Source organism: Thunnus albacares, chromosome 16, assembly GCF_914725855.1.
Source record: "Thunnus albacares chromosome 16, fThuAlb1.1, whole genome shotgun sequence".
Taxonomy (NCBI): Eukaryota; Metazoa; Chordata; class Actinopteri; order Scombriformes; family Scombridae; genus Thunnus; species Thunnus albacares.
This window is the reverse complement of record NC_058121.1, coordinates 24,353,569-24,497,747: the sequence shown is the minus strand read 5'-3', so window position 1 is coordinate 24,497,747 and position 144,179 is coordinate 24,353,569. Positions and strand designations below refer to the sequence as shown.

At 39.9% G+C, this 144,179-nt stretch overlaps 7 protein-coding genes and 2 non-coding genes across 14 annotated transcripts in view; 5 read left to right on the top strand and 4 right to left on the bottom strand.

Annotated features, from left to right (window-relative positions):
* klf11a (Kruppel-like factor 11a) overlaps positions 1-10,183 on the top strand; it is a 33,301-nt gene extending 23,118 nt beyond the window's left edge. For 5 of the 6 annotated variants that reach the window (XM_044376882.1, XM_044376880.1, XM_044376881.1 and 2 more), the window contains 3 exons: positions 3,182-3,400; positions 5,038-5,956; positions 7,326-10,183. In XM_044376882.1, the coding sequence (XP_044232817.1) occupies positions 3,215-3,400; positions 5,038-5,956; positions 7,326-7,621 (1,401 nt within the window). In that variant the 5' untranslated portion in view covers positions 3,182-3,214 and the 3' untranslated portion in view covers positions 7,622-10,183. Of the gene's footprint in view, positions 1-1,462; positions 2,024-3,181; positions 3,401-5,037; positions 5,957-7,325 lie in introns of those variants that run through there. The other variant, XM_044376885.1, reaches the window with a different exon arrangement.
* A 6,694-nt stretch (positions 10,184-16,877) lies between these two features.
* Positions 16,878-21,513, top strand: LOC122965731 (ribonucleoside-diphosphate reductase subunit M2). Its single transcript, XM_044329919.1, has 10 exons — positions 16,878-17,118; positions 17,370-17,438; positions 18,226-18,372; positions 18,484-18,600; positions 18,714-18,847; positions 18,943-19,037; positions 19,146-19,279; positions 19,373-19,477; positions 19,569-19,682; positions 20,889-21,513. Exons 1-10 carry the CDS (start codon positions 17,029-17,031, stop codon positions 21,039-21,041), a joined length of 1,158 nt encoding a protein of 385 aa, XP_044185854.1. The 5' UTR covers positions 16,878-17,028; the 3' UTR covers positions 21,042-21,513.
* Positions 20,070-20,208, top strand: LOC122965837. The gene has a single exon (XR_006398316.1). It is a non-coding gene; the product is annotated as a small nucleolar RNA SNORD94 (small nucleolar RNA).
* Positions 21,514-22,340: 827 nt separating the features above from the next.
* On the top strand, positions 22,341-29,994 carry lgals8a (galectin 8a). Its single transcript, XM_044329553.1, has 9 exons — positions 22,341-22,603; positions 24,434-24,522; positions 24,633-24,840; positions 26,087-26,206; positions 26,346-26,396; positions 27,599-27,625; positions 28,513-28,601; positions 28,742-28,910; positions 29,405-29,994. The coding sequence occupies exons 1-9, from the start codon at positions 22,565-22,567 to the stop codon at positions 29,552-29,554; spliced, it is 942 nt and encodes a 313-aa protein (XP_044185488.1). The 5' UTR covers positions 22,341-22,564; the 3' UTR covers positions 29,555-29,994.
* An 8,969-nt stretch (positions 29,995-38,963) lies between these two features.
* LOC122965695 (ribonucleoside-diphosphate reductase subunit M2-like) lies at positions 38,964-43,393 on the bottom strand. The gene is made up of 10 exons (XM_044329872.1): positions 43,178-43,393; positions 42,865-42,933; positions 41,946-42,092; positions 41,718-41,834; positions 41,471-41,604; positions 41,281-41,375; positions 41,039-41,172; positions 40,841-40,945; positions 40,623-40,736; positions 38,964-39,563 (listed from the first exon to the last, which is right to left on the bottom strand). Exons 1-10 carry the CDS (start codon positions 43,265-43,267, stop codon positions 39,411-39,413), a joined length of 1,158 nt encoding a protein of 385 aa, XP_044185807.1. The 5' UTR covers positions 43,268-43,393; the 3' UTR covers positions 38,964-39,410.
* Positions 39,819-39,957, bottom strand: LOC122965836. The gene has a single exon (XR_006398315.1). It is a non-coding gene; the product is annotated as a small nucleolar RNA SNORD94 (small nucleolar RNA).
* Positions 43,394-48,612: 5,219 nt separating the features above from the next.
* zdhhc14 (zinc finger DHHC-type palmitoyltransferase 14) lies at positions 48,613-73,733 on the bottom strand. The gene is made up of 9 exons (XM_044376571.1): positions 73,438-73,733; positions 69,884-70,044; positions 67,519-67,659; positions 66,176-66,313; positions 62,568-62,616; positions 59,212-59,314; positions 58,882-58,991; positions 50,262-50,373; positions 48,613-49,274 (listed from the first exon to the last, which is right to left on the bottom strand). The coding sequence occupies exons 1-9, from the start codon at positions 73,719-73,721 to the stop codon at positions 48,813-48,815; spliced, it is 1,560 nt and encodes a 519-aa protein (XP_044232506.1). The 5' UTR covers positions 73,722-73,733; the 3' UTR covers positions 48,613-48,812.
* A 2,315-nt stretch (positions 73,734-76,048) lies between these two features.
* tmem242 (transmembrane protein 242) lies at positions 76,049-83,041 on the top strand. The gene is made up of 4 exons (XM_044376585.1): positions 76,049-76,169; positions 77,077-77,177; positions 80,780-80,917; positions 82,217-83,041. The coding sequence occupies exons 1-4, from the start codon at positions 76,085-76,087 to the stop codon at positions 82,325-82,327; spliced, it is 435 nt and encodes a 144-aa protein (XP_044232520.1). The 5' UTR covers positions 76,049-76,084; the 3' UTR covers positions 82,328-83,041.
* A 3,355-nt stretch (positions 83,042-86,396) lies between these two features.
* On the bottom strand, positions 86,397-143,827 carry arid1b (AT rich interactive domain 1B (SWI1-like)). Its single transcript, XM_044376586.1, has 23 exons — positions 139,997-143,827; positions 131,383-131,574; positions 125,793-125,933; positions 122,789-122,902; positions 113,379-113,613; positions 113,203-113,286; positions 112,760-112,915; positions 111,809-112,199; positions 110,944-111,147; positions 108,383-108,537; positions 108,190-108,299; positions 103,850-103,990; positions 100,628-100,837; positions 99,916-100,135; positions 96,643-96,778; positions 95,099-95,277; positions 92,937-93,081; positions 92,526-92,627; positions 92,321-92,402; positions 91,303-92,059; positions 90,102-90,232; positions 89,175-89,767; positions 86,397-88,599 (listed from the first exon to the last, which is right to left on the bottom strand). Exons 1-23 carry the CDS (start codon positions 141,143-141,145, stop codon positions 87,561-87,563), a joined length of 6,666 nt encoding a protein of 2,221 aa, XP_044232521.1. The 5' UTR covers positions 141,146-143,827; the 3' UTR covers positions 86,397-87,560.
* Positions 143,828-144,179: the final 352 nt, after the last annotated feature.

The window sequence follows — 144,179 nt, the reverse complement described above, 5'->3', positions numbered from 1 at the left end:
TGTGTGCGTGTGTGTGTGTGTGTTCACAACAGTTGCATCACTGCAATGCATCGCTCCATCACAAAGTTTAAACATGACACTTTTATCCTAAACTGATCAGGTCGTGTTTATTTTCGTTTAATCCGCACCTGCTTGTTGTGATTGATTAGTTTTGATTGTTAATAAGAGGAATCAGATTCTAGTTGATTGTCTTTGTTGTTGGATCATTACTGGCTGTGAGGTGTGTGTGTGCGTGTGTGTGTGTGTGTGTGTGGGAGGGTTAATTTAACCTTAATATTAGAGCTGCAGCTAATTATGTTTCTCTTTGTTGATGACTTATTTGAGGCGAATCAGAGAGTACGTAGGAAGATAACAGAGTCCTTAAAGTTTAGTATTAAAATATGATAATAATCTGACTGTCAGTCAAAAAAAACATTAATTTCTTTTTAATAGGACACATAAAAGAAAATTATTGTTCATATCTGTGAAGCTGTAACCATAATTTGTTCAATATAGGCTATTCTTGTTATAAGTTAATCATTTGGTTTATAAAATGTCAGTAAATGTCTGTCACAGTTCTCTAAAGCTCACATTTGCATATTCATTTTGCTTTTTTTGTCTGACCAACAGTCCAGAATCTAAAAATATTCAGTTTACTGCCATAGAAATCTAAGAAAAACAGCAAATATTCACATTTGAGAAGCTGGAATCAGACTGCTTTTGCCATTTTTGCTTACAAAAAATGACTCAAATGACCACTCCAGTGCCAAAATCTCTCCTTATTATCAGTCAAAATTTGAATGTCAACATTAAAAAACTGCTTAATTCAGGCTCAGTTTGTTCACAAAAGCTGCATCCCTGAAAAAAACAGCAGCTGAGCACAACAAAGAGACAGCAGAGAAGAACAACACGACAGGACCACAAAGACATGAAAAAAAAAAACAACATATAAAACTGAAAAAAAAATCATAAACACAAAACATGAAATAAAAAAGAAAGAGTGATCAGTCAAGTTTCATTCAATAAATCCCTTTTGGGCTGATTGGTGTGCAGCTGTAAACAGGTGTTACATGATAATAATCATTTAAATAAGAGTAATTAAAGATTGCATTAATTCCTGCGAGAAGTGATGGTGAATAAACGTCTGCATTGTTTCTTGCTGCTGTAATCTGATTATGTGTTGCTGTGTGATGTGTTTATGTGATCCTGCGCGTGGGAAATCACAGTGCTCGAGTGTGTGCAGAACAAGATTGTGTGTGTGTGTGTGTGTGTGTGTGTGTATTAGTGTGTGTTTGTTGCAACAGATTGACTTTGTTTTCTCCAACTATACTTCCTGTTAGGAGCTTCCTCTCTCTCTCTCTCTCTCTCTCTCTCTCTGGGGCGAGTCTGTGCATGTTAATGTGGGAGGAGGAGGGGGCGGGGCTTTTATTTTTTGGGGAGGTTGGGGGGGTGGGGTTGGGGTGTCATATCTGGCACGCCACCTCCCGTCATCTATTCTGGGCGAAGGGGAGGTTCCCCTCGGCTCCCTCAGGTCGAGACTCTGGGTGCACCCGCTGCAGTGGGGCCCCTCTCCCTCTCTCTCTCCCTCTCTCTCTCTCTCTCTCTCTCTTTTTTATCTATCGAGGTCTCTCGCCCCTCTCTCACCCTCCCTCCACCCTTCCTGTACGTGCAGCTGAGCATTCGCCAGATGCCAGCCAACTTTGTCCTTTGTCCCCCCGTCACGTTTATTTATTTGGGTGTAATTTTTATTTCCCACCTCGGTGCAACCTCGCGTTGTTTTTTAGTATCATTCATCATCTTTTCTTTTTTTTTTCTTTCTGACACGCTGGTACGACTCAGAAGACAGGAGGAAGTGGGGAAAACAGTGACATCATTGGTAATTAGATGAGTGTGTGCCTTCGTTCCCAAAGGAAGAAGAAAGAAAGAATAGAAGAAGAAGAAGAACATAGACCAGTGGTTCCCAAAGTGGGTGCTGTGATGACCAACCTCCCTTTAAGGAAGAGCGCCGGGCCGTGAAGTCAATTTGACATAGTGGCCAAACCTTGTAATTACAACTTCTTGGTTCGTCACGTGATGCAAACTGGCTCAGAAAGCATTTTTCCCACACACACAATCATTGGAAAAGGAGCAGCTGTAAAATTGTGAATGCATCTTTTTTTTTTTTTAAAGCGTCAAAACCACCACAAAATCACTTTTTTCAGTTTTCGATAACATTTCAGATTCAGAACCAGAACCAGGTTTACTGCCGAGTAGGTTTTGCACTTTTTTGCACGAGGAATTTGCCTTGGTGTTGTTGTTGTTGTTGTGCATAACAGTCAAAAATATAAACAAAATTAAGTAATCCTAAATAAAAAAGAAAGAAAGAAAGAAAATTACAGCAAAAAATAATTTTTACAGTAAAAAAAAAAAAAGCAATAACAAAATGACTATTAAAAAGCTGACATGACAACTCACTGTTGCCGGTTGTCATAGCAACGCAACACTCAGGAGTTTTGCAGGAGGCATCATTGTCGTGGTTTCACATTCATATTTGTGTCGTGTGTCTCTGCACAGCACTTGTTGACTTTTCATTTGAGTGATCGAGAATGAGCTTTTATTATTTGACTTAATACTGATTTAATATTAAATTATCAAAAGTTATATAGGGGGTTGAGTGGATCGGGGTGCCGTGATAAGGGGTCTATAAGAGTTTGGGAACCACTGGTCACAGTAAACTTCACATATAGGCGAACGAATCCCTGCTGCTGCTGTCAAGTAGGCTATTGCCCCTTTTTTGGGCCGATACTGATATTAGAGAGTTTAAAACATCTGATCTTGATGAGAATTTTCTGTACACAACCCAGAATATAAAAACATTATTTTGATAAGGTTCATTTTAATTCGTTAAACAATTACGACCAAGAAACATGCAAGATGGGACGTTTTACATTTATAAAATTAATAGGGTTGCAACTAACAATGATTTTTATTATTATTAGCTATCAGTTCTAAAAATAAACGTCTCACTACTCTCTGGTGGACAAACTGACGAGTGACACCGCTTTAAAACACGTCTTCGACATTTCTGTACTTCAGTTTCTTGTCATTTATCGGCTGACAAATGCTGATATCGGCTGATTTTTATTGTCTTGAGTGAGAAAAGAAAATCATTTAGATACGTTCAGCAGATTTAGGCTGACCTTTGACCTCCTGTCCTCGTCAGGTCGACTGTACGGACGGATGGCCGGTGGCGATCATGGAGCAGAAGCCGAGCATCGAGTATCACGACCTAGAGGCCGCCGAGGCACTCGTCAGTATGAGCTTCTGGGGTCAAAGGTCGCACAAGCCCCGCCCACTGACCCCCACCTCCGACTCCTGTGACTCCATCCAGCTCCACCCGGAGGGCGGAGACACCAAGGACCTGATCGCTCTGTCCTCGCTGGTAAGAAACCACCCAACAGGTCAAATATCACTAAATATGTAAATAAATGACTGTTGATCATATAATTATAAGCTCATTTACTCCTCTTTATTCTGTTACTTATGCTTAAAATAAACAATATAAATATCTTCTGAAACTAATTTGTAAAACTTTTTAGTGTCTGTCACTTAATTTTTCTTTTTTTTTCCGTTTACTTTTATCATTAAGTGCGTCTCTCCATGTTTTTTTGTTTGTTTCGTAGTTTGTATTTCACTCTGATTTTTACTTTTATTTGATTATTGAAGCACTTTGTAAACTGACTCACTGTTACAGTAATTAAGAGCTAATAGCAGCAATAACATTAGAAACGTATTGATCCTTGTGTCACGTTTGCTTCTGCATACTGGCAAATGGTGACAGTAAAAGTAATGATTAAACTATTAACTATAGCAATATACCAATAATTATAATAATTTTCATTTCTAATCAATTTAAGTAAATCTGGCGAAGAAAAATGTACGACTACCAATAATACCATAATTTATAGTATAAAATGATGAATATCAGATAATAAAATACAAGTATAACAATTAGGGCTGCAATTTATGATTATTTACTTTATTGATTCATTGGTTTATTTGTTTATTTTCTTGATTAATCATGTGGTCTATTAGATAATAATAATAATAATAACTTTATTTGTGTGGCACCTTTCATGCAAAGATGGAGCCCAAAATGCTTAACAAAACAAGATCAGATGAAAATAAACAACATCAATAAGTTATTAAAAGATAAAATAAGCAATAAGTGAGAGAAAAACAAACAAAAACAGTTTGATCACAATACAATAAAACATTAACAATGCTACCAGTAAAAGTAAAATTAGAGGCCAAATTAAAAAGATCGGTCTTTAATGTCTTTGAGGGAGTTTGCTGTTTTAAGGTCTGAAGGGAGACGGTTCACAGTTTAGGACCATAAACACAGAAAGCAGCTTCACCACATTTCTTGTTGGACATTTGAGGAACTAAAGAACAGCGGCTGAAAATCTGAGAGTTCTTATTGGGACATAAAATGAAAGTCAGTCGCTGACATATGAAGTTGCAGGTTATGAAGCTTTGTAGATAAAAGGACTTTAAAATCAATTCTAATAGATCCAGATGTGCAGTGATGTGAGCAGAACCATAATGTGATCTGTGTTTTCTGTATTAGTCTAATATCCTGCTGCGTTCTGAATTAACTGTAATTTTCTTAAAGACTTTTTAGGGAGACCAGTAAAAACAGAGCTGCAATAATCTGAGTGGCTTGTAATAAAAGTGTGTATCAACATGTCAGCATCGTTCTGTTGAGTTAAAAACAGTTTAATTGTTCCTCACATGAAAAAAAATGTTTTTGCGACGTTGTTAAAATGGATAATAAAATTAAGATCAGAGTCTAAAATCACTCCCAGATCTGTAACTTGTGTTTTAATTTGCTTGGACACACCTCAAAATAGTGAAAAATCACAATTTCTCAGAGCCTGATGTGACATTAATTGATTTTCAACCAATTGTTTCAGCTCTAATGAGGTTAATTAACTATTAAATTACCTTTCTCACCATTAAAACAATAATTGTACCAATAAAAAGTTTGATTACGATCTTTGTCATTTCCTCCATCAGTGTATGACTCCACCTCACAGTCCGAGCTTCGCCGAGGCCTCCACCACCGCTGTCCTCACCACCACCTGCGCTCTTAGCCCCGCCTCCAGACCACTCTTACCCCGCCCTGGTCTCGCCGTCGGCCCCGCCCTCCTCAGTGACTCCCACACCGGCCTCCCCCGACCCTCCTGCTCCGTCACGTCAGAGACCTCAGCACTTCCACCTCACACAGAGTCGTCCTCTGTGGCGCCGCCCGGCAGAGCGATGGCCACCAGCGTCATCCGCCACACGGCCGACAGCCTCACCATTCCTACTCCGCCTCCCCCCGCCGCCCAGTCGACAGAAACCTCCACGCCGCCACAGCCGGGAATTCCAGAGACACTTCCAGAGAGCGGGCAGCAGAAGGACGGACCACACTCGTGTCCTCACAGCCTCACATCCTCTCCGCCATCCTCGGCGTCTCCTCCTCACTCCTCCCCGCTGTCTTCCTCCTCCTCCTCTTCCTCTCCGGTCTCCAGCTCCCCGGTCCTGTGCCAGGTTTTCCCGGTGAGCAGCCGGACGGGGATGATCTCCGCCTTCGTCCAGGCTCCGGTTCAGGTGCAGACTCAGGGGGGGCCCAAGCCCATCCTGCCCCAGTCTCCTTCCAGCTTCGCCCAGCCTCTGCTGGTGGGCTCCGCCGTGCCGCAAGGGACAGTGATGTTCGTGGTTCCTCAGCCACCCGTGTCCCAGACGCCACAGGGCCCGCAGACTGTCATGACCCTGGGCAACACCAAGCTCCTCCCCTTGGCCCCGGCTCCGGTTTACATGCCGTCCGGAGCGAGCGGCGGCGCCTCGCAGGCCGACTTCTCCCGCAGACGAAACTACGTCTGCAACTTCCCCGGCTGCAAGAAGACGTACTTCAAGAGTTCACACCTGAAGGCTCACCTGCGCACACACACAGGTAGGAGTCAAACACATCATTCAAAACTCTCCAGAGGTCTTATGTCTTCTATTTTCCTCAATAACAAAACTTTATTTACACATTTCATACAAAAATATGCAGCACAGTGAGCTTCACAAAAGATGAAAAACACAGATGCAAAATAAAAACATACAGCAGCAGAAATGATTTCTGTTTTAAGAGACAAAAGAGAGATTTGAAACAAAAATAAAACAGGAAATAAATTACAATTAAAACAGTGGATGAGCAGCAGGTAAAATCTCAGAACACCGTTGACTATAAACGGAAACTTAAATATGATTACAACTGCAATGATAAGTCGGTTAATCAATTTTGATAGTCAGTTATCAAGCACAAATGCCAGTCATGTTCTGGTTTCCAGTTTCTCAAATGTGAAGATTTGTTTTTCTCTGTTTTCTCATTACGACGAGAGGAAAAAAAAGATTGTTTGATTGTGATTTGCAGTTGAAACAAGATAGAAAACTGTTGCTGACTTGTAGAATAAAAATAAATTTTAGTTCTCAGGATGAATTCACTTTTATATTTAATACAAAATTGATATTTATCTGATGTAACTGAATCTTAGGGGGTTAAATTAATTATCAAATAATACCATACATAAGGTGCTTTATTGCATACAACTGTATTCTGACTGTTGCCTTCAGAACATAAATAGATTAACTTATCAGAGTTAAGTTGTTAACATCAGTTTGTGCAGGTGTTCATGATATAAACAGTTCATGAACTCCAGTTTGATTCTGTTCAGGAACTCGGTCGGCCGTCTCCTTTGCAGGGAAAAGCCAACAACAGTCCTTCCTCGTGCACATGATCCTGTTTTGATTCAGAGTGCAGAGAGGAGGGGCTGCTCACAGACGGGTCCGTTGTCACTGTGTTTGTGAGAGAGAGCGAGAGAGCGGGGCAAAGAGGGGCCGAGCGAATCAATGCACTGCACGCAGCTCTACGATAAAACAAGATTTTACCCTTTTTAAATAGTAAAAAAAATAGAAAATCAATATGTGGCAGTCAGTGTTGATCTTGTGGTGAGCCGCCACAAATAAATGAACGTATGGGAAACCCTGTCAGGAATCCAATCGAAACTAATTAAAGCAGGATTTTTCTCAATCAAAATCCGATCAAACAGTGAAATCAGTGCCAATATCCAATATCTGTATCCTCTGTATCTATATTTGGCTTTTGGACTGTTGGTCAGACAGAACAAGGCACCTGAAGTCGTCACCTGGCACCATTTTCTGACGTTTTATCAACTAAACATTTCATTAAAATAATCAATATAGAAACGTGATTTATTCTTTGTGACTTTGGAGAATCGTCCTGTTAACTAACACTTCGTCTTCTCTCTTCTCTCCAGGTGAAAAGCCGTTCAGCTGCCACTGGGAGGGCTGCGACAAAAAGTTTGCCCGCTCCGATGAGCTTTCCCGCCACCGCCGCACTCACACCGGAGAGAAGAAATTCGTCTGCAACGTGTGCGACCGGCGCTTCATGCGCAGCGACCACTTAACTAAACACACCCGGCGGCACATGACAACCAAGAGGACGTCCTCGTGGCCCACCGAATCCTGTGACCTCAACAAAGTGGCCCTGCCGAAGGGCCAAAACAGAGGCTCCGTGCTTCCTGTCGGCGTGTTGGTCCCCGCAGCCAACTAACAGACTCAGTCAGGAGCCCACAGGGCCAGCTCAGGACCCCGGGGAGGGGAGAGGACGGCCGCCGGCCAGACACTCACAGGCTGAACGAGATTGGTTGTTTCAATCAGCTCCAGCAGCCACATCAGGAGGCTCTTTTCTATTCTACAAATCACATTCAGCTGCTGAACACAGTTTCAGCTCCGGCTACGTTTACAGAAAGACCTCAGAACAAGGTCGTTAAAACAAACGTATTAAGAAATTCTGGTTAAGATGGCCGTCTTAAACATATGTCAAACATGTAACTGTGGCATGGAAACCAACGACAGCGCTCACTGTCTGACTCTTTATCTGTTTCTACTGTATCTGTATTTATTTGTATTTTGCCAACTTCCATCTGGACTCAGAGCGTCTGGAGGTTTCTCTCACTGGTCTTCACAACATTAAAAGTTAATATAATATTACAGTTTACACCAGCGCCCCCCTGAGCCTGAAATACTCAGTACACGCCAGAAAATGAAGATGTTACGTGTGAAAAATATAGACACAACTTTACAAATGTAAGATTTTTACTCTTAGTGAAGCTAAATTGTAAAGTTTGGTAAAGTTGATGTTTTTAATCAGCCTCCTTTCAGTGGCCATTTTAGGACATCTGAGACTGGGGCTGCCAACTTCCTGTAATGGAAATATGAAACGCGGGGGGAGGGGTGGAGGCCCTATGACCTCAGACTAAGGAGCGCCGACTACTGTGGACTTATAACAAATATATGATTATTGCATAATGCTCAATTTGTCCAAAACGACGGGTCTCACACCTGCATTACCCTTCAGTAGTCGACTTATCTAAATATATATCATAAAAATGGTTGTGAGAAGTCTTATCCAGGGTCCGCACAAATATTTATTCAAATCCTTTCCCAGCAGAGAAAAGCAGTAGAATTACAGAATATGGTGACACATTTACAAACAAATATCATGCTTACCTTGTCTAATTTTCCAAAATAGTCCACACAACAAAGAACAAAGCGTGTTCCTTATCAGCTCGATACCGAACATATCTTTAAGTTTCCAATCACAGGATTGTATTTTTACAGGATGGTTGGCAACCCTCAGACTCTCAGACTCAGCTTGTCAGACTAAGCTGGACTTTGACCAGAATGCTCAAGTTAGCATATTAGCATGCTAACGTTGTTAACATGTTGTAAAGTGTTGATGGAGGCTCACAGTCAAGATACTAACAGGCTGATATTTAGTAAACAAAAACATGCTAATGTGCCAACATTAATATGTTAATATGTGTATGATTAGTATGCTAGCATGCTAATGTTAGCATGTAGCTTGGAAGTCATTTTTGGAGCTATCTGTCATGAGTTGAGATGTAAGATAAGTGGGAAAAGTCAAAGGATCAAATTCATCCTCTGGAAAACATGAATGTCTTAAAACAAATTCATGGCGATACATCCAACAGTTATTTCATTCTGGGTAAAAAAATTTCTGACATACCAAACACGCTACAAGCTACATTAGCATCCGGAGAAATATTTCTAATGAGGGTTTTTTTAAAAACTGTCCTTATTCAAAACTAAACTGGTAGAGCTTGCTAACTAGCTTGGAGAGCTTTATAATAATAATAACTATTAATTTAATGAAATGAGAAACAATCCTGAGAACAAAATGTCAGAATTTAATGGCTCAGTTCGGTTAGCTCGCCAGCTATAGTTGTTCATCAACTATCCCTGTGAGTATTAACTGCATCACCAAGCGTCTAGAACAAAATACCAGCCACAGTTATTCAAATTATTAAGATTTAAGTGTTTGTTTAACACCTGCAATTATCTGAGTTGAGATATTCTGAGTTAAAGTCGTGTAGACGTAGCCGGAGCAGCTTGCAGAGGACAGAGCGAGTTTCCCGCCCTGCTCAGGACATTTTATTCTCAACAACCACAAACTCACCGGAGGAGGAAGAAGAAGAAGAGGAGGAGGAGGAGGAGGACAGGAAGGCGACAGGCTGCTATTCATCCACGGACAGAAACCAACAAAAACCTGACATTGCACTAGATTTTTTTAATCTTGCTTGTTTTTGTACTCTCTCTCCGTGTATAATCATGTTTACTTCATGTGTATATGTCACGTTTAGCAAATGTATGCACTCTTTTTATTTTTTTTGCCAAAGCCTCTGTATCGTGCTTCTATTATTAGCCTACTTCTGTTTGTCTGTGACTGTAAATATTGTACATATATTGATATCTATATGAATGTTACGTGTATTCCAATCTGCATTTATTGACAGTACGAGTTATTGATATTTTAAAAATGTCAGTGGACAGTATTCCTCACTGTGATACTACCTACTATCTTTGCTTTACACATTATTATTATTATTTAATAAACATTTGTTGAGGAAAAAGTGCTGTTTTTGATAGCTTGATTTGGCCCATAGTGTAGCCAGTAAGAAAATACCTCATGTTATTAAATGTTATTCTTAATAATAACGGCTTATATCGGAATAATCCCATTTCTGAACATTTGCCTGTAAGCGATGGTGAAGAGTATGGCTTTTATAATAAAAATTTACCACGAAAACAAGCTAATTTGCAGTTTGTTCTTCTTCATTGTGCTCCACTTCGCCAAGTGATATTTTTAACGCTTGGAAATTCTAGATCAAGCTAATTCTAGATCATTTTATTGTCAGAAATCTAATCAGTTGAGTTAAAGGAATAGTTTAACATTTTAAGAAGTACGCTTGTTGAGATGTTCAAATGGATGTCAGGCCAACATCTAAATATCTGTGTTATGTAAAATAATAAATGGCCAAAAATATACAGTAACAATGTGACTCGTACTAGAGTCGTTCGGATACCAACACCAGTATCGGAAATGCCTCCGATACTGCCTAAAATGCTGGATCGGTTATCGGCGAGTACGTGAGTCTATGCACCAATCCAATACCACTTAATTTATTAATAAACTTTAAAGTAGTTTTGCAACCGAAAGCTGCACCGTGCAGCTGCTGGCAACTACTGTTCAAGAGTGGCGAAGAAGAATTGATCTCTGGTAAATAGTGTAACGTTAGCTGTTAGAAAAATATCAGCATAATATTTTACACTGGAAAGTCCCACCAGTAAAAAGGCAACGTGTACAATGTGTAAGGCTTTAGTTTGGAGGGGCAGAGCCAGTGTTTCCAATTTCAACACCAGCAATCTTATAAAGCATTTGAAGATGAATCACATGAAAGATCGCAATCATATCATATCGGATCAGTACTTAGTATCAGCCGATATGCAGATACAGATATCGAAATTGGTATTAGGAAGGAAAAATGGCATCGGAACTAACTCATATAGCACTTAAGTGACCAGAAAGATGGAAACCTGTAATGTAAATAATAATAAATACAACTTCACCGAAAAGAAACCACAACTTTAGTTTGTATGTTGATTTAGTTTTATGATGTTTTGTGAGGCTGGATTTTGTGCTTTCAATGTTCCCAACTGAAAAATTCTTTTTTGCAGTTCTGTCACATCACAACAAATATGCTGCATTGTTGCACTGGCGTCCGTATTTGACAGATCCACATTTTCGTACAAAGCAATTGAACAAATAGAAGAAAAAAAAGGAAGAACTCAGCAGGAATATCAAATCAGAATAACATAGACTCCACTCACACTCACACACACACACATTTGATATGAGTTGTTCATTTTGTTGTAGCTGCTCTGGTGCTGCCCTTTTGTGAGAATAACGTGTATGTTCATCAACAGCCATATTGATGAAAATGTTATATTACTGTAGAAAACATGTACAGTTTGGAATGCTACAAGATAACTCTTAATTGAAAAATCAGCTATATATTACAAATCTTTTACTTTCATTGGCTAAATTTCATATTTTAAAAGCAAATCTTACAGGTAAAGAGCTGAACTTCTTGGTTTACACAAAGGAGGTCAAACACGACATTGATTCAATTTGATTTCCCACTAATCAGGAGGTTTTCAGAGTCGGAGGCTCCAAACAGTTTCAGTGGAGGCTCAGTGAAAGGAAGTGAAAAAATATTTTATTATCAATTACATCAGTTATGAAAAGGAGATCATGTAGAATAGCCTAAATGTGTGTGATTTGGTTAAAGAGGTAGGTCAGAGATACAGTAGTTTGGGGAATTTTACTGTTTTTTTCCCTCATTCCCAGAATCAAACTAATAAATTCCTTCGGCCAGACTTCTTTAATGTATTTAGTGTAGTCTGATGTTATGTCAAACAGTAATATTAGACTATCTTGGCTCAATTGTTGAGTGTTTACAGTTTCAAATAGCAATCATGATCCCACAGGCATTCAGGAATTGATCGAAGCTACGCCAGTAAACTAAGGAGGGGGAGGAGTCGCCTTTTCCCAAGCTTTGTCTGATGGGAGGCCCACAGTCTCAGACTTTGAAAACCAAAGGCTGTAAAAAAATATATAAATGCCTGTTTTGTTTTTTTGTTTAAAATCTTTATATGAACTGTAACTCCTCTTAGCTCAGAGTTTGTATCTGTTTTACTTTTCTTCTGCAAACCGTAAGAATATTTTAATATTCTGTGTATGATCGTGGAAGAGGAAATGTGAAAGAGGGCAAATGTTAGTCTTTCTAGAGGCTGTATTTTCAATATTTCCCCGTGCCAGTCCTCCAATGTGGGAATGTCCAGAGATCCTGTGTTGAAGAATCACTTTCCTTGTTGTGTACAACAATATCCTGATCAGTGTAGCATCATGTCTATGTTTAGTACTGTCCACGTCAGCTGCTAGTATACACTGAATAGTAATATGGATTATTTCGTCCTTCACTTCTCTCCAAAAGTTCTGGATCTTTGGACATTTCTAAAACATATGGATGTAGATACCAACCAGCCTCTGTGTTACATTTCATACATAGAGTTTAAAAATACCCCGCCTCTCCGTCAGTGTAGCAGTTAAGAATATTAGGAGTATTTCTTCTTATCATCTGTCTGTTGCTCTACATCCCTCTGCCATTGTTTTCTGATGGGCTCCATACAATGACCCTGTTCAAGGTTTTATAAACATGGAAAACCACTTTCAAATATATATAAACGGTTCAGTATAACACCTAACAATATAATCAATACCTGTAATCACCTATAATCAGTACAGTATTTCCATGTGATGCTACTTTATGCTTCCACTCCACTACATTTCAGAGGGAAATATTGTACTTTCTACTCCACTACATTTATTTGACAGCTTTAGTTGCTTTTCAGATGAAGATTTGACACAATGGATAATATAACAAGCTTTTAAAATACAACACATTGTTAAAGATGAAACCAGTGGTTTCCAACCTTTTTGGCTTTTGACTTCTTACAAAAAGCAGTGTGTAGTCGGGGTCACATTTCACATGTCTATGAGTTGTTAACAGCTCCACCAAATAGTGATTTTTCCCTCTAAACTTCTCACATGGTTTCATTTCAATAAATGTTCAAATGATCTAATATTTCACCAAAAATCAAAGATTAGAGAAAAAGTCCAGAAACTGAAAACAGATTTGTGTATTAGGACTTTGTTTTTTCCTCTTTCCTCTCCCATTAATCATTTCACGACCCCTCAGATTTATCTGACGACCCTTTGGAGGGGCCCGACCCCTAGGTTGGGAACCACTGGACTAAACTTTTCCTTGTAATGGAGTATTTTTACATTGCCGTATTGGTACTTTTACTTAAGTAAATGAGGACTTAGTAGAAAATATAGTACAACATAACAAAGCACAGTCTCAAGCTTGACTATAGAGTTGTAAATAAGTTTCAAATGTGGGATTTATTAGAGGACTTTCACAGTTAAATGAATGTTGCGCAAGTTTTTCTTGTCAGTCAGTGACTCGAGTAAGTCATGACCTTTATGAAAACACTCCCAGAGGTCAGTTCTATTTAGAAATAGCTCGATTTTCAGTGCTAATGCAGCAGTTTCCTCGGGTGTTTCTTTGTTTATTTAGGTCATAGTTATAACGTGACCGTAAAAAAGGCGGGTAACTCTGCTGTGCGGTTAGAAAACGGGGTTAATTCCGTTTTCTAGGCTGCTTTGCTTTATATAAACACATACATCGTCCCGTATATGAAGTTTCTGCTCGACGACAACGAGCTTGTTACGTGTTGTGTTATACAACGGCTCTCTCTCTCCCCGCACCACCCCGGTAACAACGTTAAACCAATCCTGAGGCAGCGCTGAGGGGGTGTGACCAATGAGAGCGGCCGACGTTGAGCCGGGAATGTGAGGAGGGAGCGTCATTGGCTAACGACTCACCCGCCCACTTGCCTTACTGACCGACTTTCAGCAGCAGCCAAAGAAAATGAATGAAAAAACAAAAACAGACTCGACTGGAGGCGGTGTAACCTTAGCAACAGTGACGTCATGTGGCAGGAAGCGGTACTGCAGCTACATAAAACTGTCAAATACATATTAGTGTTTAAAACAACACAGAAATACATGCAGTATTATTACATATTTATAAAACTAATATTTCCGTAATATGTTAGCACACATACATATGTTTTAATGAGAGAAACAGATATTTGATCAAAATATATCCGCATGTAAGTACACAGATCCTTTCCTCGTCGAGCACAAACTTCATATACGGGACGATATGTGTGCTTATATATAGCAAAGCAGCCTTGAAACCTTACGGTCAGGTTATAGCTATGACCCAAATTCACAAAGAAACAACCGAGGAAACTGCTGCATTAGCACTGAAAATCAAGTTATTTCTAAAAAAAACTGACTTCTGTGAGTGTTTTCATAGAGCTCATGATTTACTAGAGTCCTGTACACTGAGTGACAAGAAAAACCTGTGTAACATTCATTTAACCGTAAAAATCCTGTAATAAACCCCAGATTTGAAACTTATTTTCAACTCTATGGTCATGCTTGAGACTATACTTCGCTATATTGTACTGTATGTTCTAATAAGTACTTCTTTACTTCAGTAGAAGTACCAATACAGCAATATAAAAATACTCCATTACAAGTCCTGCATGTAAAAAGTACATAAGTGTTATGAGCTTGATGTAGTTAAAGTATTGCAGTAAAAGTAGTGGTTTGGTCCCTCTGACTGATATATTATTATATATGACATCATTAGATTATTAATACTGAAGCATCAGTGTTAGAGCAGCATGTTACTGTTGTAGCTGCTGGAGGTGGAGCTAGTTTCAACTACTTTATATACAGTTAGCTAGTTTAGTCCAGTGGTTCCCAACCTAGGGGTCAGGCCCCTCCAAAGGGTCACCAGATAAATCTTAGGGGTTGTGAGATGATTAATTAATTGATTGTGTGTAGCTTTGTATTTTGTATTATGTGTCTGGTGTGTTTTGAGCTTTGTACTGTTTTGTTATTGTGCTGTTATATGTTTTAATTGTGACCTCCCTAAGGGGCTGCAGATGAAAATTAGCTATACGATAACTCTGGTATAGTACATCAAATATTAACATTTATGTTTAACACTGCACGTGGTCCCAATAAATACATAATAAATAAATAAATAAATGAGAGAGGAAACAAGAAAAAACAAAGTTCTGATACACAAATCTGTTTTCAGTTTCTGGACTTTTTCTCTAATCTTTGATTTTTGGTGAAATATTGGATCATTTGAACATTTATTGAAATGAAACCATGTGTGAGTTTAGAGGGAGAAATCACTATTTGGTGGAGCTGTTAACAACTCATAGACATCTGAAATGTGACCCCGACTACACACTGCTTTTTGTAAGAAGTCAAAAGCCAAAAAGGTTGGAAACCACTGGTTTCATCTTTAACAATGTGTTGTATTTTAAAAGCTTGTTATATTATCCATTGTGTCAAATCTTCATCTGAAAAGTAACTAAAGCTGTCAAATAAATGTAGTGGAGTAGAAAGTACAATATTTCCCTCTGAAATGTAGTGGAGTGGAGGTATAAAGTAGAAGCAAATGGAAATACTCAAGTAAAGTACAAGTACTTCAAAATTGTACTTAAGTACAGTACTTATAGAGTAAATGAACTTAGTTACTTTCCACCACTGTTTGTGCTTATTTGAGTGAAAGAAGCTCATCCGGCCGTTAGGTGGCGTCTGACTGCTGACGTATGTTTACAGCCTCTGTCGTTGACTCCCCGGGCAGCCAATCAGAGCTCTCGCTTCGGCAACAACCTGGAAATAGTTGCTATGCGAGTTTTGCCGGCAGGGGAGAAAAATCCCTCTAATAACCTCCGACATTAGAAGTGAAAATGAAGCTTAAACTTGTGCTTCTGAGACTGAAACCTGAACTAATGAAAGGTACAACACATATCAGTTCATCAGAGACACAAACACACAAGAATTCAGTCTTTAAATCAGTGTTTAACGTGTCAAAGTGACAACTGACAGAATGGAAAATCACCGGGATGTGCTCCTTTTGTTGTCTGATACTTTGGGCACTTTTTTACGTTAAAACTGATCATGTCAGCTCTGGTTCTCTTATTCAAAAATGCAAATAACATTTCGAAATGCAGAGTTTGAATAGGTGATGTGTGAAATGATTTTGGCGCTAAATTGTGAAGGTGACAACGCCTTTGGATGACTAAACAACAACAAAAAAGCGCGGCAGCGGGAAACAAACTATACACTATGAACGGGAAACAAACACTGAACACCGTTAGACACATTATGCGACTTTATAAAAACGTTAAGACAAACAGATTAACGTCAGACGCGTTGAAACACTGAAAAAAGCAAAATATTGATAAGACGTTTACAGTTCATACACATATCCAGTCCAGTTTAAAGGAATATAGGGTTAAAAAGTGTGTAAAACCGAATTAATGTGGTCTGTATAGTTAGTAATTATTAATTATTCCGACCACTCATGTATATATAAAAGTGTCACTCATCTACAGTGATTTAAATGCAAATTAAACAAGTTTTAACATTAAGTGTCATATCACGGATGTCAGTTCTAAGTTTGGCGAAATTAACATTATTTTTAACGTCATGACACTGTTTCCTAACCATAGTTTAATCGTTTTAAAGTGAATAATTTATGTTTTCTTTGTCTAAATTTGAAAGGTTGCATAAAGCTCATTTTAATAGTTTTGTAACATCGGTTTCGGGCAGTTTTGTAACCCTGCACAGACAAAGCCGTTTGAATTTCCCGCAGCAATTTGGGTGTCACGTGAATGCGGCTCGTGACCTGATTGGTTCCGTCGCTGCGTCGGTTTAAAGAGCCAGCACGAGCTGCGTTTCTATTGGTTCACTGTATTCTAGCGCCAAGATTTCAATAAAAAGGCGAGCGGACAAGAAAAAGCGCTTCAGTCTCTGTTCTGTTTCTGTCTGCTGCCAGTTGGTTTAGATCCTCTAGTTTCTTTTTTTACTTCTACTTTTAACTTCTTAACTTATATTTTTATTTATTCTGTCCGTCTAAACTTGAGGAAATCAAAATGCTTTCTGCTCGCTCTCCACTTTCCGTCAAGAATGAGAACAAACTCAGCAGCGAGATCAACAACATGTCGCTGGACAAAGAAAACACGGTGAGACCAAACTGACCGAAACACTCATGTTTGACGTTTGATGTTAAAACGTTAAACGGCGGATTTAAGCGAATATTCAGGTTGTTTGTAAGTTAAAACTCTCGGAAGTCGTTTCTCGACCAACTCAGTCCCGCAGCTCGTTGATCCAGATTTAATCAGGGTTTCCTTTGGCTGCTGTGATCAACTAAAACGTATTAATGAAGGACTGAAACTAGTTATTGATCACTAATATCTTCTCTTTGACCTTTCAGCCTCCCAGCCTGAACAACACCCGCATCTTGGCGTCCAAAACCGCGCGTAAAATCTTCGACGATGCTACGGTAAGTGAGTCAGAATCTGCTGAAAGCTTCAAGATTTGAAGCTGACTTGTTAAACACGCTGTCTGTGTTTGTGTTAAACTAAATGATGGACAGTTTGTGGTGTTTTTCTGTGTCCATGTGGCGCCTAAAATGCCGGTTCTGGCGCCAACATAGACAACAATCAGCTGTCACTACCGGTACCACTATTACTGTTCAACCACGCACTGCAGCTGATATTTACATGTTAAACTGTCTCAATGTTGATAAATGCTGCAGGAATTATAGTTATTTCTTTCACAAATGTGTGAAAGCTTTTTCTTTGCTTGCAACCAAATGTCAGAATTGTCCAAATTGTGTATTAACACTGCAAAGATTTAGAGTTTTATAATCTTTATCTAAGAGAAAATACACGTGCGGTGGAAATAAATAAATATATATATGTGTATATATATAGGTAGATAGATAGTTATTTATTTTATTTATTTTTTTAACATTTTGATCTACAAGATTCTCCATTAGAGATAACTTAACTGCCTTGATGGGCAAATTCCTAGATCTCACTGTTTTTCTGTTTTGTTTTGTTTTGTTTTGTTTTTTTAAAGACTATAATTAACCAGATAAATAGATGGATAGTGGAGTGTGAATATATCATCGAGTACTAACTGGCAAATTGTCATGTTTGAGAAGCTGGAACAAGAGAATCAATTAAACCTTGCAGCCCTAAATTGTGTTTTCTTGTTTATTTGACCTCAGACAGTTTGTAGTTTTGTAGTTTACGTTCTTGTGTCTTTTTTTTTTTTTCTCCCAGCCCAAAGCCGTGAAGAAGAGCAGCAGCAGTGAGGAAGAGCCGCTGCTGAAGGAAAACCCTCGTCGCTTCGTCATCTTCCCCATCCAGTACCATGACATCTGGCAGATGTACAAGAAGGCCGAGGCCTCTTTCTGGACCGCAGAGGAGGTAAACATGAACGCCAGCCACTCAGGCATCACAGCTTGTAGTTGGTATAAAACAGTTTTTATAGCCAGCAGCTGTTGCATGATGGGATATTGATGTCATGTGTTTGTTCAGGTGGATCTGTCGAAGGACCTGCAGCACTGGGAGTCTCTGAAGGATGAGGAGAGGTACTTCATCTCTCATGTGTTGGCTTTCTTCGCCGCCAGCGACGGCATCGTCAACGAGAACCTGGTGAGCACCTCCGACTCACTACTGTCCATAAACATGTCACCAGGACTGATTATTGATCCATTTTTACTGTTTGCCTGTTTTCTCATCTTGTTCTTGTCCTCTGTGACCACCAGGTGGAGCGCTTCACCCAGGAAGTGCAGGTGACAGAGGCCAGATGTTTCTATGGTTTCCAGATCGCCATGGAGAACATCCACTCAGAGATGTACAGCCTCCTCATCGACACCTACATCAAGGACGCCAAAGAGAGGTGAGCTGCTGTAGTCTGACGGTGTGTTTGCTGACCTGTTGTGTGATGGTGTGTTTGCTGAATTGTTGTGTGACGGTGTGTTTACTGACCCTCAGAGAATACCTCTTCAACGCCGTGGAGACTCTGCCGTGTGTGAAGAAGAAGGCCGACTGGGCCATCAACTGGATCGGCAACAAGAGCGCCAACTACGGTAAACAAGTTCACTGAGACTCCACATGTAGTTCATGTTCCTGGATGATCAGGTCTGATATTGATCACAAATCGGGTATTGATCATCACTGTTGTTCCTCCACTCCAGGAGAGCGTGTGGTGGCCTTCGCTGCCGTGGAGGGAATCTTCTTCTCTGGTTCCTTCGCTGCCATCTTCTGGCTGAAGAAGAGAGGCCTGATGCCTGGCCTGACCTTCTCCAACGAGCTCATCAGCAGAGACGAGGTGAGTCTTCCACAGGAAGCTGACAAACATGACACGTCGCCTCGATGCTGTTAAAGCGTGCGGTGGTCTGACTGTGTGTGTTGCTGCTTTCAGGGTCTGCACTGCGACTTCGCCTGTCTGATGTTCAAACATCTGCTGAACAAACCATCCGCAGAAACCGTCACCAGCATCATCAGGAACGCCGTGGAGATCGAACAGGTGGGTCAGCGGCGACACGAGCACATGAACGTGATGATGTCAGCATGTCTGTCTGGTCTTTCGCTCACATCCTTCAACTCTTTGTGTTCAGGAGTTCCTGACAGAGGCTCTGCCGGTGAAGCTGATCGGGATGAACTGTGAGCTGATGAAGCAGTACATCGAGTTTGTAGCCGACAGACTGATGCTGGAGCTCGGCTTCTCAAAGGTAACAACGTCTAACAAAGTCCCAAACAAAGACTTTAACTGGACTGTAGAGCTGCAACGATTAGTCAGTTAAATAATGATAAATATTTAGATTATGTCACAAATTCTCACATTTAAGAAGCTGATGTCCACAAATTTGGTGTTTGTAACTTAAAATGACGACTAATATTGTTATTAATTAATTTTCTATATATTAACTGACAGAAAATAAAGGAACAAAGACTCTTCGGTGTTAAAGCAAAAGTTTGACATTATGGAAAATACACTTATAGCTGCAATCAGTCAATTAATCAATTAAAATTAGTTGTCAACGCAGTCAACTGTCACCTCCTATATGACCTGTCCTCTGACAGTAAACTGAATATCTTTAAGTCGGAGACAAAACACGTCTGTGATGATGAGCAGCGCAGGGGTACGGACCTCAGCCAGTGATGGGGGCTGAGTGCTGCTGCAGACGCTCTGATCAGAGGACGAGTGGTTCACTGACAGACGAGCAGCAGCACGAAACAGACGCCTGTCTGAGCAGAACGTCATCACACACTTTCTCAATCATTAAAGCTGGTTTAAGATAAGAAAAAAACACAAACTGCCACAGAACATTGTGTCTTACTTTGTTTTTTTAAATAACAATCCTTCAGATAAGACAAATCCAAGAAGTAAAAATCACTTCAGTTAAACGGCTCACAACCTTTAAACCATAAACTGTGTCACAACCTAAAAATGAAATTCTGATGGAAGAAAATTATATGAAACTTCTGTGATTATATAGATTTTTATATAATGATTTAACAACTTCAAAGTAGCTTGAATCAAATAATTGTTGGTATGTTTTTCCTGTTTCCTGATATTCAGGACATGAATTGGCCCAAAAATTGACAGCCTCCACGTTGAGTAAATTTTCATTTCCCTCAGGGAGATTTACAATCTGTATAGCAATACAGCATCTTCTGTCCTTAGACCCTTGACATAAGGAATAACTCCCTTTTTTAAAATAAATAAATAAAAACCTGAATGAAAAATGGAAGAAACCTCAGGAAGAGCAACAGCAGACAGACAGGAAATAGATCTTGTGTGAACAGAATAAAACAAGAAAGCAAAATTACAGAAATGCAGCCTGAACAAACAGGATAAATCTGTATTTTACCTCCATGTTTTTCAGCCTTCAGTCAAACCTAACAAAGAACACTAAACTCTTGTGTCTCTGTAGATCTACCGGGTGGAGAACCCCTTCGACTTCATGGAGAACATCTCTCTGGAGGGAAAGACCAACTTCTTTGAGAAGCGTGTGGGCGAGTACCAGAGGATGGGCGTGATGTCCGGCCCCACAGACAACACCTTCAGGCTGGACGCAGACTTCTGAGGACCGAGGTGGACGGACCAACACTCAGACATACATTTCAGTCAGAAGTTGATTCTTGAGACTTTGACTCGTCGGTGCTGCTCCTCCTGAGAGGAGCGTTGACTCTGAACTGTCACTATTGTAAAGGACTAAGGACCTATTTTATGCATCTCAGGATGCTGGCTGTTCGCTTACAGGTGGTTAAGTTAATAAATGAGCTTTTCAGCCAGTCAGAATACAGATAAGGGCACTGCAGCCCAGAGATCTGTCCAAACTAATCAGACGTATTGATTTATCTGGATAACTGCTGTTAACAGATAACTGTAACGTTTGGATCAGAACTCTGGTTTTATTTTTGTTTTCTTTTGTATGTAAACTAACTTTGTAGAGTTTTGTTTTATAAAATCTATCTACTTATGTAATATGGTGTTTTTTAGTTTAAATTTGTACAGAATGGTTTAGTGTTTTTTGTAATAAAGTCACATTTACTGTGTTTGTGGAGGCCTCGGTTCAGTTTATTACAGCTTGTTAACTTGTTTTAACACAGCTGAGAAGATATGACATTTTGGGAAATACGTTTATTTTGTTTCTTGAGGTTTCTGCTCCCGACTAAGAAGTAGTCCAACATGCAACCAAACATAAAACTACAACTTGTCATTTTTACATTTGTTGTACAGATTAAGCAAATGAGATATAACATGTCAATGAGTGAGCTTTAGAGGTGTTGGCAGGTGGATTTTGTCTTTTGGACCAGCTGTTTCCAGTAATGATTATTATCATTAATAATTAATTTTCTTGATTAATTGATTAGGGGTGTGTGTGTGGCCTATAAAAGTTCACAATTTTCCAAGTCTTAAAACAACAGTCAGGAGCCCAAATAAACATTGAAACCTGTTTTTCTTGCTGTAATCATTCCTCCTGTTCATACTGACCATCAGAAGATTCCTTCATAATGCAAACACAAAGAGGGAATTTGATGCTAAAAGACTGTAAATAGTCAGTATGAACAGGAGGAATGATTACAGTGAGGAAAACCTTTCAGTGTTCATATGGACACCTGACTTGTTTTAAGACAGACTTGAAAAGTTGTGAACTTGTCCTTTTTTAAATATATGAACTTTTCATGTTAAAAATCCTGCTGACTTGTTTTTGGGAGATAAAGATAAAACAAGTCATGAGTTGCTGTAAACTAGGTCATGGTCAATTAATCATTATTGGACTCATAAGACTGGAAACTGAAACTTAACTGAATCAACGCTCAGACTACCAGGAGCGGACAGCTACGTCATCATGCCGGAGCAGACTACGTGCATGACCCTGCGTATTAACAGTAAAAACAGGAGTTAACTAATGTTACGTAGAGGCGGTGTAAAATATCTTTAGGTGATTTGAAAAAAAAAACACATTTATATCCCTTGGACCCGTAATGTTTATCAAGTTTTCACCCTCCCTTGTCTCATCCTTGTAACCGCCATCCTTGCTGACGTCAGATGAGGAAGTAAATAAAACAAAGTAGCCACGGATCTCTGTTACTCTGCTGCAGTATGTCCATTTCAAACCCGAAACAAACGTTTTTAAACCCGGTGAGATGCCTTCTGTTTATATCTTACACACAGTCAATTGTTTGCACTCATTTTCATTGTTGTCATGACCGTTAAATTGGTAATTTATCGATGATATGACAGCGGGAAGGCTAGCTAGCATCTCAGCTAAGCGCTCGACATTCGTTGCATCAGTTGCACAAAATAATGAATATTTAACGTGAAAGTTTCTTATATAACACGACTTAAGTAGTTGTATCTATTAAGTAGGATTTCCTGGTAAATTCAACATACACCACACCGACTATATAACTTTATTTCGGCTAAGTTTGCTACTTTAATACGCTATTTAGTGGACGAATAATAGAGGAGGACTCTTAATTACACGTAATTTATTTGTATATGATCCTAATCTGGTGTATTTCACGTAGGCCGAATGTAAGAAGGGTTCCTATTAGTTTGTGAACCGTCTAAGATTTAGTTATTTTGCGGATCAGTATCTCATAGACACGCAGGGAATTTAAAATAGCTCTAATTTCTTATGGAGTTTAGTTCTGTTTAATCTTTTTGGTGCCATGTTGAGAATTGAATTCCTGTCAGACTTCACTTTAAAATGAAACAGTTAACATATGAAACAGTAAACTGCTCTTTAAAACGTTGTATCGTCTTTTCTGACTACAATGATCAAATCAAAATGGTCGAAGGAAAAATTGTACCTAAGCACAATACTTGAGTATATGTGCTTTGTTACTTACTACTAATTTCCTCTCAGCTGTAAAATAACTGATAACTACAGCAGCTCTCAGATATAAACGTAGAGAACAAAGCTGGATTAAAACGAGGGCGACTGTTCCAGATGTTCAGGAGTTAAACAGAAAATCAAGTTTGGCCTTTAAAGAAACAGCTGCTTTATCACCTGATCCTGAAGCTCTTCTTCTTCTTTTAGAGTTATTTATATATTGATTTAACCAAGATACATGATCTCTCCCACAAGACAAAGCAGTAACACAGATATCACAGTTAAAGCTTTAAGGTCTTTTAATTATCTATTAATTATTTGTTTTTTAAAGCAAAACAATTAACATGTTCTAGCTTTACACATGTGAATATTCACTGATTCTTTTCTCTTTCTTCTATGACAGTAATTAAACATCTGAAAAAAAGATGTTAAAATAAATCAATAATGATGATAATAAACGTTATTTTATATCACCTTTCATACACAAAATGCAACTCCAAGTGCTTAACAACTTCTTCAAAGGAAAGAGCAGACAGTTTAACAGTTAAAATATGAAAATACATTTATCAACTTGGACATTTTTCACAGTTTACTGACGTTTTATTGATCAAAAGATTAACCGATAATGAAAATAATTCTTAGAAATAATCCTTTGTTACATTTTACTAAATAAAATTGTGCTTAATCAAGTAAGAACTAATTAATTACTGACTGATCACTAACTAATATATTCACAGTGCACGGGGGTCAACAGCTCATTTTTGCCACCTAAAAGTTTAATACAGCTCCAGTAACACGATGCAGGTTTATTTACTTGTATTGGTAAGAAGGTAATAAGGGAAATATTAACCTTTGGGGGAAAAAACAGTAGAAGTATAAAGTGACATCCGTGTTCAGCATCTCAGTAAATGTAACTGAAGCTTCCTGCTGTTGGTTTTATCTCTCAGGAGTCCAGATATGATTTTAAACTGTTTTCAGAGCTGCGTCTCGTTAAACAGTAATTTTTATTGTTGATTTAAAAAGCTTTAAAATGTTTCTCCTGAATCTTCTTGGATCTCAGCAGATGTTTCCAGCTGTTCAGTTTTGTCTCAATCACTGAAAAGTTAACTTAACTTTCCGGACTTCCTCCACAGGCGATCCCCTTCGCCGGGACGATCCTGGGCGGTCTGTTGCCGGGGGAGATGGTTCTCGTTCAGGGCTCTGTGCCGCCTAAAGCTGACAGGTGTGAACTCACAACACAAAACCATAAAAACACACCTCTCCTTCCTGCCTGTCGCTCCGTCAGCGCTCTGCTTCAGTAGCTCACCTGCTGCCCTCTGCGCTGTCTCGCAGGTTCCAGCTAGATTTCACGTGCGGCAGCAGCGTGACGCCGAGGGCCGACGTGGCTTTTCACTTCAACCCGAGGTTCAACAAGAAGAGCATCGTCTGCAACACGCTGGAGAAGGAGCGCTGGGGCAAAGAGGAGATCCTGTACGAGATGCCCTTCGCTGCCGGGGCCACGTTCGAACTCATCATCCTCGTCCTCAAGGACACGTTCAAGGTGAGAGACGAGCAGCTGCAGGAACAACATGGCTGACTCATCTGGTATGAAGAGTCTCACATGTGATCAGAGAAGAAAAACCTTGATGACATCAGCCTGTTTGTTTGCTGTGTTTACAAACATTACTGATGTAAACAAACATTGACAGAATCTGAAAACATTAAAGAAATCCACTGATTTTACAGTTAAACATCAGTTTACTATTCGTTGGGGTCAGTAATAGTCAAATCAGATAAGTTGTGTTTTGTTATTGACACTTAAAATCTGACTGTTCTCACCTGTTTACCACGACGGAATATTACGTTTCTAATATGAATTATTCTTAAAATATTACCACTTTTTTCATAGTTACATCTTTAGTCTTAAAATGAACTTTTTTCTTGAAATATTATGACGGTCTTCTCGTAATATTTACAATTTATATTCTCATATTACAGCTCTTTTCCCAAAAAATTATGTTCATAATATTACAAAGTTTTTCTCACAATATTAAAACTTAACCAGGTTTTTTTCTTGAAATATCACGTTTTTCTCAAAACGTTTCAACTTTAAATTTTCCGTCCATGTTTTTTTTCAAGCAGATGCACCAGGACACATTTAGATTTACTGATGTATTTACGTTAGATGTACGAGATTTTTAATTGGTTTTATTAATGGAGTGGCGCTGAGGTAATGATCGATGTTGTTAATACAGCGAAAAACTTGCTGAGTGTATTTTATTATTATTTTCATTAATGTGCTGTGTCATTCTTGCCTCGTCATATCCGCCATCTTGACCCCCCCCCCCCCCCCCCAATCCATCCCCAGAGGGACCACAGAGGAAATAAGCCTGCGGGCTTTATTGTGTTATCCTGACTTTTCCTTTTATATCAGCACTCAACGCCACAGCAGAGCTGTAAAATTAAATTGTCAAATAAAATCAATCAAATAAGTCGGGAATACTGACTTGGAACTACCGACTTGCAGTGGATTGTAGCATAATGAAAGACGTCCAGTTGCATTATGGGAAATGTAGGATCCAGTTTTTTTGGGAATTTGACTCAAACTAGAGAATGAAGTCAGGTTATCTGATCCAATAATTAACAACAATAAAATAATAATAAACTAAATCACTGGAGTTCTCTTTAAAGCTCTTTTGTTTACATTTGTATCACAGATTCTTCCTTCAGTGTTGCTGTCGTGTGGTGACAACGAGCAGCTTTTTAACTGGAACTAATCAGATCGTTGTGTGTTTGTCGGGCTGCAGGTGGCTGTGAACGGAGCTCACATGCTGGAGTATAAACACAGACTGGACCTGGAGCGGGTCGACACTCTGCTCATTTCTGGGAAGGTCAAAGTGGACGCGATCGGCATCCTCCCGAGCTCTGTGAGTCCCTGAAACTAGACTGGCACACAACAACCGCTCATCTTCACAAAGGCTGTGTGATTATTTAATAAGAAACTGTCTGTGAAAGTTTGAGTTGAAATTGATGAAGGTGAACGAGATGTTTTGTTTTGTCTTTTAGAGTTCGGTTTCTCCTGCAGCCAGTTTGACTCACCAGGACTCAGAGCTGAATGTAAGAAACTCTTTATTCACTGCAGAAACTATCAGTTAGAGCTGCAAGAAATTATTTTCATTATCGATTAATCGTTTTGTCTGTAAAATGTCAAATGAGTTAAAAAAACGCCCGTTATAATTTCTTAGAGCTCAAGACGACGTCTTCAAATGTCTTGTTTTGTCCGACAAACAGTCCAAAACAAAAATGTAATTAAATAATAGTTGCCAATTAATATTCTGTCGATTGACTAATTGATGACTAATTATTGCAGCTCTTCAATCAGCTACACTTTTATAGAGCTGCAACTAACGATTATTTTTATTATTATTGAAGTTTTTTTGTCTATAAAATGTCAGAAAATAGTGAGAAATGTATGTTATAATATCTTAAAGGCCACAATGTCGTCTTCAAATGTCTCGTTTTGTCTGATTAAAGATCTAAAATATTCACTCATGTAGGACAAAGAAAAGCTTCAAATCATCATATTTAAGAAGCTGAAAGCAGCTAATCTGTTGAATATTTGTGGTTGTGGAGTTTGCAGAAAATGTTTCACCGTTTCTTTTACTTAACTTTTATTAATATAGAAAATAAGAGAATATAACAGAAATATCACAGTAGAAACTGTAAAGTAACAAATAAACATTTAGTTAGCATCACTAACTCATTTTGGAAGAATGTAGAGCTCCATCGGTCGATCACCAAAAACATCATCTGTAACTACTTTTAATAATAGATTAGGTTTGAGTAATTTTTTGCAACGCAAGAAAACCAATAAGTGTACGGCTGCACCTAACAATTATTTTTTATTATCGATTAATCTGTCGATGATTTTCCTCAGTTAATCAATTAGTTTTTTAAAATGTCAGAAAATGGTGAAAAATGTCGAACAACGTTTCCCGATATGACGTTTCCTCAAATGTCTTGTTTTGATATTCAGTTTACTGTCAGAAAAGATGAAAGAAACCAGAAAACATTCATATTTAAGAAGCTGGAATTTGTTTTAATATTTGACATCTTAAAAGTGTCATCAGGACACAAAACATAGAGATGAAAATGTAAATAACTAAAGATTATTTTAATTATCAATTAATCAATTAGTCCTTTGGTCCATAAAATGTCAGAAAATGGTGTAAAATGACTAATAGTTGCAGCTCTTTTATTTTGGAAGAATGTTTTATTTAATGTGAGTTTAAACAGGTTTTTGTTTGTTCTTCTTTCAGACGATAACGTCCTCGTCAGGCGACATGGTGAGTTTTACTGTTGTGTGATTTTTACACAACTCTGAGGCTGTGATGCTCTGTCTTATTGTTCCTTCTTGAACTAATCTGGAGATAAACACACATCCTGTTTGGTAAATTCTTGTTGCTGCTTTAAAAAACCTTGTTTCCTTCCTCTGTATCAGTTCTTTTAAAGGTGCTACATGAGTAAAACTAAACAAGTATCGGCAGGAAAATAAAGGCAGAAGTCAACGTTTTAATTTCTGATAGTGAAGAAGAGAATTCAGTCAAACAGTTTTTGGGGATTTTCATGTTTTCAGATCAGTTGAAGAAGATCTTTAAGATCTAAACACACGATACTTGTTAGTGAATCAGCTCATTGTCGGGTCCAAACATGAGATTTGATGACAAGAAGAAAAACAAAGAAAATAGCCTGAATGATCCTTTAAGTGAGGTTGTTTGAAATGAGGGAAAGTAAATATGATGTCAGAGGAACATGTATGTTCAAAAAACAATTAGTGAGGACAAATGCACAACTTCACTGTATCACAACAAAGGGAGTTAATCTACACAACAACTGTAGTGAAGAAATGAAAACATGTAGAACATTAAATAACAAATCTTTAAAAATAACATTGAACAGATATAGAACGAATGAACAAAGAGGTGGAATAATATAACGTGGTAGAGAATGTCTTTTTGACATTGTTTCTATGCAAGTTATATTTATTCCCACTCGCTTACTGAAAGTTTGCTGTTATTTTTGTTTTTTGTTTTGTTTTGTTTCGCTGCCTATATTTTATTTTGTTATTTTAACATGTTCGATATAAGAAATAATCTAATCTATAAAAAAAAATAATCTAAAAGTGTCTGTGATGTTGTGATTGATGAAGTCTTTTTTGGTGTGTTTTTGGCAGAGTGTTCCCTTCAGAGGTGAGCTGGTTAAAGGTCTGAGCAACAGACGCAACATCACCATCAAAGGACAGACCAATCAGAATGCAGCGAGGTAACCTACAGCTTTTATAAAACAAGATTAAAACCCAGGTAGACATTTATACATACAGGTGTTATAAATCTAAATGTTCTCTAATCTTTCGAAGACACCTGAATATTTTAAGATGATAAAAGTTTTCTGTCGTGTTTCAGTTTCGGTGTGAACCTGCGAGTGTCCGGCGGCAGCGACATCGCTCTTCATCTGAACCCACGTCTGAAGAAACGCGTCTTCATCAGAAACTCCTTCCTGTCTGGCTGCTGGGGCCCCGAGGAGACGCAGCTGGAGAGCAGCTTCCCCTTCGCTGCGGGACAGTACTTCGAGGTTTTTTCTGAATGTTTTTCACCTAAATTTAAAATTCCTTTAAATGTCGTCATGAACAGGCAGAACAGTTTTATACAAACAGAATCAGACATCCTAATAAACATTAAAACAGGTTTCGGTGTTCATACTGACCATTTAAATATCTCTTCTTCATGTGCTTCCAATATAAGTGATGGGGGACAAAATCCACAGTCCTCCCTCTGCACAAAAATGTAATTAAAGGTTTATCTGTTTTAAGACGTAAACTAGTAAACCTCCTCTTAAAATCAAACATGTCTTCCTGCAGTTTCAATACAAAATCATCCACTTCCTACATAAAGTCCAGGACTCTAGCTAATTCTAACAGGGAGGTTTCCTTCTTGAGATAATAAACACTTTCCATTTATTACATTTGTGCAGCTAAAGGCACAAAGACAGCACATCTCACTCACTCGTCTATATATGTAAACTTTATTATAGTTATAATAATGATGATGTTGTGTTTTTGTGTCCAGATGATCATCCTGTGTGACTCTCAGCAGTTCAGAGTGGCCGTTAACGGGTTCCACCAGCTGGACTACAAACACCGGGTCCAGGACCTGAGCTGCATCACCCAGCTGGAGGTGGTGGGAGACGTCACGCTGCAGGATGTCAAGCTGCTCTGACCTCTGACCTCTGACCCCCCCCGCCCCCCCCCTCCCCACTGACTGCATGACCCCTGCATCTTTTTACATGTATTAATATACAGTATTTATAAAAGTGTGAGGAAATGCTTGACGTCACATTATTAACCGTCGCCAAAGTCAATAACATTTAACAAAATCTGTCGAAGAAAGTGTTTTATTTTTTATTGACTGTAAAGTTTGAGTTCATAATGTGAGTTTTTATCACAAGAAGATCTCAAACCTGAAGCCGGAGTTGAAGTATTGTAAAATCAAGTGAAATTTTGAAATGTCTCGACGAGCTCGAACCAAGAAAACACATCGAACTGCTAACTGATCTCCTGTCTGCGCATCTTTAATCACTCCTTTTAACATGCTGTGTGAAGATGTTAATAAAACTGAATGTTGGGATGTGACCAGATCAAATAAACTAACCTACAGGAGCTGGTGTGGCGTCTTCTCTCTTCCTCCAGATGTCTGATCAAGTGACTCTTCTTCTTCTTCTTCTTCTGTTGAAATCTTCACTGTGGACACACAGACAGTTTAGTGAAAAGTGAACAGAATAGCTGAGCTAGGGATTTACATTTGTTTGAAATCAAAATACGATTTATATATCTATCTGCGTTCCTAAATGTGTATCACAATCAAAGCAAAGCACAGTATTGTATGGAGCCAATAAAGCAAATAAAATGCTAATGAATTTACTGTATATGAATATATATAAGTGGATATCAATAAGAATATGTTTAGTAATGTTTGTGTGAAAGAATACTGTTAGTTATACTTCTCTGATTTTAATATCATTCAGTGGTTTTGTCTGTAAGTGTCTCATCTGTTTTCATGTTTTCTGATGAAGGTTCCCAATAAAATCCTAAAATATACATATACACCTACACACATATCTATCTAAACCAGAAGAAATCAACATTTTCTAGACACTCAGTTTATGGTTTATCGTTCATTTGTTGGAATATTTTCATGATAGTGGTTATAATTTTTTGACAGGACGTTTTCAGTGATGAGCAGAAAAAAAACGCAGCGTCCTGATTGTGTTTATGAGACGCACGAGCCGTTACGTACAGTTGATGGGTGTGTAACAGTTAAACTGTGGGAGATCGCAAAGATATTTTTAGACATTTTTATCATAAATTCCCCTCGCAGTAGGCGGCAGCACCCTCCGACTTCTCGTTAAAAACAGGTTTGATAACAAATGAACAAATGAAAAATGTGTTGTTTCTAATAATTAGTGCAATAGATAAGTGAAAACACATTAATAATACTCTTACACATTTTACCAAAACGAAAATGAGCTTTTTTTAATACCTTAAAGCAGGAATTAGCAGATACAGAAGTGATTTCTGTATAAACATATTTTCACGGATTCAGGAGGAAAATTGTCGATTTACTGTAGAGGAGAGAAAACTATTGAGCTACTCGTGTATGTGTTTAGATAAAGTAATTATTGCTTTAAATAAAATGCTTCTCTCATCTGAGTTTTCTTCGTTTTATTCCGGTGCCAGAACTCAAAGTGTGCATTAGGTTGTAGAAACGTTGCGTTCTGTTATTAATTATTAATGACAGTTTGGCACAAAAAGCTCCAAAAGGCACAGAACGTTCAGTGAGGCATTTTTCAATATTCAGGAGTCACCAAGTCAAATCTCCTCAGTTTTTTTACCTTCTAGACTCAAGTCAAGTCAAGTCTCACAGAAGTCTCAGGTTTCCAGCTGAAGATCAGCTTTCTGATATGATCCAGAAGAAAGAAGCGAGTGAAAAAATGAGCTATCAGTAATCAGATTCACATTTATTGTATTCTCAAAACGGACTTAAGTTACTTGTTTGATGTGATGAGGAAAATAAAACCTCGATTGATCCTCTGTGTGTGAAACGTGGCGCACATAAAAGCCAGTTTTCGATCCATTTGAGCGAAGGAAGGCTGAAATAAAACACACTTATGGAGAAATAAGAAAAGATCCTGTCAGATCCCCTGTGTCCACAAGATAAATTACATTTGTTTAAACGTGGATATTTTTTCTTTGCATGTTCTCTCATTCAAACTCCAAAACACACACCGGCATGCGCAGCGCATGCGCACAGGTGGTGCGCGGACTGAGAATTTGATGACGAGTGCCGCGGCCATTAGTCCAATGACATCACCTCTCTCTCTCTCTGTGATTGTCTTTGATGTGTGTTCTAGAAGACACGCGCTTTGATCTCTGTTTTCATCTCAATTTAAAAGTGGCGCATCAAAGCCACAGAAACTTGGGTATACAGCTGGAATCCGGTATAAATTCACTTTTCAGCCGTCACAGGTGATTCTGAGACCACACCCTACGCACACAGTGAGGATCTTAACACTCCAGAGACCCAACAAACAGAAAGTTTCAAACAAGTTTATTGAGCATCATACAAAACACCAGAAAGATGTCTGTGTCCACAATGAGCTCCTCCGGATCCCAGAACACGTTCATGGTTACGTCGGAGGCTCTTCTTCCTGTGGTCAACAGATTTTTTGACCAAATATCGCCGGCAGAGTGGATCCTGTTGGCTGCAGGCATTAAACACCCGGCCACAGAGGCCACTCTTGTCAACATGCTTGTTGAAATTGTCCAAGCACTGTCAGCGGCAGTGCTGAGAGTTGTGGTGCCCGTTTTTCAGGAGCACCTTTCAAACACCACGTCTCCAGTTGAACTGGAGACATACAACACTCACCTGGGAGACGCCCTCTCCCAGTGTTTCTCAACTGCTCTTGACGTCCCACAAGTAAGAAGTCAGAGCATCCTGGAACTCTCTACACTAATTGAAAAAGAAGTGTCTGAGAGGATCAGGTCTGTTTTATCCACCGCCGCCAACAGCACCTGCTGGCCATCAGAGCCGGCCGTGTACGTGCCCCCCACCATGTCCAACAGCAGGAACCTTCATCGCATGGTGAGTCATGCTTTCACTTGTCTCAAAGGACTCTTATGTAGGATGAACTCCCAGTGTTTGGGACTGCCGTGTTTGCGCCCAAAAGACATTAAGGTGGAGAGATGTCAATCCATTCAGAGTATCAACTCTGACATCAGCGTCCCCTCAGTGACCAAAGCAGTGAGTGACATCCTAGAAAAATGGTCCAGTGAGACAGTGAGCCACACAGAAGAGGCTGAAACTGCTCTCGTGCCACTCAGTGACTCTCTGGAGGCTCATGATGCAGCGTCTGAGATCGTCACAATGATCAGTGAAGACCTGCAGCATCCTGTCTTCGGAGATATTACTTGTTGCAGTGAGAGAAGCTCATCCAGACCTCGTTATAACATCAGACTCGCCCTCGATAAGGTGAGGGACTTTTTTGCCGGACAGGTCATACCGTCAGAAGACGCCATACAAGTCCTGCATAAACACACCTTTTTTAAGATTGCCAGAAATCAGTTCCAGACCACATTGGAAGAACTGAAGAGTGCGTTTCAGTGCAATGACACAGACTTTGTCGTTAGTCTGAAACAGGATTCAAGCAGGTCTCTGCTGAGAATCATGGAGGAAGTCGAGGAGGTGACCTTGCCTGGGGCTATTCCAGAGTCTCCCAGGCCTGAGTCTAGACCCACCAGCAGAACTACAATGACCAGCTTCGGAGATCTGTCATCTCCTCCGTTAGACTTTGACACCATCAAAAACGATGTCGACGACTTGTTTAATAAATCAGACCTGCAAACTGCAACATGTACCAGCAACAAACTGGAAAACGCTGCGCTCGCTAAAGAGATCAGGAAGTTTTCAAGAGAACTGACGGATAAAATGTACCATCACCTTATGAATGGCCAGATGTATCAGATCCCCATCCTGCCAATGGGAAGAAGTCTCTCTGACTCTGTCATCTCAGAGCGCAGGTTCAAAATAGGCACCACTCACCCCAACTTTTCTCCTGAAGTCCTGTATGCAATGACAGAGGGCGCAGTGGGAAAGTTCTGTCAGCTGATGCTCCACTGGCTGGAGAAAGAGCCGTCAGTGAAAACAAGTTACGATGAGAAAGTGTGCGGTGCATTTGCTGAGATCGATGACCTGATAACAAGATCACTGACCCCAACAGAAGAAGACAACATCAGGCCAGAGTCCCCTGAAGCCCCGACTTCACAAGAAGTGATCTTCGTCGGGCCAGAGTCCCCTGAAACCCCGACTTCACAAGAAGTGATCTTCGTCGGGCCAGAGTCCCCTGAAACCCCGACTTCACAAGATGTGATCTTCGTCTGGCCAGAGTCCCCTGAAACCCTGACTTCACAAGAAGTGATCTTCGTCGGGCCAGAGTCCCCTGAAACCCTGACTTCACAAGAAGTGATCTTCGTTGGGCCAGAGTCCCCTGACACCAGCAAGACGCTGACTACAACACCCTCTACAACATATGAGGAATTAACTCCAAGTGACTTCTGCTTCAGCGATGACGTCTGTGACCACTTGAATGTCCGGCTACATGTTGATAGTCGGACTTTGGCTTCCCAGAAAATACCTCAGCGAGAGACAACACCCGATTTAGTCTGGGAGGAAACAAAGGGATTCTATATTGGCACTGCGGCGTCTTCCTCCACTCTGGCGCCACTTTCCAGTAAGGGTCTCTCATTGTCATCAAGAGACAGGCTGACCAGCAACCTTGTCGGGGGTCTGGTCACGAGGCTGATTGGCCGAATGCCGTGGAAAGCCAAGAAAGATTTGCAGACTGATGATATCAAAGCCATCATCAACCGTGTCTCACAAAAAGCTCAAGAAGAGGGCATCATCATGGTTCCTTCCATCACAAAAGCCAAGGATGTCAAGAAGATCAACAAGGCGGTGATCAAAGACCTTCTTCAGCAATATGACTCTCCAAAACAGTTGGTGGAGGCGGCGATGGCAACCGATGATCCGTCTTTCGCCTGTGCTGTTGTGAAATATCTAAACATCAATCTGAACACGCTCGTAGACCCGCCTCCTAAGAACTCCAAGGTGGCCAGGTTCTTTACAGCCGTGGGCAAGGCGTTAGCCAAGCCCTTCAGGCTGTGCTTCATGGACACCAGCGATGACTAAAACTAAATCCCAACTAAAACAAAACCTAACCCCCTAATCTCAACTAAAGCCTAACCACTCTAATCCCAACTAAAACCTGAAACCCAATCCCAACTAGAACCTAACCCCCCTAATCCCAACTAAAACGTAACCCCTCTAAACCCAGCTAAAGATTAGTGGGATGAATGTAGCTAATAGACCTTTGTCACAGCGGGTATTTTGACATATAACAGCAGCGTCTGTGTTCCAGGTAGATGTGTCAGTGAGCCGCATGTAACTGGAGTACAGCTCCGCTTGTGTTTCACCAGTCAAAATGTCCGCTGTGAGAAACGTCATGGGCAGCACGGTGGCCCCTCCGCCTGTTGCATGGATTTTCCCCAGGTCTAATTCTAACTAAATCCTAACTAAAACAAAACCTAACCCCAGTAATCCCGACTGAGACCTAATCCTGCTAATCCCAACTAAAATCGAACCCCTCTAATCCCAATTTAAATCTAACCGCTCGAATCCCAACTAAAACCTAAGCCCGGGTCTAATCTTAACTAAAACGGAATCCTAGCTAAAACAAAACCTACCATCCTAATCCCAACTAAAACCTAAACCCCCAACTAAAAGCTAAAACCTAACCCCCAATCCAAAACACAACAACCAAAAATTCCAAAACAAAAATAAAAAATCTAATCAAATGTTTGTTTATGTTGTATATCTTTGCTGTCAGACATCAACAAAGTTATAAAAACTGAACTGAAAGGTAGATTTGTGAAATAAAAACAAACTAAAAACTACTGAGTGAAATAAAAATAATGTTGACTAAAATACCATTGTTCATACCTGAAAACCTCAGTCCTAATATTCTGCATTCGACACAGTGGATCATGGGATTCTTGTGGAAAGGCTAAGAAACTGGTCTGTCTGGCCGGTTGTCCAGTGTTTGAATCCTTCCTACATAATCAAGATTTCTAAAAGGGAAAAAACATTTTAAAACATGAAATTCATAAAATAAATTACTAAATAAATTAAATAAAAGCCATAATACATTAAAGTAAAAGCTGTCTCTTTCTTAATGTACTCAAGTGTCTTTATGTACATGTAAAGAGTTGTTGGTGTGTGTAATCATTCCTCCTGTCTGTCCATACTGGCCAGTATGGAGACCTAAAGTGTTCAAAATTATATTTAAGGCAAAATATTCTGTATATTATCACCATAAAACTGTGAAATAATCCAAATCCCGCTTATGTGACTGACAGCTGTTGCTTTATGAAATAAAAACAAACTAAAAACTACTGAGTGAAATTAAAATAATGTTGATGTTGCACCCATGAATTACACTGGACTCAGGATGAACATATATATTTTTAAAAAGAGCGATGGTTTTATTCTGAAAGAATAAAAGAAAAACAAACAGTGATTTTGCTGGTCTTCAGTAGTTTTACTCTATGTGTAACTGCCAACTCATCTAGCTAAGAAAAATATACAGTATGTGGCAACAATCACACTATTGTATTCCAATAAACATAAAATGGGCTTATAATAAAGTATTAGAAATGACAAATTCTAATATATCAAAAGGTATTAAAACTCATTCATTGACCTTCAATTCTTATGATTGTTAGTATATTTTATAGAAAACAATATATGAACCCAAAGATTACAATCAATTCAATGGTATTACAAATTAAGCTCTTTTCTATAGGTTTACTAACTACTAAAATCACACAATCTACCATGTATTTTAGCTATATTTATAATGAAGCTTGATTCTGCACTCTATTTACATCCTATTAGCTCGTGCGTGAATGTTTACCGTTGCTATGGCAACAAGTGACAACTGACGTTAGCGTATGTTAGTTTAGCTCAAACGTTCGACAAACAATAACCCGTTAAATTACAATTCAATATATTTAAACAAAACCAACAACAGCTACCAAAAGTTATAGTCCTTACAATTTTAGCTAATGTGTTTTCACAGGTTAGATTGTCAAAATTAGAGAAATAACAGCTTCAATCCCTGAGGAGCAACGTTAGCTTTAGTGACGGTTGCATCCACTCCAAGTTACCTTACGTTACAGTTCCCTCAAACAATATAACGAAGCACAATACAAACTATATAAACAAATTATCTATTAAGGGTAGACTACTGATAAAATCTGAAGGTGCTTAGATCATATTTACTCACCTGAAAGAATAAATGAAAACAAATGGTGATTTTGCTGGTCTTCAGTAGCTTTACTCTATGTGTAACTGTGTGTAACTGCCAACTGAAGAACGCAGCGCAAACCCACAGCTTATATACACACAGTTGCTCTCGTGCCTTTACTCAAATCAGTGACGCATTAAATTGATCAATTTCATACACATAGAATAATATTACTATTGTAATACACGTAAAATACACGTAAATACCCTATGTGTCACATTGACTTAAAATATAGTATTCATAGTGTTCATACGTCAAAACCTCAGTCCTAATGCTCTGCATTCGACACAGTAGATCATGGGATTCTTCTCGAAAGGCTAAGAAACTGGCCTGTTTGGCATGGTTGTCCAGTGGTTTGAATCCTACCTGCGTAGACGAGATTTCATTGTCACACTTCCACTCCAGCAGACACAAAGTAGAGTGCGGCGTCTCGCAGGGCTCCATCCTGGGTCCTCTTCTTTTCAGCCTATATATGCTCCCCCTTCCCCCGTTTAGTATTTTATTTTTGCTTTGGCTCAATTTTCACAAGTTTCACTATGCAAAGAGACCAATTTGTCAAATTATTACCTTTTAAACACACACAATACTATCTTTGCATACAAAGCACGATACCTATGTGAGAATGCTGTTTATTGACTTTAGTTTAGCTTTCAACACAACATCATTCCCTTCAAACTGATCACCAAACTCAGTGACCTCAGCATCAGTACCTCCATCTGTAACTGGATACTGGACTTCTTAACCAAAAGACCCCAGACCCAGGTTCTCTGAAGATTTTGTCAAGAATAACCTTTATAGAACATTTCCTAAAGGTTCTCTGAAGGTTATTTTTGTGTAACCTTCAGAGAATGTTCCCTGAAGGTTGCCTGGGTTTTTAAAAAAAAACAAAAAAAACCCCTCAGAGAATCTTAAGGGAAAGTTCCCTATAAGTTCTCTGAAGGTTATTTTTGTGTAACCTTCAGATAACTTTTAGTGAACTTATTAGACTATTAGAAATTAGTTATATGAAAAAATATTAAAAGCTGAACATTCAGCTGCTTTTGCATCAACAGTTTTGCTGCATTTTAAGCTGCAAAAACACTGGAGTGTTGTTATAAGTGTTTAAATTTGTTCAAGTAGTTTTTTGTATCGTAACTTTATTACCTCCTCACTTTGTGCAACAGTTTTGTCTCAATACACTTTATATTTACTGTTCATGTCGGTCTTTATTGTACTCCATTGTGTGTAAAAGATGCTCTTAGTGTTTACAGTGTTGTAGTTTTTAGCCCTGCTAGTAGCACGGCTCTGTGGATAATGTCTTTAAGTAGGTTCAACACTTTCCCTCAAATATCTTAACAACTATCAGATGGATTGTCCTGAAATTTGGTTCAGATGTTCATGTTCCCCTCTGGATAAACTGTAATAACTTTGATTTCCTAACATTTTTTATTTTAGCACCATCATGAGGTCAAAACACTTCAGTTTGTGACCAGATGCCTCAAACTAACAACATTGCCATCATCTTCAGCTGCACTTTGTGTTTAGTGCTAATTAGCATATGATAGCATGCCAACACACTAAACATGGTAAATGTTATACCTGCTAAACATCAACATGCTTACATTCTCACTGTGAGCATGTTGATGTAGCAGCTATTTAGTTTGGTTTGCTGCTTTAATAATAATAATAATAATAATAATAGATTATTCTAGATATTTATGATTTTGATAGCGTTTTCTTGAGCTGTTTGGTTTAATTATTTGTTTGTTTAGCATGTTTACTAGTATATTGTTTTGTGAAGTGGGTAACAATATGGACACCTGAGATTATATTGGTAGGTAGGCAGGTAGGTATAAGACCAGCATGCACCTGGGTGGGCCCGAGACACAATAGGAACCCTGATCTATGTTATTGTTTGCTTGCTTGTTTTTTGAGAAATAAACCTTTAAGTCCCTCCAGTCAAGTATGTTTTTCTCTTTGTTCTGACAATTGAATGTTTGAGCTTCACTGTGCAAATGATGTGCAGTTAACCTGACATGAGTGTGATTGTGACATCACAACTAGTTTGGAGACAATTGTGGTCTAGTATGCAACTTACACTGGTGTGATGTGGAAACTTGAAACCTCCAGTGCACAAACACTGAGAACGAACATTACCGGACAATTTCTTTCCTATTCTCATTTTTTAAACTTTTTAAAACATAAACAAACCACACCAAAGCCTCCAACTACAGTACCGATAAGTTTAATGTCAAAACACAGAAGTCTGTACAATTCAATACAATAAAGTATCCTAAAACACCACACTGATATAAAATAACTAATATAAATCTCAAGATTACAAAATACAGCTAAAAACAAACTTTATTTACAAAAAACAGGCTGCAGTGCTCCAATAGTCTGATTGATTTCATCACAGCTCAGCAGCTGTGAAATGTTATAAAATGTTCTGTATAGTAGTGAGAATCAGTCCATTCGTCATCTGGTCTTATTGTGCTGAAGTCAATCCCAGCATGCACTGGGTGAGAGGTAGAGTCCATCACAGGGTCAACATGGATTTGTTTGAAATAGAAAGTCCAACTTGACATGTTAGCCCAATGTGATATTTTAAACTTCCTGCTTCATAAGTGAAAATCATCTATGTGTGTCTGAGTGTTGGTCCGTCCACCTCGGTCCTCAGAAGTCTGCGTCCAGCCTGAAGGTGTTGTCTGTGGGGCCGGACATCACGCCCATCCTCTGGTACTCGCCCACACGCTTCTCAAAGAAGTTGGTCTTTCCCTCCAGAGAGATGTTCTCCATGAAGTCGAAGGGGTTCTCCACCCGGTAGATCTGCAGAGACACAAGAGTTTAGTGTTCTTTGTTAGGTTTGACTGAAGGCTGAAAAACATGGAGGTAAAATACAGATTTATCCTGTTTGTTCAGGCTGCATTTCTGTAATTTTGCTTTCTTGTTTTATTCTGTTCACACAACATCTATTTCCTGTCTGTCTGCTGTTGCTCTTCCTGAGGTTTCTTACATTCAGGTTTTTATTTATTTATTTTATCTTAAACCAGCTTTAATGATTGAGAAAGTGTGTGATGACGTTCTGCTCAGACAGGCGTCTGTTTCGTGCTGCTGCTCGTCTGTCAGTGAACCACTCGTCCTCTGATCAGAGCGTCTGCAGCAGCACTCAGCCCCCATCACTGGCTGAGGTCCGTACCCCTGCGCTGCTCATCATCGCAGACCTCATCACACACCGGATCCTCACACTGACACAAAGATCTTATGCTGCAAAGATTAATCGATTAGTTGCCAACTAATTGCTTTGAGTCATTCTTTAAAGAGGGGTCCAAATTCTCTGGTTCCAGCTTCTTAAATGTGAACATTTTCTGGTTTCTTTAGTCCTCTATGACAGTAAACTGAATATCTTTGGGTTGTGGAAAAAACAAGACACTTGAAGATGTCATCTTGGGCTTTGGGAAACAATGATCGACATTTTACGAACCAAACAACTAATTGATAATGAAAATTTTTATCTTTTATCTTTAGTTGCAGCCCTACTGGACTTTAATGCAAAGATGTCTCATCTCAAATTCAGCTGCAGAAGTGCTCAAGTGTCGAGGTTTCTTGGTGCTGTTGCTCATGCAGATTATTATTTGATAAATAGTTGCTTTGTGAAATTAAGCTTTTATCACATCTGATAAGACGTCATGAATGAGTGTAGATAATACAGTAAAACTTGCCGGGCTCTCTGACGTTCAGCAGTGACTTTGAATTTTGGAAATGCAACGTTTAATATGAAAGAAAATATAAATTATAGCAATAATTATTAACAACTAAATCGACTAATCGTTGCAGCTCTACAGTCCAGTTAAAGTCTTTGTTTGGGACTTTGTTAGACGTCGTTACCTTTGAGAAGCCGAGCTCCAGCATCAGTCTGTCGGCTACAAACTCGATGTACTGCTTCATCAGCTCACAGTTCATCCCGATCAGCTTCACCGGCAGAGCCTCTGTCAGGAACTCCTGAACACAAAGAGTTAAAGGATGTGAGCGAAAGAGTCGACCAGACAACCAGACAGACATGCTGACATCGTCACGCTCATGTGCTCGTGTCACCGCTGACCCACCTGTTCGATCTCCACGGCGTTCCTGATGATGCTGGTGACGGTCTCTGCGGACGGTTTGTTCAGCAGGTGTTTGAACATCAGACAGGCGAAGTCGCAGTGCAGACCCTGAAAGCAGCAACACACACAGTCAGACCACCGCACGCTTTAACAGCATCGAGGCAACGTTTCATATTTGTCAGCTTCCTGTGGAAGACTCACCTCGTCTCTGCTGATGAGCTCGTTGGAGAAGGTCAGGCCGGGCATCAGGCCTCTCTTCTTCAGCCAGAAGATGGCAGCGAAGGAACCAGAGAAGAAGATTCCCTCCACAGCAGCGAAGGCCACCACACGCTCTCCTGGAGTGGAGGAACAACAGTGATGATCAATACCCGATATGTGATCAATATCAGACCTGATCATCCAGGAACATGAACTACATGTGGAGTCTCAGTGAACTTGTTTACCGTAGTTGGCGCTCTTGTTGCCGATCCAGTTGATGGCCCAGTCGGCCTTCTTCTTCACACACGGCAGAGTCTCCACGGCGTTGAAGAGGTATTCTCTGAGGGTCAGTAAACACACCGTCACACAACAATTCAGCAAAAACACCATCACACAACAGGTCAGCGAACACACCGTCAGACTACAGCAGCTCACCTCTCTTTGGCGTCCTTGATGTAGGTGTCGATGAGGAGGCTGTACATCTCTGAGTGGATGTTCTCCATTGCGATCTGGAAACCATAGAAACATCTGGCCTCTGTCACCTGCACTTCCTGGGTGAAGCGCTCCACCTGGTGGTCACAGAGGACGAGAACAAGATGAGAAAACAGGCAAACAGTAAAAATGGATCAATAATCAGTCCTGGTGACGTGTTTATGGACAGTAGTGAGTCGGAGGTGCTCACCAGGTTCTCGTTGACGATGCCGTCGCTGGCGGCGAAGAAAGCCAACACATGAGAGATGAAGTACCTCTCCTCATCCTTCAATGACTCCCAGTGCTGCAGGTCCTTCGACAGGTCCACCTGAACAAACACACGCCATCAATATCCCCTCATGCAACAGCTGCTGGCTATAAAAACGGTTTTATACCAACTACAAGCTGTGATGCCTGAGTGGCTGGCGTTCATGTTTACCTCCTCTGCGGTCCAGAAGGAGGCCTCGGCCTTCTTGTACATCTGCCAGATGTCATGGTACTGGATGGGGAAGATGACGAAGCGACGAGGGTTTTCCTTCAGCAGCGGCTCTTCTTCACTGTTGCTGCTCTTTGTCACGGCTTTGGGCTGGGAAAAAAAGACACAAGAACGTAAACTACAAACTGTCTGAGGAGGTTAAATACACAAGAAACATACATTACTACACATTTTAGAGCTGCAATTAACGCTTATTTTTATAATCATTTAATTGTTTGGCCCATAACATGTCGGAAAATGAGGAAAAATGTATATCACTCTCTCCATCAAATGACCATTCTTAAAAAAACAAACAAACAAAAACAAAACAGCAGGCTCTAGCAAATCAAGATGTAAAGTGGAGTCATTAAGGTTCTGCAAAACTTGTTGCAGCTCTATTCAGCCAGATTATAAAATATCAAAAACATTAAACAGTAAACATCAAGACAGTTAAGTTATGTCTAAGGAAGAATCTTGTAGATCCAGATGTTAAAGTAATAATGATACAATCAGATAAATATTTCCACTGCATGTTTATTTTCTCTAATAGAAATATTATAAAACTATTAAAAATCTTTGCAGTGTACAAAAGCTTGCACAATACTGACATTTGGTTGCAAGCAAAGTAAAAAGCTTTCACACATTTGTGAAACTGTTTAACATGTAAATATCAGCTGCAGTGCGTGGTTGAACAGTAATAGTGGTACCGGTAGTGACAGCTGATTGTTGTCCATGTTGGCGCCAGAACCGGCATTTTAGGCGCCACATGGACACAGAAAAACACCACAAACTATCCATCATTTAGTTTAACACAAACACAGACAGCGTGTTTAACAAGTCAGCTTCAAATCTTGAAGCTTTCAGCAGATTCTGACTCACTTACCGTAGCATCGTCGAAGATTTTACGCGCGGTTTTGGACGCCAAGATGCGGGTGTTGTTCAGGCTGGGAGGCTGAAAGGTCAAAGAGAAGATATTAGTGATCAATAACTAGTTTCAGTCCTTCATTAATACGTTTTAGTTGATCACAGCAGCCAAAGGAAACCCTGATTAAATCTGGATCAACGAGCTGCGGGACTAAGTTGATCGAGAAACGACTTCCGAGAGTTTTTAAACTTACAAACAACCTGAATATTCGCTTAAATCCGCAGTTTAACGTTTTCATCAAACATGAGTGTTTCGGTCAGTTTGGTCTCACCGTGTTTTCTTTGTCCAGCGACATGTTGTTGATCTCGCTGCTGAGTTTGTTCTCATTCTTGACGGAAAGTGGAGAGCGAGCAGAAAGCATTTTGATTTCCTCAAGTTTAGACGGACAGAATAAATAAAAATATAAGTTAAGAAGTTAAAAGTAGGAGTAAAAAAGAAACTAGAGGATCTAAACTAACTGGCAGCAGACAGAAACAGAACAGAGACTGAAGCGCTTTTTCTTGTCCGCTGGCCTTTTTATTGAAATCTTGGCGCTAGAATACAGTGGACCAATAGAAACGCAGCTCGTGCTGGCTCTTTAAACTGACGCAGCGACGGAACCAATGAGGTTCCGAGCCGCATTCACGTGACGCCCAAACTGCTGCGGGAAATTCAAACGGCTTTGTCTGTGCGGGGTTACAAAACTGCCCGAAACCGATGTTACAAAACTATTAAAATGAGCTTTATGCAACCTTTCAAATTTAGACAAAGAAAACATAAATTATTCACTTTAAAACGATTAAACTATGGTTAGGAAACAGTGTCATGACGTTAAAAATAATGTTAATTTCGCCAAACTTAGAACTGACATCCGTGATATGACACTTAATGTTAAAACTTGTTTAATTTGCGTTTAAGTCGCTGTAGATTAGTGACACTTTTATATAAACATAAGTGGTCGGAATAGTTAATAATTAGTAACTATATCGATTACATTAATTCGGTTTTACACACTTTTTAACCCTATATTCCTTTAAACTAGACTGGATGTGTGTATGAACTGTAAACGTCTTTTTAAATCAATATTTTACTGTATATCGATATTTTAACATGTCTGACACGAATCTGTTTTCATTTACGTTTTAATAAAGTCGCATAAGATGTGTCTAACGGTGTTTATAGTGTTTATTTCCTGTTTCTAGTGTATAGTTTGTTTCCCGCTGCCGCGCTTTTTTTTGTTGTTGTTGTTTACAGTCATCTAAAGGCGTTGTCATAGTCACAAGTTAGCGCCGAAATCATTTTACACATCGTTTATTCAAACTCTGCATTTCGAAGTATTTTGTGCATTTTTAAATAAGAGAACCAGAGCTGAAATTGACAGTTTTAGCGTAAAAAAGTGCCCAAAGTATCAGACAACAAACGGAGCACATCCCGGTGATTTTCCATTCCGTCAGTTGTCACTTTGACACGTTAAACACCGATTTAAAGACTAAATTCTTGTGTGTTTGTGTCTCTGATGAACTGATATGTGTTGTACCTTGCATTAGTTCAGGTTTCAGTCTCAGAAGCACAAATTTAAGCTTCATTTTCACCTCTAATGTCGGAAGTTATTAGAGGGATTTTTCTCCCCTGCCGGCGAAGCTCGCATAGCAACTGTTTCCAGGTTGTTGCCGAAGCGAGAGCTCTGATTGGCTGCCCGGGGAGTCAACGACAGAGGCTGTAAACATACGTCAGCAGTCAGACGCCACCTAACGGCCGGATGAGCTTCTTTCACTCAAATAAGCACAAACAGTGGTGGAAAGTAACTAAGTTCATTTACTCTGTAAGTACTGTACTTAAGTACAATTTCTAGTACTTTACTTGAATATTTCCATGTGATGCTACTTTATTCTTCCACTCCACTACATTTCAGAGGGAAATATTGTACTTTCTGCTCCACTACATTTATTTGACAGCTTTAGTTACTTTTCAGATGAAGATTTGACACAATGGATAATATAACAAGCTTTTAAAATACAACACATTGCTAAAGATGAAACCAGTGGTTTCCAACCTTTTTGGCTTTTGATGTCTTACAAAAAGCAGTGTGTAGTCGGGGTCACATTTCACATGTCTATGAGTTGTTAACAGCTTCACCAAATAGTGATTTTTCCCTCTAAACTTCTCACATGATTTCATTTCAATAAATGTTCAAATGATCCAATAGTTCAGCAGAAATCACTGGACTAAACTAGCTAACTGTATATAAAGTAGTTGAAAGTAGCTCCACCTCCAGCAGCTACAACAGTAACATGCTGCTCTAACACTGATGCTTCAGTATTAATAATCTAATGATGTCATATATAAAAATATATCAGTCAGAGGGACCAAACCACTACTTTTACTGCAATACTTTAACTACATCAAGCTCATAACACTTATGTACTTTTACTGTAGTAACATTTTTCATTCAGGACTTTTACTTGTAATGGACAATTTTTGCAGTGCTGTGTTGGTACTTTTACTGAAGTAAAGGATCTGAACACGTCTTATACCATGCAGCATATTTCCATTGTTATTGTATGTTATTACAATTTTGCAATCATTTTTTTTTTCTTTTTTCTGAAGATCCAATTTTCACTTTCAATTATTTTGGTCCGGAAATGAAACCACATCTGTCTGCAGAAATATTCCTGAGAGCCACAGACAAAAAGTACTAAGATGGACTAACACATTGTCGGTTTTGTTGACTGTAAGAAAAATATAAAATAAAACAAGAAACTTTTGCATTAAAAAAAAGCATGTTTTATTGAAATCCACAGTTGTTAATGCAACAGCTGGAGGTGGATGACAAATACTTGGCACATAATCACAATCAGTGCATGTGTGTTTTACATTTTTAATCTTTTTTTTTCTTTTCTTTTCTTTATTATTAGACTGAATGCAAAGTGGCACACAGACTGGACGTTACCAGTCATCCAATCAGCAGATCCATGTCTCCAGCGTTGATTGAATGACAACATCTGTTACTAAGATACATCATCACCAGAGTGGAGATAACATGACGAACGATTCACAAAGTCCTGCAGCCACCGGCTGTCCCGTCAGCATCTGGACACCAAAGTTTAATCTCTGCTGAACTTTAAAGCTGCACCGTATTTCTACGCCTGCAATTCCCAGAAGGCAGCGCTCAGTTGAGCATTCGTGACCTGTTAAGAAAAAAGGTCATGTCCAGAATTTTGTGCCTGCAGCGCATCAAAGAAGTAAAAACCAGGTCATGTGAGCTTCATACGTCACTGCTGGGTGGACTTGATCTGAGTTCAAATCTGCCTTAAAACAATACTCACATGCCTGCATGTACAATGAAACAGTCGTTCCTCTTGTTGATACTGGCTGTAAAGAAATTATTTCCCAACGTGATTCCAGTGTAAGAGATGGAGAAGGAATTATTTTAAAATACATTAGTCAAGTTTCCATCCAAATGTAGCACACATTTTAAACAAATTCCCAAAAAATCAGCAAAAGAAAATGCAAATTAAGGTTTGTTTCCATCCACTGCTGTTGTGTGAATACGTGATAAACAGCTGGTGGCGCTAATTCTCCAGTCAGTGACGTTAAAGCGTTGCAGAAGAAGAGGACACAATGAGATGATATCATTAAAAGAGGAGCAGTCAAAAGCTCAAATGATGGAAAACATGATGGAAATATGACATTTCTGTTTGTTTCATGTGTTCATTTGAGGAAGGTTACAGTCTCCTCATCATCTCTCCACACAGATCTGATGTTTTCAGCTCTTCAGTGACGTAAAAGTCACATTAAGTCTGTTTACGTTTGCTTTTTATCCACACAACTACTTTTACACCTCAGACAACAGGAAACACATTTTTTTACACATATTTCAATTTTTAAAAATTTTTCTGCATTTCTACTCAGGATTTCTTTTATGTGCAAATTAAAAATGCAAATAAAAACTGGTGGATGGAAACACAATACGTTACTTCATATAAGCTTCATATCAGTTTTGGCTGAACACAGAACGAGGACTCTGGATTTTGTCCCTCATTGCTGGATGGACAAGAGGAACAATTCCAGCAACCTTTAACTCTGTCAACGGGCTGTATATCTGGGCGTAAGATAGAATTTAAAAAATGTGAACCTTTCCTTTAATTAAATAAAAAATAAGGCATTTTAAAGCACAAAATCTTCACCTTTTCAGCTCTGACTTTCCCCCTTTTTCAGTGACTATAAAAACACTTTTTCCACACACATATAGAGCTGCAACTAACGATAATTTTAATTACTGATTAATCACAGCGTCAAAGACGGAGGAACGCTATTGTTCAAAATATTATTGTTTACTGTAAAATTAACATTTCCCCCTAATTCTGTGGAAGACACTGTCCTTTCTTTTGGCCATATTGTGTTTTCATTTGCATCATTTCATAAAAATTCCCCCCAAATTCAGTCAGACTTACTCGGTGCCTACATAAATCTTTAGATCCCCTCTAGAATTAGTGAGTTTGAATGATGTTGGAGCCTCAGGAGGGTCCATCAGTGTTAAAGAGGTGAAGTCTAGCTGGCAGTGTCGGTGCTTTCATGTACACAAACTGATGAACTCGGCTCTGCAGATGTTTTTGGGGAAACTCGGTCCTGTTTCATGTTTGTCTGTCGAATCAAACGAAAAGAGTCAAGTTGAGTCAAAAATGTTGATTCTCCAGATTCCACATTAACACTGAAAACTTCCACAAATCAGTCGATTTGATCAGCTGCTTGACTGGATGTTAAACAAAAAAAAAAAGGTCCATCGTTTTGATTTTGGTCCTGGTGCGACTGCAGTGGGAGGTGGACACATCCATTTTGGTACCGGAGTAGCTTATTCTGGGTAAAATGTTAATAATTTTACTTCATTAAGAGCACAGAAGAGCACAATAAAAGGAGGAAAGAGGATCCTGGAGAGGTTAAAACACATGGTTAAAAAATAAAAAAAAACATAAAAAGGAAGCGAACCAGAACAAAATCTAACTTTGGTCAAGCTGCAGTTTGACAGCAGATTAAAGGACAGCTTCATCATTTCTCAAGGGTGTCTTAAACCAGCAGTCAGGTGTCCATATGAACAGTAAAAGAGGTTTTCCTCGCTGTAATCATTCCTCCTGTTCATACTGGATATTAAAAGATCCTTCAAATGTGCTTTCAATGTAAGTGATGGAGGCCAAAATCCACAGTGTGTCCACACAATCATTTAAAAGTTGATATGAAGCTTATATGAGGCTTCAGCAGTCTGAGTTAGTCATATCAAGTGGATATCTGACACATTTACAGTCTTTTTAGCATCAAATTCCCTCTTTGTGTTTCCTTGTTGAGCTGCAGTGGAAGTATAGTAACAAAAAGAGGAACTTTGGCACTAGACTTTGACTCATTTAGACAGATAAAGATACACTCTTAAATACATTTTTTCACTAAAACTTTCCTTTTTCTGTTACTGTCCCCTACAGCTCGACAGGTAAATACTGTCCAAACACAAAGAGGGAATTCAGTAATAATTAGACGTAGTAACGTTGAAAGATATCTACTTGATTTGACTCATTTGGATGCTGAAGCTTCATATTAGCTTCAGATAAACTTTTAAATACATTTTTGCACAGAAGGAGGACTGTGGATTTTGTCCTCCATCTTTTACATTGTAAGTACATTATGAAGGGATCTTCTAATGGTCAGTATGAACAGGAGGAATGATTACAGCAAGAAAAACATGCTTCAATGTTTATTTGGGTTCCTGACTGTTGTTTTAAGACAGACTTGAACCTGTGAACCCGTCCTTCAAGATGTTTTATGAGTAAAGTTTTGTTCCAAGGCTGGATTTTTTAGTTATTTATGTTACTACAAATGTTTCTCGTTCCGGTTTCATTTCGGCTCTCTGTGGCGATCAAATCAAAACAAACATGATGTGGTCAGACGGAGCTGAGTTTGACCAGTCCTCTCACAGAGTCCTCATGCAGAGCGTCCTGGCTGGCGGGGTCGTACAGGGCAGCGGGGGTGAGGACAGGTGGGAGTGGTTGGGGGTGGAGGTGGGCGTGCGGATGTGGGGGCAGGTGGGTGGGGCAGGGCAGGGCACCCTGCGGCGTGGTGCAGGGCGTCTCCTCGGGGCTGACGAAATGGTGGTGGTGGTGATGGTGGTGGTGGTGGAGGTGGTGGTGGCAGTGGGAGTCCGCAGCGGCGTCTCTAAGGGTCAGGACGTCTCCGCCGCAGGACGGCACTGATGGCTGGGTGGGGGCCAGGTAGGCGCAGGGGCCCCCCAGGGTGGTGGTCTTCCCCGGCAGAGGGGCCAGAACCACGGGGTCGCTGTGGAGCAGAGGGGTGGCTGCCGCTTGGAGGACAAACTTGGTGCTCTGGATGCACTGATCCTGATCACACTGAGGACAGATTTAAAGAAAAGCTAAATATTCATTTAAATTCACAGGAGAACAGACAGTAAGAATGTTTCCTTTACAGCGTTCAACAAGTTTTTATGCAATTTCTGCAAAGCAAAATGTGAATTAGTTTGAGCTGCAACTAACGATTATTTTCCGTTGATTAATCGATTGGTCTATATAACATCAAAAAATGGTAAAAAATGTTGATCACTGTTTCCAAAAGGCCAAGATTCAACCTGAAATGTCTTGTTATGTCCTGAACAACAATCCAAAACCCAAAGATATTCAGTTTCCTATCAAAGAAGAATAAAACAGAAAATATTCACATTTGAAAAGCTGGAACCATAAAACTTGACATTTTTATTAAAAATGAAGCAAAATGATTAATCGATTCTCAAAATAGTTTAGTGATTTTCTTTCCAGATTGTCCAGAACTACTGTTTTATTATTTAGGTAATATTTAATCAGCTCTCCGGAGATGCCGTGACACTAAAAGCACTTTAAAAATTTGTCAGAATACTAAATTCTTGTCTAGAAAAGCACAAATCACAACCCTGCAACAGTAAAAAAAAACCTCAGGCTGGGTTTTTATTTCAATTCTGGTATCCCTTCTGGTGCAGCAGTTCTCTATAAATCATTAAAAAAATAAGCTTCAGGCGGCTCAAAATAAGCTTATTAGAGTCAAATCCAAACTACAAAGCCTGAACTGACCACAGTGCTGGAGAGGAATAACCTGTAATCTGCAATATTATAAAAGATTTTGCTACAAGATGCTGTCTAACTGTTGTTATTATTATTATTATTATTATTATTATTATTATTATTATTATTATTATTATTATTAATGTTATGACTGCAGCTTCTCTTCAGCGGACCAGATTTGTTCCTCCACGTCCTGATGATTTATATCATATATCACATGTCCGTATTGATCAGCTGTCACCGTCCTCCTACATACAGCAAGGAGTGATGTCATCCTCCACCTACCATGTGACTGTGGAGCTGAGTGGAGGCGTAACTTCCACCGCCGCTGGTCCCGTTGGACTGAGAGACGGTCTGCGGCGTGTCAGACTGGATCAGGCCTCTCCTGTCAATCAAACTGGGACACAAGAAGAGAGAGAGAGAGAGAGAGAGAGAGAGAGAGAGAGAGAGACGTTGAGATGAGTCAGTGAGCTGCAAAACTGAATCTCAGTAATCAATTCTGCTTCATGTTGGATCTTACATCTTGTCTTAACCCTTTTATATACACACATGTATATTTCATAAGACAGCTTTTGGTGTTTTTATTTGACAGTGACAGTAGAGACACAGAGAGGTGGGTGGGTGATGTTGACGTCGCACTTCATGGTCACCTTAGTCCCACCAGGGTGCTCCACTTCCTGAAATCTTGTCGTCATAGTGATGTTGCCAGGCAACAAGCATTATGGCCAGAGATGCTGCACAATGCTGGCCGGAGGGGTACAATGTTGTAGGAAATCACATATCATGTTGCTGATTTTAATAATTTTGTTTAATTCTGACTAAGAAGTTCTTGCGCTTCTTTTTTGTTTTCAAGATTATATTTTTTGGAGCATTTTTGTCTTTATTTGACAGCTGAAAGTAAAGAGAGAGACAGTAAACAGAGTGGAGGGGGATGACAATCAACAAAGGTCCCTAAACATATTTATGTAAGTAAGTGAACAATTCACCATTCAAATCGATTACAGTACGTACAGCAAGTGAACGCATCACCAATGAACAACAGCAACTGAACGCATCACCTTTCAAATGCAGTTCAGTAAGAAAAACAGTAAGTGAATGCATCACCATTGAACAACAGTAAGTGAACGCATCACCATTCAAATCCACTTCAGTATAGAGCTGCAACGATTAGTCAGTTAATCGATTAGTTGATTGGCAGAAAATTAAATCGGCAATTATTTTGATAATCGATTAATCGTTTGAGTCATTTTTCAAGCAAAAATTTGCTCGTTATAGCCTCTTCAGTTAGAGGATTTGCTGCTTATCTCTGTATTTTCTGTTACTCTTTAAACCAAACAACCAATCGGTTAATTGAGAAAATAATTGGCAGATTAATCAATAATGAAACTAATTGCTAGCTGCAGCCCTACTTCAGTATGTAAGTCAACACATCACCGTTCACTTCAACAGTACAACAGTTTCTTCCTAAAATGCACCTTGAGAGTTTCAGTTTTTATGTCCACAGTCTTGTACCTTTGACTTTCTGTCAATGACCCAGATGTTTTATAACACAGCTGTTCATCTTCTGTTCAGATGATTTTTCTGTCCGTCACCTCACATTTTCTATGAGAACATGAACAAGGTTTTTACAGCAGGAACTCCAAAGCTCTCTGCTTGACCTAAAAAAAAAAAAAAAAAGCCTTTTTCATGTTTGTGCAGATGGATCTCACCACCTGTCATCCCCCAACACTCAGGGGGTGTCAGCAGCAGGTGAAGCCGACATGTTAATAAGCTGTCAAACACTCTGAGACACACACACACACACACACACACACACACACACACACACACACACACACACAGCTATCCTTGTTAGGACATTACATTGACTTCCATTCATTGTGGACAACTTAACCCAAACCTTAACCAAGACCTCAGAAATTACATTTTGGATGTCAGGACCGGGCTTTGGTCTCCATGAGGACTACACACACACACACACACACACACACACACACACACACACACACACACACACACACACACACACACACACACACACACGTTTGCTTAGGTCACTTTTGGGGACATTACATAGATTTACATTCATTTCCTGGAGTATCACCCTAAGCCTAACCATAACTTTAACCTAACCTAACCTTAACCACTGACCCAAAAATCAGTGTTTTACCAATTGGGGACACGGCTTTTGTCCCTAATTGCACAAGCCGTCCCCAATTAACTGGTCTTTAGTCTGAAATTTGTCCCTGAAAGTAGCCTATGACAGACAGACACACACACACACACAGACAAGTTTGCACAGCTATACTTGTTAGGACATTACATTGACTTCCATTCATTGTGGACAACTTAACCCAAACCTTAACCAACACCTCAGATATGACATTTTGGACTTTAGGACCGGGCTTTGGTCCCCATGAAGACCACACACACACACACACATACACACACACACACGCGTTTGCTTAGGTCACTTTTGGGGACATTACATAGACTTACATTCATTTCCTGGAGACTTACTCTAAGCCTAACCATAACCACCACTTGCCTAACCTACCTTAAAACTCATTTTTGTTCCTTGGCTTTTAACTCGGTGTGTTAAAACCAAGAAATGTCTCTTTTGTCTGTTAAACCGGTCTTTACGTCTTAATTGTGTTTTCATGGCCTTTGTTATCATGATTGTACAGCACTTTGGTCAACTGTTGTTGTTTTTAAATGTGCTTTATAAATTAATTTGATTTGATTTGATTGATAACCCTAATCCTAACCCTAACCTTAACCATTGACCCAAAAAACAGTGTTTTACCAATTGAGGACACGGCTTTTGTCCCTAATTGCACAAGCCGTCCCCAATTAACTGGTCTTTATTCTGAAATGTGTCCCTGAAAGTAGCCTATAACAGACACACACACACACACACCAGCTGGTACGACCCAACACACAGACTGTGTAATGAGTCTGTGTCCATATGTTCAGTCCTGGAAAACAAACATCTCCTCCACCTTCCTCTCATTATCATCATCATCGTTATCCTCTCATCATCAGCAGTTACATCTTCATCCTCTGCTGACACGTGCACTCTCTCTCTCTCACATCCTCCCACAGGCAGCTCGCTCGCTGTCATCCATCATCACTCAAATCACTCAAGAGTCTTGTTTTATCTGTGTCAGGCTTCATCAATCAGTCAATAGATAATCAATAACACTTTCTTTTTTTCCTGTGGATGGACGCTGGGTTAGAGATAAAAGCTCTCAGTCACACAGGGGGTGGACAAAATAATGTGAACACACAGGACTGGCCACTATTGTTGAAATCAATATCACGATTTTCATTAGATTTTTTTAATTAGATTTTTTTTAAGCTAAAACGTTAGAAAATTGTCATCAGAAGAGAGTGTTGGTGAATTTTATGGATATGGACAAAACCAAGTTATGATGACGTGAGTAAATGTTTGTAGGAGCTGTACTTTTTTCAGTGGTGGAAGAAGTACTCTGATTCTCCAGAAGTAAAAGTCCTGCATGAAAAATCCTACTGCAGTAAAAGTACATAAGTATTATGAGCTTGATGTAGTTAAAGTATTGCAGTAAAAGTAGTGGTTTGGTCCCTCTGACTGATATATTATTATATATGACATCATTAGATTATTAATACTGAAGCATCAGTGTTAGAGCAGCATGTTACTGTTGTAGCTGCTGGAGGTGGAGCTAGTTTCAACAACTTTATATACAGTTAGCTAGTTTAGTCCAGTGGTTCCCAACCTAGAGGTCGGGCCCTTCCAAAGGGTCAGCAGATAAATCTGAGGGGTCGTGAGATGATTAATGGGAGAGAAAAGAAGAAAAAACAAAGTTCTGATACACAAATCTGTTTTCAGTTTTTGGACTTTTTCTCTAATCTTTGATTTTTGCTGAAATATTGGATCATTTGAACATTTATTGAAATGAAAGCATGTGAGAAGTTTAGAGGGAAAAATCACTATTTGGTGGAGCTGTTAACAACTCATAGACATCTGAAATGTGACCCCGACTACACACTGCTTTTTGTAAGACTTCAAAAGCCAAAAAGGTTGGAAACCACTGGTTTCATCTTTAACAATGTGTTGTATTTTAAAAGCTTGTTATATTATCCATTGTGTCAAATCTTCATCTGAAAAGTAACTAAAGCTGTCAAATAAATGTAGTGGAGTAGAAAGTACAATATTTCCCTCTGAAATGTGGTGGAGTGGAAGTATAAAGTAGCAAATTTACAGTAGTGTGGGATAGTGGGGCGGTAGGCTTCTCTTGGACTTTTAGGTACTTAAAATAAATATGTCCTGACAGCTCTGATGGAGCTCAGGATTCATTCATGAGGGCTGCTTTGTTACAAACAATTCCACCATATAAACCTGCAATCTTTGAGTAACAATTGACCTCTTTGTGTACAGTCAATGGTGTAGATGGGTAGCAGAACACAGAACATTAATTACAGTCAGATCCTGACCGATCCGGTGTTAACGAAGTTACTGCTGCTGTGCCATGTGCGTAAATGCGCACATTACTCTCTCAATTTAAAGACGCTTATAGTTTCAGCTGCTGCGTGATGCTGCAGGTATTTAATAAATTCAAAAGAAAGAATCTAATGCAGCCAGCTGTGGGCAACAAACAACATCAGTATTGATGTTTCTGCAACATCCTGGATTACATTCAGTGACACTTCAATGACATTAATGTAAAATTCAGACAATCTAACATGTTTCAGACCTGCCTGAGTCACATTAATAGCTGTAGCTTATTCTGACAGATGTTTTAGTAGATTATGTTATAGATGCAAAATACTAGAGAAGTAAAAGAATCAAAATACATGAAAGTTGGTTTGTGTTTGTGTAGAGCTCTGTGTGTGCACACCTCTGCTAATTAAAGTCACTCAATTTGAAGCTTTTGTGCTCACTGTAAACAGTAACTTTACTGCCTGTAATACATCCATGGCCTGTATGCGTCTTGTTAAGTCCATATTTCTCCCCCTCCCCCTGTCGTTCCACTTTGTTGCATTAAAATACCAGTTTTGCGGACCATAAATACGAGGGGCTCGGCTCAAACCATTCGGGGTTGAGGCAGTGGCGGCCCACAAGACCAACAGGATGGACCCAAAGCTTTGGCACCGTGCTCACTGCTGTTGTGTTCACTGTTGCTGTTGACATGAACACATGAAAACTGTGATTCACAGAAAACCCCCTGCAACTTTTTACCTTAAGTGTTGCACTATAGCGGCATTTGAGGGGATAGCAGCTGCAACTTCTGATAGCAGCTGCTGTAGTGGAGACAATTTTTCTTAGAATACGGAAAGTAAACTCCAGGAACACACCTCATTTTCTCAGAAAGACAGATGAAAGAAAGGCTCAATGAGAGATTGTGGGTTGGTTGAGGTTGTGCTATTCAACATACTTCAAGGGTCAGCAGTTATGTTCAACCATGGTCCAGTTTTTTTCAAGATGTTTCATTGGGGGAGGGGGGTCGGTAACCAGTGCAGTGAAAAAACCTCTATGTTTAGTTTAGTTCTTTTAATTAATTTAAGAATACAATAGATTTCTTCATCTTATTTTAATCCTACTTTGACTAAAAATGACTCATACGTGTATATATGTTTTGTGTTGCACTTAGAGACGTACTTAATTGGTTATCCACACGATAAACAGCGTCCTGCTTCATTTATGGGTGATTGAAAGTTCTGTTGTTGTTGTCTTAGAAACAAAAAGATATTGTTTCTGTCAGACTGACACCAATTTGTGTTTGTGAAGGACAAATCTGTTCTGGTCCAAGTTGTGAAATTGAAACAGCGTCAGAATTCACACATTAAAGTGTCATTTTCTGGGGGTTTTTTTAGCCTTAATTTCTGCTCAAACAGCACAGTGACACCATGTTGTTAATACCTCTCCTGATGTGGGGGCAGGATTAGCTGTATCACGATTATATTCATTGAGATTTAGTTAGTTTTGATGTAAACTATGAAAGTCGAAACTTCTGCTTTCATCAGTGGGACAAATATTTTTGCTGGAGGGCTGAATATGGCCCAACATTTACATATTTTATTCAAGTGTCAAATATCCGTATTCTGTACTTTTAGCCACATATTGTCTATTAAACATTTAAGATATATTTGAATATTCTAGGGATGGTTCAAACCCCAAAATCCACCCCTTTGTTAAATTTTCCAAACCTCATTTAATAAACTTTGCTCCCATGAATTTTCAGACCAACTGAGTTAAACTGGACGAATCAGCTACTTTGAGAAAGCAATAAAGAATGTTGGCAAAGTGTCTGAGAATCACCACGCAGGTTTACAGACGGGTCATATATCCCCTCAGACTCTCTGTAATGACAATATACGACAGAGAAGTTGTGCAGACGGAAACACAAGAGCTGATGAGAGCAGAGACGAGGAGGCAGACATGATTCTTCTCCAGCGATCCATACTGTGACTTTGATTGTTTTTTGATTAATTTTGCAGCTCGGCTTGTCAGCAGCGACAGAGAGCATTGATGTCTGTGGAGGAGAACGGCAGAGAGAGGCTGTTCTTCCTTTTTGATAAAGCTTACAGTGAGGGCTGGCTCTGGCTTGCCCTGGACCAGCCACTAGTTATGCTTCTATAGGCCTTGAATGCCGGGGGACTTCCCATGATGCACTGAGCTCCTCTCTCCTCTTCTCCATCTCCATCTGTACGCATTCATGTCCCATTAAGTCATGTTACTAACTCACTCGATCACAAGAATCCATCTCGTCAGGCTTCAAGTTATGCGCTTGTGGCCGAACCAACAGCGGTTCAGACCAATCAGCGTCCAGTGAGGAACTACTGGCAGCTACAGGCGTGGTTTAGGTGTAACGACAGCCAGAGTAGACGGTGATAGACGGATGGTTCATCCAATCATCTACCAAGTAATTTTCGCGTCAGGTTAGTAGAAACTGGATCTGTGATTGCAAGCCACCCACTGCCCCCGTGATCCTGCTCAACACCCACTGCTACAATTATTATTATTAGTCTTATTATTACTATTATTACCATACATTGGTATGTGGAACTTGCACTGTGCTATGCTCTCTTTCCTCCTGCTCTCTCCCTCTCTCTCTCTCAACCCAACTGGTAGAGGCAGATGGTCGCTCACCCAGAGCCCGGTTCTGCTTGAGGTTTCTTCCCGTTAAAGGGGAGTTTTTCCTTGCCACTGTCGCCAACTGTTTGTTCATGAGTGAATGTTGGTTCTCTGTAAATTAAAGAGTACTGTCTAGACCTGCTCTATGTTAAAAGTGCCCTAATTCAAACTCATAAAGTCTGTTATAATTTGGCGCTATATAAATAAAACTGACTTGACTTCTCTGAGACAAAGAGGAGGAGGAGGAGGAAAAGTGTAATTACTTCAAGGAAGGTCTCAACTGAAAGCTGTCCTCATTAAACACAGAAACACACTGTCTGTCTGCTGAGAGAGGAGGAAAGGAAGATGATGGAAAGAAAAAACAGAATCGCAGAGAAAGACAGAAGTGCCGAGTGATGTGACATAATGTGGATTCAGTTGGCAACTCAGAGTTTCAGCCCTGCAGCTGTTTTGGTTTGATATTTTGATCTCCAGCGACCAGCTGAAGGAAACATAAAGCAGACATGACAACAGCAGGAACAGTGGATGATGAAAATGTGAGGAATGAAATACAATGAATTTTTAACTTTGGCAACACACATTCGGAGTGTTGCTTTTGAATGACTAACAGTGGAGTCTGGATTTTAAAAGATATGTTTCAAGAATAACTAAACCTTAAATCCACTTTTTCTGTTCGTAGATTAAACACAATTAAATTATTATTGGATTCTGGTTCATATCGTCACAGTTTACTGTTTTAGCAGATAGTATACAAAAAAAAAATCAATACACTTTAACACTTTATACTAACAGGAATGGAAACAATACACGTAATGTCGGATGTCAATCAAACTTTAATATGCTACTACCAATTAAACTTCACAAAGAGACAGCAAAATGTTCTTCTTAAGATTTATTACACATAATATCTCAGCCCTCAATACAATCTGAGACTGATCCTAATCTTCCACTAAAGACCAGAGAGGACAGTGAAAACTACCTGGTTTCTATTTTTTACATGTGGTTTAATGCTGATTTTGATCCTGATAGTTTTTATTTTAGTCCTAAATTTAGACCAGTTTAGTGCTGACTTCAGTGCTGAGTTTAGTCCTGATTCTGCTAAGGTTAGACCTGTTACTCCTGAGTTTAGTCCTAAATTTAGTGCTGAGTTTAGTCCTGAGTTTAGTCCTGATAGTCCTGAGTTTAGTCCTGGTAGACCTGAGTTTAGTCCTGGTAGACCTGAATTTAGTCCTGGTAGACCTGAGTTTAGTCCTGGTAGACCTGAATTTAGTCCTGGTAGACCTGAGTTTGGTTCTGATAGTCCTGAGTTTAGTCCTGGTGGAACTGAGTTTAGTCCTGGTAGACCTGAGTTTAGTCCTGAATATAGACACAAGTTTAGTCCTAAATTTAGTGCGGAGTTTAGTCCTGAGTTTAGTCCTGGTAGACCTGAGTTTAGTCCTGGTAGACCTGAGTTTAGTCCTGGTAGACCTGAATTTAGTCCTGTTAGACCTGAGTTTAGTCCTGGTAGACTTGAGTTTAGTTCTGATAGTCCTGAGTTTAGTCCTGGTGGACCTGAGATTAGTCCTGGTAGTGCAGAGTTTAGTCCTGAGTTTAAACCTGATAGTCCGAAATTTTGTCCGAGTAGTGCAGAATTTAGTCCTGATAGTCTTGAGTTTATTCCTGGTAGACCTGAGTTTAGTCCAGGTAGTGTAGAATTTAGTCCTGAGTTTATTCCTGATTTGGGCCTGTTAGTGCAGAGTTTAGTCCTGAGTTTAGTGCTGCTTTAGTGCTTTAAAGGACGTTACTGACCTGGGAGGCAGTGGTCCACACAGAGCAGCGCAGCAGTTGGTCAGGATGTTTCCGTAGCTGTAGGGGTTGTAGTTGTCCTTCCCTCGCTTGGTGGACCAGGACCCTTTAATCTGAACCAGGACCAGGACCAGACCAAACCAGGACAGAAACAAAGAGAAGAGTGTTGGTTCACTTCCTCATCACCAAAAATATCACACTCAGATCAAAACAGCCACTGTTAAACTTTCTCTTTCATATTCAGTCACAGTGACATCAGATTGGTTCTCATGGAGCCCTCTCAGGGACCTCCTAGTGGTCCCCGGTCCACAGTTTGAGGCCTCGTATACTCACGTCCTCGTTGGTGGTCTGGTTGGAGCTGATCAGGTAGGTGTGAAACCCCGACAGACCGACGATGGACCAGACCGAGAAGAAACACACCACCACCTCCAGGACGGTGCAGACCAGAGTCAAGGTCAAACTCTGAGCTCACAGTTACTCAAAGATAACAGTTTGAAAATATGAATACAACTAAAACACATCATTCTGTAGCTGAACATTATGCAGGTTATAAAGTATGCAGGTTATACAGTCAATATGTTTCCATTTTGGGTGTTGTCCAAAATCTTTATAAATAGGATTTAAAATAAATTAAGTTTACATTTGTGCTACACAGATGCAGTTTTTTAAAACCCTATGGAGCCCCACAGGTGTCATGGACAAAAACAAAACACCAATTCACAGAGAATTACGTTAAACGCTGGCAAAACAATCTCACCACATGGTCCTTTAGTAGCTATTCTGGAGCTTTTAATTGTATTACACAATCTTCCTCATCAGGAAACACATAAGTTGTTCTTAGAAACGTTTTCAGGGATGTCAAAGTAAACACGCAAACACAGCTAAATCCTGTTCACAATAAGGCAGTGGAACTAATCTAATCTAAATGAGCAGCTTGGGTTTAAGGAGACACTGGATACTGTACATTAGATTTTCCTCTTCAACGTTATGTTATCTTTTATATCCTTTTAATATATGTTAAAATGACAAAATGTTTCATAATTTTCGCATATTTTTTGCTATGACACATGCCAGGCTCCATAAAATTTACTATTAACCTTATTCCAGCCCCATGATACCTTGCATGAATTACAGGCGCAACTTCCGATTATTCTTTTTACTGAACTAGCGTCTGCAAGAGTTAGCGCTATGCTACAAGTGTCTCCCCTCTTCTTATAGATTTTTGGGAAATCAATCTTAAACAATCAACATATAGCAGTTGGTTAAGTTGAGTGTTAATTGGTGAGTTTTAGAGGTCCTGGTACGTAGGCTTTGTTACCCTCGGCTAGCTAGGTTAGCTGTTTCCAACTGTTTCTAGTATTCTAGTAATCTCTGCTTTGAGATAGATAAGATTCTGTTCAACCTTCAACAAAACACGTCCAACTTTATTACTACTGAAGTACTGATGAGCCTCAGAGCTTTTCAGTTTGTTCATCACTTCACTGTCAGTAGCATAAGTATTCAGTCTACAGTAAGTAGCAAAAGAATAAATGAAGCAGCTAGATATGCTACTGTACATTATCCAAGGCCACTTCTTTTGTCATGCCTCATATAGAATTCATTTGTAAGAAGATACAGCAGCATATTTACTTTCTTTGTAGACTCAGATCTTTTGGAGCCAGTGGTCAGATCATTTTTCTGTTTAAATCTATTATTCAGAGTGTTATGCTGTACTGCAGTACAGTCCGGTTCAGCAGCCAATCTGTGAAACTTTAAACTAAACTATACAACCAATTCTGAATTTGTGCAAAGATTATTGGCCAGCCTGTGGCACATTCCTTTTAAGTAGATCACAACAAGAGCATGCTCAGACTTAGTAACAGCATGTCCTCTGACTCCTCGTATGTTTTAGACGGAGAAGTCCCGCCCTCTAACAGACGATTTAGAGTCCCTCCATTAAAACTCTTTCATACCAGTCTATCCTGTTGCTTAACCAAGATCAGCGTGCTGCTAATTGAGATCTGAATCCAGAGGATACGATGTGTTATTTTTGATGTTACGATTGTTTGATTTGTTATGTGTCAACCTCTTAAAACTGAACTAAGGACGCAAAATTAATTTCAGTATAAACTGACAATAAAGGCGTAGTAGTGTAGCAAATCTTTGTGTAGTGTATTGTATCATATCGTACTGTATCATATCATAGTGTATCGTATCCTATAGTATCATAGTGTATCATATCATATTGTAGTGTAGTATATTGTTGCGTATGGTATCATATCATAGCGTAGTGCATTGCATTATAACGTATCGTATCTTCAGGTCCCGTCCTTTGGTAGTAGAAGGCAGAGGTATGATCACATTATCCTGTTTAAGGTTCCAACATAATTTACTATTTGGATTAATTAGTCGGAGATCTATTGGAGGGGAGGGTGATGGTTTGATTCCTCATGTGGGGATCCATAGACACTGAGGTTAATGGGCTAGGATTGTCAGTAACTATTATAGAAAGAGGATTACAGTTATTAGCTTGTGACTCCAGTAGACACAAACAGAAAACAGTAGAAGAGTGAAGAGAGATTAATCTAAATGTGGCCCCCAGAGCATGTGACAGGGGTTTGACCTTGGCAATGGATTATGGGACTTATTGACCTGTGGTTGGTGACTGTGTCAGAGTCATTGATTTATCAGAGCTGCATGCAAACACAAACACACAATATTAACCTACACAGGGAACAAGGGAGAGGAAGTGTATGAGAGAAATTAGTGCCTCTTCTGATTTTTTGTGTCTGTGCTGTGGCAACATTAAGATGCAGCAAAGATGAACTGCATGACGAGATGTAACCAGAAACTAAATGCTTATGTAAACATGTGTATGGGCTGAAAGTATGGATTATTTCTGTGTATGAACTTACTTAGTGTGTGTTTATGTGTGTGTGTCTGATGAAAGGCCTTAATGAAGCTTAAAGTCATAAGAGGCATCTCTCAGTCTGTCCAGCCATTAAAGCTGCATTCATTTATTTTTGGTCCACTTGTTGGCAGCAGAACAAGCTGTAAATACAACATCTGACATTATCAGCTTATAAAGTAGTTGTGGCTAACATGTTAGTGAACAGCAGGCAAAGAGCACCATGATCATCCCATTAACAGTGCCAATAATGACTAGTGGGGTTCCTCAGGGTTCTATTCTTGATCCTTTATATATTCAGTTTAGTTAAAGCTAAATTATTATTATTATTATTTTTTAAAGTTTTGTCCACTTGGGGGCAGCAGAGCAAATTATAAACACAACATCTGTAATATTATCAGTTTATAAAGTAGTTGTGGCTAACATGTTCGCAAACAGCAGACACACAGCAACATAATCGACCCATTAATAGTATCAATAATGATGTGGGGTTCCTCATGGTTCGATTCTTGGTCCTTTATATTTTCAATTTTGTTAGACCTAAATTAATTTTTCATTTTTAAAATCTTTTGATCCACTTGGGGGCAGCAGAACAAGCTGTAAACACAACATCTGACATAATATCAGCTTATAAAGTGGTTGAGGCTAACATGTTGGCAAACATCCAGCAGATAACACATATGGTATGTGGGTTTGTCAGTCAATGTTAATATAAAACATATTGATTAATGCAGCTTTATATCATAAACTCAACTCAGAGACATTGGCTGTTTCTGATTGGCTCTCCACAGTTAAAGGATATCTGGCCGGACTGTCTTTGAGTGCGCTCAGGAAACCTGTCCGGTTCGATCCTGCAGGACACAGAGTGTGTTTTCACGTTATTCAGTTTAGCATTACGTGCAAAAGGCATGCAAATATAAGCAACACTAAGAACCTGTTGGATGGATGAAAAATGAAAACTTGTACATCTTTACCAGTAGTCGGGTAAAAAATATGAAGTTCGTCCTGAGGGAGGCATCATAAATCTAAAGGGTTTATCTCTGTACGGTGGCCATTACAGGACATCTCAGACTAAGCATGTCAGGGTTAGATCAACTGAGTCTAAGGTGATTTGTCAGGCTCAGCTGGACTTATGCTTTGACCTAAATGCTAATGTTAGCATGTTAACACACCACAGGTTAGTAATTTGTCATTTTTAGCATATTAGCTTCTTTACATACATATTTAATAACAAGCTAACATTTAGCATTTTACCTTTAGCATGCTAACATTTAGAACGTAATGCTTAGCAAGTTAGATTATTTTTTAATATGTAATGATATATTGTCTTGTGGCATACATACACATAAATTAATTTAAGTTGTGGAGGTTTCTGACATAAGACGGAGTAAGAACCTTAGTTAGAAAAAAAATTGTCATAATATTACGATAAAAAAACCTTTTTTTCTGGGAAAAAGCTGTAATATTTCAAGAAAAAAAAGTTTTAATACAAGAAAAAAGTCATAAAAGATTTCGTTGCTTCAAGAGTAATATGTCATTGTGATAATGCTTATAGGTTGACTGGATTAGATGTGCATGTTTCAGCGTTTAAAGATAGTCCATAGACTACTGAAGCCTACAGTTATTTAAACTTGTATTTGTATTAAAATCTTGCAATATTATGACTTTTTCTTGCAAAATTATGACTTAATTTTTGTAATATTACAACTTTATAATCATCCCAGATTTGTTATCCTAATTGTGGCCCCAATACTCCGTTGTACTGTCTTGATCTGAGGCAACAAGTCAACATTTTGACCTCAGGATTCATCCTCTGGAGATGTTAAAGGTGCGTAAAAACTTCATGACTACCCACCATATTTTTCTCAACTCTGAAGAAACAAAGAAATAAATCAAGAGCAAAACCAAACTGGAGAAACTGAATACTCAATATTATGTGAAGACTGAACAAACACACCTATGACTGGGGAATACATTAAAAATAAATTTAAATTAAAATCTGTGGTAGTGAATGTGTCATTTCAGACTGAGTTTGTATGTGATAAACTCAAGATCTTCGATATTTTAAAGATTCAAGTAGCTAAATTGTGTTAAAGATGCATGTTTCTAAGGGGGATGGGCTGTATAGGAATGTGAGCTTAAAGCTGCAAGTAGGAAATTTCATCCCGATTTGGCGCTAGAGGTCACCAAAATCATTAGAAATTACTTTCTGAGAACCGTAAATATCCACAGAGACTTTCATGGAAATCATGCTCGTTCCCGAACCAAAGTTTTAGATTGATGGTTGCCTTCGAGGCCACACTTCTGGTGGGACAGCAAGAGTAAACATCCCCAGCTGAACTTGCCAGTACAAAGAGCTTCTGCTCTCTAAATTTACATCTTGTAGATCAAAGTCACGACACTTAGCTGGATCTTTTTATAGCTCTGCTGCTAAAAACAGAAAACAAGCAGCGTAGTGTTCAGAGGAAGACACGGGTTTATCTCAGACAGTCTGCCGGTTGTAAAGACTTTGAATCTGAAGCAGCCCGAGGCTTCAGTTTCTGACTGTTTGGAAAACAGCATCAGCAGCCCGAACGCACAGATTTAGGTCAATGAGTGTGACACGGAGGATCGGTCAGTGTTTCTAGACCCAGAAACACAAAATCAATGATGGGTTTTACTCTTCTGTCTGGGCAGCCGTGGATTTACTTTATTTCTATGAAAATCAACCTTCAGAGAGGGATATAATTCATCTCATTCAATATTTAGTCAATTTCATCATCAAGTAGCAGTGCAGTAGTGATCAGGGACTATTTAGTTAAGAGAGAGAGGAAAGCCATGCATTGACTCATGACTGTTGCTGGAAAAACAAATTTCTCCAATTTGACCACACAGTTTAAACATTAAGCTATAGAGTTGCGAAATCAGAGAAGATATTCCAGGGGCCCCTGGTTCAGAAGTAAAAAATCCTGCTCATTTTTCTCATAGACAACATTACGTTACTCACAGTTCTCTCTCTTCTACGGCTCGGATCAACAAGGCATCATAGTATTCTTAGCCGTCCACCACAATCACCACAAAACGTGATTTCTTGGGTACATTCAAGCCCTTGCCAAACGAGTTTACACAATGCTGATTAAGCCTATCACCGCCAGATAAATCTCTCTGTATACAGAGTTTTTAAATCTCATGTCAGGAGGGACATTCTGGCTGTTTGAATGAGCAACCAGAGACTTCCGCTGGCCGAGCTGGCTGACTTCCAGTTATCTCTCCGCTAACTTGAATGGGGATAAAATAATTTAATCGTCTTTACTCTCACTGCTTGAAGGGCAGTATCTTATTCTGGCCCTTTATGCGCCCCCTCAGTTCAGCCTCTGTCTGAAACAGGCCGTTTTAGCTCCTGTCTCTTTAAGCCCCGCCTCCTGATGAGCCCACTCTGTTCTGATTGGTCAGCTTCAGGAAGCTTCCTCCGGCTCCAGAGGCTACGGAAACAAACTATAGTAGCAGGATTTCACTTCTTTTTCTTGTTCTTTACTCCAAATGTCAACTTCTCAAATACATCCGTACATGTTGGAGCTGAATCAGATCTGATCTATGAGAGTGGACGATACATGGAAACACCTTAGCAACAACCTTAGTAACCAACACTACAGAACGGGCGACCGCTTCTGAGCGTATGCGATGAGCCGACGTCAAACAAAACGTGACAAACGAAGCGTTCACAGCAGGTTGAAGCCCTGGCTTTTGACTTGCAGGCAGCATTTCTACATACGTTCACCTCAGGTTTTGGAGCTTTGACCATGTTTAGTACAGATATCTGACATCATAACAGTATTTAAATAACAGAAAATCACAAAAAAAGCATAATATGTCGCCTTTAAATATATGGCAGATGATAAAGAAATCTGATTACTGATAAAACTCTGTGTTTCGTGCACATAATAACACGTCTGATCTCCTGACTGCTCTGAGTAACGAGCAGAGTCAGTATGAACGGTGTCCTGCTCTGAAAGGATCGATCAGTATCTGGAAACAGGAAGAGACTGCAGCGTCAGCCTCTCTCTGACAGCCTGTCAATCACAGAGCAGGGGGCGGGACTAGGGAGGATTGATGACCTCGTCTCATCCATTACACAGATGAGAAGCTGCTGCAGAGCTGCAACACACAGACGCTTCAATACAGAGCCAAACAGGACTGATATCTAACATAACCTACTCTCTATGACCTTTAAAATGTGGAATAAAATGAAACTGTAGCTGTACAACATGAATTTGAAAAGGATCTGACTGTATCACATAATAAAACATGACTTAGAGACAAAAGTACTACAGAGAAACACAGAGCAGCTGATTGTTTTTATACAGAAATCAATAAGTGAATCACAGTAGAAACAGAGCGGAGGCAGCCGCAGTGGTGGGCGGCGTAACTCACTGAGGATGACGTGGGTGATGACGAAGGCGAAGATGAAGATGGTGAGGAAGGAGAGCGAGAGGATGAACAGGTAGAAGAAGCGGTAGTTCCTCCGTCCGACGCAGTTCCCCACCCAGGGACAGTGATGGTCGAAACGCTCTGAGACAGAAACATTTAAAGAAATGAGCTTTGACATTTTCTAAAACTGAAACAGAAGATGAGAAGCTGTATTTACAGAAATATTCAAAATCACACGGTAAAAACTTTTATATCAGCTGAATGGAATTTATTAGTTTTCTTATTTTACTAGAAAACATCCTGTCAATAAAAAAGGAAAACCTGACACCGTACATCAGTCTTTAACCCTGAACTAGTCGCCCCTGATTCATTTAGAGCTGCAACTATTCTGATAATCGAATAATCAAAAAGTGCAAAACATTTGCAGCTTCTTAAATATAAGAATTTGAAACTTTTATGTGTCATACATGATAACAAACTGAGTATCTTTAGATTTGGGGCTTTGATCAGATAATAGAAGATATTTGAAGGCGTCACCTCGAGCTCTAAGACATGATATCAGACTTTTTTCACTATTTTTAGACATTTTATAGACAAAACGATTAATTTGGGAAAATAATCATTTGCTAGTTGCAGTCTTGTACCAGTTTGCTTGTTCTTTGAGATCACAATGTCTGATTAAAGGACGAGTTCACAGTTTTTCAAGTGTCTTAAAGCAACGGTTAGGAGCCCAAATGAACATCGAAACAGGTTTTTCTTGCTGTAATCATTCCTCCTGTTCACACTGACCACTAGAAGATCCCTTCATAATGCACTTACAGTCCTCCTTCTGTACAAAAATGTATTTAAAAGTTCATCTGAAGCTAATATGAAGCTTCTTTTAATATCCAGTATGAACAAGAGGAATGATTACAGCAAGGAAAACCTGTTTCAATGTTCATTTGGGCTCCTGACTGTTGATTTAAGACACATTTGAAAAATTGTGAACCTTTCCTTTAATCATCTGTTCGATCAACGATCTGGCAGATTTGAAATTTTAATGTCTGTCTGCAGCTTGAGCAGCAACAGGAGTATGTTTGACATATTGTGGTTAAACTGTAGTGTGACTGAGACGCTGTGATATAAAACTGAACCTCACATCAGATTGTTGCATCTTTACTTTCTGTTTATAGAACTGCAGAAAGTAACGCTGCCTCTCTCTCTTTTTGTCAACATTGTTGAGGACTCGGACGTCTTGTCTGAATAGATTTTAGCCGACAAACCGACCGCTTTAAGTTCAGCGTGAGCATAGAAGTCAAAGGTTCTGTTTGTGCGGAAAGGAACATAGAAGATGAATAAAAACTGACCGACACAGTTGTCACACAGGCTGCAGTGTGACGCTCGCGGCGGTCTGAAGATTTTGCAGGTGAAGCAGTATTTCAGTTTGACCGTCTGACCGTTGATGAGAACTTCTCTGGTGCGGGGCGGCGGTCTGCAGCCTGCCGAGTCTGAACAACACAAACACAAACACACTGTTTTTAACTTGTATTTTTCTACTTTTGTACTTTAAAACCTGCATTAACTGAAGTTTGGTCGACTAGTTTTCAGCAGAAACAAGCAGTGAACACAACACTGACTTATCATCAGCTTTTAACAGTTGCTTATTTCCACATCCAGCAGTTATGGAGCAACTTTATGATTCATTTGGAGTCGTGTTTCTGTCCACTTGGTGAATGTAAGTCCAATATTGACTCTCTTTTAGCTCTGTTTTTGGTCTCCACCAACTCCTGAGGGAAATATCTGGCTCTTTATCTGCTAAATGCTCCACTATGTTCACCAGCTAGTTTAAGCTAACTGTGTCTGTTTGCTGTTTGGTGCTGAGCAGGTAGTGTACAGTGGCTTCTTAGAGCTTTTCCTCTGAAAACAGCTGCCTGCTGCGGCCAAAAACGACGCTATGAGAGCGCTGAGAGTGAACCAAAACTGTAAAGTTGCAGCCGGACAGATAAACAATGAGCTGAAACTTGGGAATCAGTTTGTAAGTTTAGTTTGTCAGACAGGAAGTGAGGATGTTGTTTCAAGCTTTGCGTCACAGTATAACTTCTATAAAACTGTTTCTATCCTTCGTCTGTGTGTGTTTAAGATCCAGCTCGTTTCCTGCCGACAGACCCAGACATGGACCATATTTGGTCATTCCGGGCTCTGTGGTGATTGACAGCTCGGTCAGCTGTATCCGCCGTGAAAATAAATAAATAACAAACAAACGAGGAAAAAAAAAATAATAATAACAGGTTTCCAGAAATGGATCAGAGAGTTTCCAGCAGTGACGTTCAGTTTCTGTGGAAACGACTGATTCGCCAAGACAGACTTCTGACAGAGCGGAGGTCTGAATACCGGAGAGATGACATGTGACTGAACACACACACACACACACACACACACACACACACACACACACACACACACACACACACACACACACACACACACACACACACACAGTGTCTGGAGGAGGTGGTGAGTGGATGTGATGACTCAGTATCATTAGAGAGCAGCTTCTCCAGCTCATCTACAGACTTTTACATCTGATAAGAACAAAAAACCTCAACAGACACGTAAACTAGAACAACGAGGATTCAAAGTGACGATTAAAAGTATAAAAACTGAGATTAAAGTAACAAAAATGAGAAAGTTTGACGAGAACAGTTTAACTTCATCTTTTGGCCAAACTTTAACTTTTCACGCTGAAACTTTTTAAATCACTGTTATGATATGTTTCATTACTTTTCCTTTTTTTTTATCATCACTGTAAGTTTTCACAGCACTGCTTTTTCACTTTCCAGGGATCGAACCGACAACCTTCTGGTCACAAGTTCAAGTCTGTAACCTAATAGTCCAGTCAATCTGTGGTTTTATGTGATCCTTAGAGACATCCAAATATCATATTAAAAGTATAACATTATAAACTTAGTGGATTCATGTCACAGCGTCACACAGAGAAGTGTGTATCTCTGCTTCTGAAATGCTATTTTCATATAATTTATGTCAACACGTTGGTTTTCTAGGGTTTTCTTTCACATACAACCATCAGATACGACCTGTTCTGAATGTATATGTACACTTTGAGGTTACACTTACGCCAAAATGACCTTTTTTTTAAAAATCCAAACAAAGTCAAACCATTTATTTATCATTGAATTTTCTGCACATACAAATTTATCTTAGTAATATGTTTTTACCATGAAAACTATGATACATATCAGCACAGAGAGACCAAACATGACGCAGCTTATTCACCGATAATGTTTCCTTTCATACAAACTTTTTTTTTGTCAGTTAGTGTCTCACTGACATTTTCCATCACTCTCACTTTAATTACTGATAACTCTTCATCATAATTACTTTGATTGATACGTCTGGGTGAATGGGTTACTCTGTTACGTCGTGGCATGAATCCAGCTTTACGGTGATGAATGTTGACGGTGATGTGAAGAAATTATGAGTGACGGCGATTAAAAGCTGCAGCGAGAAAAGAAACAATCAAGATAAGTGACGATGAGATGAAGAGTAAAGATTAAAAAAAACTGATGAAGAGTCAAAATATTAAAAGTAACAGCTTGTAAGTCAATTTAAGGCGATGACTGCAGATAAAAACCACATAAGAATGAGAATATTTCTAATTTCAAAGCACAGTCCAGAGTGTGTGTGTGTGTTTATGTGTGTCTCCATGGTTACCGATCTGCCTCTCCAGGTCGGCGGCCTCGTCCGGCGTGGCTCGGGGCAGGACGCCGGGGTCGCTGAAACTCGCCCTGAACAGCATCCCCATCACGAAGATGAAGAGGACGCCGCCGACCGCCGGGATGGCCGGGGTCAGGTTGGACGCCAGGAAGGGACAGCTGCAGACACAGAGATGGGGACCAATCAAAACACTCCCGAAGGTCTCGGGCCAATCACGTGAGCCTCTCTGATGTTTTCAGGACTTCATGAAACACAAATACTCAAGGGGGGCCACGGACGACGGGGGGTTTCACCTCAGGGGCCCGTTCTTGTTCTAACATCAAACAGACAGTCTGAATGCTGCCTTTTATTTGAAAATGTTTCTTTAAAGGGCAGGTTCGCAATTTTTCAAGTCTGTTTAAAAGTTTAAAAGTCTATCTGAAGTTAATATGAAGCTTCAGCGTCCAAATGAGTCAAATCAAGTAGATATCTTTCAATATTACAGTCTTTTTAGTGCCAAAGTTCCTCTTTTTGTTACGATACTTCCACTGCAGCTCAACAGGGAAACACAAAGAGGGAATTTGATGCTAAAAAGACTGTAAATGTGTCAGATATCCACTTGATATGACTAACTCAGACTGCTGAAGCCTCATATAAGCTTCACATCAACTTTTAAATGACTGAATGCACATTTGAAGGGGATTTTTTAGCAGCCAGTATGAACAGGAGGAACAATTACAGGGAGGAAAAACCTGTTTCACTGCTCATATGAACACCTGACTGATGTTTTAAGACACATTTGAGAAACTGTGAACGTGTCCGTTAAAGAAGAATAAACCCAGAACAGATCTGAGCGTCTCAGGAGAAACAGCGTCTTCGCACTGATCTGACGTTTCGGAGGGTAAATTTAGCTCTGATGATGGAGGCGGCGGAGCTGAAACTGACAACCTTTACCTGATCACACACACACAACATCAATCACGCGCTGTGTCGGCGTGTTTGTTGTGAATAAATCCACTGAAACAAATCAGAGAACTGAAACACAGCCTGCAAGGAAAAAAAAAAAAACTGTAGCTTTCGCAGAATAAAACAAACATCAAGATTTCTGTTTCTTGTTTTATCTTTGTGACGGAGTTCGTGTCGCATATCAGAACAAAACTCTGTCTTAGTTGATCTGTTTTTGAAGTTTTAGCTAAACTCGCTAGCTGCAGTAGTGACAGTGTTTGCTGTCAGCGGTCTCACTTTACAGATGTGGAACGTTTCCCGACAGCCTGCAAACATACAGCTGCAAAAAAACAACTAATGTTTCTGTTTACAGCAGGAAACAGACGATATTCAGCACTTTTGATACAACTTTTAAAAACCTTCTAAGGACGACTGACATGGAGTCTCTCCCTCTCACAGACACTGGACGCTATATTAACGTAAAATCACATAATCTTATATTTATTTCCTCTAACATGGCACATTAGGTTAAACTTTTATTATTATTAATTGCACATCTGTATATACTGTTTACACTATGAACATCTGCACATTCCTGCTCAATATTTTGCACATTTCATCTCTTTAATCTAAACTTTAAACTTGCTTTTTTTCCATTTAGAATATGTTTTGCATATTTTAATGTAAATTTCTGTTTCATATTATTTACGATTTCTTGATTTTTGTATATATTTTGATTATTATGCAACAACATTAAGGCAAATTCCTTGTATGTGTGAACCTACTTAATAAACCTGTTTCTGACTTCTGAAGCTTTTTACAACTTTTTGCAGGTTAAATAACTTTGAGCAAAGTAAAAAATAACTTTTTCACCTTTTAAATACTAATTTATATAAAAGCAGACTTCATAGTTAAAGTTAATTTGCAGATTTCTTCTCTGGATGTTTTGGCATCATGTCTGCAGTTAAGCTGCAATGATTAGTTGATTAATTGATTAGTTGTCAACTATTAAATTAACTGGCTAAACAAGTTTGATAATCGATTAATCGTTTTGAGTCACTTTTTAAGAAAAAAAAGGTCAAAATTCTCTGGTTTCAGCTTCTTAATGTGAATATTTTCTGGTTCTTCATGACAGTAAACTAAATATTTCTGTGTTGTGGACAAAATGAGACATTTGATGACATCATCTTGATCTTTGAGACATTTTTCACCATTTTACAGACCAAACAACTAATCGATCAGTCGAGAAAATAAACGGCAGATTAATCGATAATGAAAATAATAGTTAGCTCTGGTTTACAGCGACATAATGAGACGACTGATGGAATCATTAGTCTGATGGTTTATGAGGTTAACGTCAACAACAACAACAACAACAACAACAACAAGCTATTTTAGAAGATATAAAGTAAATATTCAACTAATAAAGTTAATTCCATGACATTTAACTTTCATCATAAGCAGCTGCAGAGATTCAGATTCGGTTTGTTTACAGTGAAGACGACATGTGAGATGAAGTCATCATTAACATTATAAACTCACCTCATGAGCACAAGTAACATTAAAACAACCGTTAATTAACCGTTCACTGCAGCGGAAAAGCAAAATACTGTAACAAAGCAAATTTACATACATCATAAGTTTTTGATTTAGACGTTTATATTTTATATTTCATTCGTATAGTCGATCATATCTTCATGATGATGTTTATGCATATTTATTTACCTTTCTCCCCTCCTCTCTTTTTATTTATTTACTTGTTTATTTTTTCCACCTTCCCAGATGCACATTAATTATACTTACTGAAACTTGTGAATATGTTTAGTCGATAGTGTTTGTTCATGAAATATCAGAACATAAATAAGAGATCTGATACAGATTTTGGGGGATTCAGCCTCATTTTCACATGAGAGATGAGTAAGAAAAAAAATAGTGAACATTTTTTCTTTCAAGTGGAAAAATTTAGCAGGTTACCATCTTGTAACCAAAACAAAACAAACAAACAAAAAACAAACAGATAAATAAATAAATAAGATTTTTTTAAAACTCCAAAACCTCAGAATAAAGCAGAAAAATAAACACAAAATCAGATTATGGAAATAAAATAAACATTCTGTGAAAATAGTGAATTCTTTATGAAAAATTACAATTAAAAAATATTTTTTTCCCCTCAGAATAATTTTTTTTTACAAGTGGAAAAACTTGTCATCAGTCAATAAAGAAAATAAAATAAACAAAACCCCCAGAACAAAACAGTAAAATAAACAAATAAATCTGATTATGGGACTAAAATATAATAAATAAATAATAATAAAAAAATCTGTTAAAAATAGTCTGAATCCCTGAAGAGAAATTAAGATTAAAAATCAGTTTCCACCACAGAATATTATTATTATATTTAATATTTTATCAGAATCCTATAATCCTATAAACATCTTCCATTTACATCAAGATCTATCTATTAACTTCTTTTTTGTCTGACATCATGACCTCCAGCTGGGGTCAAAGGTCACACAGCTGATGTTGAGACTTTTAGAGAGGTTTTTTTTTTTTTTTTTTTTTAACACAAACTGGGTTTAAATCTCAGATAATAATCCCAAAATTAAAAAAGTGTGTGTTTGACTCACTCGAAGGTGAAGAAGAGGCCGCAGGTGAGCAGGATGAGCACCAGGGTCAGGTAAAACACCCCGGTCTGCCTCGCCATCATGATCCGGCCCCCGCAGTAGAACCGGTTCCTCCCCGGGAACACCTGCCACTTCCTGCGGGGGTTCCGGCTCCTCTGGGCCGGGCAGGACGGCTCCAGTGTCTCGGCGGTGGCCGGGCAGGAGCTGCTGCTGCTGCGGGTGCAGATCTGGTTGTACTGACCCGGCTGCTGCTGCTGCTCCAGAACCGCATGATGCATCTGAGACATGTGTCCTCACAGGTGAGCAGACAGGTGAATAACCGCAGAGATTACAGGTAATATGGTGCGTTCAGGGTCCGCAAATCTTCAGATGAATCCTGCTGTTGTTCTGTAATTTTCTGTAAACAAACACCAACTCGTGGTCTGATGCACGCGCGCGAGGGTCCAAACCCACCCCCCCCCCCAAAAAAAAATCCAATCGCGAGCCACCACAACACCCCCGCCTCGTGCCCAGCTGCGTCCCGATCACATAATCCGGCTTTTATATCCCGGGATAAAAGATCCGGTTCTGAACGGGAGACGGAGCCGGACGGTCCGGAGCGGGAGGAGGCAGCGGCTGGAGGTTCAGATGGTGTCTGTCGGTGAGGAGGAGGAGGCGGAGGAGGAGGAGGAGGAGGAGGAGGACGTGTGGAGCATCCTGATCCTCCGCAGAGCTCCGCGTCCCGGACTGCACAGATCCTCTATTGACGCGATGAACCACACTGTAGAGAAAAAGGAAACCGCAGTGACAAAGTCACATTTACTCAAACACTGTAGTTAAGTACAGTTTTCCATGTGATGCTACTGTATTCTTCCACTCCACTACATTTCAGAGGGAAATATTGTACTTTCTACTCCACTACATTTATTTGACAGCTTTAGTTACTTTTCAGATGAAAATTTGACACAATGGATAATATAACAAGCTTTTAAAATACAACACATTGTTAAAGATGAAACCAGTGGTTTCCAACCTTTTTGGCTTTTGACGTCTTACAAAAAGCAGTGTGTAGTCGGGGTCACATTTCACGTGTCTATGAGTTGTTAACAGCTCCACTAAATAGTGATTTTTCCCTCTAAACTTCTCACATGATTTCATTTCAATAAATGTTCAAATGATCCAATATTTCAGCAAAAATCAAAGATTAGAGAAAAAGTCCAAAAACTGAAAACAGATTTGTGTATCAGAACTTTGTTTTTTCTTCTTTCCTCTCCCATTAATCATCTCACGACCCCTCAGATTTATATAGTGACCCTTTTGGAGGGGCCCGACCCCTAGGTTGGGAACCACTGGACTAAACTAGCTAACTGTATATAAAGTAGTTGAAAGTAGCTCCACCTCCAGCAGCTACAACAGTAACATGCTGCTCTAACACTGATGCTTCACTATTAATAATCTAATGATGTCATATATAATAATATATCAGTCAGAGGGACCAAACCACTACTTTTACTGCAATACTTTAACTACATCAAGCTCATAATACTTATGTACTTTTACTGTACTTAAGTAGGATTTTTCATGCAGGACTTTTACTTGTAATGCAGTATTTTTAAATTGTTGTATTGATACTTTTACTAAGTAAAGGATCTGAGTTCTGCCATCGCTAACCATCATTCACTCAGAGCCCAAAAGTGATGTTTAAAGTCTGACCAACAGTCTAAAAAACTACAAAGAAATTCAGTTTACAGAGAGAAAAGTGGCACATTTTCCATTATGTTTTGCTTTTTAACTTGATAAATAGCACAGAAATCTTCCCAAGTGTTTACACAGCCAGTAAATCAATGTAAAAAAGAGATAATAATGATGGAAAAGGTATTTATGGGCTGATGTCAGAGGTTATCACACCTACGCTTTTCACATTACAATACAAAATTTATAAAATGTATGAACAAGCTACATTTTTCAATTTAAAAGTCATATCAATTATTAAAAATATATTCTTGCAAAAGCCATGCATATACCCACATTATGTGATCATATTCTATTTAATGTTTTACAATATTTTACTATTTTTTGAAATTGTTATTGTTATTTACACAATATAAAAATCACGCAGATCATTGTTAATATATTATAATCTGATCAAACTGTTTTTTTCTGTCACTTATTGTTTATTTTTATGGTCAAACTTTTTTACTAATTGTTTATTTTCATTTGATTTTGATTTGTAAAGCACTTTGGGCTGCTTCTTTGAATGAAAGGTGCTATACAAATAAAATTATTATATTATTAGTTTATGTTTGTCATTTCATAAACACTAACACTAATTCTGTAATAATTCTTAAATCTGTCTGCTGTTGGAAACGGAGTGAGACCTCTTTGTTTCTTCCTCTTGTGAGCAAAATTCTGTATTATAGACGATCTTTGATTCAGGACTCTGATTCTTTTAACAGAATCAGAGTTTCTTAAACAGAAACTCGATTTAAACCGTTAAAATAAAACACATGCTGTATTTTCTTCTTCATAAAGTAAGAAGAAATATATTTTTGTAAGTCAACACTTTCTACTCTCAGCCTACAGATTATTGTTGAGTAAAAACACGACGGTCTCACGTTCCTAGCGGGATTGTTTCTCACCGGACATTTAATGCAGATGGACCCGAAGCAACATGACAGCCGTTAATGAAAACACGGCTCTAAATGTGGGAGATGGAGCAGAAAGTGACGACGAGGCCAAACTACAGATGTTAAAAGGCAAGATAGTAAATTAACCGGTTAATTTGTCGTTAATATTGACGTCAGCAGTCGGCAGGTTCCGCCGTTTGTTGTGATTTTACAGCGTTTTTCACTCTGAGGTCACTGCAATGTCGACCTGTGTGTGTCCCCTCTTTATCACAGCTAACTCCGCGTAAAAATCTTGCATTTTAATGTTTATTTGGTTATTGAGAAACAAAAATAACCTGTTAAAACATCAGAGGGTCGTTTCTGGATTTGTTGTTTCCTCCTACACAGATTATCTTCTTATTGTCTTGCAGAGAGAGACTGTGACGCCAAACTCCATTTAAAACTTTTACAGTTTAAGGTTTCTGTACCTATCAAAAATTACGCATGAGACATAAAATATAACTAGACTTTATTTCTGAAACATTACGTTCTTCTGTTCAATTCGGCTCAGTATAAACCACCAAGCAGTCCTCAATGGAGGAAGTGTTGGTTGTTCAATTATATGAGTCCAGAATGAAAACGTGGCTGCAGACCAGTTTTGTATCATGTTTTGTGAAGTCAGGTGTCTTTCCAAGGGATCTTTCATGGTCAAATATTGTAATGGAGTCTGACAGATTCACATCTTGTTAAAGTTGGTTTAATTTGATGATATGTTATTTCCTTAATGGTTGTAGTTTCCTTCTGCACATGTATGTTCTTTATCCAGTCATAGAGAGATACTGTGACGCCAGACTACATTCAACAACTGTACAATTTAATGTTTGTTTGGTTATGGACTGAACCACATGAGCCCTAAACTATGACTTTTGACTGTTTCCTGTCATATCATGTTCTCTGTTCAGGATTTCTGAAGTTCCCAGAAAAGAGTCGGATGAGTTTCCACAGATTTCCTTTCACTGAAAGTGTCTCAAGTTCTCACCTGACTTCCTGTGTGCAGGTGCAGCGTTCCTGACCACGGTGGCGTCTGCAGGGATGATGGCAGGATTTGGTTCCACGTTAGCGCTGGCCAAGAAAAAAAGCCCAAACTGGTTTAATAAGGTAAAGTTCCTCCTGCAGGAGTGTCGAGAAAATCAAGTCTTCATTGTCGCTTTTCATTCAGAATTTGCTTCATATTCTAAGAGGATCCTTCCTGCTGTTTTTACCACACAGATGACAAAATTAGCTTTTCTGATGACTGATGGACGAACGCTTTATCGTCAATGTTCCTCGATTACTTGAACTGTATCATTAAACATTAGAGCGCAAAACATTCATTGATAAAGTCAATGGACAGACGATTAATCAACAACTATCGATCTGTGAATTATCTCAGTTGTTTTCTTAGCAAAAATGACTAAACGTTTTCTGTCTCCAGTTTCTCCAGTTTGAGGATTTACTGCTTTTCTCTGTTTTATATGATTGTAACGAGGTGTCACGTTGGACTCTGGTACATTATATAGACTAAAACAATCTGCAGATAATTGAAATAAGGCTGCAACTAATGATTATTTTCATTATCGATTTATCTGTTGATTATTTTGTCAATTAATCGATTAATCGTTTGGTTTATTAAATGTCAGAAAATAGTGAGAAATGACTTGAAGTATTAATCAATTAACTAAGAGCTGCAACGATTAGTTGAGCAGCTATTTTGATAATTTATTAATCATTTTATTCACTTTTCAAGCAAAAAAGCCAAAAAATTCTTTGGTTTCGGCTCCTGAAATGTGAATATTTGATGCTTTAAAGACGTCACATTGGAGTCGGAGCTTGACATTGTATTGACTAAAATAAACTGCAGATTAATCGCTAATGAAAGTAGGGCTGCAACCAATGATTATTCTCACTATCGATTCATCTGTCAATGATTTTTTCGATTAATCGTTTGGTTTAAATGTCTTCGTGTTGCCTTTTCTGTCCGACCAAAAGTCTAAAACCTTCATATATTCAATTTACTGTCATTTATGTCAAAGAAAAGCAACAAAACTTCATAATAAAGCAGCTGGGAACAATGAATTCTGCATTTTTGCCAGAAAAAATAACTGAAACGATGAATTGATCATGGAAACAGTTGCCAGTTCTCTTTCTGTTGATTGACTAATCTATTAGTTGTTTCAGCTCTGAATGAAAATAATCTTTAGTTGCAGCTAATTAAAACTAAACTGATCAAACTAATCCTTTAATTGACTAATTCTCTCAGGCAGCACAAGCTGATAGTTGAAGTATCTACGGTTGTGTGCGAGAAGCGAACGACGGTTGTTTACATGGAGTTCAGCGAGTTATTGACGCCGCCGTGTGATTTAGTTTTTCTCATTTGCAGCGCCGTCGAATGATTGGAAACAACAACAAGCGTCCGCGATGACGTCTGCTTTAACCTCCTGACTCATCAGGTGCAGACGTGATGGAAAAAAAACGTCGCGACACATTCCTCCAGAGGTCGACCCGAAAATAGTCCGCAGAAGAAACTTTCCATGAAATTTCAGCATTTTCAATCCACGGCCTCAAACTGGGGGACTTGATCTCATCCTGTTAACTGGAACCGTGCGATTATTGGCTGCTCACAGGATCCCATTAAACATGACGCACACGGACACCAGCGGCCTGTTTGTGTCCGAGATAAACTTAGCGTCAGGGGACAACGGAGCGCTTGTTCCCGGAGTCTATTTCCGTCACAGACTGGTCTTTGTCGTCTACGTCGAAGCCCCTCAGCCCCCGGAGGACTGAGCTAAAATTTTAAAAATGTGAAATGTGATTAAACGTGGAGCCGCACGTGGTGTCGAAGTCGCTGCGTCGCTCCACTTCTGTCTCTGAAGCTTCTACTGGAGCTTCATGAAAACTGCTGATTTTAAACAGTTTGGACAATAAGACTTTATGACAGTGTTTGAGTCACATATTTATATGTATTAACACTGTTTTATAACAACTATGTGGCCAAAAGTATCTGGACACGAATCTTGAAATGAGTTTAATTACATTTACGTTTAAAATAGAAACTTTAAATGTAAAAGCAGGAAACAAAAGATGTAAAGTGATGTTCAGACACAATCAATAAATTAAATAACAAAAAGTAAAGTCTTAGTTTTGCGATTCAATTTTAAAACTTAATTATTAATTTATTAATTAAAGACAGATTGAGGAAACTATTTTAATTTTATATTTTTTATTATTCTACTTTTTCAGAGTTTAGTCATACTTAATTTAAATGCTATTTTAATGAATCAATTAATTGACACAATAGTCTATAATTATTCTAGTGACACACTTCAGCCTCCGTACGACTGACACGTTTCAGTTTAATAACCAGTGTTATTGATCAAGAGTAATAAATATCAATGGATATTTGTCACTTTTATAATTCATATTTGAAAGGAATATTAAGTAAATATTTTTTTATATTTTTTATCATGGTGAAAATGTGCTTCCTCATTTTTATTTGTATTATGTTGTATTTTTAAATTTTAATATTTATATATATTTTATTTGTATTAGTTGCTCTGAGTTTGTTCTGTTATTTATTGTTCGATTAAATCTCCTGTTAAGGTTAAAATGTATTTGATTAATCTTTATTATTATTATTATTATTATTATTATTGTTATTATCTTTAAGAACCACTACCCTATCCTACATTAAAATAATTTATTACACTATTGCTCCATATTATGTCATAACACTTCCGTATCATTTGTTCTATATTTCATTTATATATTTATAGCTGTTTGTTCATGTTAGATTTATATTTTTCAATATGAAAGAGTTAAAAATAAACACATATTTCTAATATACTTTATCTAGTATTTCACTTAAATCATAATATTTTATTTCATAAACACTGTTTTCAGGATAATGCACATGGTTTTCTATATTTGATATATAGAAAATTTAAACTTTTAAACTGCAGCTGAACTTTTTCTTCTTCTATTTCTTTCTTGTTTTATTTTTTCTCTGCTGCTCTTTTTCTTCAGATTTATTTAGTTAAGAAAAGTCAAGTTGAGGCTAAAATAAAAACCTAAAATGAGGTCAACAGTAGAATAATTCTGCTACATACCAGGGTCAGGGTCAAAGGTCAGAGGTCACAGACAGACTCTGTATTCATGTGACTCAAAAAGCAGCAAAAAACTCCAGAAACTGAACTTTTTTTTTTTTTTTTTCCAGAAAACTGATGAAGTTTAATCACATTCAGCCTGATGAAGCTCAGAGTGTAAAACATGTTTCCTCCTCAGCTCTGTGGAATCTGACCTTTGACCTCTGAGACACAGAAAATGTCGTATTAAAAGTTAATTATGTGTCTGTAAATCAATGGTGGAAAGTAACTAAGTACATTTACTTAAGTACTGTACTTAAGTGTAATACTTTAACTACATCAAGCTGATAATACTTATGTACTTTTACTTAAGTAGGATTTTTCATGCAGGACTTTTACTTGTACTGGAGTATTTTTACTTTGCTGTATTGGTACTTTTACTGAAGTAAAGGATCTGAATACTTCTTCCATCACTGCTGTAAATATTCTGACCTCTTCTTTGTCCTGATGAGACTTTTATTAAAAATTTAGATACAGAACTACTGATGACATTATTTGTTCTAGTGAAAGTGAGTTTTCAGAAATGATTTAAATGTCTGTTTATTTCTCTGGTTCCTGACGTCATCGTTTCTTCCGCAGGGCGTCATGGCGACGGCGGCGGTCCCGGAGAGCGGGGCGTCTCTGGCCCTCAGAGCTCTGGGTTGGGGCTCTCTGTACGCCTGGTGTGGAGTCGGTCTGCTCAGCTTCAGTGTGTGGAAAGCCCTGGGAGTTCACAGCGTACGTATCAGCAGACCCACAATTCACTGATGTGTTCTCGCAGTAATGAATTTGATGTGTTTGTTACTGTTAGACAGCAACTCGTTATGTAACACGTTAGTCTGCAAACGACCAGACGCTTCATGCTTCAGTCTTCAGACTGTGGAGGATTAAATGACCTCCAGCTGACAGTTTTATCTCTTCATGGTGCCAACAATAATTACTCCAAAAAAACATCCCATAAATAAACCACTGCTAAAAAAAGAGATTTCAAGATTAAAGAGAAAATATTTTAATACTATTAAAACACTTTTAAATGCTAAAAAAAGGATGAAAAGCTGTAAAAATTCAAGACTGAATTTGAAATATTTCAAGAAAAATTGTAAAACTGCAAGAAAAGTAAATGTTTTAATAAAAAAGTCGAACAATTTCAATAATAATAATAAATAATAATATTTCCAGCATAGAGGTGAAATACTTCAATGTCCTAACATTGAATTAAATATCAAGAATAAAGTAAAAGTTTTTTTTAAGTCAAAATATTTCAAGGATAAAATTGTAAAATTGTGAGAATAAAGCTGAAATATTTACAGATCAAAAGTCCTGAAATTTAAAGATGGTTTATAGAGAAAATATATATGTCAGTAAAAAGTCAGTATAAAGTCAGTATTTTGAGAAACATCGTAAATCAAGTTGAAATATTTCAAGATTACAGTCCTTCATTTTTAAGAATAACAAGAATAAAGTACATTCAAGAAATGTTGTAATATTTAATATATTCATATATTCATTCATATATTCATATTTCAAGAATGAGAATTAAGTCAAAATATTTTGAGAAAGATCATAAAATTTCATGAATAAAGTTGATATTCTTGATATTTCAAGAGGAAAAACTTCAAGAATGAAGTACAAATGTTTTAAAGAAAAAAATAGTAAATTGTGAAAATACAATTAAAATATTTTGAGAAATGTAAAAATTTACAAATAAAGTTTAAATATTTCAAGAAAAAAAAGTTGGAATATTTCGAGAAATCCTAAAATTCCAGGAATATGAATAAAATGAAAAAATATTTCAAGAAAAGTTGTGAAAATTTCAGCTGTGAAAGTGAAAATATTTTGATAAAAATGACGTCAGAAACAAGTTGAACTTAAAGGATCAGTTCACCACGTTTTCACATCTCTAAAGAGATAAAATAGATTTTATGAAATTTAATTGTGTTTAACAGCCAAAACCAGAAGTGATGTCGTTTACTGAACGTATTTTTACCAATTAAAGACAAAAGTTTGTAGTTTTCTGACTGATCTTCATCTCTTCAGTTGTCAGAGTTCAGACAGAAGATGCAGTCCTTCTTCCCGTCCATCCCGAAGACCCCCGAGGCTGCTGGATCTGAACCTCTGGACTGGGACTCCGTCTTCAAGTCCAAGTGATGAACGGACAAGACACAAAGACTAAAAACAACAGAATTTACAGCTGCTGCAGCTGTTCAGACTGTTTGTGTTGATTTCTGTGGAGGCTGCAGAAACCGGAGAATCCTCTGGACCAGTTTATCTTCACTTCTGGTTCCCAGTGTTTCTCCAGTTTATAAAGATGTTGTCTGACTGAGCTCTCCCGGCTCGGAGGGCGGTGTCTTTTGGTCGGTTTCAACAGGTGTAGATTGAATTTCTGTGTTTGAACAGTTGGAAGTGAAATCAGCTCCGACTGTCGGACTGAAAGGACGAAACGCATCGCTTGAAGACTTGGTGGTGTGTTCGAGTAAAATCTGACAAATGAAAACAAATCAGTGTTTTCATGACTGTCACGTTTGTGTACTTCCCATCTTCTCAGAGGACGGGTATCATTTCCTACACGTCGCGTGTCCTTGAACGCACCACGAAGAAAATGCCAAACAACAATAATGTAATTTTGACAACAATAAAAGTGGATGTAATTGTCAGTAAGTTTCAGTTCTTCACAGACTGATTTTAATAGAAATAAACAAAAAGAAATCAATGTGATTGATGGTTTGGAAGCTGATCAGCTGGAATATTGTTACTGGTTCATGCTGTAAGTTAAAAGTCTGTTGGATGCTTGTAAAGCTAATGTTGGCATCTTAAAATGTTAATATGTAATAAATATAAAAACATTTCTTATTTTAATGACAAGTGTGTTAATTTTGTGTCTCTGAATGTTTCACTTGTGAGCTGGTTTGTTTCTATTTGGAGTTTTTTTCTAAAATATCTCAATAAATATAAAATAAATCAAATTTAGCTTCACAATTCACATTTTCTTGCAGTTTGTTTTTAAAGCTATGACATCACTGTAAAGTGAAGCCTTTATTTAATAATAATAATAATAATAATAATAATAATGATGATAATAGTGACTGCTCAGCACGTTTCTCTTGAAGCTCTGGATCAAAATGAAACAGTTGTGTTGAAATCACTGTTTAGAAGCATTAGATACTCAAATTGGCGACATCTGCTGATTAACTACTGTTATTACATTTGTATAGAAGGATTAAAGGACACATTCTTCCAGGTCTATATTTATATTCTTATTTATATTTCTACTGGAATATCTTTGCATGATTTACAGTTAAAAACTCCTTATTTGTCTCATATCGGCTGTTTATGCAGCCCCTCACAAGATCAAATAATAATTAAATGCTGCTTCTGCACCAACTCATCAGTAATAATAATACACTTTATTAAACGTATTACATATATCAGCCACACGATTTTCTGCAAAACCACTACTTTTACTGCAATACTTTACATTTTGCTGATAATACTTATGTACATTTACTTGTAATGGACTATTGTTACATTGCTGTATTGGTACTTTTACTTGACCTGAGTACTTCTTCCACCACTGTTATCAACTGTCTCCATACTATAAAAAAAAACCTGGAAACTTTTTTAAATTGTAGAAACCATCAGATTAATTTAGTAAAAATGTTTCCAGAGCTGCAAAGTGAAACCTGCCTCACAGAAATAGTCTGGTTTATAAATATTTCAGCCTGCAGCAGTGTGAAATGCAGTTATTTCTGCTGCTGCTGCTGCGTTCAGTCTTCAGACGGACAGAACGAAGACGCCGTCACGACGAGTCTCACATCAAAGTGATGACCTTTCACACTGATAACAACACGACTCTAAATATAAACATGTTGGTGTTTACATGTCGTGTCTGAACCACCGGTGGAAGTATTCAGATCCTTTACTTCCCTAAAAGTACTAATACAACAATGTAAAAATGCTCCATTAAAAGTAAAAGTCCTGTATGAAAAATCCTACTACAGTAAAAAGTATTATGAGCTTGATGTAGTTAAAGTATTGCAGTAAAAGTAGTGGTTTGGTCCCTCTGACTGATATATATAGTATACATATGTAGTACATAGTATATGTACTATATATGTAGTGGAGTGGAAGTATAAAGTAGCATCAAATGGAAATACTCAAGTAAAGTACAAGTACCTCCAAATTGTACTTAAGTAGACTACTTGAGTAAATGTAAAGTAAAGTAAAACTTTAGTTGATGTACTATTCAGGAATTGAGAATTAGCGTCACATTTATGAGCTTTGGTGCCAGAAAGGCATTCTGGGAAATGTAAGAAATTTCCATTTGTTGAAAGTAGACTGATTTTACGAGGAGAGGGGCGAGTTGAAGATCACAGACTGATGATGAAACTGAAGATCTGTGGAGACAAACAGGAGCTGGAGGAGTAAAAAATGATGAAAGCAAATGTTTTCCTTTTTCATCATCGTTATTTTAAAGAATATAAAGTTTCAGGAGGGTTGAAGTTCATCACAGCAGCTGTATAAATATCCCTAGTGATCAAAACTCCAATAAAAACATAAGTGAGTTCATGTTAACTAGCTAATGTTGGCATGTTAATAAGCTAATGTTAGCATTTAACCATGATACTCATACAAAGCTAGGATGTGAGTGTTGCATTACAATAAACAGGCCAACTGTGACTATCTTAAAATACTAACTTTAGCATCCAATGCTAATATTAACACTCGCTAACTTTGTGTTTCTACTATAAAGAAACGTGTTTTAATTTGGACCTCAGGGCAAAGCACAGCTGAGCCTCATTAGCCTGTTAGCCCGCTAACCTCTGTTGTGATTTAAACTGGAAGCAAATGTTAGCATCTTAATGTTCCAACATTAGCATTCAGCTCAAACAAAGCTGAACCAAAAGCGCACACGAGCCTGACAAAGTCAAAATTAGTCTGATAGCATAGAACTAAGCCTGACAAGCTAAGCCTAAAATGTCCTAAAGTGGCAACCGTACAGAGATTTAAGTTTTATGACTACTGTTAGAGTAAAAAAAAAACATTATAAAGACTAAAATTGAAATATTTTGAGAGGAATGTCAGGAGAATAAAGTCATAATTTTGAGAAAAATGCCACATTAAGATTTTTTTAATATTACTAATTAAGTTGTAATATTTTGAGATTTTAATTGTAAACAGGTGAGTCTTTCAGCTTTTACGTTCCAAATGAGTTTTTCTCTTGACAAATCGTAACTTTATCAGAGAATTATGGAATTATGACTTTCTCCAGTAATTTTGTGTCATAAAACAGACATATTATGACTTTTCCTCATAAAATTACAACTTTGTCATATTGATTTTTTATTTGTAAGATTATAACTTTATTCTTAAAATAGTTTTTTTGTGTAAAAATGTGACTTTTCACACATAAAAGTGAATTTAGTCTTATATGACTTTTCACATGTAGATTTATTACTGAAATATGACTCATGTACATTTATGTACTTTTTGAAGATGTTATTTCACTTTCTAAAAGTATAACTTTATTCTTCAAATATTATGACTATTTTTTTGAAATTGTGGCTATTCTCAGAATATGACATTACTTTTAAAAGTATAACTTGAATCTTAAAATTTTATGGCTTTTCACATGTAGATTTATGACTATTTTTGAAATATGACTATGTGTAAATTTATGTACTTTTTAAAAATGTTTATTTTATTTTTACAAGTATAACTTTATTCTTCAAATATTATGTCTATTATTTTAAATTGTAACTATTCTCAGAATATGACATTACTTTCAAAAGAATAACTTTATTCTTAAAATTTTATGGCTTTTCACATGTAGATTTATGACTATTTTTGAAATACAGACTTTTTATGTGTAAATTTATGTACTTTTTAAAAATGTTTATTTTACTTTTAAAAGTATAACTTTATTCTTCAAATGACTTTTTTTTAAAATTATGACAATTCTCAATATGACATTACTTTTAAAAGTATAACTTTAATCTTAAAATATTGACTTTTTATATGTAAAATAATCTCAAATATATTACAACTTTTTGGTAAAATTATAAATTGTATTATTTCATGTGTAATGAGGCCTCCACTGATGTGACTGGAGACTTTTAGTTCCAGGATTAAAGACAGAAATAAATCAAGACTTTCTGTATTTCAACTATAAAGTAAATATTTTGTTCGACCCCGCTCACAAAACCAGCCAAGAGCTGCGTTCACAGTGCTCAACCAGAGTTCATGTACGTTTATTCTTTAACATGTTGTGGAACATTTGAAGATCTCAAGACGGTCAAATCAAACAGGAGACGTTCTGGATGTAGAGATTTTCTTTTTTTTTCTCTCTTTACATTTGTTATAACTGTTTTGAAGTTGTGTCAGTTAGCAATGAGTACAGTCCCGCACCCCGACCTCCTGTACATACAGTCCATCAAATCAGACCCACATCATCTGTCAAAAAAAAAAACATCCTGAAACTGAGATTTTTTTTTTTTTTTACTTTAAATACAGAAAAAGAAAATGTCTCCACCTGCTGGGAAGAGAGAAACTGAATCTTCAGGTGAGCAGAGTTGTGATTATAAATGACAACCGTTAATTAATTATCCAGCTACCGTCAGAGTCATGACACCACCTGCTGGAGCTCAAATGTACATCTTCTATTTACAGGAGGACAATGACAGTGGAGGGAAATTTAGATTTGATTGGTGGAGCAGACATAAAAAGTTCTTAAAAAACAGAAAAAAAAAGTGACGCAGCCCCCTTTTCGCTGGATACTGCTGTGGTTCGGCAAAATACTGATGGTCAAACTGCAAGATGGCCAAATAATTCACATTTAAATCCCCAAAACAAACCGAGAAGTCCTATTGCACCAGAACAAAGTACATGACTGAACATCAGTGTTTTCTCTGTCACACCACATGAGAAAAGAGAGGCCTATCTACAACATGTGTCACTATTTAAATAAATCTGACCACGCCCCCAAAATCAAACTAACCCCCCCCCCCCCCCCCCCCCCAAAAAAAAACAGCCCCGCAAACATAAAGAAACGACCACGTCTGTTTAAAAAACATCAAGGAGCCAGAACCTGAGCGTTCTCCACCGTCACACACTTTGGTTAAAACAAAACAAAAAAAAACAAACTGACAAAAGAATAGAAAATTAAAAATACAAGTATTAAATATTTTTGTATTAAAATTACTTAAAAATCCCAAATAAACATTTGCAGATGGAGCCGAGGAACTTTATATATTCTATATATATTCATTTGTATGTAAAAACCTTTGCGTTCTGTTCTTTAAATAAAAATATAATAGGAGCCAGTTCGTCACATGGGCAGAGCTGCTTCCAGCGTCACTGAGCATGCTCCGTGGCGGTGTTCGTGTCACGAGCGGCCGATCTTAAAGAGTACTTCACACATGATGGCCGCCACCGAGGAGCTGAGCGCGGCTGACAGCGAGATGTCCAGCAGCCGGCTCTCGTACAGAACAAACTCCGTCCGGTTCTCCTCCACCCTCGCCATGGCCAGCAGCGCCTTGGCAGCGTGGCACATCATGTTGATGCTGGGTGGCTCGTGTGGCGAAGCGGCGTGCAGTAGGCTGTGCGGGTTCTGCTGATACTGAGCCATGGCCACGCTGTCTTCCAGGAAGCCGATCAGAGTTCCCACGCTGCCCTTCAGCAGCGCGATGGTCCGCGCCGCCGTGGGGTCGCCCTGCGCCAGGTTGGACAGGACGGCCACCGCCATCTCACGACACACCTGGCTCTTCCTCTCGCCCACGAGGCGCACCAGCGTGGAGAAGAGCTTCTGCTGGCGGCTGAAGGGCGGGGTGGCGAGCAGCAGGTCCACGTTGCAGTCCTGGATGCTCAGCTTGCACAGACACTCCAGCACCAGTCTCTGCGGCGTGAGCGAGGAGAAGCCGCCCGCCGAGGAGAACGGGTCCTGGGCCTCGGCGGACGGGCACACCATCCAGTGCAGCAGCCCGTCCAGGATGGGCAGGCAGATGCTCTCGGGGTACTGCGACAGGTCCAGCTGGCCGGCGATGTTGGCGAGCGTCACCAGCGTGTTCTCCCTGAGCGCCACCAGGCAGTCCCACCACCACTCGTCCCGGCTGCACGCCAGCCCCTGCTCCTCCTCCCGCTGGTAGGTGGGCAGCGTCCGTTTCCTACGGGGGTGGTGGTGGTGCAGCAGCACCAGCCGGCCCAGGATCAGCACCAGGCCGGGGTGCTGCGACATGTCGGCGTCGTTGCCGGGGACGAAGGAGAGGCCGCGCACGATGTTGGCGATGCAGACGCAGCGTTTGGCGAGCGAGTCCTGCCAGGACTCCGCGGTGGACAGCGGAGCCTCGTCCCAGCAGCGAGGCTCGTCCTCCAGCTGGCTGATGGGACTCTGAGACGCCGGTGACCTCTGACCTCTGCACTCTGAAAAACAAAGAACACATAGAAGAAAGTGAGAGAACTGATGACGTAATGTTTATAACCACAGAAGTGCTGCAGATATCTAAAATTTAAAATGAAGAATCAAAACTGGTTTAACATTTTTACCACCACTGGTTTCCAGTGACGATGCACCATTAAAGGGACAGTTCGCCTGTTTTGCTTCAAGGGTGATAAATTACTGATGTTGATGAACAGACTTCAGATTAAATCTCATTAAACAGTTACGGCTCCACCTAGTGGTGCAACAACTGTATTACAACAAACGGTATATTTTCTAACACTGTGCCATCAATCAAATGATCAACAATAAACTAGTTATTAGTATTATTAGTTATCATATTTTTAATAATATCTCATACCCGATTCGTCTATAAAAAACTGAACAAAAAATAAGTCAAACCTCAAATCAGTGTTGCACAAAAACTTTGACTTAACACAAAAATAATAATGACTTAAATCAGAAAATATCTGATCAAGGCATCATTTAACATCATCCCCCCCTTTACCTTGTTGTGGCAGGTTCTTCTCCTCCTCTCCCTCCTCTGCCTCCTCCTGTCCAGCAGCTCCTCCCCCCATCTCCTGACTCCTCCCCTCTTCTCCTCCCCCCCTCCCCTCTCTCTCCAGCGGGCCTGGGGGGGCGGAGCCTCCTACTCGGGGCTCCAGGTGTGTCTGGATGTGAGTGGTGGAGTCTCCTCCTCCGGCCTTCCAGTGCAGGAGGCCGCTGATGAAGCCGTTGGGGCGGCTGAGCTCGGCCCAGCGCTCCTCCACCTGCTGCCACTCCTCCCCCGTCTCCTCCACCCTGATTGGCAGCTTGTCGTGCTTGCTGGCCTGTTGGGGGCGGGGCTCCGCCGGCTCCTCCTTGACAACAGCGGCTGCGTCTTTCGTCTCCTCGGCGCTGATGGCGGGTGCAGCGGGAAGGATGAGCTCCTCCATCTCCTCCGCCGGCCTCCTCGCTATCCTCTTATCTTCCTGTGATTGGCTGTTTGACTTGGCCGGTGGCTCCTTGAGCGCCTCCTCCTCCAAGAGAGGGTCTGGGAGGGGTCCCAGCAGGGTCCGCTGACCCTCCGTTCCCACCTCGTACTCCCCTAGGATGCCGAAGATCTGGATGAGGCAGCGACGGTAAAACTCCACGATGAGCTCGAGGAAACCGGGCAGCTGCAGGAGGAGAGAACGAAAACATCTGAGACAAAGCGTCCTCACTGTGATCGACTGTTGACTTTCATAATTAACACAGAAACAATTAAATATTATCACATAGAGAACATATTCAGTTTGATGTTTTGAACAGCGTCTTCAGTTTGCAGTAACTGTGTGTATGTGTGTGTGTGTGTGTGTGTGTGTGTATTCGTCATGACTTATGGGAACATAAACCTGTTTACAGGACATTTTGGGGACTCGCCTTCCTTCTGAGGACAAAAATCAAGTCCTCATAACGTAAATCATTAAATTTCGGGTTAAGACTTGGTCATGCTTTGGTTGTGTGTCGTACCTGCGTGAGGCTGAAGGAGCCCACGGTGCTGTCGTCATACAGCAGGATGTTGATGGTGTCCAGAGCCCAGGTGCTCTCTGCTAATAGGCCAGATTTCAGTGACATCATCAGCCGCCAAGCCTCCGGGGTTCCTGATGGGACGAATTCAGAACTTCAGCTGACAGAAGGCAGTCATTAACATTATCTGACCTGTCATGTATGTTGGTGTGATCATGTATGTTAGTGTGATCATGTATGTTGGTGTGATCATGTATGTTAGTGTGATCATGTATGTTAGTGTGATCATGTATGTTAGTGTGATCATGTATGTTGGTGTGATCATGTATGTTAGTGTGATCATGTATGTTGGTGTGATCATGTATGTTAGTGTGATCATGTATGTTGGTGTGATCATGTATGTTAGTGTGATCATGTATGTTAGTGTGATCATGTATGTTAGTGTGATCGTGTATGTTAGTGTGATCGTGTATGTTAGTGTGATCATGTATGTTGGTGTGATCATGTATGTTAGTGTGATCATGTATGTTAGTGTGATCATGTATGTTGGTGTGATCATGTATGTTAGTGTGATCATGTATGTTGGTGTGATCATGTATGTTGGTGTGATCATGTATGTTGGTGTGATCATGTATGTTGGTGTGATCATGTATGTTAGTGTGATCATGTATGTTGGTGTGATCATGTATGTTGGTGTGATCATGTATGTTGGTGTGATCATGTATGTTGGTGTGATCATGTATGTTAGTGTGATCATGTATGTTGGTGTGATCATGTATGTTGGTGTGATCATGTATGTTGGTGTGATCATGTATGTTAGTGTGATCATGTATGTTGGTGTGATCATGTATGTTAGTGTGATCATGTATGTTAGTGTGATCATGTATGTTGGTGTGATCATGTATGTTGGTGTGATCATGTATGTTAGTGTGATCATGTATGTTGGTGTGATCATGTATGTTGGTGTGATCATGTATGTTGGTGTGATCATGTATGTTGGTGTGATCATGTATGTTAGTGTGATCATGTATGTTGGTGTGATCATGTATGTTGGTGTGATCATGTATGTTAGTGTGATCATGTATGTTGGTGTGATCATGTATGTTAGTGTGATCATGTATGTTGGTGTGATCATGTATGTTGGTGTGATCATGTATGTTGGTGTGATCGTGTATGTTGGTGTGATCGTGTATGTTGTTCTGACCCGTGTCCTTGGCGGTGAGCCGGCGTCGTGGCTTCAGTTTGGGAGGCGTGGCTTCGGTGCAGCCGGGGGGGAAGCTGACGTCTCTGTGGAGGGGGGGCGGGCCCTGACCGGGTGCTGGGCTGGGGGCCGGCTTCTTGATGGAGGGCAGGTAAGGGGCGCTGTTGGGGGACAGAGAGCCCCCCAGGGGCCGGGGGAAAAAGGAGGGGCTGAGAGAGCGGGTCACATGGTTAGGGACGATGGGCGTGGCCTGGAAGGATGAGGGGGGTTGTCTGGAGGGGAGGGGGGGCATGGACGGGGAGGAAGAGGAGGCGGATGAGGAGTGGGGGGGGTACGGTGGCTGGCGCTGCCCTGGGTGACTGGGTGGCCACTGGCTGTCCTGGGGGGCCCTGCCCTCCTGGTCGTCCCCTCGGCCCATGCCGGGGTAGGGGGGCCCCTGGCCCTGCCGGCTGTATGGGAAGCCCATATCTGTCCTGGGGTGCCACATGTTGGCCTGTGGCCCCTCTCCGGGTCCGCTGGACACCGCCGGAGCTCCTGGGCCCATCACGCTGTGCTGCGGGGGCCCCTGGCGATCTCGGTTGTATGGATACGGGTACTGGCCCTGGACCGGCCGCCGCTCAGGGCCCATGTAGCCACCTCCTCCTCCCCCGAAGGGGCCGAACATGTCGGGCTGCTGGGAGGCGAACTGCTGCACGCCGAACGCCTCGCCTTCATGACGCTTAGCGGGCGGATACATCGCCTCCATCGGACGCTTGTAGCCCTGCAGACAAACAGTGAAGATTGTGGCTTCCTTTGTTAATATTGGACATATTTCACCTCGCTACTAGCCAAAGTACGTCCTGATAGGGCGAGACGCAGAGCTACTTTTCTGTGCTGGTGATGTTGGGAAAGCTCATTTTGACTTATAAACATTTAGATTTTATGTTAAATGATTTAGAGAATATAAATAAATATACAATTATAAGTATTATTCTTATATTTTTCAGCTACTGTCTTGTAAAGTCGGTCGTGTCGTACTCACCTGCTGCTGAGAGTACAGGGGCTGATGGGAACCGTAGGCCATGTTGTGAGGAAACTGCTGCCCGAAGCCGTCGTGTCCGTGCCTGAAGAGATGGAGAGATGTCAGAAAAAAACTATATTCAAACTTTATTTATACTCCACAACTCAGAAAACAAAACTAAACAAAGTTGAAAAACACATTTCTTCTCTCCCGGCTCATCTCTTACCTCTGATGGGGGTATCTGTTGGCGGGATACATGCCGACTTCGTTTCCAGAGGGACCCATGCTGTTCTGACCTCCTCCCTCCGGCCCCATCGCATGGTCCGGTCTGTAGGACACAAACGCACACAGGAACTTAAAGAAACAGTTCATAACTTTTAGATATAGATACAGATATAGAGTTTAGAAGTGGGAGGAGTATTCAGGCAACACGACTTCTCATATAAACTCTGCCTGCTTTCCAAATCTCTCAGAGGAAGGAAAATAAAGTTTTGTCTTGAAAAAACTAAGCTTTATGTTACAGAAAGAATTTCTAAAACACGGCGAGTCATTTTCAACTGAGCACTTCTTACATTTATAGTCTTGATTGACATCAGAGTCTACTTTGAACTTTAAGTCCTCAGTGTCAGTATCTCACCTCCGCTCAAAGCCGGGGCCGTAGGGGTACTGGGGCCTGGGGCCCATCCCTGTCAGGGGCCCCGAGGGCGGCCCGCGGGGGTACATGTCCTGCATGGCACCGCTGGGCATCTGGCCAGGACCAAAGGCCTCGCCGGGTCCTGGACCTGAAGAGGGAGAGGGAAGAAGAGATGATTTCATTTGGTACAAATTAAAAATGAGTATTTTCTTTTCTCTTGTCCTTTTTTTCTGATTTTGTTAGTTTATTAGTTTCTGGTACAAACTATCAGTGTTGATTATTAATGTGCGGTGAGTTCTTACTGTTTGTTACCAGCAGTTTGTATTGTTTTGCCTGGAGGACATTATATGTATATGTATTATATGTGAGGATGAAATGATGTGATTCAGGTTGTACTGTGTTGATTCCCCTTTCCCTCCTCGTCTATTTATGTTTAAAAATAATTAAAAAAAAAGTTTTATTAGCATGTTTTCTTATTAATACACTACTTTTATTTTTAATTTGTGACCTTTTTATTTTTAATCTTTTTCGTCTTCACCTGTAAATGTTTTATCTTCTTCTTCTTCTTTAGTCGATGTGTAGTGAATCTATGAGACTTACTACACTCACAAGTGCGTCACCACATTACGATTATGTAATTTTAAAATGCTACTGCGGTCGATCTCTTTGCAGTAAGTTTTAAATGTCTGTTGGCTCATTTTCACAGAAATGCAGTGAAACATCGGCTGCCTGGAAGGAAGAAACTCAATCTAAAACCTGATGTAGAAAACGCTCAGCGGTGATGTAACATTCATGCAATATGAGTTCAACTAAAAACTGAAAAACCTTCTTCAACCCTGATATGAACCTGACAGTAAGACGGTTCAGGCTTTGACCACCAGGGAGCAGCAGAGTTCAGTCATTCCCAGTGACTGAACATTGAAGGAAACTGGAACTGAAACTGGTACTTTACTGGCCAAAGCAGAGAACTGCTGGTTTTCTACTGGCTCCTTTTATATATTTATGGTTGACTCACTACAAGTACTGTTATTTTCAGGATAAGATACACCAGGGATCAGCAATAAAGTTCAACTATGGGCCACTTCTTTCAGGATTTTTCATTTTGGGGCCGTTAACCACCACAGTGGAACCGAGCTTCTATTTTTTGTTTGTTCATTTTTATTTTTCCCCATTTGTAACTGAGGGCTAAAGGAGTAACAGCTTCATTTAACACTAATTGGGCTCATACAGTGAATATATGAACTGGCAAAAAAAAAATGGCATCAACACAACATTCAAAGACTGTCATCTATTTGTCTCTTTATGAGGACAAATCTGTTCAAATAGGCTGAAGTTATGGTATTAAAACAATGTTAGATTCACTCATTAAAACTTCTGGGGGCCAAATATTTTTGATGGAGGGCCGGAATTGGCCTGAGGACCACTATTTGCCAACCACTGTGTTAAGACTATTCAGAAAAGCCATCATTTGACATGTGAGTGGGACTTTACATGTTTTATCACCATTTTAAAAGTGTTAAACACACTTTATATAGAAAAAAAACTGATGAACCACAGAAATAGAGAGAATATTAACAAGACAGCAGCTGAGATTCGTGTTTTATTTTTTGGCCAACTCACTGAATTAATGTTAATAAACTACGGTGAGTACATTTGCAGGTGAAAGACGTTCTTGTAGCCAGTAAAATCAAATCGTCACAGACATAAACTTTAATTTCCTCCAGGTTGTTAAGACAGTATTAATTACGGAATTTATGATTTAAATCACAGCACTTGTGACATGAAAACTGAACTAATTATAAGTGTTTATTCATTTACAGTACTTGTCAACAATTCAACTTCTCCTATGAATACATATTTTATATTATTACAACTGTGTTTTACTGTTTCTCTGTTTATGCAGCAGCAAACACTTCTGAGTGTCCACAGGAGGACAGATTATAGCTTACATTATAGTGTGTTACATACAATTTATTAACTATCTATATACTGATTATTCGTGATAAATAGTTGAGGTGTAAAGTATTAATGATTCTCTTTACTGAACTAATGATTTCCACTCTTCTTCAGGAAAAGAAAACAACGTTCTTCATTTCTTAATAAAGGGTTTCATACGTACACATTTAAAGTTTGTTGTGTAAAATGTTTATAACCTGTGTCCTCACCCTTCCTCTGTCCTCCAAAGGGGTCTTTGTTGGCGTCGTACTGCATCCTCATTGAGGGGTCTGCAGGACCTCCTCCCTGCTGGTAGGGGGTGCCGCCGGGTCCCGGGCCTCGCTTGTTGTGGAAGGCTGGATCGCTTCCTTCAGAGAACGGGTCCTGGACGCTCACTCCTCCCATGTTCCTGAACATCAACCACAGCAGAAACATTCAGACAACATTCAGACAACATTCAGACAACGTGCACAGAACAAAATTAGAGGGTTTTTTTTATGCTGAGAGTTTCACTCCCTCAGGATTTTGAAACCTAATTGCAGAATTTCCAGATACATGAAGGTCACTGTGGACATTGATTTCCATGCCGATATTTTTTCTGCAGTGCTGAAAAATTTGCACTGTAGACTTGGGCTGCAACTAACATTACCAATTAATCTATTGATTATTTTCTGAAGTAACTGATTATCTGTGCGGTCTGTAAAATGTCAGCAAATTGTAAAATGTCCATTATAAGTTCCCAGAGCCCATCGAGACTTTTCAAAATGTCTGGTCCAAAACTAGAGCTGCAACTAGCTATTATTTTCATTATTGATTAATCTGTCAATTATATTCTCGATTAATCGATTAGTTGTTTGGTTCAGAAAATGTCACAAAATGGTGAAAAATATAAACCACTTCCCAACACCCAAGGTGACGTCCACAATTTAAAGATATTCAGTTTTAGTCATAGAAAACTAAAGAATCCAGAAAATATTCACGTTTGAGAAGCTGGAATCAAAGAATTTTTAAAAAATGACTCCAAACGATTAATCGATTACCAAAATAGTTCAGGATTAATTTAATAGTTGGCAACTAATCAATTAATCAACTAATAGTTGCAGCTCTATGACAGGTGTTTTGCCTGTGACATGCAGATTCAGTATTGTAGTGATAAGCTTTCTCTTGGGTTTCTGAAAACAACATCTGTGTGCACAGCAGGGACGCAGAAAACATGCTGCAGTGTTATAAAAGCTTATTTATGGACATATTCATTATTTTGAAATAAGGCAACTTGATGGGAACCATTAAAATTACTGTTTAGAGGTAAACTAATATGTGTCACTCAGCCTCATGTTTCCATTTTATACCCACATTAATTCTTATCCTAAAAATCTGAATAGTTTTGTCCCTCTGGGTGTCTCATCTGTGTTTATTTTAGATGCGGTGTGCCACAAGGCTCGATCATGGGTCCTCTACAGTTTAGTTTATATGTGCTAATTTTAGAGCAAGCATGATATTACTGCCAGTTGTTGATATGCAGATGACATTCATCTTTATATCTCTGTCAAACGAGCTCAAATATATTTACTTTGACTTTTGTATGAACTGTATCTCTGACATCAGACTGCAGAGTTTGTATCTTTTTCAAACTGAACCAAGATATATCAGAAAATTTAGTAATAAGAGAGAAAGGCCAAAGAGATAAAGATATGTGTTCCCGTGCTGTTGAGTGACTCCAGAATGAATCATTCAGATTGACCAGATGAATGTGAGATTTCGGCCTCTCCCTTACCTGTTTCCAGGCTGCGGGCCCATCTGGCTGTGGGGGGTGGAGGCTGGAGTCGGGGGCTTCAGGTCTCCGGGGGCCTCGGTCAGGGAGCTGCTGCTGGACTGAGGGGTGTTGGGGCCCTGCAGGGAGCCCGAATTGGCTGCAGAGACACAGACCAGACAGAAAACCTGCTGAGAACAATGGTTACGTGTCATCATGTAATTTTACGCCGCAGTTATTCAGACATGCCTAAAAATAAGAAATAAGCGGATGCAATATTAAACAACTGAAAGAACTTTTGCAACAGGATGGTTATTTTTTGTGGGGTCCACTTTCTTTCCCCATCCTTCAGGGGACCAACAACTTCCTGGAGACCAGCAGACTAGATCATAACTGCAGCATTATCCTGCTGTACAAAAACAGAAAGCAGTAACTACAGAAAAAGAGGTTATTTATTTATTTTTTTAATCTATATAGCAAAACAAACTCAATAACTAAGATGTTTGATGTTAAATATAAGTTTTTCAATTACACAAAACAAGAAATTACAATTACTGTGTAAATTACCTTTAGCAAAGGCTATCCCGCCAGCTAGCCTTGAAAAATAGGTTCACAATTTTTTTAAGTCTGTCTTAAAACAACAGTCAGGCGCCCATCAAATTCCCTGTTTGTGTTTCCCTGTTGAGCTGCGGTGGAAGTATAGTAACAAAAAGAGGAACTTTGGCACTAAAAAGACTAACGTTGAAAGAAATCTACTTGATTTGACTCATTTGGACGCTGAAGCTTCATATTAGCTCCAGATAAACTTTTAAATACATTTGTTGCACAGAAGGAGGACTGTGGGTTTTGTCCTTCATCACTTCCATTGTAAGTGCATTATGAAGGGATCTTCTAAATGGTCAGTATGAACAAGAGGAATGATTACAGCAAGAAAAACATGTTTCAGTGTTTATTTGGGCTCCTGACTGTTGTTTTAAGACACACTTGAAGAATTGTGAACCGTCCTTTAACTGGCCAGAGTGCGGTCATTGAAGTTTGGTTTCAACATGCATTTATTTTCTCTTCCTCAAAACTACACATTTCTATGTCATTATCATTTTTATATGGTAAGATGTAAAAAAACTGAAAATTATGTTTTTAAATGTGTGTGTAAATTTCATTTGGAATACCGATGGAAATAAGGAACTGTGCTGCATACAAGTCAGACTTAAAATATTGTTAAAATCTTCTCAGATATGATCTCATGACTGATGTTTTTACAGATCGACTCCAACGTGTTTATAGTGTTTTATACTTGTGTGATTGTATCGTTTGTTTAGGATTGTCGGGACAGAGATGTGATACATTTTCTCCACTATGTTCTCCGGTTTCATACACTTTCTGTAATAAAACATCTAAAAGCAGAAATCTTATCATCAGATGGGGGATGCTGGGACAAAATCTTAATAAATGGGGGTCAGCGGTCTAATTTGGATCAGGTTAAGGGGTTCTTGATGTAAACTAAGTTTGAGAGCCGCTACTGTACAGTATGTGTTCAGACAGAGGGAGAGGGAGGGAGGTATCGTGGGAATTTAGGTCAGATTGAGGTCACTGGTGTTTATATTCACACTCTCCTCCCCCGCCTGACAACTCACTCTGCTTCTCAGTTACATAATCAGCGTTGTGTGTGTGTGTGTGTGTGTGTGTGTGTGTGTGTGTGTGTGTGTGTGTGATGAAGGGATTCCTACCGGTGGCAATCTGACATCATTAAAGCCCCTTTTTCACACAGTGAATCTGTAACGCTGCTGGCTTTGTGACATTCAGAGGTGTCTTTTTACATTAATGCTCCTTGAAGCTTTATTAAAACATTACAGGATATTTACAGAAAAAGCCACAGCGCTTCGTGATATTTGTCAAAGGAAACGCTGTCACTGTTGCAATGTATTAATACAAACGAAGAAGAAGAGTTCTCGGTTCTCTCGCAGGCTGCATCACTGACAGGTTTTAAAACTTATTTTGATGTGGAAGCCTTAATTAATGATCATCATGAGCGTGAGCAATGTTCGCCTCCTCTTCTCACAGTAAATGCATTTGTATTTTCTCATCAGTTTCTAGTTTACAGGCTTCTGCTGCCTGTTTTATAACGTCAACGTAATGATTAGACGTTAAATTTGGGATGTTAATGTAAGTCCTGTCTGCTCACATGCAATATGTGTTTTACTGGATATGAATGACAGATGGAAATTGAAAGCAAAGGGGGGGAAGGCAACTGGTTTTCTTCTCATACCTTTGTTTTCCTGCATTGTGACGGTAAAAAAAATTATTTTTACAGATTGCTTTGAATTGAGAAGAAACTCCTTGCTAATGTAAAATTGGCAGCTTTTCCTGGTTTATTTAAGTAAGACATTTATTACAGTTATCTTAATAGTATTTATATAGTAATTGTAGTCTTTATGTTAATGTGACACATTCAGTTCAGATTGTTGAGAACAGGTTACAGGTTCGACCTCATCAGATCGATGTGATGACTTTTAAGGGCTTTTATTCAAACATTAGACGACATGTAAAACTGCCAGAACATTTATAGTCACATTTTCAACCACTAAACACACTTCCCATTTTTGGGGACCAACTGTGTTTTGGTGACTTTATGAGGACCAGTCTTTCCAGTCGTCACACATGCCTGAAAAAAAAAAACATTCAACCCCAGCTGTTGAACATAAATATTATTTCAAATCTAAATGTGAAAGAACTTTTGCACCGTTTTTTTGTCACTTGTGGGGACACGTTCTTGTTTTTAGTACTTGTGGAGACCACATTCATACACTTCTTGTTTTTAGTACTTGTGGCTTCCACCTTAAATATACTTCCAGTTTTTGGTGCCTGTGTGGTACATCTTATTACAATGACTGTTTTTAGTACTTGTGTGGACCATCTTAATACACTTCTTGTTCTTTGTGCTTGTGGAGTCCACCTTCATATGTTTCTTGTTTTTAGTACTTGTTGGGTCCACTGCTGGCTGTCTGACATTCAGAGGTGTCTTTTACATTAATGCTGCTTGCAGCTTTGTTAAGCATGATGAGATATTTACAGAAAGAGCCACAATGCTTGGTGATATTTGTCAGCTGGTCCACTGCTGGAAAACTGTGGAGAGTTAGAAAGTATTAATACCAACGAGGAGGAGTCCACCTCAATACACTTCCAGTTTTTAGTACCTGTAAACAGAAGTAAGAACGTTGTACCAAAACCCCACACAGGGTTCTTGAGAGTCATTTTGTGCAGTTGTTAAGGACTAAAAGAAAACTGGTGATTCCTTACCTGGGGAGGGAGGCTGGACTTTGGTCTGGGGTGATGGACGTTTCTTGGCGTCTCCCGCGGGCCCCAGGCCCTCAGGTGGAGGCTCCTCCCCTCGCTCCACCTTACACTCGTAGGCAAACAGGTACTGGATGTACTGCTTCTTCAGAGAGCTGGCAGAGCTGCTGGACGTCCCCACGTTCAACAGGGACGACAACTCCCTCCACTTCTTGTTCTTATTCACCTGATGAAGAGTGAAAGAACAGATTTATGGACTAAATTCATCCACAAACCCACTGAAAATTAGACAGAGAGGCAACAAAACAGCTGTAGCCTTAGAATTAGTGTAGCAACAAACAATTATTTCCATTATTTTGTATATTAAACATTAGTAAATGGTGAAAAATGCCCACCAAATTTCCCACAACCCAAAGTGAGATATTCAAATTGCAAATTGTTTTCGTTGAGCAACAGTCCACAAATATATAGTTTATAGTGATATAAAACAGAGAGAAGTAGCAATCGTTAGTTAAAGTTCTAGTATTTCATTTTTGTTGACTAAAACTAACAATAATCAAATGACTCAAATGTGGCAAAAACAAATATATATTTTTGTAAATACACTAGATAAGGTCCAAAAGTTTTATTTAAAAAATGAGGGAAAACAGGGAGGAGAGAAGAAGATGAAGGAGAAAGTGAAGGAGGATAAAATGAAAAAGTTTTCCTGATATCTCACCATGGCCAGCCCTCCGATCTCTCTGACAGACAGGTAGAGTCTGCAGAGGTCCAGCGGCTTCTTGCCGACAGCGGGGAGGTTTGGGACGGGCGTCCCCCTCTCCTCCATGAAGGACAGGTAGCGATCCACCCACAGCCGCCGCTCCGGCTCGGAGCCCATCTCATACAGCCGAGTGATCTTCTCGTTGGTCATGGTGGCCACGCTGGGCTTCTGGAGAGACCGAGACACGGAGACCACAGTCAGTTTGAGTTTATCGATCGAAACACAAGAGAGAGAGACGGCACGATACGACCAAAAACCACCCATTATGCCACTTCAAAGGAAGGTTTTCATCATGTCACAGCCAGCGTGGGGAAAAAAAAAACAAAAAAACAGTTTACCAACCAACCAGAGGTTTGACCACACTTATCCCAGCTGAACAGAGTCACACAGAAACCAACAGTCAAGAGCTTGAAACATGGAGGACGACAGTCAGAGAGACTTTCTCATTCAGGTCAGCAACTAAGTAACAATTTTCATTTTCTCGATTCACTGCTTGGTCTATAAAATGTTGAGAAAAATGCCCACATGATGCCTTCAGTTTGCTTCAGCAACAGTCCAAAACCTTAAAATATTCATATATGTGGAAGAAAAACAGGAAATCCTCACATTTAAGGAGCTGGAACCAGAGAATATTTGGCATTTTTGCTTGAAAAACGACTGGAACGATTATAAAAATACATTCACCGAGTACACCTGTGCAACCTAACGCGGTCCAACACAGCAGCTCTGCCATGAATTCTTTTACAAAGCCAAAGAAAATGTCGACGCTTCGTAAAAGTTGAATTTATGGCAGAGCTGTTGTATTGGATTGCATTACATTGTATAACAGCCACTATTACAGTACTTAATTTAATATTGTGATATATACACACACTTTCTTTGGAGCACCTGTTCAATCTAATGCGATCCAACACAACAGCTCTGCCATAAATTCAACTTTTACGAAGTTTATACAGTTTTTGTTGACGCTGTCAGAAAGGTGATAATTCTGCTTTATGATTATTAACAAGGTCGTAGTGGGTGGTGGTGGTGGTGGTGCATTATATTGTTAAGTCCAGTCTCTGCACACCTTATCTGCTGCAGCCGTACTCACGCTTTCACAGCCACTTAACTCTGAAAGTATGATTTGCATTGTGGACAAATTTATAACAAGTAAACTGGAAAGTCACCCTGGAAAAAATCCACAGACTCCTGTACATTTAATTTAAAAAAAAAAAAAACTTACTACAGTGTCTTTATTTTTAAATGTAGGATTTGAAAAATGAGACTCTGTAACCACAATTTAAAAACAGCAGACATGTTGTAAATATTTCCTCTAAATTGTTACCCTTCAGGAAGCAGTTTAAAATATGAAGATTGTGTTTTCTGGACAAAAGAATACTGATAAGAAATGTTGGGCGCACGCAGACCAGGAGCCAATCATCAGCCGCGGACAGAACCAAGCAGAGGCCTTAACATCAATTTTCTCCTGCAAAACAATGATTATATACAACCCACATAAGTGACGGCTTCTTCCTGTTTTGACTCTCGAACGCGACCTTCCCTTCACCAGTCGGAGAGCTCAGAGTAGCTTCGCTGTTGTCATCAAGCTTCAATCTGAGTGACAATGTTTGTCAAGTTGATTTTCTTTGCTGCCAACGTTAATTTAACACAGATGAATGAATGAGACTGACACAAGCTCTGGTGTGTTTGTGCCCAGTGTGAATATTTTCTGGTTTCTTCAGTCTTCTTTGACAGTAAACTGAATATCTTTGGGTTGTGGACTGTTGGTCGGAACAAAACAAGAAATTTTAGGTTGCATCTTGGGCTTTAGGAAACAGTGATCAGTATTTTTCTGACATTTTATACGTCAAACGTCTAACTGAAAAAAAGTAATTGACAGATAAATCAATAAAGGAAATAATCTTTAACATTTCTGAATGTTTTTCTTCTGCACAGACGGGGACCATATCAAACTCCAAGTCTGTCATGAGAAAGTTATTTTGGACATTTACAACCTCAAAAACCTTAAAAGGATGCATTCAGTTTTTCATGTCTGTCTTAAAACAACAGTCAGGAGCCCAAATGAACAGTGAAACATGTTTTTCTTGCTGTAATCATTCCTCCTGTTGAAGCTAATATGAAACTCCAGCATCCAAATGAGTCAAATCAAGTAGATATCTTTCAACGTTACATTCTTTTTAGTGTCAAAGTCCCTCTTTTTGTTTCTATACTTCCACCTGCAGCTCAACAGGGAAACACTGTCCGAGGAAACACAAAGAGGGAATTTGATGCTAAAAAGACTGTAAATGTGTCAGATATCCACTTGATATGACTAACTCAGACTGCTGAAGCCTCATATAAGCTTCACATCAACTTTTAAATGATTGTGTGGACACACTGTGGATTTTGGCCTCCATCACTTACTCTGAAAGCACATTTGAAGGATCTTTTAATGGTCAGTATGAACAGGAGGAATGATTACAGCGAGGAAAACCTCTTTCACTGTTCATATGGACACCTGACTGCTGGTTTAAGACACACCTGGAAAAATTGTGAACCGTCCTTCAAAACCTCAAATACACCATTTACAGTTTTATTCACTTTTCCTGATGCTGATAACCTTTGTTCCTTTCATCTAACAGCAGATTAAAACCTAAAAAAAAGTCTAGTTTTTAAAGATTTCGCTGCCTTTTGATGAGAAAGTCTCACAGTTAACATGTAAACAATCACATGTACAGTAGATGCAAAACATTTACAATCACACAGCAGCTTTTGGACTCTGATATTTACAAAAAAGGAAACAGAAAATAAAGACCAGATGCAAGCACATTGCTGCTTAGTCCGATGAAAACCTTGCATCTCCAAAAAAAATCACATCTTGTAAAATAGAGAATATCAAATTGATCAGATTGAACATCACCTGAAGGGTTTTGAGAGAGATCACTGGCTTCAGGTGCATTAAATAACCAAAACAAACCATGTAAACTAGAACTGAGGCTGCAAACAAAGGAATCTGGAATTACGAGGTTTTCACACAGCAGCAGTAAAACACAGGGCTCTACGGTGACCGAAATTTGGCAAAAACTGTCAAAAAAACGTAGCATAAAAGTCATATTTACACACCGTAGAACCCTGAAAGATACACCAAAAAAAAAAAAAAAAAAAGAAAAATGGATGTTGTGCTTTTGCGGCACTTACGGGGCTGGTCGGTGTCTTGGGCCAGGCAGGGCTGCTAATGCTATCACTGTCCTCCCCGTGACAGGAGGACAGACTAGCTGAGCTGGGGGACATGGGGGAGGGGGTGGGGGGCTGGGACACACACTGAGACCTGTAGCTGTCCTGTGATACAAAACACACACATACACACACACACACACACACACACACACACAGAAATAATCCAGTGGTGAGGGGGAGTAGTCATGGCGACCAGGTAGTAAGAAAAATAATTCTTCTTTTTCAAGTTTTCATGTTTTCGCAGAGCAAACACACAGCTGGACATTCACAGAGCGAACAAGCAGAAGCTCAGGAGAGCGGCGTTAGCGTTTAGCAGCTGGGAGCGCCGTAGGTCAGCTGACAGCCTCGTGACATCACACAGCAGACAGGAAGCAACCACCGGCAAGCAGGTTCACGACGTCTGACTGAGGCTGGTTAACGACGACTTAACAGCTGCTGTTTCTGGTCTGAACATCTTAATAACTCGCTGAAGAACTTTTAATAGCAGTTTACTGTTCAAATAAAATAAAACCGACCACGAGAGATGATTCTGACATGTTTCACAATATTGACATCCTACATACTTAAACTGATGGCGCCGTTTTTGTCTTGTTTTTGCACCATTTTGTCTCCGCACTGTTTTTTTCTTGTATTTGCACTGTTTTGTTTTGTCTTTGCACTATTTTGTCTCGTCGCTGCACTGTTTTGTTGTGTTGTTTCGGCACTTTAGATTACAATGCAAACATATAATCCATTCAGCAGTCATGGCTGCAGGTGTCAAGTCTCAGAAAAAACCTCCTCACACCTTTAAACTTGTTTTAAAAATTATAGATTACAGCAACATTTCTTTTTTTTTTATTTTCACGGTATGTGTTTAATTGTGTGGTGTTATCATATAGATACTTTGAGCAATTAGTTGATCTTAATGTTGGATAAACCTCTTCTTAAATGTAATTGCGTATTTTGGACAATGGACGTCACGCCTTTGTTATAAAAACAGATTAAAAACAATCACTGGCAAACAAACTTCCCCTAATAAGCCTGAAAATGCTTTACTGTTATAAATAATGTTATAATATTAATCTCTGTATTTAACGTCTCAAACTTTAATTTGAAAGCGGACAGACTGTTTAAATAAACCTTAAATTAATTTATTACAGCCTTTAGTCGTTAATATAAGAGCAGAGTGAGGAGCTTAAGCAACATTTAGGACTGTTAATGATCTAAAAAAAACATTTTTAATCCCTTAAAGTGACTGAATTTACATTTCACCTTGATCAGTTTAGAAAACCTTTAACGTATAAAGGCCTCTTTCTTATAATAAATGTGAGACTAAATGAGAGTTATTGCCACAGTTCAAATGAGTGTTTTAAATCCCTTTAGTAGTTCAGAATTAAATTAAAGTCAAAGTGAAACTGTTGTGAAATTGTTGTGAACTTTAACAGCTAGCTGAACTTTTGTACTGCTCACATTTCCTCTTGTTTCACATCTATTCTGACAGCTGACACGAAAAAAAAAAACACACACACACACAAAAAAACACACACACACACCTAACTTATGGAGTATGAAACCATGAGCAAACTGCCTCAGCACAAAACAGAAAGTTGGAGAAATGAGCAGCAACTCGGCGATAAACTACAGACACAAAGCAGCCGGTTCTCATCCAGTGAACTCGAGTCAAAGCAGAGACAAAGTCGAGTCGTTTCGCGTAACCCTGAACGCCACACGGATCTGTGATCAAGGCCGACTCTTCACTATTGGATAATGAGGAGAGGCAAGTCAAAAGAAGGCAGCGAGGAGGAGAAGTCTGCTGAGCTGAGTGTGAACTGAACAAGAAAAACAAGAAACAAGCAGGGGAAGAAGAAGAAAAATCCAAACAGAAAGCAGCGTTGGAGGAACTGAGTCTTTATGGCAGAAACTGGTTATTTTTGGTTTCATGCAACACTTCCAAACCAGCCAAATCCAAACGCAGTAATGACAGGTGTAACGAACACCAGGCTGCTGGAAACACCTTGATCAATACTGTCGACTATAATGAAGAGAATCAACTGGGAAGATACAAAAAAAAAAAAAAAAAAGCACTGGGGAATCATTTTCTTCGTGAAACCTCTCCTGGTGGGAACAATAAAAAGTTCACATGTCAACCTGAGTTACAGTTTTCTTCTACGAGTTGCTTACAAAGTCTGACAGAAGCTGTTTTTGTAATTCTCAGAATCTCTCTTTGAGTCTTGTTTACGGTCATGCCGACGTCTCTTTCTGCCATTAACCTGCTGGCTTCCCTCGTCACAGAAAGTGTGGGCTGGGTGCGAACTACGGGGGATGGAGGGTGAGCTTGGCTCCTCTTTATAAGACATGAACCCCCCTGAAAACAAGATCTGTGGAGTTTTGGGGGGGTCTCTCTATTTTTGCCTTGAATTTCTATTTTTCCTGTATCTTCATCATCATGGATCAAATGTGTAAAATTAGGCTATTGTTAATGTATGATTCATGCATGAGGGTGATTCATCACTAATTCACTTTAATAAAGATACCGCCATGCACGCTATTCTTGCCATCACCATTGAAGTGTGGCGTTCATGTGTTAATTTATTAACGATGCACACAATGCATTTATTAACGATGAATTCATTCAGATTTCAGTCATGTGGGTCAAACACCTACAAGGCAAAGTGCAGGGGTCCGATGCATTGTCAGTCGGACCGCATGTAAAGGTGGTGCTCTTGGCAACCACAAAGGTCGGAGTGAAGTTGGGTTATCACTCTATCTTTGGACATATAAGTTGTGATTTGATAACCACCTGATGCTAAGACAGATCAGGTGATGGGGGAGGCTGCAGGACAGACCTGAGTTTAACTGAGGCCCTTGTCCATGAGGTCTTTAACTACCTCCCCTGGGGAAGGCCTTGCTTGAATCCTCCGTTGTGGACGCATCTGCTTTGAATTGTCACCAGAGGTCCATTAGTGCCAAAAACAAATGCTGATTGACACCAATGTAGAGGAGGATGTCAAAGGAGGCTTCTGCATTTACAGAAAGAAAAATGCAGGTGTGAGAGGAGTTCTAGGAGGCCATGGAGAGGGACTTTTGGTTGGAAAGAGGTTCTGACAACGCTACGATAGATGCCTACCTTGGATCTTGCCCAAGTGATCTTTAGGCAGATAACTGCTGACCTCCACACTCCTGAAAATGTCCTGAATCTGATTGATGTGCCGTCTGTGCAGGAGGTACATTTTGCGCCAAAGTTGGGTGAGATTCACCCTCAGAAACTGAATTCTCTGGATATTGTTGGGCTCTCTTGACACACCTCTTCCATGTTGCATGGAGGTAAGGGACAGTGCTTATACACTGGCAGATGGGGTTGATGGTTCCCATCCATCCATTTTCTATTCCTGCTTATCCTGTGCAGGATTGCAGGGGTCTGGAACCTATCCCAGCTCACACTGGGCAAGCTTAGTGTTTCCCATTAAAAAAAAAAAAAAAAAGTACAGGAGGATCTGGTCCAACCGTTGGGGTATACCACTGCACAGGGAAAGCCATGGTGCCACAAAAGAGGCTCCAGTCGATTGGTAAACTTCAGATTCGGGAGGAGAAATGCAGACTTTGTCTTAGGAAATGGACCAGCTCTTAAATCCTGTAAGGATACTGAAGGAGTCATGGGAGATTGCACATTTAGTCTACATGAATTTTGTGAACTTGAATAAGGCTTGTGAAAATTTCCCCCCCAGTGTCTTAAGGGAGTACCTGTGGGTTGACTCCATAGACCTGTGACCTCCAGCGTGGTCCAGCGTGATTGACAGCATTTAAAGCAGCTGGGATGTGGATCAGAACCTTTAAGTCTAAGACTTAAGATTGCCCCATTCAGGTTGGGAACAAGGAGGACACCCTAGTTCGACGTGGCAGATCCAGAATATACGGGTGGGACTAAATGTCCCATCAGGCCAGGAAACAAGAAGATCCTCCAAGAAGAGGTCAAGGAAGTGGCTGGATTTCTGCTCTTAAGTTGCTGTGACTGTGTTGCACGTTGATTGATAGATTCTGATTCGATTCCTCACAAGAATACAAAAATATTTCTACATGATCATCTGAAATGTCAAATCAAATTGTGGGGAAAATACTGAGCTGTTTTTGGCATGAAAATGGTCAAAGTCAAAACCAAAAAAATCTCCCAAAAACTTGTCTCAGTGCTGTTAAGATGCATTCTTGCATTCGCCTCAGCACACATGCATCCGTTAGAGCATGCTAGAAGAGCAAAAATCTGCACAGTGAGAGCGAACAGCCGCTGCGATAGGTTAAAAAAAAAAAAAAAAAGCCAAAGGACGCACCTTGGGTTTGGGTGGTTCAGTGGCAGGACCGACGCCCTCTTTGCTGAGCTCCATCCTCTGCTTGGCATCTGGATGAGCGCCCATCCCGTCCGCTGGCATCATCATGGGGCCTGAAAGATAAATTATGAGTTTGTTTATGAAAGGGGAACATCTATCAAATCATTTTGACAGGCAGTGGGCTCTACAATCTTACCTGAGGACGGGGCATTGTAGGGGTGTCCCTGTGGCGTCATCCTCCCAGAGTTGCTGCCTGGTTGCTGGCTGAAGGGACCTCCAGGACCTCCTGGACCTCCTGGGCCTCCGGGGCCCATCCCTCCCATTGGTGCCATGCCTGGGAAGCTGCCCTGCCTGAACACCACAGAAGAAAAAGGAGGTTTAATTATCAAATTGACGAGGCGGAGGCTCGCATGCAGAAGGTTACGCTGTGGAAGAAGATGAGGAATAAAGCGTCCGTCTCCGGGACTCCGTGCAGTTAGAGGAGACAAAAGGTGCTGCTGGATGACGGCCGAGAAACAAAGAGAGAGAAAAAGAAAGAACTGAAGAGTTTATTTGATCTGTTATGGTCGTCTCAGGTTGCCAGCTGAGTGATGCTTACATTTTATGATTTAGCTGCATCATTTTGTTTTTGTGATCAGCCGTTGATCAGTTCAGCTTAATTTCATTCCCATATCTCAACAGAAATTATGCATTTTCAATAAGACTCATGGAAAATGTCACGTAGGCAGAATTTTGTTATGAAACTTGACGTGAGGTTTATCTATTGTCACTGGTTCTGCTTTCGTTTTCACTGTTCTCTATCCGCTCTGGTGACGTCTTTGGGACTTCCTGGAGCTAAAGTTGATCTCTGATACTACAGTAAATCCAAGTTCAGGTACTTTCAAGGGAAGTGCAGTGCTGTCAACTGTGACTGGTCCAGCAGATGTAACGTCACAATATCACAACAAAGGGCAAAGGAGGTTCATTCGGCCTTCCTTTTCCATTGTATTTTACAAACCATACCAATAGCTGCCAAGCTTCGGGACAGACGTCACTGTTACACTTGAAAACTCACAGAGTTCTTAATAATTAAGGTTATGGGAAGAACGAGGATAAGGACTGTTTATTTCCTGCAGTAGAAAATGGCTTATAGGTGTAAATTTGTATGTTTGTTTATGTCTCTGCTTTGTCAAGACACAACTGTTCAGAGTTTCTGTTCAGTTTTACTCTGACTGAGTATCAATTAAGCTTTAGCGTCTGTGGATAAAATAAAAGTTTTATTTCCTGATGCAGGAAACACATCATCAGCAGCCCCTCTGAAGCCATGCAGTACCAGTCAGAGGACAGGAAGTGGTCTGGTTAGTAAAACATCCCAAACACTTTTCTTTGTGTCTATCCAGAGCCTGACACATACTCGTCACACAGCGCTACCAGGAATCCAGCTTTCATTGAGAATAAACCAAACGGGCCAAATAGTTGATGATAATCAGTTGACCGATAACAGTCATGTGGTATCATTTATACCGTCAAATACATCAGCTCAGGTCACCTGTGAATAGTTTTGTGGATCGTAGTGAAACAGTACGCATATGTTTCATAGTTTCTTATAGTTAGTACTGAAAACGTTCTGACGCATGACCTCAAAACAGGCTTTGTCTAAAAAAAATAAGAAAACCCAAACCTAAAGCCCAAAGTAACGTTTTGAAATGTCTTGTTTGTCTGACCAAGAGTCCAAAACATAAAGATAGAATTTACTATAGTGGAAGAACCATAAAAAGCAGCAAATTCTCACATTTGAAAACCTGAAATTGTCAAATGTTTGACATTTTTGATTGAAAAATTACTTAAAAGGTGCAGTGTGTAGAATTTAGTGGTATCTAGCAGAACAGACTTGTCAGAAATGGAAGATAATATTCATAAGTATGTTTTAATTAGTGTATAAAATGAGCCCTTTATATCTACATAGGGAGCTGGTCCTCTTCCATAGAGCCCGCCATGTTTCTACAGTAGCCCAGAGTAGACAAACCAAACACTGGCTCTAGAGAGGACCTTTCTCCTACATGTTTGGATGCGGAGGGTGAGGCGAGGAGAGTCGCTAGATGCCATTAAATCCTACACACTGGTCCTTTAAATGATCGATGGATTAAAATAGCTAATCAATTAATCGACTAATTGTTGCAGCTCTGGCTGAAATGACAACACACTACAAATAACAAAGATGGTAAATGAGGCGCCACTTCAGAAAAAATTCTGGACTTTACTGAATTGTCATGACTGGCTGCAAGTGTGTTTCTACCTGCCTGTTTTTATTCAGATTTTCAATTTGGGTGTAAAAAAAAAACAACTGAAGGAACAAAAAAACGATTGAAAAATATCCAAACATCACAAAAAAAGTGTTTCCTGTTGTCTGAGATATAAAAGTAGTTGTGTGGATAAAAAGCAAATGTAAACAAACTAGCATGTGACTTAAAACATCACTGACAAAAACATCTCTGTGGAGCGATAATATTCCTGACGAGTTTTCCATGGCTGGGCTTCAACTGACGCTCTTTAAATGACATCATCTCGTTGTATCCTCTTCTTCTGCAACGGTTTAAAAGCACCAACCGGAGAACTAGCCCCACCAGCTGTTTATCTCCTAATATCCACACAACAATTTGAATTTTCTTTTTGCCAATATTCTTCAAAATTTGGTTAAAATTTCTGCTAAATTTAGATGGAAACCTGGCTCGCGTTTTCTGTATCCGTCAGGCTCCGACAATCCGACACCAAACCTACCCATAATGCTCAGGGGGGGTCTGCACGGCGGGTTGGGGCTGAGAATTGGAGCCCTGCTGAGGGTGATGAGGAGGAAGAGGAGGAGGAGGAGGATGATGGTGGCGAGGGTGAGGAGGTTGAGAGGGGTGAGGGGTAGGAGAGAGGGCAGGTCGACCCCCCGGCCAGGACTGGTTGTGGTAGACGGGGGAATGAGCAAAGGGAGGCCTGGAGGAGGGGATGGAGGGAAGTAAAGAAGCAACAAAAACTATGATTTGGTTCAAAGTGTTGAAATTCAGTTAAACCTCAATAGATTTGATAAAGGGATTGATAAAAAGCTATCAAACCCTGTTATTAATACTATCAGGCCACATTATGACTTCTTCAACAACCAAACTAGAAACAATCTGACGTCTTCTGATGCCTTCAATTTAGTACAAATCCTGAAAACAATACAAATAATGAGCTCTAACAGTCAGCTGCTGATAAATAAAACCTAGAAGATGCACAAGATTCATATGTCGACATTTTGAAAATGAAAATATAAATTTGGTTCTTTGTCATCTCTCAGATCATCCTTGAAGAGTTCTCAGAACAGTCTCTGCTCTCTGATAAAAGGTTGGATTATCTCTGAAGCAAGTCTCAAGTCTTTGCAAGGAGATTTTCATAGATTTTAAATAAACCAACGTCTGCCCTGAGGTAAGGAAATCAATCTAAAACCTCTAAAACAGACTGAAATGTAAAAACACTGTACAGTCATTTATCATAGCGAAATCATTTTTTACACGACCACATTTATTTTTCTTGATATGTTGTGAATATTTAAACTGACTCTGAAGTTCCTACATTTTTCTGGATGTTCTGGACTTTCCGTCTCTCTTTGACTCACCTGCCCTGAGCAGCAGCAGCAGCAGCAGCAGCAGCAGCGGCGGCAGCGGCGGCGGCAGCAACGGCGGTGGAGGAAGAGTTGGCACTCGGCCCGGCGTTGGGGCCGACCTCAGGTGGTTTGCGGCTGCCGTTGGGCCCCGGGGGCCCCATGCCCTGCCCAGCGGGCTGTGGCATGCCGGGGGAGGTGGGGGCCATGGCGCTGCCTCCGGCAGGGTAAGGCCGGGCCCCCGCACCGGGCCCGGGTCCGCGACCTGCCGGAGTAGAGGGGCCCTGACCGTGCATGGGACTGCTGGCGTTCAACCCCAGGCTATTAGCCAGACCGGGTCCCGGGCCGGGGCCGCTGTAGTTGGCACTGGGGGCCCCACCGTAGTGGGGGGGCCGGGGAAAGTTACCTGAGGAGAGACGATAACAAGATGGAGGACACATCAGATAGTTTCAGGATTTAACTGTAACGACAGTCAGCTTGACATACTTTTAATAAAGTTAGAATGAAAACAAACTGATAAAATCCTCATTTTATTTCACTGTTCTGACGTTTTTAACTACAGACTGACACCATTTTTCAGGCTGATATTGATATTTGAAAGTTTAGAAAATCCAGTAATGATTTTAATTTAATATAAATTAATATATCTCTATATTTAATATAGATCAATATATCTCAGTGTTCATACAAAGGTTCTGGTAGTGTCTTTGTAAAGGGTTTCATCAGAAGTCCATTTGTCCCATTTCTCAATAAACTCTGATTATTGTGAGTTTTTCTCTATCAAACATCTCCTCAACCGTGTGCAGCTGTTGCAGTTCTTACATTTGGATGATTGTATTTTGAATAACACAGTTTCAAAACATATCTTTGGCTTTTCTGAACTTCAACTTCTTGTCATTTATCAGCTGATTCGTCAGTCGGCTGTCATGTTTACAACAGTTTTTCCCTCCAGGTCACAGTGTGTACCTGGGGGTCCATACTGGCTGTAGGAGGGGCCTCCCTGCTGGTAGGAGCCGTGATGCATGGGGCCCCCAGGCGCTGGGTGAGGGGACATGGGTGGTGCTGACTGCTGGGGGCCAAACTGGGGCCCTGGGGTGCTACGCTGCATGGAGGGAGGGAAACCTGAGAAAACAGCAACAGATAAAAGAGGAGGTGAAAGACGGATAAACACACGTTTATCTTTCTATACTTGTGAGGATCCTCGTTTACTTGATACATCCTCGGCCCCGAATTTTAACTTCTAACAATGAATAAAATACTATAATAAACAGATAAAATACGATGAAAGATAATAAATTCAATAGTAAACTAAAAGGAACGTCTATAAAAGTGACTTAAAAGAAGATCATGTGTTCGTTTCCCTGATCTCCTCTGGCAGGTCATTCAAAATGTTCAAACCCAGGTGTTACCTCTGTCCTGAGTCATGGCAGACTGGGAAGAATGAGGACCAACATCTGATCCTGGACCAGAGACCTGAGGGGTCAGCTGAGAGCCTGAGACAGACGGAGAGAGTGTTAATACGATGAGCCGTGAGACTGAACGGATTAATAAAAGAACCTGAACGCAGGTTTATAACCTGGTCTACCTGGTCCGCTGGCAGCAGGGGAGAGCGGTCCGGATCGCGACCCGGCGGGTGATGGCGAGGGGGAGGGGGAGGGTCCGGTTCTGGCGGGCGGGGGCAGTCGGGGGGAGACATGGGGGGAGAAGGGAGAGCGGGTTGGGGTTCCCTGGTCGCCCTGAGCGCCGGCAGAACCCAACGCTCCTGAACTCACTGCCGCCTCGGTGCCGGTCGGCAAGTCATCGATCGAGCCGGACAGATCCTGAGAGAGAGAAGAGACACGTCAACACCTGCTTGTTTTATTTTATTTACTGCGTCATGGAACTGTGTTTAAACTCTTTCCTAACATATATCCGGTCTGATCCGGCGGGTTCGGGTTCGGGGCGGTGGGATTTCTGAGTCATCCTTTAACGCGACATCACGGCGTAACGGACTAACAGGAGGATCACCGACCAGACTTCAGCGATGGATCATAAACGCCTCGTTCTGCAGCTCCTTAATGAGCCGAGGAGGTGAAAACAGTCCAACCAAAACCCAACAGAACCGAGTGGAAACTCTGCTGCTGCTGCGGCTGATTCTGCACTTTCCAGCGATTCAGTGTCGGATTCGATGCAGAAAAAAAACATCAGCGGCTAACGGAGAAATCAGCTGTGAGGGAGAACTTTCAAATCCAGCTTCTGTCACGACTGAAGGGTTGTTCGTGTTCGGGTATCGAGCCGCACATTAATCAACGGACGGAAAATTGATCTCTTTAGCTTGTGGACTGTTGGTCGGTCAAACAAACAAATTGAGGATGTAGGGTTTTTTTTTTTTTAATTGAAAGAGAATTAAAACGATTAATTGAGAAAACAATCAGCAGATTCATCGATAATCACAATAACTGTTAGTTGCAGCCCTGTTAGAAAGACAGAAAGAAACAGATGGAGAGCTAAAAAAAGAAAGACAATAGAAAAAGAAGGAAAGACAAAGAAAGGCAGAAAGAAAAAAGACAGAAAGATGGAAAGAAAGAAAGAAAAACAGACGGACAGCGAGAAAGAAAGAAGGAACAATGGAAAGACAGATTTTTGATTTTACAAAGGCCTTTATTGAACACTACAAAAGCTACACAGACAAAGGACATCAGCTACATAAAGTGTCTCATCTGCAAGTGAAAGAGAAAGACAAAAAAACAAAGATGGAAAGAAAGAAAAATAATAAAAAGACAGAAAGAAAGAAGGAAAAGAAGCTGATCGGTTCAGTTTCAGCTCTGAAACAAAAGAACGACTTCAGAACTCTTCCCACCTCTCTCGGCTCTCGTGCAGCTTGTGTGATACACGGTGATAATCGCCGTGTTTCACAGTACGACGTACAGAAGCACAGACGCTCTTCGTGTTTCCTCCACGGAAAGCGAATCATCCTCGCTCCTCCCCCGCCCGCCTCTTCGCCAAACCAATTAAACAATTAAACATGGAGGAGTTATCAAGCAGCGAGCGGAGGGACACGCGGCGATAAACTAATAATTAAAATATAACGAAGTGTTGAGCTACGGAGTCAAAGCAGAACAACACTTTCTAATAATAGTAATAATTTCCTGGAAACACGCAGCTGTACTTTCTCAGGATGGTTTCAGGAAGTAATTAGCTTCTAATTAACGAGAAAATGAAACGTACAGACAGTGTTTAATTGGTTCTCTTCCAATTAACGTATTCCAATTAATTTGTAAAAGTGTTTTAGGCCGAACGCAGCTGAAATCTGTCTGCAGGCGACAAACAAGTCAACACACACGCAGAAATAATAAAGTCTAATAATTAATTCATATTTAATTGGATTTAAATGGAACTCCTCTTTCAAGGAAACTGCAGAAACGTCTGTTTTCATATAATTTATACCGAATGACATCGTTGCTTCCAGGAAATATGATTCTCTTTCTGTTTGTTGTGTACAGACTAAAATAACTTTACTTAAATATGGAAGGAAAAGTCTGAATCTGAGTCAAGACCTGATGTTATAATGAAGGGAAGAAGGAAAGAAAAGAGAACGAGAGTCAGATAAGGAAGGAAAGAAACAGAGAAGAGGAGGAGAGTCAGAAAAAAGGAGAGATAGACAGAAGTAAAGGGGAAGGTAAAGAGAAGGAGAAAAGGAAGGCGGACAAGAAATTAGGAAAGGAAAGAAAAGGAAGAGTCAGAAGAAGAGGACAGAATGAAAGAGAAAAGGAAATGAGGAGAGTCAAAGAAGAAGGAGAGAAGGAAGGAAAGGAAAGGAAAGGTAAGCAAAAGAAAATAGAAGAAAGGAGGGAAGAAAAGAAAGGGTAAGAGTCAACGGAGAGGTGAGGAGGAAGGAGGAAAGGAATGAAAACGAGGGAAGAAGGAAGGAAACGAAACAAGGAGGAAGAGTCAAAAGATGAAGTTGGAAAGATAAAAGGAAATGAGGACAGGAAAGAAAAGATGAGGAGAGTCGAAGAGGAAGAGGAAAGGAAAGGAGGAAGGATGGGAGTCAAAGAAAAAGAGGGAGAGGAATGAAAGAGAGGAAGGGAGAAGAAGAAACGATAGAAGGAAAGAAAAGATGAGGTGAGTCAAAGAGGAAGAAGAAGGAGAGCAGCATTGCGCTGAAATCTCCCATCTGCCCCTGGGCTTTGGGCCAGCCAATCACAGCGCAGTAACCCATCCTCCCTCCCTCCGCCCCTTGCCAACAGCTCGGCCAATCAGCTGCTGCGCTGCTACCACACACACACACACACACACACACACACACACACACATGGGTGTGTTCTAATTATAGTTTCTCTGCAACCTCCTCATCTCTCCTCTTCCTCTCCTCCTTCACCTCCTCATCTCTCCTCTTCCTCTCCTCCTTCACCTCCTCATCTCTCCTCCTTCACCTCCTCATCTCTCCTCCTTCACCTCCTCATCTCTGCTCTTCCTCCTGCCCTTTGTCCTCCTCCTCTTCTCACATTCATCTCCTCTTTTCTGTCTGTTCTTCTCCTGGTGCCTCCTCCTCTTCCTTTACCTCCTCTTCCTCCACTACTTCGCCTCCTTCTCTTCCTCCCCTCCTGCTGCCTTTCTCCTTCTCACTCATCTCTTCCTCCTGATATCACCTCCTTTCTTGTCATGTTCCTCCTTTTTCTTGACTTCCCTCTTTCATCTCCTCTTGTTTCTCCTCTCCTCTTTCTTCCTCTCCTCTATCCCTCATCAACTTTTCCCTCTTTCCGCTATTCCCTTTCCTATTTCATCCTCCTTTTCCACTCCTCCTGCCTTCTTTCTCTTCCTCCTCCCCCCTCTTTCTGCTTCACCTCCTCTCCTCCTTTCCTTCTCCTCAATACCCCCCCTCCTTTATTCTCCATCTCCTCCTCCCTTCCTTGTCCTCAATTCCCCTTCTTCCCTTTGTTGCTTGTCCTCCTTTGTCCTCCTCCCCTTTCCTTCTCCTCCATCCCTCCTCCTCCTCTTTCTCTCTTTATTCCTTCTTCTTAGTTTCCTCCTTTTCCTCTCCTCCTGTCATTCTGAAACTTTCAGGATTGATTTAGCTCTCAGTTTTCCTCCATCCAGACTCCTTTAATCAGCCTCCACACCTCCTCCTCTTCCTCTCTCCTCCCTCCATCCCTCCTCTCTCTCTCTCTCTCTCTCTCCTCTGTTAGTCAGCCACTGTTGTTTTGTAATTTAAATATTTCTCTTGGCTCTGCGTCACAGCGGCTCTGGATGCAGGCTGAGAGCGCATGAATCACTGCGTGTGTGTGTGTGTGTGTGTGTGTGTGTGGTTGCAGCATTATCAACCCTTCACGTACAGTAACACAGATATGAAATATAAAATTAACAGTAAGTTGATCAACTAACACATGTTGAGAGTGTATCCTAAGCCTGATATATTTTTTTAAACATGAAACTATATAATTTATGAGGTGTTTTTTAAAGATTTACGTCTTCAGGAGGAACCAAGCAGCTCAGAGCTGAGAGACACAGACAGTAGAGACGGAGGAAACTTGGTTTGGTTTCTATTTAAATAAATACAGGTTATCATTATATATCCTTTAAAAACCAGCCGGCACCAACCAGTGTTCTTCCTGTATTCATGGTGAAATTTCACACGATCATCCTACGTTATTGTGGAATCGTTTTTTGAGTCATCTCCTCCGTCTCCTCATTCTTCAGAGGACATCTACGTGAAAGGTGCTGTTGTAAGAGTAGCTGTGTGGTTGAGCGAGTTGTAGAGCGAGCGGCAGAAAAGTGACGGTGAATACGAGGAGCAGAGGAAAAGGTTAGCGGTAAGCTGGCAGTAAATGTTCAGTACAGGCTGCAGAGTGTCTGTTAATAAATGCTCAAGACCAAGAAAAGTCTGTTGCTTCTCCAACTGCTGGGAAAGTGAAGGAGGTTAGCTCCGAAGTTAGCTTAACCTGACCAGCCTCACTTAAGGTGGACTAACCTTTAAGGGTGACCAGCTAATTCTCATTTTAGTGTCAATCTCAGCCGTCAACTTAGGGGAAACGCTGCCAACTGAACGTGTCCATGAAAGAAAGAGGAAAATCAAAACTGTAAAGTCAGTCAGTCTGTAAAAACGAATATTAATCAAAGAGAGTTTTAAAATTTCAAGACAGCCACAATCTCTCAAATTTTCAGCTGCTACTCAGCCAGTTCAATAAGTATCAAGGCAAGTATAAGAATAATAATCTGTTGATTATATTCTCGATTAATAGATCAGTCGTTTGGTCTGTATAATGTCAGAAAATGGTGAAAAATGTTGCTCACTGTTTCGCAAAGCCCATGACAACGTCTTCAAATGTCTTGTTTTGTCCCGACCAACAGTCCACAACTCAAAGATATTCAGTTTACTGTCATAGAGGACTAAAGAAACCAGGCAGGTAAACGTGTGGACAAAAACCAACATAACTTCATACTGCGATTAAACTGCAGCTTTTTTTATCTGCTACAGCAAAACATCTGCTCTGTAAATCTCCTCCTGTGTTCTCCTTTAAGGAAAAAAATCTCAAACCAAAAAGGCAGAAATTTATATTAAATTATCATGTTATTCATGATGGCGCCCCCTAGTTTTACATTATTACAATTAAATATCGTTTCATCATCTGCTTATGTAGCTGGAGTCCTTATTTCCATAAAGCAAATAAAATCAAATAAAGCAAATAAAATCTCTGCATGAATGAACGTGTTGTTCTATCATAAGCAGAGCAGACGGTCACACTGAGCCTGATTGCATCCTGCTACAAAACACAAGAGCCACAGACTCTCAACAACAACCTACATTAGCTTTCCTGCTAAAGTCTCCTTCTCATCTTATCTAACTTACAAACATGAACACACGTCTTGTTCTGCAACTTCACTTGTTGAACGAGCCACCAAACAGTTTTCTTTTGTAACTGAGAGAACTAATGAAAAAACAAAACAAAATGAGATGCTAATAGGTTCATCTTCTAGAGACACTGATGGAGCTGGAGATCATTTTTTAATCCTAATAGGGCATTACATTTTTTTAAAGGGTTAATTGAACTAAATGAAACTTGCAGATGCAGACAGAAGTTTGAACAGAAGTGTGAATTCTTATTTAAATGAAAATGAAAAAATGAAAAATAATGATGATGCAGTTTAAAGCCAGAAAAAGGGCACATGGAGCTTTTATTCTATTACTATGAATCTGAGCAGAGATGATGAGAGACAGTCAACGAAACTAAACCAACCACCAATCAGCTGGCAGCTTCACATGTTAGAAATATTTAAACTAAAAAGAAATTAAACATTAGTCGGAGCTGAAGATTGTGAAGTTATTAAAGTGTCTGTGAGGCCTTCGGGTGCAGCCGACTTCTGCTAAGTTTTTTTTATTTATTTTCTCTCCCTGCGACCGAGCCATTTTCCTCTCTGCATGTCGCCATGGCAACTGCATCAGCACCCTTACTTCAGAAAGGGATGCTCCAAAGAGAAAGAGAGAGAGAAAGAGCAGACAAACAGAGAGAGAGAGAAAGAAAGAAATAAAGAAGAGAGAGATGGAAGAGGAGAAAAAATAAATGTGAAAGAAGGAATGAAATAGAATTTTAATAGATGGTCAACTTTACATCATTCTGATTGTAGTACAGACATGCAGTATGTCTGTTGTACTGTTCTAGGTTTTTTCCTCCATCCCAGTTATAAATTACAGTTGTAATTACCTAGTTTTTTTTTCAGCGAACTCGCTAGTTTAAGCCCTTTTTTTTTTTTTTTTAACACTGTGTTTGTTAACATTTCGTCTAATTGGCTCCATTAAAAGTCTGCTGAATTAGCTGTTAGCAGCTCCTGTTTGCAGCGTAGCCATGGATATACAGACAACTATCACTGGATCACTTTGATACTGAAGAAAACTGAGAAATGTGGTGATTCTCAGGCAAGTTCAGAAGCTTATTTTTTTTTCTCTGATTCCTGAGCGGATTTATGGAGGTTTATTGGTGATGCACATCAGAGATAATGATATCCTCGGGAAGTGTAAGTCACACTGAATCATATCAATATGTGTTTCATGTCTGTTTGTTCTGATTTGACTGAGTTACGACTCCGAGAAGGAGGACGAGTTTTGACATTTGTCTCTTTTGGCTTTGTCCTGCTGAATGTCTACCGGAGGACTGATCATTTCACCCTCTGTGATATTGATCCTGTCTGAATGGAGATATAGGTATAAATTATCCTAAATCATCCAAATTATTGCAAAAATCATAACTTTTTGGGCGGCATTTTGTTTAACGTCTGCATTCCCAACTCTGATTACCTTCCAGAGATGCTGTCTAGACATCTAAAAAACACATTTTCCTTCAACTTTAGTCAAGTTGCAAATAGTCTTCTGTCTTTTGACTATCTGACTTTTACTATAAAACTGTCTAATAATCTTTTTATATTATTTATTTCATGTTATTTATATATTTTCATTTTTTCCCCCTTATTTTTATTAATTCATTTTTAATGTTATATATGCAGAGTTGTATGTGTTTTTTAGGGTATTTCTTAATCTCATCCTTTGTTCTTTTTACGCCTGCTCTTGTAAAGCACGTTGTACTGTGCTACAGTATATAAATTAACTTTCTTATTATTATTGTTATGGCTGCAACTGAACTTATTTTCATTATCGATTTATCTGTTGATTATTTTCTCAGTTAATCAGTCAGTTGTTTGGTCTACAAATGATCAGAAAAAGGTGAAAAACATTAATCGCCGTTTCCCAAAGCCCAAGTTTACATCCTTAAATGTTTTGTTTTGTCCACAACACAAAGATATTCAGTTTACTGTCATAGAAGACTAAAGAAACCAGAGAATATTCATATTTAAGAACCTGGAAACAAATAATGTCAGCATTTTTTCTTAAAAAAATACTCAAAACGATCAATTGATTATCAAACTAGTCAGCGATTAATTTTCTATTCAGACCAAATGAACAATCAAAAAGACTAAAAATAAATTAAGGACTCTCCTGACAGCCTGTGCTCAGGGTTCAGTGAAGCACACGTACACGCAGAGCTGAAAACACGTTATAAACATGTTTTAAATGAAAACGACAGATCGAGTGTTCACACAGGTCACAGAGGACACGTCGGTATCTCACTTCAGCCGATCTGAGCCAACGGGACGCATCAGGCGCTCGGAGCGTGATCCCCGCGGCTTCAGAGAAAAGAGGACGAACGACATTATCGACAACAACGAGGAGCTGCAGAGCAATCAGCGTCTGCAGGCAGCGGGGAGGTCTGAAACCCCTTCAATCTGTCGCACAGTCAGAGTCTGAATCACAAACACCGAGTCTGACGGAAACAAACAACTCCTCTGTTCACATAATGCTTATAATTTTGTCAGCTATTGCTTTATTTAGTCTTAGTCCTTTATCAAATGTCCTTGTTAGTTTTTATCATATTTAGTTAACCTCAAACTGGTTTTTTAGTCAAGTTTTAGTTGAATAAAAGTGATTATTAGTAAGTATTTAAGTATAGTTTTAATCAATGAAAACTGTCAACATTTTAGGCTTTTTATCCATCAGATTATATTGAACATTTCAGTCATTCCAGTCTAGCAAACACCAATAATTTATTTGTCATTTTAGTCAAACTTATTTCACATTAGATTGTATCTCATCATTATCTGATGATAAAAAAACACAGGTTGAATGATTAAGAAGGCAGCTTTGCAGAAAGCGTCTGGTCTGATGGGATCAATTTAAGGAAAACATCCAGACATGGAAATGATCTGCATATTTATTTTGAACCGACACGATTCGACAACTGAGGCCCCAAAACTCCCTTTAAAACTATTATAAAACAACGAGAGCTGTAAAAAAAAAAAAAAAAAAACAATAAAACATTTTCAAATCAGTTTTTTGGTTCTGCATGACAAACTTACCTTTCTGTTCTGAAAAAGGGAAATAAAAGTAGTTCAGTCATAAAATTGAAAAGAATACTGTACACACACACACTGCAATCTGCTTGCATTAAATAACAAAATAAATAGATCTGATGTCAGTGAAATTATGCCCCATAATAATGACATAAGGTTAACAAAACTGCTGTCTGGCAAGCTAGTTCACATGGCATCAATATTAAAAGGTTAAAAAGGGCAAGGTTTGCTAGAATAACAACAACTATGATAAGTAACATTATACAATACTATTTTAATCATTACAGCTGTCTACATGGCTCACGTTTCACTCGCACTATATACACGTAAACACGACCTCAAGTCTATTTCCCCTTTTCATGCGTGTAACTACAGTCAGTGTGTTTTGGGCTCTGAATGCTTCCAAAACGTGGGTGACCTACACTCAACACTGCACCTGAACGCCTCCAGTGTAGAAACACAGATGGAGCATCGCTGCTGCTCTGCTAGCGTGCTGCTAACGCTAACTCCTGTGAGTCTCCTCTCCTCAACAAAAATAAAGAGAGATTTGGGTAAAGTTTTTATTTTTTACACTACATTTTACTCCCCTTTGTTCCTAAACAATATTGCATGTTGATATAATCACAGTGTTTAATGACATTGGTGCTTTCTCGTCATAGTTTCGTCCTGGTCATTGATGAACACATTTCATCATAGTTTTTGTGAATGATATTGACATAACTTTACATTTGTTGTCTTTGACCCTTTATGATGTTGGTTTATCTGAATCAGGACAGGAAGTCAGAGCTCAGAGGCTCAAACAGGGCTGAAAAAAAAGTTTGGTGATTTGAGGAAGAAAACTGACAGACCACATGAACACTGTGAGGAATTTCAAAACAAAAGCCTTTCTCTCGTCTGCTGCTGGGACCTCAGGAGGTTTAAGTTGGAAATGATTAATGATGATGATGATTGATTAATCGACTAATCTTTGCAGCTCTAATTTGGCTAAAATGCTGAAACCCTGCATTGTCACAGTAATTTTTTTTAAATGTCGTCTTCTGATAACTGCAGTTGTTTTTAACTCGAATACGATCATAAATGTGAAAACTGAAAATCAGCTTGTGGTTTAAAACTCACCGGCAGGCTGGACGGCCTCTCCTGCTGGCTCAGACTCATCTCCTCGTGGTTCGGTTTCCCAGGAGTCATTGCAGCGGATTGGCCCCGCCCTCCGTACGCCTCCTGTGGCACCTCCTGCAGCGAGGCAGACGAAAGGGAGGAAAAGTTCAGACTGCGAAACACTTGGAGCAACATTTTTATTCTCACTGGAATCAACTACAGAGAGCTGAAGTCAAACCAGAACATCCAGGTTCTGCTCCAGAAGTAAGAAAACCTCATTAAAAAAATCTCATTAACATGTAAAACTCTGCTAAGAAGTAAAAATCCAGACTTTTCCAGACAGTATCTCGTGTGGCTCGATCCGTATGGTCAGATAAGGACAATCTAATATTGTTGTTTATTCAATAATTATACTTTTAGCAGCCTTTAAAAGACACCATTTCCCATAAATCCTAGACATTTGTAGGCTCGACAGAGGAGATAAGTCCGTAAGTGAGTGGAGGGGTCACGGAGAGTTCAGACACGTCTGTAATAACAGCAGGACGGAGAGGAGCGAACACTGTACAAGTCTTCACACAGATTACAGCTACAAACATGAACGATGACTTTAGAGGAGAGTGTTGTTGTAGTTCTTTTAACGAGAGCTGTAGTTCTTTCTGTCTGTACAACAAAAACGTTGTTTAAACCTGCAGTTTACATATAAATGAACGTCCGTTACATTCAAGCCTTTACCAAACGAGTTCACACGATGCTGATTAAGCCTATCACCACCAGATAAACCTCTAACAGAGTTTTTAATCTGGTTTGACGTTCCCTCGCTGACCGCTGTATGGGTCTGCCTGATAAAATTATGAATTTCAATCTAGATTAACTGTTTTCGTCCACTAGTTTTTATCAGAAACAAGTAGTTAACAAAACACTGATGAAATATTATCTTTTAAGTTGATATATGTTGAACTTGTAACTCACTCTCTTTTAGCTCTGTTTCTGCTCTCTACCAACTCCTGAGGGAAATATCTGGCTCTTTATTTGCTAAATGCTCCATTATGTTCACCAGCTAGTCTACAGCTAACTGTGTGTGTTTGCCGTTCGGTGCTGAGCAGGTAGTGCACAGTGAGTCTTTAGAGCTTCTTCTCTGAAAACAACCGCCCGCTGCGGCCCGAAAACGTCGCCGAGAGCTCTGAGAGTGAACCAGAACAGTAAAACTGCAGCCTGACAGCTAAACAATGAGCTGAAACTCGTTATAAAGCTCTGTAAAGCCGAGGTGTCGTGGTGTGAAAAGATGTTAAAAAGTCATTAAAGATTGAACACAGACTGCGTGAGAGCTTCGTGCGTTGTGGTCCAGTTTTCCCTCCAGTGTGACTGCAGGCTGATTATTCTGTTAATAACTGTTGATGTGAATCTAACTACTGATGCTGTTCACTTCACTTCCTTTACATGTTGTTGTCTCTGCTCAGCTGAGCTGCTTATACGGTCTTGCGGGCTGATGAAGAAGATAAAACAGCAGCTGAAGGTCAGGACTTCCCCTTCATCAACACTTCACTGCAGCTGCAACACAAACTGAACCGACTGATTAAATATATTTAACCAAAGACGTTTTCTTCTCCTGTATGAATGATTTTATTTTCCTTATTCTCTCCTTTTTTATTATTATTTTTTTTTAATCTTACAGCCTCCATCATCAGTTCAAATATTCGGCTTGTGTTCACATTTCCTTCCTCTTTGTAATTTCTGTTTTTAAAGTGCAACAGAAAAAAAAGTTTGCTTGCTTGTGTTCGTTTCTCTCACTTTGAATCATCTGTTGTGTTTTAACATGATGGCATGTTTATATGTACATGAGAAGCGTAATCCTTCTTGTTTGAGTCAATAAATTAGATCATTTTCATAACAGATTCATCTGCCGATTGTTTTCTCGATTAATCAATTAACGGTTTGATCTGTAAAACATCACAAAAATGTCCGACATACAGCCCAAAACCCCCAAAACATTCAATTAACTATAATCTAAGATGAAGAAAAGCAACAAATACAACTTTCCCCCCTCTGATGCCATCAAACCCACAACATCTAGTGTTTTTACTACACACACTGACACGGTGATGCTCGTCAATAAATGAAACTTCTCATGAAGGCAGACGACTGTTGGTCAGACGGTGACGTTCATCGACACCAGTTAGCTTCACTCTGATGGTTCGTGTCTAAGTTCAGAGGCGCCAGTCAGTCAACTAGAGGAAGGCACTAAGGATAGCGCTTCCTTCTTCTATTTATTGAATAAAGAGTTGTTTTTGATCGATAATCGATTGTGTGTTGAATGTTTCTCACCGTTATCGGTCCCAGTTTTCAGTTTGTTTCAGCATAAAAGCATCTATTAAGTAATAAGATGAAAGGAGGCTTCTGAGATGTGAAATCATCCGAACCTACTGGTGGAATTCGTTGCTCGTTTTAGGGACAAAATCGGTTTGTGAAGACATTTTTTCGCAGCGCGGTCAGGGATGTCTCGACCTTGTTGAGGTCTCTGGAGTTTTAAGACGCCGCAAGAAGAGCTGACGGCCTCGCCAGCAGTAACTTTAAACTCTCCGGAGGCCTCGTCTGAGCCATCCCCCCCCGCCCCCGAAATACCCGCTTTTATTTCAGCCTGGTCCAGAAAATTGCAGAAACTCGGCGACAAAGGACAAAGGCGGACAAATATCAGAGCTGTGATCAGAGAGAGAAGAGACTGACTGACCAGAGCCTGAGTCCATCACCATCGATCCTGTTTGAATTGTTAGATATCAAAATAACAGTGGCCTTTATTTAAATCTAATTTTTATATTTGACTATATTGTTTTTAAAGCAAACTCAAAGCTTTTTCCATCTCTTTCACATTAAAAGCCTTCAACAGTTCAGAAGGCACAATCTCTTCCCTATTAAAGGCTTTTATTGTGAAACATCTGCAGGAAGTTTAATTTACAGAAACATAGAGTTGAGAAAACAGAGTATGTGTTAAAAAAAAAAAAAAAAGAGAAGCGTCTCAGTGTAGTCGTACCTGCTGCGGCAGTGGGCGGGGCTGCATGTACGGTGGCTGGCTGGGCGCCGCCGGCTGCTGCTGCGGGGGGCTGAAATATGGCGGCTGACCCGGCTGACAGTAACCGCCCACGTTCTGCTGCTGAGCGTACTGAGAACCCATCTGAGGAGACAAGACGACAGAGTGGAAATACACGTCAGCAAAATGAGCATCACTGAACTCAACTGTGACAACAAGCCAAGTGCGGTGGATGGCGAGCAACCGCCATAACCACGCTATGTTCACGTTTTTTCTTTTTTTCATGAGGTCACTCTTGTTTTACACTTCAGCGCGTGTGTATTAAATGTCCAGCAGCTCCTCCACTTATGCACTGAGTTTTTGCTCGTGGAGCTCCACCGAGGCTCGCGCAGGCCTCCCACAGCTAGCATCCAGGCTAACAGGCTAACATGCTAACCTGGCTCCCAGCCAGGGTGAGCTGACCGGGGGGTCGGTGCTGATGCTCGGTAGTTACAAACACACCTGTATGAATACATTGTCTTGTTTATATGTTTAAACTCTCCTGGGTCACCATGTGGCTGAGCAGGCTGCCATTTAACCACCAATCATACAACCAAAGAGCGTCCAGCCAGACTCCATTAATAAATCCCAAGTTTAAGGAGACGCAGCTGTAAGCTAACATCGTTTCCTTCCACAACACGATTTAAAGTGTTTTGTCAGGTACTGCTGCTCCATTCGGCCGACACATCATCAGACTAACATACCTTGATTTTCACAAAGAATAACAAAAAATAAAAAGGCGCTAATACGGCATATGACCGCGTACCACGCTGAGCTGCCCTTAATTCCTTCACCATGACAGTCCAAGGTGGTTTTGTTTCTTGCTCGTTTACAGTGTTTAAACTGTTTCTGATGTTGTTTCTTATGTAGAGCCCAACAGCTGCAACATACAGACTGTTCAGTGAGTAAAATCCAAGGCGATCATGGTGTAATACACATTAATACATACATATTAATAGAGCCGTTGGTGTGCTGATACTGGTCGATAATATCAGTCAGCTGATATATCATTCAGGCTCTAATTAAAACAGATTTAAAGGAGAATGTTCTCTCTGAAAGTTTCCACTCTGCTGAACTCTCTGCTGTATTCCTGGAAAACGACCTATATACAATATTTAATTTGCTGAAAAGCTCCGACTTCCCCTGAGAGTTCAGCGTGTTCTCCGTCTGTCTCTGTCAGGAATAAGCCTCACACTGTTCCACGATGCTCCAGGAACAAAACTCTTTAATATCAAAGAGTCGGGACGTCTTACACCACCATCACCACCCACTACGACCTCAATAATAAACATAAAGTAGAATTATCACCTTTCTGACAATGTCAACACAAACTGAAAATGTATAACCTTCATAAAAGTAGAATTTATGTGTTGGATTGCGTTAGTGCTTGTTGAGAGCTGTTTTTTCATGATTCTGTTGGGAAAAAAGGAAAATTAATATATGATTTTTGGTGCTTTTTTATTAGGTGGGACCATTAAAGAGGTAAGACAAGAGGATTTCCCCAAAATGTCAGCCTGCTCCTTTAAAGTAAAGGAAGAATTCAGAGGAAGGTTTGTGTCGGAGTCTCTAAATGTTCTCTAACAGGAAAGAAAACCTCCTGAAACCAGAATCAATCTGACCTGCGGAGCGGTGAAGCCGACTGGTCGACATCCAATTTCATCTGGAATCAGAGAGTTAATGAAGAAGCGGTCCCGGGGCCATCTGGGGCCCTCGCTCAGATAAAAGTCATTACATTTCCTCTCTCTCTCTGCGTGCCTCTGCGGCTGTCTTCATCTACCTCGGTCTGGTGGGAAAGCCGGCAGAGATGACAAACTGACACCGGTTCCCTCGGGCTGAACGAAACAAAGCTGTCAGCTTGTAATGATGTAATAACGGCGCCGTTACTCCGTGATGACAATCTCTGTTCGGAGGAATCTGTGAGACGACATCAGAGGAGCGCAGGTGGTAAAGCTCCGGGGCGGTGGGGGCGGGGCGGGCGGGGCGGGCGGGGGGGGGGCAGATCTGTATAATCTACGACCGGAGAAGAGAAACTACAACAGAGACGAGAGGAACTGTCTGCAGAGGATTCACCTGAAATCTGCTCAACAACAGCAGAAACTGTCAGGTTTCCTCGAGTCTGAAAATTATTTGTTTTAGTATTTTAACTTTTACTAGAAAGTTTAAAAGGGAAACAGAGACGAGAAAAGACTGAACCCAGAACAGTTGTGTTTACATGGTGACATACTGTACACCGCTGAGCCACGATGGATAATGATTGTGTGAAAGACGATCATCGAGTCTAAAATTATGCATTTTACCTCCGATTTCAGCAACAACAGCAGTGTCTGAAGCAAGAATATTCAAAGTTTATTAGACAGATTTAGAATTGTATTTGTCACTATAGACAGTTTTTAAAAAGAATGAAATTAAGGCTCCGATGATTAGCCGACTCATTGATTAGTCAATCAAAAGAAAATGAATCAGCAGCTGTCTTTTTTGATGGGGTTTTCTCTTGATTCTTAACTTATTCCTGTTCTTTCTTAGCGTATTAATCTTTGCTTTTATATGTGAAGCACTTTGAATCACTAAATAAACTTTGATTTGAGTTTGATTTGATAATCAAATAATTGTTTGAGAACAAAAATGCCAAAGATTTGATGGTTCCAGGTTCTTAAATGTGAGAATATGATGCTTTTCTTGCTCTTACATAATAGTAAATTGAATATTTTAGGGGTTTCTGGCTGTTTATTGGACAAAAAAAAACATTTAATGATACCACTTTGTGCTCTAAGATATTTCGGTGGACACTGTTCACTCTGATGTTTTATAGACTAAATTAAAAACCGATTAATTGAGAAAATAAACAAGAGAATAATCGATAAGGTAAATAATTATTAGATGCGGCCTTGGATGAAAAATAAATAAAATAAAAACTGATGCAGCAGAACCAGAGATATCGTCTTCTTTATTCCACACATTATTCTTCCTTGTCAAAACCTGGTGCCTACATTACCCACAATGCACCTGGAGATTTGTGGAGTGTCATCTACATAGCCTCCAGCAGAGATGAGCAGCTACAGGGCTACAGAGGTCTGGTAACCTCACTTCTTCCTAACTCCACATCCCCAGATGTTTTTACTTTTGTAGTCTTCAGCCCCGACCGACGCTGACTCAAGTGACATCATCAGTGACATCAGCTCCCTCTGGAGACACAAAGGGCTTTATACGACTTTTTACACATAAAACACCTGGAAACACACGCTGAGGTGGAAAATATTGCAGTGTGCTGCAGGAATGTTTGTGTGGAAGATTCAATACTTTTTTTTTTTATTTTTTCCACCTTGTAAATCCACTGTTACTGTCATACAGCGACCTTTCAACTCTACAGGAAGGAAGTGGTTCATACCTGATTTTGAGACTCATGTTAAGGCCTGCGTGTTGCCAATACTTTCACAAAGCTCTCTCCGAATTTTTATTAAGATTTTAAATTGTCTGAAGAAGACATGAACACATGACAAAGAGAAAATTATTTCTCTTTCTGGTTCATCATTTCCAAAGAAATGTTGCTTTATGTTCTTGTACGTGAAGCATCAGAAGCAGCAGTGGTGGAAAGTAACTCCACAGTTTTTAGGTACTTGTACTTTACTTGAGTATTTCCATGTGATGCTACTTTATACTTCCACTCCACTACATTTCAGAGGGAAATATTGTACTTTCTACTCCACTACATTTATTTAACAGCTTTAGTTACCTTTCAGATGAAGATTTGACACAATGGATAATATAACAAGCTTTTAAAATACAACACATTGTTAAAGATGAAACCAGTGGTTTCCAACCTTTTTGGCTTTTGACATCATACAAAAAGCAGTGTGTAGTCGGGGTCACATTTCACATGTCTATGAGTTGTTAACAGCTCCACTAAATAGTGATTTTTCCCTCTAAACTTCTCACATGCTTTCATTTCAATAAATGTTCAAATGATCCAATATTTCACCAAAAATCAAAGATGAGAGAAAAAGTCCAAAAACTGAAAACAGATTTGTGTATCAGAACTTTGTTTTTTCTTCTTTCCTCTCCCATTAATCATCTCACGACCCCTCAGATTTATCTGCTGACCCTTTGGAGGGGCCCAACCCCTAGGTTGGGAACCACTGGACTAAACTACCTAACTGTATATAAAGTTGTTGAAACTAGCTCCACCTCCAGCAGCTACAACAGTAACATGCTGCTCTAACACTGATGCTTCAGTATTAATAACATAATGATGTCATATATAATAATATATCAGTCAGAGGAACCAAACCACTACTTTTACTGCAATACTTTAACTACATCAAGCTAATAATACTTATGTACTTTTACTTACGCAGGATTTTTCATACAGGACTTTTACTTGTAATGGAGTATTTTTACATTGTTGTATTGATACTTTTACTTAAGTAAAGGATCTGAATACTTCTTTCACCACTGTTCGCTAGTAAACCCTGATGAACTTAAGAGATTTCAGCATGAGACTCAAACCAGCAGTCTGGAGTCTAAAAATAGCCTCAGCCCAGTCTGCACCAGGAATAGCCTGACCCGGCCCGGCCTGGCTCGCTCTGCGGCAGCCATGTGGTCTGTCACCATCAATGGCTGTGTTGTGCTGCGGTGACGCTGCAGATGAATCAGCAGCTGAAACTCTGACATTCATACCAGCTTCACTGTGGCAGGAAACACTGAGGTCAAAAAAACACAAACTACTTTGACTGTTTCAACAGAGAACAACAGACGAACTGTGGCTCTAAGTGTTAAGAAGTCAAACATGACAGACTGTGACGACTCATATGATACAACAGCAGGTCTCAGAAAGAAGAAAACAGCTCGGCAGCAAACAGATGCAACGGCAGAGTTGTGCCGGTATACAGTTTTAACTATGTACACCACCAACTATTTCCATAATCGTGACTGTCATTGTTTTCAAGAGACACTGTGAACACACAGCAGCTCTCCCGCCTTCATTAGCAGTTTGATTTTGTTTTGCCACAAGGAAGGAGCTTTCAACTGGTCAAACTGTCAGTGCAGCTTGAGGTAGCCATGACTTTCTAAAAAGGGTTATTTTGGCAATTTTCTATGTTTTTCTTATTGTCAACGAAGCTCATGTTTGGAGCCAAACCAACAATGAACTGAACAAGTCTTGTGTGTCTATCCAAAGCCTGATATATCTTATTCCTCTGTGCCGTAGACCTCCGTTGTTGTCCAAAAACTATTTAAAACACATCAATGAGCCACACCGCCGCACTGGGTGACATGATCCTCCATTATGAAGAGTTTGGTCACGTTAGTTTGTTTAGAAACGGCTCCAAAGACTAATAACAGCGATCACATTTTCAGTCTCCGGAGAGTAGTTCTGTGTAAGGCATATCACAACCTCCAGAAATCAAATCGATCAATTTCATCTGGAAAAATACATAAATCTAAGCGTAACGGACACTGAGCTACATTTAAAGTCATTTCCAATCGACCGTCTTCAACTTACAAAAACAAACAAACATCTTGTTCACAGTTTTAACTGTTTTTTCGAGGCGCCACCTACCTGCTGCTGAGGGTACTGCATCCCTCCCATCCCCATCTGCCCTCTGCCCGGCATGCCCATCGGGTATCTGTGTGGGGAGGGGGAGCCGTAGGGCTGGCCGGGGTACGGCGCCCCCTGCTGCTGGGAGTACGGGTTGTTGCTCATGCCGTAGAGCTGAGAGCGCTTCATCGTCATCGGGTCCATAGGCGGCACCTGAAGGAGACAAACGATTGGACGATGAGTTAATCTGTCAGTGATGCAGGTACACAGTCTGATTTTTAGCTACGCAGTACATTTTATTAAACACTGACATCTCAACAATTATCAGATTGGATTGCCATGAAATTTGGTACAAACATTCATGGTCCCCAAAGGATGAATCCTGCTGAGTTTGATGATCCTTTGACTTTTCCTCTAGCACCGCCATGCGGTTAACATTTGTGTTTTGAGTGAAATGTCTCAACAGCTATTGGATGGATTTGAGGCTGCAACTGTAATTAATCTGTCAATTATTTTCTTGATTAAGTGTTTTGTCTATAAAATATCATTTTCTGACATTTTATGGACCAAACAACAAACCAATTAATCAAGAAAATGAATGAGATGAATCTATGATGAAAATAATCTTTAGTTGCAGCCCAAATAAATTTTTAAATCATTTTATAAAGTTAAAAGTGACGTCTTCAGATGTCTTGTTTTGTCCGACCAACAGTCCAAAACCCAAAGATATTCAGTTTACTGTCATGTATGCCAAAGAAAAGCATCCTAACATTTGAGAAGCTGAAACCAGCAAATTTTTTTGGCATTTTTGTTTTAAGGGTATGACTATACTGGTCATGGGTTTCATACACTTTCTGTAATAAAACATCTAAAAGCAAAAGTCTTACCAGATGGGGGACCCTGGGACAAAATCTTATGAAATGGGGGTCTGTGGTCTATTTGTGTCAGTTTAGGGGTTCTTGATGTGAAGAAGTATGAGAACCACTGATCTAATAACCGCTTAGTAGTTTTTTAAGCAAAAACGCCAAACATTTGCTGGTTTCAGCTTCCCAAATGGGAGGATTTTATGGTTTTCTTTGTCTTTTGTGATGGTAAACCAAATGTCTTTGGGTTTTGGACTGTTGGTCGGACAAAACACAACATTTGAAGACATCAACTTGGGCTGTGGGAAACTGTAACGGCCATTTTTCCACTATTTTATGAAAAAAAACAACTCAGCTATGATGAATTGAAAATACCCTGCACATTAATCGATAATGAAAATAGCGGTTAATTGCAGCCCTGGAGGACAGTAAACACATCACAACCTAATGTACCATCAGGTGGTTCTCAGGGGGCTTCACTGAGCCAAAAAATGACAGCCGAGACTAAACTCTCCTGTCAGAGAGGATTCAGCTGAAGCAGCACTTAGACAAAATATGAGCAATCCAAAAGCCTATGAGGCCACTTCAAACTGGAGTCAACAGTCATGCCTGGGCACGCTTTAATATTCACACACACACAGTGTATTTGACACACTGACATAATAGTAGGTGTGAAGTGACTCCGTGAGAACAGATGTTTTCTCTGCTGCTCAGACGGCTGTGGCTAAAAATAGAAACCTTTTATGAATTTCACACACACACAAAAAAAATCCAGACATTTAAGCTCCTTCTTTAATCTTTGCTGTGAGTGTGGATGACACATTTCCATCAGTCAGCTGAGGAGAGTAAATAAAAATAAGAACAAGTCAAGCAGGTCGGGAGCTCTGCCAAGTCCACACAGCTGGCTGCTGTCAGAAAGGACGGTCAGCTGTGAAAGACCTGATCAATAATCCAGATGTAAACAGAGGGGGGGCTCAGCTGACAGCGATGCTCAGTGTGAGAAATGACTGAATCTCAGATAAGTCATAAAACTCTGCTCTATTAGTAAGAGATTAAAGCTCTATTACCTTTAATAAATCGATAATCAATCCGCACAAAGAGAATTTTCCTTACAACTGTGATGTTTTGGTGGAGAAGTTTTGAAATTTAACTGAACTTAAACTTAGCTGAAATTTAATTGTATACTTAGATAAAGAAAATGTGAAATCTACAGATTTTGATAATCTAATAATGGTTTTAGTTATTTTTTAAGCAAAAATACCAAACATTTGCCATTTCCAGCTTCTCATATGTGAAGATTTCATGGTTTTCTTCGTCTTTCATGATGATAAATCGAATGTCTTTGGGTTTTGGACTGTCGTTCAGACAAAACACACCATACCAGACATCGACTTGTGCAGTGGGAAATTATTAAGTCCATTTTTCACTGTTTTCTGACATTTTTACAGACAAAACGACCCCTCAATTAATCAAAAATGCCTGATCTTTCTTCTATTGAATGCCTTGTTCTAAAATGTAAACCTCCATGCTCCATGACGGTGCTTCTCATCTACCGGCCCCCCCCAAAACCAAACATCCTTCCTCCCTGAGATACATGACCTCCTCACCTCAATCTGTTCCATGACAACCAACATTGACATTGTTGTTGATATGAACATACATGTTGACAACCCCTCCTGTAATGTTGCAGTGGAGTTCCTGAGTCTGATTGAGTGTCTTGGCTTGAAGCAGCATGTTGATGCCCCTGCTCTCACCAGGGGGTACACCTGACCCGGTCATCACTGATTCCACCCACATCAATAACCTACAGGTCTATGACCTGGGTATGTCCGACCAATTAATGGATTTGACATTCCTGTCATCCCCTACTAAACCTAAGTGTCAAATGCCTTTTCAGAACTGGAAAAAGTTTTTCACAGCCAAGGTCAACAACATCAGCTCTCTGATGTCCGGCTCTTCCTCTGCCTCCTCCTGTCATCGACCCTTTGTCTGGGTAGCTCGCCGCCTCTACTCCATTTTACTGGCATCAGGCAGAGCCACACTGAGGAAATCCTCAGGAAGTATTTGTGCCCTGGACCCCGTTCCCACAGCTCTGCTCAAATCATACATCCCCATTCTCAGACCCTGATCACCCAAACTGTCAACCTCTCCCTTTAAATTGATAGTGCTCCGTCATCCGTCCCCTCCTCAAGAAACCTACCCTGGACCCAGAAGTTCTCCAACCTCCCTTTCCTGCCCAAGGTGTTAGAGAAGATGGTTGCTTTTGAACTTCAGGACCATCTTAAAAACAACAACAACCTATTTGAAATTTTTCAGTCAGGTTTTCATTCAGCACTGAAACAGCTCTGCTCAGGGTTGTGAATGACCCTCTGATGGCAGGGGATGAAGGGTCCTCTTAGAGCGCCTCCACACCACCACTGGACTGTCAGACTCTGCACCTAAGTGGTTTCAGTCCAACCTTTCCCTCCCTGTCACCTGTGGTGTTCCGCATGGATCAGTTCTCGGCCCCCTCTACATGCTCCCCTTTGGATGTATCATCAGCAAAGATGGGATGTCTTTCAATGATATGCTGATGATACCCAGCTTTACATCAAAACTGCCCCAAGCCCTTCTGCAGCCATGTCAGGCCTCAGCACCTGTCTTAAGGAGATATAGACTGGATGTGCACAAATTTCCTCCATTTAAACAGCAGCAAAACTGAAGCTCTTATTATTGGCACTCCACACCAGATTCAGTTATCCCCCATACTAATTAGTTAATTTTGTTAATTTAGTTTCAGTCAATGACAAAACAAGAAGATAAAAAAATTATTACAAAATCTATGGACACTTTTTTCAACAAATAAAAACAAGACAAAATGCTAAGGACAGATGAGCTGGGAAGATATCAGACATATGGATAAATTTCACATTTGATGTCAAGGAAAACGAGATCCTTTGTAAACCGTGCGGAGTGACAATCACCAGTAAAAGCAAAGCTAACTTTTTTCCCCCTATTCAACTTCACAGATACAGAAGACCTCCGATGACAAGGATGGGCCACTAAGTGCAAATAATGCTAGAGCATCCCAGCAGAATATTTCCACAGTTCTTCTATGTGCTCCTAAGTACAAAAGTGCTTCTAAAGAACAACATACCAAGGAGGAGGGCATAGTAACACGGATTGGGTGCACAGGCTTACTGGTCTCAATGAATGAAGATGAGGAATTTGTTCTAATGATGGAGACAATAGAGTATATCTAATTATTCAGGGAGAGCAGGCTTAATGCTCACTGGTGTTATTTTGTTATTGTCTGAGATGGTCTTTTGCGAAAAAGCAAGGTCATATTCTTGTTTCTTTTATATGAGACTTGGTTTTATTTGTAGTTGATTTTCAGATAAATAGAGACATGTTTCATATCACAAAAGTTAAAACTGTTTTTCTGTATTGCATGTTCGAACCTTAATACCATTCCATAATAACAGGTAAATAGATGTTCCCTCCAGGACTCTATAATGCATTTGTGAAGCAATCTCTTTAAATCACTGACTTCACATAAATATGGACAACGCGTCTCCACTTCCTACCACTATGCAAAAGTGACGCCAAAATATCGTTTCAGGAGCTGGCATCTTGCTTATGTGAGACAGCAGAGTCGAGCCGTGGGATGGCGGCCCGCGGGACACGTCTCACCACCTGACGGAGGTTTGAGAGCGGCTATCACAGCTGTCAATCATGACATCACACCCCCCTTTTATATCGTCAGATAACTAATTAAAAACGAACTTATCAGAAATATGAGCACTTGGACAAACATCAGCATGTTAAGAACTACCTAAAATGATAGAAACTATTTTTGGGAAAAACTTATTTGATGTGTACTTTAATTTTTTAGTTTGGCTCATGTCCCATCCGCTAACATGAAGAGGGCGGGATTTATGACCTATACTGCAGCCAGCCACCAGGGGGCGATGGAGACGTTTTGGCTTCGCTTTTGGGGAGCTGTCATGATGTCCATATTCATATACAGTTGATGTATATAAAGAAAATTAATTGGAAATTCTAGAGATACATTTAAATAACCCAATACACTTATACTTTAACTAAACCTGTTAGATTTTAGTCGACGAAATCTAAATCTACTGTAGATTTATTCAACTAAAACTATACAAACTAAAATTCAGATGACTAATATATGACTAAAACTAAATCAAAATTTGCTGTCAAAACTAACACTGCCTCATAACTCATCTCACCTTTGACAGCCAGGACATCCCCCCTTTTGTCCTCAGTCATTAATCTGGGTGTGAGGTTTGACCCTCAGCTGATGTTTGATGACCATATAAAGACATCTATGCAAAACCTCTTTCTACCATCTCAAAAACATCTCATAACTCTGCCCCTCTCTAACTTTGTCAGATGCAGAGAAACTTGTCTATGTCTTTATCTCCTCAAGAGTGGACTACTGCAATGCGCTCTTCACATGGATCCCTGGCAGGAGCATCCAGAAGCTCTAGTATATTCAGAGCAGCGCTGCCAGGATCCTGATGGGAGAACACATAACCCCAGTTCTGTTTTCATTGCATTGGCTCCCAGTCTCCTTCAGGATTGACTACAAAGTCCTGCTACTCACATTCAAATCCATCAACGGACAGGCGCCTCCCTACCTACAGGAACTGATCATACCAAAAACCTCCATCTGCACCCTCAGATCTGCCATCAGCTTGCTCTTCCAAGCCCCCAGTACTAAGCCCCGCACCATGGGGGATCAAGCCTTCTGTTCTGCTGCACCATGCTTGAGGAACAGCCTTCCTAACCATCTGAGGGCAGCACAGACCCTAGTCTCTTTTAAAAAAGGCCTAAAAACCTTTCTATTCAGGAAGGTTTTTTCATTTTAACTCTTATTGCTATTTTCTTTATGTTGTGTGTTCTATGTTATTAATACTGTAGCACTTTGAGTTTCAATATGAATGAATGAATGAATTGAAATGAAATGAAACATCTTGCAGATTAATCGATAATGAAAATCATCGTTAGGGATTCACTTCTCAGTAAAACAGATGCTTAGTACTGTGACTGGTGGCTTGTAATGTCAATCAATACACGACAGGCACAAACTGGATCTATAATTGCCTCTGAATCTTGCCAGGTGTTTTTAACAGATCTGTTGTAAGTGTTTGAAAAAGCGTCTTGCATTCTTGTTTATTACGGTAACTCAGACTAACGGTTTAACAGAAATTAAAAGGCATACACACTAAATATAACTCTTAAAACAACAGTCAGGTGTCCATATGAACAGTGAAAGAGGTTTTCCTCGCTGTAATCATTCCTCCTGTTCATACTGGATATTAAAAGATCCCCTTCAAATGAGCTTTCAATGTAAGTGATGGGGGACAAAATCCACAGTGTGTCCACACAGTCATTTTGTATAAAAATGCATTTAAAACTTTATTTGAAGTTTATATGAGGCTTCAGCAGTCTGAGTTAGTCATATCAAGTGGATATCTGCCACATTTACGGCGTTGTGGTTGTCTGCCAGAGGCTGTCATAAACTGACTTTTTATCCAGTTTTAAGCCACATTTTTATGATACGTCTTGATCTGAAGTTATCAGAGAAACATGCTAGGCAAACGTTAGCAGCAGCTTGGCTAGCAGCCCCGGCGGACGTCCTGTGTCCACCGAACAGCATCGGAGAAACACTGATATTTAAAGTGAAACTGCTTTATTCAGTGTTTTTACTGGTTTTAATCACCAAGTCCGTTTGTCTTAGAGAGGAGGTGACCTCTGCGAATAATTCGGCTCCCGGTAAAAACCTCTTGAACGATGAACACTGAGGGAATCCTAAGCTAAAAACAAGTTAATCAAACGTTAGCGGCAGCTTGGCTAGCAGCCCCTGCAGACGTCTTGTGTCCACCTTAACAGAGTCAAAGAAACACTGATTTTTAACATGGACTGCTTTATTCAGTGTTTTTACTGGTTTTAATCACCGGGTCCATACATTTTAGAAAGGAGGAGATCTCTGCAGATAATTAGGCTCCTGGTAAAAACATCCTGAACAATGAACACTAAAGGAAGCCTTGACGGGTGAAGCTGACTGCGATGACAGTAATGGTGGTTGTTTAACAATGAAGACAACTCCCATGATCCCACACTACTTCACAACGTCATTGTCTTTGGTTACTGTTTTGATTGAGAGACCCATAGCGGCAGAAATGACCTATTGTGCGTTTCAATACATTTTAGCACAGAAGGACTGTGGATTTTGTCCCCCATAACTTACATTGTTAGTGCATTATGGAGGGATCTACTAATGGTCAGTATGAACAGGAGGAATGATTACAGCAAGAAAAACCTGTTTCAATGTTCATTTGAGCTCCTGACTGTTGTTTTAAGACAGACTTGAAAATTTTTGAACCCCTCCTTTAAGGTTTTAAGGTTGTAAATATCCCAAATAACATTATCATGAAAGACTTGGAGTTTGATATGTTCACCTTCAGTCAGAGCAGATTTTTGTAGAAAAGCATTCAGAAATGTATAGGATTATTTCCATTATCTATTTATCAGTCAATGACTTTCTTCCATTAGATGTTTGGTCTATAAAACGTCAGAAAATGGTGAAAAATATTAATCACCGTTTCCCAAAGCCCATGATGCAACCAACAGTCAGCAACTCAAAGACATTCAGTTTACTGTAAGTGCATTATGAAGGGATCCTCTAATGGTCAGTATGAACAGGAGGAATGATTACAGCAAGAGAAACATGTTTCACTGTTCATTTGGGCACTTAACTATTGTTTTAAGACACTATTTATTAATGAGCAGTCGTGGTAATCTGTCTCTGAGATTGAGCAAGAATGACCGGTGACATGAGCCGTGCACCGAGGCTGAGGCCTCCAGCAGGCCCGGGCTGCAGCAGCTGGAGCATACTGAATATTGAGCTCCAGTGTTGTGCCGGCGGTAATGGGCACATGGCTAATCTGCATGTGTGAAGGTCAGGGCTCCTGTGTGGAGATGGGGACATAATGGGCTCCCTGCCAACTAAAGTTGCGGCCAGATCACAAGCTAAGAGGGCGAAGCAGGAACACACACCGCTGATATAACTTTAATTACCTCTCTGTGGTCCTCTATAAGCATCACAGAGAGAGAAACAACAGCTGTGGAAACAACTAGACACCTCAAATATACTTCAAAAAGAGATAATTAGCATATGCGAGGCGATTAGTGAATTCATGTCAGAGTTGAATGGAGCTGTCAAAACACGACAGGCGGCCGCAGCTAATTGTCAACTCCTGTCAAGATATCTCACTATTTTCTAACTTTATCTAACAATATGACAGTTAATTGTAATCACAGTGTATATCACGGTGCTTACAATAAAGCGTGTTGCCTTTCATATATACATACATACAGCCTCCTCGGGCCTGTGCGGCTCGGTTCACAACAGCTAAAATGCTAATATTAGCTTAGCCTAGCAAGCTACGCACGGAGTCACCTTGGACACAGAATCGAAACACTGACTTTACTACTTTACTGTTAATTAGTATGGCTGTAATTTATTGTAGATTATGCAACTTATTAATTAAAGTCGAGTCTTTATTTGCCAAATAGTAAATAAATGCCCAAATGTGTGTGTGTGGAGCTGTTTAAATGATCTGCAGTGGAAGCATAGCGGCTAACTGTGATATAACGTTAGCTCGCAGGTTAGCCGTAATAAAATGACTCTTTCTCGTTATTCAGATTCATTTATTAGCAGCCAACTACAACAGGCTGTAGTTTAATAACGTGTTATTCACCTGAGACCTGCCGCTGCCCTGCCCGTTGTTCCCCGGGCTCATAGCGGGGTGGTTTCTGTGTTGTCCTCCCCAGCCGTGAGCCGCCGAGCCGTACGGGGAGCCCGTGTCTTTAGCCGGACCGATGCTCGGCTGTTGCGGGGCAGAGGGATTATTATAATCTGGATATCCACCTCCGTAACCCCGCATCATCGGGCTCGGAGACGTTAATAGTTGATTTAAAGTCGGTGTAGCTCCCGACGGGTGCTGCTGCTGCTGCTGGAACCGCTGAAATCCTCCGTTGTTGCCGCCGCCATCTCCTCCACCTCCAGCCGGGGTGCTAGCAGCATTCATGCCCGCTTTGCTGCTGTTAGCAGCGGCCGGGCCCAGCAGGTTACTCCCCTGCCGTGACGGGCTCATCATGCCTCCATAGCCGCTGCTCCCGTAGCCAGGGCGGTAGTTCGGGTAGTGGTTGTACGGGCTGTTGTTGTTGTTGTTGTACCCTTCGTGGGAGTTTTGAACCTGATCCATGGTGCTGTGTACCGAGTGCGCCGCCGGTTTTACCCCAGTCCCTGCGCTTTGTTGTCCGCCATGTTGATCAAAGCAAGGCCCTCCTCTTCTTCCATTCCCATAATAATGATTAAACTCGGAGCTGGTCCCACATGGAGGAGGGTTGCTGTTGGTGGTGTTGGTGACTGATCCCAGGCTGGCATCCATCCGCTCCTCCTCCTCCTCCTCCTCCTCTTCCTCCTCTTTACTTTTATTCAGCTGGTGTTGGTGATGGCTGTTCCCCACCTGGAGGATGTTTTCTTCCCCTCCATGATGTTGTCTCTCTCTCTGGCCCTGCTGGAGGTTATTGTTGTTGTTGTTGTTTATGGTGTAGTTGTTGTTGTGGTGGTGGTGATGGTGCTGCTGCTGGATGAACTGGCCGAACAGCGGAGGTGTGTGGAGAGATGATGATGATGATGATGATGATGGAAGAGGAGGAGGAGGAGCACCTCCGCCGCCGCTGCTGCCGAGGTTTTTCACTTTATGCCCGCTGAGCATCCCTGTCTCCATGACGGTCACATTTGAGATGGACCCCGGACTTTTATCCCCGCTTCCCCTCCTTGTTTCACCCTCTGCAGCAGCTGTGTTTGGGCTTGGATCTCCTCCAGGATCTACATTATTCATGCTGATGGTGCAGCTCCAGCAGAAGCACCAGTGCTCCCAGTCTGGGGAAACATCAACGACTCCCTCTCACCGTCTGACACCAGGGCTGATGCCACTTGCGTGGCCATGCACAGGTGCACATGGCCCGGGCAGCTGCTCCCGGTCACCCCGGTGGATTTGGAGCACGCACGCACCGCGGAGCTCAGAGAAGTGGAGAAAAATGTGACATAAAAGTCCAACTTAATACTCAAGAGAATGCTTTTGCTGAAATCAGTTTAGTTTCTTTCCCTCTTTTACTATCTTGTCAGTGAGGTTGCTGGCAGAAAACTCACACACACACACACACACACACACACACACACACACACACACACACACACACACACACACACACACGTCCCATGACCTCCTAAATAATCCCCAAACATGTGCCAAACATGAACAAGATACAGTACCCCCATACGTACCATGTAGAATTCATACTAAGGCTGTAATAAAAGATTATTTTCATAAAAACGTTAGAAAACGTTCAACCAACAGTTTAAGGCCCAAATATATTATATTTACTCTCATAGATGACTGAGAAAACCAGTAAAAATTCATATTTGAGAAGTTGAAACTGGTTATTTATTTGTATTTTTAATTTGAAAATACTGATTGATTACCTTTGTTTTGATCGGTTACTCGACTAATCATTTCTGCTGTAATTGACAACCTCCATGAACCCATACACAGAATATTTACCCTCCATATGTACCGATATGTATCTACATACATACATGTTATTACACATATGTTGACATTACTATTACGCTATTAAATGCAAGTTGTTTTTCTTTACAGTATTCATTAGGAGGTTATTCAAAAATCATCAGAAGTGGAACATGTGTATGACCATAATACTATATCGTATCCTCATATATTAAATACAAATATAAAATTTACCACATATGTTATTCATCTTAATGACATGATTCATTGCTATAGATGAAACCCAGCAGAATATAAAGTATTCAGAGTCGAGGGAACATGGAACCCTCTTTCACCACTGACTGTATCAGCACAGACTAAAGTAAACGTTTTTTGTGCCCTCAAATACACATTAATTGACATAAATGTGATGTAAATGTTGCAGATTTAGACAAAAGGCAAATACCCATCAGAGGTTTCCTTCCTTTTTGGTTTGTGGCTCCTTAAAATGAAGCAATGTTTACTTGGTTGAACTCCTCATAACACATTAGGTGCTATGTGGATAACTCTTTCATCATAAGTATATACAGTATATACCTAATGGAGCTCATATTGACCCATATCATGCTCTGCCTACTGCGCTCCTCTTTTTACTGAGTCACTGGCTCCCTCCATCTTCCTTAAATTTCACAGCCTGATAAATGGACGGATAAATGGGACGTTTTACTGTTTCAACCTCATAAAACTCCATTAGAAGTATTAGAAGTCAGACCTACGCACACGTTTCCCCAGACTGCACTGAAAGGTCACTGCACACTTACTACCGGGTAACATGAGACACTGTAAGTCTCTATAGGACTATTATACGATGATGATATTTTCGCAGAGTGTAAAGACCTTAGTGCTTCAAACAAAGTGCTTGTTGAATTGTCTAACAGCGTATTTGAAAGTCAGATTCGAAACAAAGTAGTTCGTACAAAGTGTCGTCTGACCACGTCTAAAGGTGAAAGTGTTGTCACAAAGGGAGGCGAGACTTCAATCATACATAACAGTGAAAAAGCAAGAAGACATTCACAGTTTACATGAAAAGAGACAGAAGTAGTTGTGTTAAGAATGAACAAAGACAGCTTGAGAGTCACTGCCAAATTGGCTGTGATTGTCAGTTTCGAAAAGTTACTAAACTGTCAGACCTGATTCAGAGGCTGTCAGATGATCCGACAAGCACTTCGTTTGAAGCAAACTGTGGCCTTAATAGTGCCTGAAACCTTCTTACTAATGACCGTAATAAGGGGCGAAGGTCTGTGTGTGACGGTTTTTGTAACTAGGAATCAGTGGATGAGTTAGTAAACGTGGTGCGTTTTCCCGTTGGTTTGGTTTCTTTTTACACAGCGTAAAGTCAGATTTGTCTAGGGTGGGATTGAGAACATAAACACAGGAAGAAGGTCCTGAAGAAATTCGTCTGGCCAAAAACAATGTTCTTCGTTTCACTAGTCCAGGTCGGACCTCAATTAATTCTCTGGGTAGCTGCTAGCAACTGTCAAATTCATTCATTCACATCCCAGCATGCAAAGAACACCTGGCTACTGGAGCCGTTAAGCTCAAACTCGCAGAGTACGTCTAGTAGTTGGGTTGGATAAAAACTCCTTATTTATCTTATACTGGCCCTTTATGCAGCGCCTCAGTTCAGCCTCTGTCTGAAACAGGCTGTTTTAGCTCCTGTCTCTTTAAGGCCCTCCTCCTGATGAGCTCACTCTGTTCCGATTGGTCAGTTTCAGGAAGCTTTGTCTGGCTCTGTAGACCACATAAACAAACTATAGCAGCAGGATTTGACTCCTTTTTTTCCTTTATCAAAATGAAAACTTCTCAAATACATCCATATATGTTGGAGCTGAATCTGATCCAAAAAATGAGAGTTGACAATGTGAACAACACAAAGAAACACCTTAGCAACAACCTTAGCAACAGAGACGACAGAAGGGACAGCCATTTAAGTTAGTTTTTTAAGTAGAAAAAAATGCTGAAAACAAAGCGTCAAGAGCAGGTTGAAGCCCTGGCTTTTGACTTGCAGGCAGCATTTCTACATATGTTCACCTTAAGTTTTGGAACTTTGACCATTTTTAGCATCTGAACAGAAAACCATAAATCAGTATGCACAATACGAGGACCCTGAAACACGTTATTAATTACACCCAGTATGACATGTCAATCAACACTCACACCACAAAGTGACATTAACTCATCTGTGTGAAGAGGTCTGGAAGATTGGTGACAGAGACTAGTCGCAGGGCTAGTTGGTGAACTGCTGTAGCTGGTCAGCTAACTGCTAACATGTTAGCACTAGTGAGTCACAATAGCTCCTTGAGCT

Coding starts and splice junctions, on each gene's coding strand:
- LOC122965731 (XM_044329919.1), top strand. CDS start 17,029: ATGCTTTCTGCTCGCTCTCCACTTTCCGTCAAGAATGAGAACAAACTC. Junction 19,038..19,145: donor CAACAAGAGCGCCAACTACG/GTAAACAAGTTC, acceptor CCTCCACTCCAG/GAGAGCGTGTGGTGGCCTTC. Junction 19,280..19,372: donor AGCTCATCAGCAGAGACGAG/GTGAGTCTTCCA, acceptor TGCTGCTTTCAG/GGTCTGCACTGCGACTTCGC.
- lgals8a (XM_044329553.1), top strand. CDS start 22,565: ATGTCCATTTCAAACCCGAAACAAACGTTTTTAAACCCG. Junction 24,841..26,086: donor TCCTCAAGGACACGTTCAAG/GTGAGAGACGAG, acceptor GTCGGGCTGCAG/GTGGCTGTGAACGGAGCTCA. Junction 26,207..26,345: donor TCGGCATCCTCCCGAGCTCT/GTGAGTCCCTGA, acceptor TTTGTCTTTTAG/AGTTCGGTTTCTCCTGCAGC.
- LOC122965695 (XM_044329872.1), bottom strand. CDS start 43,267: ATGCTTTCTGCTCGCTCTCCACTTTCCGTCAAGAATGAGAACAAACTC. Junction 41,605..41,717: donor GCATCGTCAACGAGAACCTG/GTGAGCACCTCC, acceptor TGTGACCACCAG/GTGGAGCGCTTCACCCAGGA. Junction 40,737..40,840: donor ACGCCGTGGAGATCGAACAG/GTGGGTCAGCGG, acceptor CTTTGTGTTCAG/GAGTTCCTGACAGAGGCTCT.
- zdhhc14 (XM_044376571.1), bottom strand. CDS start 73,721: ATGTCTCAGATGCATCATGCGGTTCTGGAGCAGCAGCAGCAGCCGGGT. Junction 67,660..69,883: donor CGACCTGGAGAGGCAGATCG/GTAACCATGGAG, acceptor TGTGTTGTTCAG/ACTCGGCAGGCTGCAGACCG. Junction 59,315..62,567: donor CTCAAAGACAGTCCGGCCAG/ATATCCTTTAAC, acceptor TCTGGTCTGCAC/CGTCCTGGAGGTGGTGGTGT.
- tmem242 (XM_044376585.1), top strand. CDS start 76,085: ATGACAGCCGTTAATGAAAACACGGCTCTAAATGTGGGAGATGGAGCA. Junction 77,178..80,779: donor GCCCAAACTGGTTTAATAAG/GTAAAGTTCCTC, acceptor TTTCTTCCGCAG/GGCGTCATGGCGACGGCGGC. Junction 80,918..82,216: donor AAGCCCTGGGAGTTCACAGC/GTACGTATCAGC, acceptor TCATCTCTTCAG/TTGTCAGAGTTCAGACAGAA.
- arid1b (XM_044376586.1), bottom strand. CDS start 141,145: ATGAATAATGTAGATCCTGGAGGAGATCCAAGCCCAAACACAGCTGCT. Junction 113,287..113,378: donor CCCTGCTGCCAGCGGACCAG/GTAGACCAGGTT, acceptor CGTCTGTCTCAG/GCTCTCAGCTGACCCCTCAG. Junction 100,136..100,627: donor AGATCGGAGGGCTGGCCATG/GTGAGATATCAG, acceptor ACTCTTCATCAG/GTGAATAAGAACAAGAAGTG.